Genomic DNA, 129,517 nt, shown 5'->3' with positions numbered 1-129,517 from the left:
ATGATACCACACACCTTTCTTGCAGTCAGGAAATAGATGAGCAAAGGATTTGTGCCAATTCACAAGTCTGGTAGTAACAGCCTTATCTCCTGGGGTCCAATCTTGTCTCACAGTATTTTCCTGCCCTGCATGTTACGGGAGGGGACTTGATTTTCGGCTTTCTACCTTGCATATGCGTAGTACTACCTGGAGAGGAAACGCCCCTGCTGAGTTCTCACCAGTGGAATGTTTCAGGAGGCTGGACTGATAGACATCTATTTTACTGAGTGACAGTTTTCATTTTAGAAGCCCAGCTTTAGCAGAAGAATATCCTCTTTCACCACCAATACAAATAGTGATACATACCTCGTGTATGTATATAAGACACAAATGATTCCTTTATTTTCCTACAAAATGCTTCATAAACCCTGTATGTATTACAACACCATTAAAATGAAGCCACCCCTAGGGTCGAGGGCAAGAGGCAGATAATAACCACCAAATATAACAGGGAGGAGAAGGCTTAGCCAGCTCACTGGAAAGCTCCTCTACTCTTTTATGAAAAGCATGTTGGGATCTTTAATCTCGCCTAGAAAGCGAATAGGACCTCCTGGTTTACATAAAAGAATAAATGGACACAAATCAGACGTCAAGAATTATAACATTAAAAAACCAGTTGGAGAACACTTCAATCTCTTTGGTCACTCGATTACAGACTTTAAAAGTTGCAATTCTTCAACAACAAAAACTTCAAAAACAGACTCCAACGAGAGACTGCTGAATTGGAATTAATTTGCAAACTGGATACAATTAACTTAGGCTTGAATAGAGACTGGGAATGGATGGGTCATTACACAAAGTAAAACTATTTCCCCATGTTTATTCCCCCCCTCCACCCCCCACTGTTCCTCAGACATTCTTGTCAACTGCTGGAAATGGCCCATCTTGATTATCCCTGCAAAAGGTTCCCCTCTCTCCTGCTGGTAATATCTCACCTTAAGTGATCACTCTCTTGTTACAGTGTGTATGGTAACACCCATTGTTTCATGTTCTCTATGTATATAAATCTCCCCACTGTGTTTTCCACTGAATGCATCCGGTGAAGTGAGCTGTAGCTCATGAAAGCTTATGCTCAAATAAATTTGTTAGTCTCTAAGGTGCCACAAGTCCTCCTTTTCTTTTTCCAAATACAGACTAACATGGCTGCTACTCTGAAATCTGGTTTAAGATTTCACACACAAGGTCCTTTCTCAGTATCCTGTATTATGTACCTTTGACGTACTTCAGAGTGATTAATGGCTGAGTTGACCTTCCCAGGATGCACACCTGTAGTTTCAGGGATTCTAGGGACAACACATCTTAAGTTTAACGCACTAAAATATCCCATTCTGGCTGCCTATGCTACACATAAATTATGGAGATAGCCACATGGTCCATTGTGAAATGCTATATCCTATGGCTGTGGTTCTCAGCCAGGGGTCTGGGGCCCCCATGAGGGCTGTGAGCAGGTTTCAGGGGGTCCGCCAAACAGGGCTGGCATTAGACTTGCTGGGGTCCAGGGCAGAAACCTGAAGCCCCACCTTATGGGGCTGAAGCCTGGGGCCCCAAGCCTTGCCACCCCGGGGCTGAAGCTGAAGCCTGAGCAACTTAGCTTCATGGGGCCACCTGTGGCATGGGGCTCCAGGCAGATGTCCCACTTGCTACCCCCTAACACTGGGCCTGGCTTTTATATGAAGAAAAACAGCTGCTGTGGCACAAGTGGGTCGTGGAGTTTTTATAGCATGTTGGGGGGACCTCAGAAAAAGTTTGGGAACCCCTGTCCTATGGGAAAAGGTACACGGCTTTAGGCTATCAGTATAGACTCTTGAGAGTGCTACTGCACTAAGTAATGAGTGGTTAGCCTCAAGGAAAAGGAAAGGGATAGAAAACTGGAAGGGCAGGGAGTGACTTAGAGGATTAGGAAGTAGTCTAAGGGCCTGATCTAACCTCAGTTGAAGTCAGTGGGAATCTTTCCACAATTTCAGTGGGCTTTGGATCTAATGCCAGAGCTGGAAATAGTCAGCACGCTGTGTATCAGCAAAGTCAAGACTGTGGCCGCTTTGACTGCCCACTCAATGGTATAAACCAGAAAATGATCACTAAGCATGGAGGAGAGTTTGGGGCTGGAGGGGTAGGCAGTTCACGCCTGCATGAAATGAAATGAGCTCCTGTTAAGCATGAAGGGGGAAGAGGGTAATGTGAACCCGTATCAGATAATTGTATAGAAAAGGTAGAGAGGGCGAATTGCAGTGGGGACAATTATTACAAGGGGACATTCAATTAAACGAAAGGCACCAAATTTAAACTGAATAAAAGAGAGGCTTTTCCATACAATCAACAGTTAACTTGTGGAACTGACTGCCACAAACCATTGAGGCCAAGTTCTTGGTGAGACTCAAAAAGGGATTAAAGACTTATAGGGCTAACCAGAACATCCAGAGTTAGAATAGTAAATATTTAAAAAACAAACAAGAGTTTGGGCAGGGATAGAAATTCTCCTGCTTTATGGCAGAAGCCATCCTTGAACTATTAGAGCTTAGGAGGGAACAGTCCCACTTGGGGCAGGTTATCCCATAACTTCTGAGTGCAGGGTTTCCTGCACCTTCCTCTGAAGTAACTGGTGCTGTCTACTGTCAAAGCATGTCTGCACTGGAAAGTAAAGGTGTGTTTGTAGTGTAGGTAGGCCTACCCATGCTGGCTTTAATCTAGCGAGCTTGGCTACTTGATGGCAGCATGGGTTTTAGCATAGGCTAGCAACCAGGCCCTGGCAGGCTTCTTAGGTTGCTAGCCCATGCTGTAGCCCGAGCTGCTGCATTTTCGCTACTATTGTTACCCCTGCTAGCTAGTTTAACAGGGTTTTGGACTAGATTGGCCCTGGTCTGATCTGATATGGCAATTCCTATGTTCCTACAAATAAAGTTTACTAAATTCCCACAGGCAGATTAAACACACACACACATTCTCCCTAAACACAAATCTTGCTTTGTTGTGGATAAAGCAGCTGATGAGTTCTTGAGGAATGCGGAGCTTTGTTTGTATTTCAGTTTTCAGTTTTGTTATTGCTTGCAAATGAAGGCAGCCCATGAAACAATAAGGCCCGAAATATCTCTCCAAAATATCTCTCAGTGCTAAACCCCTGGAGGCTAACTTGCTTCTAGGTATTGGTTGTTTCATGCTGGCAGCAAACACCCCAAGATGGCTCGACAACAAAGGCCTTTTCCCTGCAGCATAAACAACACCCAACACTCGATCTAAGCGTTTTAAAATACGCGTTCCTCTTCCTTTTTAGAGGCAGTTTTCACCACACTTGCTCAGCCTGTTTCAGAAGGGCTGGCCCTTATAATTATACACGCCAGCAGGCTTGTACATTTGCAAATATTATCAGTGGCTTGATTATGCCATGCCCAGGCTCCAAAGAGTGAGGCCAGATCTCAAAGGGTGTTACTGCTTAGAAAGATGTTCTGAGGTGAGGGGCCTGATCCTCAATAGTCATTTAGATGAATGCAAAGAGGGTATAAAATGCCAGCATGTCAGAATGTTAGCATTTTACACCCAGTTTGCATTGGTGTAAATGAGACAGCGCAAGGGCAGTGGAGAATCAAGGCCTAGGAGTATGTAGGAAGGCATAGACTACAGTGGCCTACACTGTAGGATACAGTCTTCTTCCTTAAGCTGATTTCCTTGATGAGGCGGAATCATGGCATGAGACAGGCTGCCTGAATCAGGAAAGGAGTTTAACTACCACTGTGGACTGCTTTGTTGCAAAATAGCAAAGTAACTGGGAACGTCCTGACTCTTCAAGGGCTAAACAGAAGCAGAGCCATATCTATGAGTGCTACAGTGACACAGCTGCGGTGCTGTAGTCATGCCACTGTAGCTCCCGTAATGTAGACGCTTCCTATGCTGAAAGATGGTGGTTCTCCATCACTGTAGGACAGTAATCTACCTCCCTGAATGGCTGTAATTAGGTTGGCAGATGAATTCTCCCTTTGACCTACCCACATCTACACAGGGGGTTAGCTTGGCTTAGCTACAGCACTCAGGGATTTTTCACACCCAAGAACTATAGCTGTGTCGACCTAACTTTTAAATGTAGACCAGTCCTGTTACTGGGTTTTCTGCAACCAAAGTAAAGGTATAAAGCAAAGCTCATGAGCCCAGTCTAGAGAAGAGATCTAAAGTATAGCTCCCTGCAGCCAGGGGCCAGAGAATCAGAGACACCCATCTGCGTTCTCCTGGTTCTCCACTCATCTCTAGCCTTCTCTTTAGAGTTCATTCCTCCCTAATTCTCAGTCAGACTCTGGTCTCAACTCCTTACAGCATGTCCGCCATGTATTGTGCTAGAGGGGGTGTGATCCAAGGACTCATTGCCATCTGGCAGAGGGCACAGGAATACAAAGGGGCACAGGGATCCCATGGGTTCATCAAAAGGGGCCATGTAAGGTCTCTACTGAAAGCTTGTGTTACACCAGTCATCATAATCATTGCACAGAAAATATGTGAGGAGCTAAATGGGTATATACAAAAATTAAGTTCTCTAGGTCTGTAGTTAAAAGCAGGTTACTCAAATGTAGATTGTCTTGAGACAAACTTCTCTCAGCAGGGCATGGGAGACACTTATCTCCATGATGGACCACTGTGAATTGTATATCATACAGTAGGAGTCTATTAGCATACTAAAAATGCTAATGAAGAGCTGGTGGAGACTTCAGAAGGAAATTAAACAGGAAGAGGTAAACGGCAGGTGAAAAGACCCTAGTTTAAGGTGAACATCAAAGGTCTGTTCTGGTATATTTGGCAGTGCAGAGAGACACCCTGGCATCCTTCAGCTAGGAAGTAACCTGACAGTGGGTTTGCTTTATGAAAAAGAGATCTCAGCTAGGCTTGGCTGAAAACACTGGGAAGAAGTTTGGGAGAAGGAATCTGCTTCAGACAGGTTAGCTTGGTTAGGTTTAGTCTCTAGAATGAGTGGTATGATTTTGTTTTATATGTAACCTTTTGTTCCCATCTCTCACTTCGTTTTTTATTTGAATCTCTATTCTTTCTTAAACAAACTTCCTTTTGTTTTATAATTGAACTTGAGTGCTGTGCATAGTGGTATAAGGTAAAGTGGTGAACTGTGGTATGCTGTTCCTTTGGGAACAGAGGATGTGGGATTTCTGAGGGTATACCATGATCAGGGGCTGGAGACCACACGGACACTTTGAAGGGACCTGGGGCTGAAGTGCATCTCTTGTCAACCTCCAAAGTGAAGACAGGGTTGTGTAGCCCAAGGGAGAGTGCCTGACTGGCTGACAGGCTGGTTGTGGAAGGGAGCTAACACCTATCTAGCACAGGTCAGACTCCATCATGCTGAAGGCAGGTGGTAACAAGGTGACTCTCAGCCCTGGGTATCCTGAGAAGCGCCACTGGGGGGTATAAAATGAATTCCCTCAGCTGGAGCAGCCCAGCTACCCTGTAAATCCCTGCACGCAGGGAAGGCAACTGTTCTTCCTCTAGGTGGAGAGGGCCAATCGCCTCCCTGCCAACATCTGAATGGGGTTTATATAACCTTTGGATCTTTTCCTCCTTTCCTTAACACTGCCCTTGGTCATTGCTGCATCCTCCTCCTTTCTGGCACTGAAACATCAGAGAGAAATCAGCTAACAGATGACCTCAAGAGACTAACAGCTCTGACTAATGCCAGGCACAGTGCAGGTACAGAGTAAGCTTTCCCACCCAGCTCTGCTCGTGCACCTACTATATAACCTACGCCAGTCAGTTCCTAGACTTCTCCTGAGCAGACAGTGCCAATTTTATGGTGATTTTGTGACATGAAGAGAGATCCACTAGGGATTAGGGGCCTGATCCAAAGCCCCTTGGTGCCAATGGGAAGACTCCCATTGACTTCTAGGGGGCTTTGGATTAGGTCCTATTTTGAAACCACCAGCCGCATTTGAAATATTGACCTAAACAAGAAGATGTGAACTTTGAACTCCAACACTGAACGCTAGTGAATTAAACCATTGTCTCCCCCAGTCCCTAAGATCAGTCCCTTTTAAAGGTGCCTTGCAAAGGGGAAAACAGTTGGGCTTGCACACTCCTTTCTACCAAATAGAAACCTTTTTTAAAAAACCCTTTCAGCTCCATAAAGAATATGAAAATAGCACAAGTGTCATTTCATCCTTTACAGGGCACCTTTAAATCAGCAGAAATAAAGTCAAATATAGGAACCCTGCCAGCCTTTTTCCTATATTTTTCTCCACTGACTCAGAGAAAGGACTTGCAGAGCCTGAGACCTTGTCTGTCAGTATTATTTTTAACTGCAAATAAGAGATATTAATCAAAACTTGGCTCCATCTAGTGAAAGACAGTATTGACTTGTCCACCACCGTTTCTGTTTAACAGGATATTCCTGTTTTGCTGTTGCTGGGATACTAGAGGAAATCCAAAATATTCTCTCACAATATAACTGTACTTCGTGCTGTACAGCAGGTACAATATATCAAATAAAGTTAACAAATTTCTGTCCCAAAGAGTTTAGTCTATGGCCCTGATCCTGAAAGAAGCTCCACACACAGGCAGTGATCTGCTTGGACAGAGCTCGTTGCAGGATTGAGTTTAACTATAGGAACGGGCAGAGTAGCAATGGCAAACAGAGAGATGAGTGTGAGCATTATGGCTTGCTGGCTTCATGGAACCCATGAATTTTCTGAAGTGTGAGAGGGAGAGTGCTTGGCACATGCTAACCAGGAGATTGTTCAAAGCATAGGGGTGGCATACAAGAGGGCATAAAAGCATAACTACTTAACATTCCATGGATGGTATAAATCCGCTAGTTCAGTGGTTCTCAAAGCCGGTCCGCCGCTTGTTCAGGGAAAGCCCCTGGCGGGCCGGACTGGTTTGTTTACCTGCAGTGTCCACAGGTTTGGCCGATCGCGGCTCCCACTGGCCGCGGTTCGCCACTCCAGGCCAATGGGGGCTGTGGGAAGGGCGGCCAGCATGTCCCTTGGCCTGCACCGCTTCCAGAAACCCTGGTAATTTCACGGTCCCCTGGTACCAAAACTTTGCCCTGCCCATATGCAATTGAGGAGAAGCCTGGCTCTCAGCACTCCAGCACTTCTGTTTAAACATGCTCAAGCAATAACACACAATTTATGGAGAGAATGTCCCCCCCCTTGCTCTAGGCATCCACGATTTTCTCATCCACAAATGAGTGAATGAGATCAGGTAAAAGATGAGCTGTGATGACTGCCTAATCACGAACATGGGCAGTGGATTGAGGCTGCACTAGCATGACAGCAGAAAAGAGGCTGTCGGACTTTTAACTCTGTGGTCACTAGCCTCCCACTTCTACAATCTCATTTCTTCTCTCTCCACCTACTGCCAATATAATCAGTAAGATCAGCCTCTGACCCAGAGAGTTGGGTGTGTCAAGCTAATATTATTAATAGAGCAGTAGGGCTCAGATTCTTCTCTGGAACATTAGACCCTGCTCTGATTATTTGATGCTGCTTGAGAGTTTAGGGCTTACCTACAAGGATAGTCACACTGGCTTAACTAACGGTGTGAATTTAAATCAGTTTAAACTCCCATGTAGTTACTTATTTTGATTTAAGAATGGCTTCAATTCGCCTTAAGTACATTAGGAACAAGTTGAAGCTAAGCCAAAAATATACCCACTCTAACCAAAATATGAGTATCGACAAGGGGATTGCTCCAGTTTAACTTCACCCTTGTGAGGGCAGGTCAACAAGGCCTTAGATGACTTCTTGGGTTATTAGTTTTCTTAAGTGTTACACTAGTTTCTTTCAGAGAGAATTTCAAAATGACTGACAGTCTGTACAGAGAATAATGCATACAGGTGACAATGTATCACAGAACATTGTGCTCCAGATGTAGACCCTATCTACATCTATGGTGAAAAAGGTTGCAAAGAGCATGGAACACCAGGAGACATTGGATGGGTACTTTATCTGCACCAGAGCGCACATGACTTCAGGCATTAATTGTGGGACTCAAGACAACACTTGGAAATAAGAGAAAAAGTGTATTTAAATTATTAATGAAGTTAGACATTTGTTACCTCTAGCTGGACTAGTCTAATGTGCTCTATTTACAGCTACCCTTTCAGATCACCAGCGCCATGTAAAAGAGGGACGCGAATATAGGAACTCAGAGTTAACTATAAGGTGTGCTATCCCTGTCTGCTCTAATATAGACAATCAAGTAACTGTGGTTTTGTTTACATCGTTTTTCCTTTGGATTCTGTTAAGGGCCCCTGCATTTCTACCTTTGACTGAGATGGGTATAACTAAATACCAGGATTTGAACTTTCATTTATTTGCACACATACAATAAATCAAGGTATAAATATGCATGGTATGCTTTCGTGATATGCTTTCATCATGCATAGGGTGAGTGAAGCAGTGTTATATGTTGTGAATTTTGCTTTATTAACAGAAAATGTATGTCAGGGCAGATTCCATTATGCCAGGCAAATTTAGAAGAACAAAAGGACTGCCATTTGACTTATGCAGATTAAGCATGAAAGCATTCAGTCACTCATTTTATCTGCTGCCTCTTAGGACGCACTTCCATAATTCTCGCATTGACTTTGGGGTGAAATTCTGACCCTACTGAAATCAATGGGAAATTTTGCCATTGGCTTTAACAGGGCCAGGATTTCATCCCCAGGAGATCTGCCTGCAGAAATGCCGATTTTGACGTTAGTTACACTGTAGGTATAATGTGGCTCTGAAGCAGATGTTAACTAGCTCATGGACAATTTCCCTAATTTAAGATTGATCCTTTGGTGGCACAGTGCTGCCACATGGGCTTTTACATCACTGCCCCCCTGCTGCCATCAGAGCAGGGAAAAGGGTGTGTGGCTGAGCCACTACCAGGCAACACCAGTCCCTGGCTGCATTTTCAGCCCCCTGAAGTCATTGCAGCCTGGTGTAAATTAAAGCAGACCTCAGGATAAACTGGCCTGCACACAGAAGCAGCAAAATCAAAGGAGTTCTTTCCACACACTCTGCCTAACCGCCCCAACTTGTGCTCTGTGCGCTTAGCCATACCCCAGAATCTGGTCCAAAATATTTTGCACTTGCAAACAGAATTAGGGTGTAATGAATTCTTTATTTTTTTTTAAAATGATACAAAAATAAAACATATGAATATGAAGACTATAATTATGTACAAAAAAACCCAATGATTACACTGTTACAAAAACCCATGGTCATCTGCAAATCTTAGCTTGCATTTAGTCAAACAGATTTTAAAATAGTGATTTAACAGAACAGGAAAGGAAAGTTATAAAAATAGGTATATCATGTAGAGACTATAAAAACCTTACACAACATTAAAGCTGATCTTTCAAAAGGAAAAATCAAGGCCTAATTCTTATTTATAAAAAGGCCATTCTACACTGCTCAGGTAGTACAAAGGGGATGTAACATTCATGCCCATTTTAAAGCCCCATCTTTTACATTGCAAAGCAGAGATGTGGCCTCAGTGGAAATGAGGAGTGGTCGGACCTGTAGTTCCCACAACAGCTATAACTCAGCTCCCTTTTGCATAGAGGAGACCTGATTCGGCTCTCTCACACACTGGTATCAACCAGAGTAACTCCACTGAAGTCAGTGGAGTTACGAAGGTGTAAAAGGCACAAGTGAGATCAGAATAAGGACAACAGGACAAAATTCTGCCCTCAAATACTACCCTGTTATCTTGGTAGTGCAGAACTGAGCCCACAGTATTTTCTTTTAATGTAGATAGGGTCTGGTTGACCTTTGCATTACTCCAGTTTTATGCCAGTGTGATTTCATTAAAATCAATGGTATTGTACCAACATACAACTAGAGTAACATCTTGGTTTATATTTGTTCTGATTTGGATACAAATATCTGATGCAGAATTTTGATTAAATACACATGTACCTCTTTAGGCACAGCAGGTCAGCACATGGACCTAATGCAGGAATACACTTGAATATGTGTGTAACTTTGAGCCCAGAAGCACTCCCATTGACTGTAGTGGAATTACTCAGACTTAAAGCGGCGCATGTACTTAAGTGTTTTCCTGAAGCAGGGACATTGCCACTAAATGAACTACTTAGTCAAACTACTTATTGGAACAGAACTACTGTACAGGATATTCTACCTGGTTATTCATGGGGGTCTGTGCCGGAATAGGGCTATATTAAACCTTGTAATATAAGGATGAGGTTCCCCTCAGTATTTTACACTGGAGAAAGTGAAACCAAATACCTTTACTGTTTAAAGATGCATGTTGTCCCTTTACTGAAGAAATGTTGGAAGCAGATGTACCTTACAACTTTGAGCAGCAGAGATTTAGCTGACAAATGCAGCAATGGCTATGATCTGTAGTAGTCCCTCAAGCCCGTATGTAAAAAGAAGAATAGCATTAATAATGACATCTGCTTTCAGCACGTAAGTCTCCCACAGCAGGAAGTAGACAGACAACATTATGCTGCCAACAGTAATCATTAGACTGATGCCTAGTGGAATCTCTTCTTCTGTCAGGTTACCCTTTGTACCTTGAGGAAACAAAAGGGTTACATGAATCTTTGACTGTTTAAAGGGACAATGTCTTGGGCCCCAACTCAGGAGAGCAGCCCTGATCAGTAAGGGCACTTAAACACATGCTTAACTGTAAGTACATGCTTAAGACTCTTTGAAGTCTATAGGACTTAGGTACATGCTTAAAGTCAAGCACATGCTTAAGTGCTTTCCTGAATCAAGGCCCCTGTCTGTAAGTTTAAGAACAAATCCCAAGACAGATAAGCACAGTCATTTCAACACTGACCAGGATGGTAGTTTGGATAAAAGACAATCTACTGGTACTCTAAGACTTGGTCTACACTATAGACTTCTATCAGTATAACTACATTGCTGAGGGGTGTGGAAAATCCATGCAGCACATGTGCACAAGCCCTAAGCACAACTCCTACATTATTTTCCCCAGATTAATAGATTTTAAAGTTAGATGTGATCATTACGATCATCTAGTCTGGCTTGTTGCTTGAAAGGCCATCAAATTTCACATAATTCCTGCACTGAGCCTGACAACTTGTTGACTAGAACAGAGGTTCTCAAACTGTGGTCCGCAGCCACGAGCTCCTTTCAGGTGGTCCGCGGATAGTTCCCTCTAAGATGCGTGTTTGGGCGGCTGCACATGAGAGAATGAAGGGCCACCCACTGTGTGGCTCCACTAATTAGGTGCCTGGACCCTGGAGAAGACGCACGTGTAAGGTGAGGTGGAGGCCTTGGGGTGAATAGAGAGTAGGTGGGAGAGGGCAGTGGGGTGAGAAGAGGGGGTGGGGGGAATTTGGGACGTGCAGGACTGCGGTGGCCAGAGAAAGAGGCAACTTTCCCCAGCTCCAAGGCTGCGGCTGCTGGGGAGTGATGGCCCTCCTTCCCAGCCTCAGCCATGTGGCTGCTATGGTGGAGGAGAGACACCCCCCCTTCCGAGCCCCAGCTTGGGAGCTGCTGCGGCAGGGGAGAGAGGGCCCATCCATCGCATTAGAAAGGTAAGACTACTGATATTAAAATATGAGTTGTGTGCTTTTATTTGTAGAACAAAAAAGTGTATTATTATTAAGTTTTTTTTATAGAGAGAGCTTTTATGCAAAGCGCTTTACAATAGTTAGCTAACGGTACAAACAACACTTGGAAAGATCATTAAGTGGTCCGTCAAGACCCTCAGCAATTTTCAAGTGGTCCGCGAAAAAAAAAGTTTGAGAACCACTGGACTAGATTATATCTTTTATAAAGAGATCCAAATATAATTTTAATATTTCAAGTAATGGAAAATCTACCACATCTCTTGTCATCTGTTCTAATTGTTAAGTGTCTTCGTTAAAATTTTGTACCTTATGTCCAAGCCAGTTTTAGGGTCAATAGTTTTGTGATTCATTTTTTAATTGCCTCAGACTTGGAACTTATTTTTCAATTTATAAAATGTTTTCATCAAACAGGCTCTGAGCACATATGCAGAGAATTTACTTTTAGACACATTTTAACTATAAACTGAAGACAATAGGCTAAATTCATCCCTGATGTAACCTAGCTGAATTCAGCAGAAGCCCATGGTGTATGCTGGTATAAATGTCTCAAGAACGCCTGGCATATAAAAAAATTAATCCCTACCCCCAACAAACAAACAAACCCCTTCTGACTGACTCAGTAATGCCTATGGTGGGAGTTGGAACCGAGGCTTATATGGCCCGTTATGCCACTCTAGCCCTTTAACTCAATGCAAAGGGGCCAGAGTCAAAGTGAGCATCCCTCCTGCCCCATACCCTGCCCTCCAAGTGTAGTGCTGGAAGAAATGAGGGCTGCAAGAAGGAGGGGTGTGGAACAATTGTGGCAGCTCAGATTGCTCAAGGAAGTCTTCTGTACTGGGTAATCCCCGGGGGCTATTTCCAGCCACTTGACCACTTTTATGCTGCTGGAGCAGTGTAAATGAGCCCTTCAGCAGAATCAGGGCCTCTGTGTTTTGAGCTTTATTCTCTCCCACAACATACATACTTATAAATAGCACAGCAATACTCCAGTGTTACATTTCCAGCAGTTCTTGTTATCTGTGAATCTGTCCCTTTTTAGTGGTACTTAAAAATTATATTTAACCAATATATAACTACAATCATTTGCCCTTCTGGCAATACAGATCAATCAATCAATTAATGTTCAACAACATACATGTTTAACAGTCTGTAAAATAATTAGTTACGCTGCTAAATCAGCAAGTTTTGACATCCACATTCATAACATGATTAATGTGTAAAGACTATGAGGCAAACATTCCATCTTAAAGTGCACAATGATATTTAAGATCAACATACCCAAGTATAATCGGATTGCTTCTAGAGTGGCCATAATGAACAGCAGTGCAAGATCAAGACCCAAGTAATTATCTGGATAACTGAAAACTTGACCTGTTGAATAACAAAGCGTAAACAAACCAAAACCATTAAGTACATCAAGTCATCACAATATAACACGCACACATCTGAGTTTTGTGTTTAGAATATGTATAAAGTAACTGACTTTTATAAATAATCATTAGAAGAGTTGCCAAGAAATAAAAGATGTAATAAAATCCATTTAAATAGAACAGTATCTGTAAAGGAACAGATGACAGCTGACAAATGTTATTAAGGATCTGTAACAGTAATGCAGTCAAGATCTATTTTATAAATGATCAGTTACAGCATATTAACCTCAAAATGTTAGTATCCCTTATTTTCCATAGCAATCTATGCATGTACAGGTTTATATTGGCACTTAAGATACCAAGGTGATTGATATCTTGGAAATACCTAAAATCAAATTTTAAGATTCCAAATACTATGAATGTAGGACAATAGCTTTTTGGTTTCTTGTCAGTTTTAATACTTAGTTGTTAACAGGGCCCTCATTAGCATAGTATCTGAGCACCTTACAATCTTTACGGTATTATCCTCACAACACTCCGGCGAACCCTATTATTCCTAATTTTACAGCTGAGGAACTGATGCACTAGGCAAATAGTGAGTTGCACAAGGTTGCGCAGGAAGTCTGTGGTAGAGCAGGATCTTGAATCCAGGTCTCTTAAGTCCTTGGCTAATGCCCTAACTTCTGGATCAGCCTTTCTCACCAAATTTCCAGTTAGATCAATATTATAAGAGTGTGTATGTTGGGGAAAGAGTCTTCTAGCCAGCAGCCATTTATTTAATTTGTATTTCCTTGGTAGTCTGTTTCATTTGTTTATTATGCATTGTTTAAAGGGGGGGAACCACAGGAGCCAACGTGATATACATTTCAAATGCTGACAGCGCCTTCAGTAAAATATAGGAGCCAAAATCATGGAGCTGCACCCATTTCAACCAAGAGAGAATTTGGCATGGATTTCTAGTGGCCATTTCGTTCTACTGTCCCCCAGGTTTAAGATGATATTAAGTTTACATACGGAATAGTTTAGTGCCCACCCAGTTTGGATGAGAATACCTGCAAGTCATGGGACTAGTCCAGTTCCCAAGCATGTTAATTTTAATAAGGCAGAACTTGGTTTTCCTGTTTCTCTGGTTGAAGGAAGGTGGAGCAAAAATGCTGGAGAAATTCCAGTAGCAGAAGTCTTTGAAGAATAAGGTGTCTGTCTCTTTTCTTAGGAGGTTATCACTGGGGGCGGGGAGAGGAGGAAGGGAGGGCGGAGCACCAGGAAAGAGAGACAAAGAGTGTGCTACAATGCTCTTTTAGCACCCCTTGTCAGCTATGGAATGTCAAGTCTCAGGGGTGTGTGCTGCATGGATTTCATGTGGCTCAGTCTACAATTTTTTAGATTGTTAGTACAGACCAACCAGTCACTCCTTCCTTCTCCTCTAATCTCCCTCATATACCTCGAAAGACCATGGATCTATGGTGACTGTTTTTTGTTTCAATTCTCTTTCAATTACTCATCTACACATCACTGACTTAGGATATGTCTTCATTCAGGTGAACAGCCCCTAGCTTAACCTACCCAGGATGTGGGCAGCCACATTGCAAAACCATACCTGAGTTACAGGGTCCACGCTGATTCATGTTTTGCTAGGACTTCTAGGGGCATATCCCATGGTTCTTAGCATTGCTGTAAGCTGACCCACTCTATGATTCTTTCCCAGTGAACTGTAGCAGAATGTGTCTGTGCTTTTCAACACATGGGGGAGAAGGAATTTTGGGAAAGCATCGAAGGAGTCGGACTATTGGCATTTGACTGGTTTAGCCTGCGCTCTGATTGCAAAGTGGGTGGGTTACCAGTACGAGTGAAAGCAGAACTTGACTGTCAACCTATAGCACCAGACCAGCCAGCTAGCCCAGGCTGAAAGCATAAGTATTTTCATGTAAGAGGGCTTCATGTGTGTATGGGTGCTGGGATAGCAGCAATACCCAAGTAGGAGCCTGGGATAACTCTGCTGTGAAGACATACCTTTAGAAGCTATCACCTACCAATAGTAGCTCAAACGGATGGTGTTGATGGTTGATGCCACACAAAAAAGGATACCAGTGAAAACTATGCTAATATAAACATTGTGCAAACTTATTAGACACTGATCTTGCAGGTCATCCCGAAGTGCAAGGGATGGGATGTCCAAAAGGATACAACTGATGAAGTTCTTCCTGCCATCGGAGGGAAAAATAAGGAATAATTAGGAGAAAATCAGCCTACATTTTCGTTACCAACAATGTTGCAAAATGCACATATGACTGAAATTTTTCCACATCAGCTACTTCAAATTTAGAAAATAACTTGTTTTAGGATCCATTAACCCTAAAGTCATTCTGTGAAAACTTCATGGAGAGAACACACCTTCTCTGGTGTGTACATCTCTTTGAAAACTCTTTGAAGCACTATATAGATACTAAATATTATTGTGTATCCGTACCTTCAGAGCACTCATTATGAATCACCTGATGACATTTCCCTGTTTCTGAACTGTACAAGAACCAGAGAAGCATACAGGGGAATCAGAATATGTCATTTGTTGTTAAATTACAACCAAAGGTTGATTAAGTCAAAACCATGGCCCCAGCCACCACAATGTTGCCCCTTTCCCCATCTCAAATGATACTTCCTTCTAACCACGCTCCCCTTACAACCAATCATTGAAAGTCCAGATAAATCCTTAACACACTGCAATTAAAAAAAAAGAAATGTATGAGCCAAGCAATAATTTTTCTGGAAGTGTCTAATCTAACTTCCCTGTAAAACACAAATTTAAGTTTTCTTGAAGTGTGGCAGTATTGACCTAATGAAAGCTCACCTGGCCATTGTTATCCCTTTTAGCACTCCATAGGTACATACAGAATTGAGAATTTCTTGTATTAGTCCTATTTTTCAGAAGGCAAAACTAAGGCACTTTGTGATTAAGGCACTCATCCTGCAAAGATTTACGCCTCTGCTGCTTAATTTTACACATTGACTACTTACAACATGTAAAGTTAAGCTGATGTGGAAGTCTTTGCAGGATTGGGGCCTAAGGACTGGGCTACATGCAAATTTTGTATTGATATAACTATGTCAGTTAAGGGTGTGATTTCTTACCAAAATAGTTATACCAGAATAACCTCTAGTGTGGATAGCTTACTCCCCTTCCCAACAGGAAAAAGGGCTTGTCTACACTTGAAACTTGTTTCATTTTAAGGTAGAGTGTTAATTTTAAGTGCAATAACTCCATGTGTGGATACCCTTATTCTGGAATAGCGATAGCTCTTATTCTGGAATTCCATCTGAAAACAAGCCTAAGATACACCATATGACGCATGATCAGAAAGGGTTAAGCAGCTTGCAGGATAATTGACCCACATTCAACCTTAGGGACATATTGGTAGATAATGTTTGTGTTTTTGTGTGTTTACATATATATTGTTAGAGGTTAACAATGTAATCGAGCAGTCCCTGTCTATGCTGTATTCTGTTAATTCTTTAATTCAGATATCAAAAGGAAATATCATTTAAATGAACTGTAAATATAGTGATATCACTGTATTATTATTCATCTCTCTTTGAAATGTACAGCAAATTACCTGTGAATGGTGGAAAACAGGCAATTGTCTTATGTTAATCCATGTAGCTAATTACCAGTGATGCTTAGGAAACAGGTCTACTTCAAAGTCTCCATGATTACCTATTGTTCCCCTAAGGACTCCGAGCAGTCAAAAGAAGGCCCGGTACTATATAAAAATGTCTTGGTTCCTGATCCTTTTTATCTCAGATCTGCTTGATGCTTCATGCAGGAAAAGCTTAAGTCCTAAGACTGAGATCTCCAGAGTCCCATCTGAATCACCCTGAATGTGGACATAGAACTATAGCCTTGGACTAATTCTGAAAAATTACAACTACAAAAGCTCACCATCTCTACTAGGAATCTGATCTCAGAATTGTACTCATGTCTGTATGTATATTGATCTTTTAACCAATAGTCTCTGTCTTTTCTTTTTTAATACATTTTAGTTTAGTTAATACAAATTGGCTGTAAGCATGTATTTGGGTAAGATATGAAATATTCATTAACCTGGGAGATAATGTGTCTGATCCTTTGGGATTGGTAGAACTTTTTTATATGATGAATAAACTTTTCAGTAATCCTCATCATATTTGACTTGGGTGTCTGGGTGGAGGCCTAAGGCTGGGTTACTTTAAGGAAACTGTGTTGTTGGCTTCTGAGTAACCAGTAAAGTATTATAGAAGCGGTTTTGTGCTGGCTTGGTAAATCTAAGTATTGGAATACTCAGTAGCTTTGGGGATTGTTTGCCCCATTTTTTGCAGTTCACCCCAATTGAGTAACCTCAGTGTGGCTCCCCTGGGACTCTGGTCACACATCTGTATAACTGACTCCATGTTACAGGGGTTGTACCACTTTAATTATACTGGGCTAGATAAAGCAGTACAATTTTTGTGTATAGACAAGCCTTTAGGGAATTGCCCAAAGATCACAGTGAGTCAGTGAAAGAGCTGGATTTAGAACCCAGAGCCCTGATTCTCAGTTCCCTGCTCTAACCACAAAACCGTATGCCATTGTCATTAGCCCACAAGTAGGCATTAACCATATTCCTACATTTGTACCAAGGACAAATTATATAATATCTAATAACCCTACTTAGCATCTATAGAATCTAAGTACATTTCACCAACATTAATTGCTTATGCCTCACAACACACATTTGTGAGATAGGTATTGTAATTATATAGTAATTAGTAATCTAGTAATAACATATCCACTCAATTATGAGAGTTGAAATCTAATTTTCAATTATTCTAAATTAGTTTAGACTGCCAAGTGCAAGATCACTTTGCTTTCAACGGCCTATAACGATGCTTGAATATGGGCCAACTCTATCTTTGGTGTAACTCCAGTGAAGACAATGGGTTTATATCAGGGATGAATCTGGTGCACTAATTCCAATTTTCAAGAAAGGATACAAACATGGTGCAAATCTTACATTCATATATGGGAGTGGGCTCTTAGGAGCATGGTTATCTATCTGCCATATTGTCCTGAGGGCCTTTTTGCACGTACATATGCTTGAACTGCATGTGCGTCTTAAGAAAACAGTTTTGAAATTTGTGCTTTTAGTGCTGGATCGTGCAGATACTCCATGAGCAGAATCCCACTGACTTTACTGGGAGTTTGATACACTGAACAAATGCAGAACCAGGTCCATAAAGTCTGTTCCAAACAAGTGAGTTTTTTAAATGTAGCCCCTGCCAAATTTTCTTAAAGAACACTGTGCGTGTGCATATTTGAAGGCAGAATTTGGTCCGTTTTCTATAAATCTGTTTCAGGATTCAGCATTTCTGATGCCAAAAATGTGTTACAGATGGTGCAGGTAGCAATCCCTATAACTAGGTTTGCCCAATGCTTCCCATTATAAGATCCTGTTTTCACTTACTTATATCTTTGCCCAACTTAAACCATTCAGGTTGAAATTTTCCATGCCAGGCATCTACCTCAAACTGATTTTTTTTTTTTTGAAACTTTCAGCTAAAATGGTTCAGTCATTTTGGAGAATGAGAGCATGGAAAATTTCATGTTGCCCATGTTAATGAACGAGTTGTAAGATTATTATCATATTTTAAGAAGCTTTCACACCTCCTTGCTTTGGATTGGAACTGGACATTTGACCGGGGGTCACCTGCTGTCTGGAATGTGCCTTTTGTTGTTGCTGTGAAAAACACCCAAGTAGGACCAAGTTATGAGTCACTGAAAAATCTCAGTTCACACATAGTCAGCTGACGTTGGCTACTAAATTATCCACAGATTTTGTTTGTATTGCACATGCTCCAGCCCATGGCAGCTCCTATGTATGATTGGACTGCACGTGCGCCATCCCCACAGAATGACTGAGCACACTCTGGGAAGCTGTGCCACTACCATAAGAAAAAATAGTATGTGATCATGTAATTAAATACTGTATCATAATGCATATGCACAAGGGAGCTGAATTAAGGTTGCACGACCATCCTTAAATCTGGCATTTCCCAACTTCTGAGTGCTTGACTTTGCAATCTTATTAAAAGAACATTGTTAGGCTTTTTTAATGAAGTATTTATAACAGTGAGAGAATAGCCGGATCTTAGCACACAATGGTAAAAATGCCTGAGCCCTTTCTACTAGCAGCTTAGCACTCATCCAGCTGCACCGTTGTTAGCAGCTGCTAAAATACAGATCCTACTTTGCTAGTATAGAAGTACACCATGAGAAGAGGAGCCAGGAGTCCTGGGTTCTATTTCTAGCTAACTTATCAACTTGTTATGTGACTTTGGACAAGCCACTTACTGTCTCTGGGTCAAATTCTGCTCTCAGTTACATCAGTCTAAATCGAGGGAAACTCTACTTATTTCATAAGAGTCCTTCTGGATTTAAACTGATACACAGCAATATCTGGTCCTTTGTACTTGTTTCCACATTTACCTATGTCACAAAGGTATTTAGAGGTTTCATTCATTAGTGTTTGTCAAGTGCTTTGAAATACTCAGCAGGAAGGTGCTAAAATAAGTATAAAATATTGTTATTAATAATAAAATGAAGGTTGCCCCACTCAGCAAAGGTCAGTTGGGAGGCTGGGTGTTACTGTTTACATTTCTTTTATTCATATTAAATTAAAATAATGAAAAACAACATAATACTGATTAACTCACTCTAAAAGTAGCCAGGAATGCTGTAATAAGTCAAGGAGAGTTTTGCCAAATACAAAATGTATGGCAGGGGACAAAATTTTACTGACCAATAGTTAATAATGCATTCATCACAGCTAGTTCACTGGTGCAGCATTTCTCTCCCTTGCTTTACCTCAATTTATAAGAGTATCCCACATGGAGAACAAATTAAACAGAATATCCATGCTGTGTTATGCATGTTGCCAGAAGAACTCATACAAAGAAAACATGACAAGTTAGTCAGGATACGAACAATTCAGTTATGCTTAGTGGGGCAGATTCCTCACTAGAGCAGCAGCTGAGCCTCCCAAGCACATCCCCAGGCTGAATTCAGCGATACCGTTAGTAAAGCTGATTGGGAATTTTTCAACTAAATTTTTTACTGGAAAATGCTGATTACTAAAAACAGAAACTGTCTGTGGGAAAATGGTTGGGTTTGATTAACTTCTTGACTCCAAAAAATGTTGAAAAAAATCCAAATTGCCTAAACAAATCATTTTTGAAACAAAAAATCCTGTTTTCTGGTTCTAAATGACTTTTTAAGTAAGAAAAGCAAAAAAGTAAAAATGGTCAAAATCAAAATGTTTTGATTGACCTGAACTGAAATGGGGGGAGGGGAATAGTATGGTTCATGACAATTTTCAAGATGTTGGTCCAATTTTGGGTGAGAACATTTTTCAGTGTCTCAAAAAATTTCCTGGTACAAGAAAACTATTTCCTGCCCAGCTGTGGTTGTTAGCAAGAGGCAAGGCCCTCTGTGTGCAAGTGGTGAAGGGATGTAGCTTGCACAGATTTGAACAGGTCAGAGGGGGGAACACCAGGCAGTCCCTACCCTGAGGTGGGAGGCTGCACACAGCTGAAAGGCAGACATTGGAAGCACTCGTGCCCTCCAGTCGCTCTACACATGTAGCTCTAGGGAGCAGCATGAGTCGGGGGAGGCAAAGCCAACCTATCCCCCTTCGCTGAGGATTGGGATGCAGCAGTGCAGAGCATGGAGCCTCTGGCTCCAGTCTAGCTGAGTTCAGCAAGTAAAAGTTGGAAGCAGGCAGGCAAGGGGCACAACAAAAGTTCCCTGGCTTGGGGAAGGGAGTCCACACCACTCCAGGTCTCTCCTGGAGAAAGGGAAAGAGGTCCTGGTTTCTCAGGCGGGGGGGAAAGAGGTCAGGGCAATGTGAAGGAGGGGAACCCCATAGACACATGAGCCCCTCCTGGGCCCCCCTCAAGAAAATTCTGGTTGTACCCTTGCAGCCATCTGGTGCTTGCTCACAACAGGGGTGTGCACTGGGGACAGGTGAGAATGAACCAGGGTAACCCCTGTCCCTCCATCTCTTCCAGACACCAGCTAACCCCTGCCTCTTCCAGATACTCACCACCCACTGTCTGTCCCCTTAGACACACACCACCTCTCTCCATAGGTGGCAAGTTACATGGGCCCGTGGTGCCCATGCTCCACCAATATGTAGGAACGTGGGCCCGGCTCCACCAATGTTTGGGCTTACAACGCTTTGGGGGGGCCCATGCTTCAGGGGCATGTGGGGTCCAGGGTGGGCTACGGGGTTCGTGGGGGGGCCTGGTGCTGGCAGCAGTGAGTGACCTGGCCCCAGCCTGCCCCCACTCCACCCCTTCCCCCAAACCCCATCTCTTTCCGGCTTCCGCCCTCTCCCCCAAGCGATGGCAGGAGCTGGTGGAGCAGAGCTGGGGCTGGGTTGTTTGCTGCTGCCTTTACCAGGCCCCCCACTAACACCCCAGGCCGCCCTGGACCCCACGTCCCCCTGAAGTGTGGGGCCCCCCAAAGCACAGGGCCTGGGGCGGCTGCCCCAGTCCATCCTACAGATGGGACAGCTCTTCCTGGACCCCATATCCCACCAAACCAGGGGGCCCCCCAAAGTGCAGGGCCCAGGGCGGTTGCCACAGTCTGTCCTATGGACGGGATGGCTCTGCTTGGACCCGTTCTGGGCAGCACCAAAACTTATACAAACCTGCCGTCCCTGCCTCTCTCCTTAGTCCCCTGAGCTCCCTAGAAACCCACCTCCCCCTAGACATACAACAGCCCTCTCCTTCCTGCCCGGCATCCTTCGCCCAGACACCCAGCTCCCTGAACCCCCTAGACACTGATCCCGCAGACACCCTTCTCCTCGGAGTCCCCTCGCCCAGCGCCCATCGGCTCCCCTCAGGCACTGATCGCCCCGGAGCCGCCCCCTTTCCCGATGGCGGGCCGTAGGCAAGGCTTGCTCCGAGGCGAAGCGCAGAAGAGAGCGAGAGGCGGCCCTGGCGCCGGCGAGGCTGTTCCGTGAGCGTGGGAGCGAGCTGGGCGAGGGGGGGGGGCAGGCCTCCCTCAGGCTGTCCCGCCCCAAAGGGAGGTCGCAGTGCCCTGCATCGCGCCCGCCCGCCCAGCTCGACCCCGGGGCTAACTCCGGAATCGCTTCACATTCCCTTCGCGTCTGAACGCTCGCCGCGGCACTAACGCCGGGTTTCTCCCGGCGACTTAACCAGGGCCGTGCAGTAACCATGGCAACGCGGCAACAGAGAGACTGGGCCCATCATCCCGGCAGGGGCAACCCCCCGCACCCCGTCTGGCTGGGAACCGTCACCCGGCCCCGCTCTGAGCCCACCCCCTGCCCCATCGGCCGCGGAGCTCGCGGTAACGATGGCAACGCGTCCGCTCACCTCTCCTAACAGCAGCCATGTCCGCCTCCCCCTTCGCCACCCCTCAGTCCTCCAGCATCCCGTCACCCCGTGCGCCGCTCAGGCTTCGGGCGCCTTCGGCCATCGCCGCTTATTCCGGCGTGCGGTGAGGGCGGAGAGGAGCCCGCCCCTTCCCCTTCAGCCCCGCCGCCTTCGGGCCGCCTCGGAGCCCTTCGGCGCGCTCGGCCGGGTTCGTTCTGCTTCGGGCTGACTCGGGCGCCGGCCGTTCGGCTCCCCGGCCCGCCCGGCCGTTCGGGTGAGATCGGAGGGGGCTGGGCTGGGCTCGGCTCCTCGCTGCCATGGGGACGAGCTGGGAGGACTCGGGCGGGCTCGACTCTCATCGGCCCTAGTCCCCGATCGCCTCGGGCAGGTTCGGGTCCCTCCCCCCCGCCCGCCTGGGCTGGCTCTTCGGGCGACGTTCCGGGGAGCCTGGCGAGGACTCGGAGGGGTTCGGCTCCCCGGATCGGTCCGCATTCGGGTCACGCGGGAGGGGCAAGGGGATTCAGTCGAGCTCGGATCCTCGACTAATTCGCCTGGAGCGGCACTCGGGCGAGCTCGGAGGGACTCGGGGCTATTCGGGCAGGCTCGGAGCCGACTCGGGACAGTTCGGCGACTCGCTTTCGGCAGCGCTCGGCTACTTTCGGAGGGACTCGGGATCGCTCGGGGAAACTCGGAGCATTCTAGGGTAGCGCCGCGCCCCGCCCGGGGAATCGGGCTCGTGTGAGATCGGAGAGGGCTCGGGCCGCGCTCGGCTCCTCTCGGCCCCCGGCTACCGCCGCCTCGGGCGGGCTCGGATGGAGGACTCGGACTCGGCGGCGAAGCAGCTAGGCTTGGCCGAGGCGGCGGCGGTGGCTGCGGCGGCGGTGGCCGCAGCAGTGGCCGCGGAAGGATCCGAGCACCAGCGGGCGGAGGCGGCGGGCTTGGAGGCGGAGCCCGAGGAGGAGGAGGAGGCAGCCGCGCAGGTGACGGCGGTGACCGTGATGGCGGCGGATGCCGAACACATCGCGATGGGAGCCGAGTCCCTGCCGAGCGCGGACGATGCCGCCGCCGCCGCCTTCGCAGGTCAGAGCGCGGCGCATGCGCGCAGCGCGCGTGCCGCCCGGCCACGCGCTGCCGCCGGTACCGCCCCGCGCGCGCCGGGCCGGCCTTTCTAACGGGCGAATGCGCGCGGGAGAGCCGAGCCCCGGGGTCCGCGTTGGGCCCCCGGCGAGAGCGCTCAGCGAGAGCCGAGCGGAGATGGGGCGCTGCTCGAGGTCGGCAGCCCTGCACCCGCGTCCCCGGGCCAGCTCCCGGCAGGAACCCAGCGCTGGGTTCCTCCGCAGAGAGCGAGCTCGGGGCGAACACGGCTCCGCCCGAGGGAAGGGGCCGCCTCGGTTCAGCTGCGCTGCTGGGTTTGGCTTGCTGCTGTCCGCCGCTCTCTCCCGTCCCGCGTGTCCCAGGGTGCGCGGTGCCCGTGCGGTCAGCCCCCCCCCCCCGCCGTGCCTCTCGTCAGTGCCGCAAGTCCTGGGCTCGCCGCCCCCAGCTGAGATACACGGTTATCTTGGTGTTACAGCTGGGGAGGCAGAGCGGCGAAGTCACTTATCCCAGGCCACACAGCCAAGACCTAGTAAATTCAGAACTAGAAGTAAATAGTGTCTGACTCTTCCGCCCTTTTGCTAAGGTTGCCAGGTTTGGTTGGATTAATACTTGGGAGGTTTCATCACATGACACAGACTCCAGGGTAATCCTGGAGAATTGGCAACCGTACGTTTTGCCCACACTGCCTGTCTTCACAAAACACTGAGGAGTCTAGTGGCACCTTAAAAACTAACGGATTTATTTGGGCATAAGCTTTTGTGGGTAAAAAACCACTATTTCAGATGCGACGGCAACGTACTGCCTTCACAAGTATACCGTACGCTGTTTTCCCCCTTGAGCAAGAGGCTTCTTTCTGCACATCAGATCTTGACTTTGACCTTTTGCTCACGGTGTGTGCAGAGATCTCTCATGGGGAGTTTTGTCTCCCCCCAGATAAATGCAGAATATTGGAGACAAGATCTGTCATGCAGCCAGGAGCAGAGACTTCAGCCCATAATCAAAATTGAATTCTGTCAAGCCTAATTTTCTTTAATAATTTCAATGGTTAATATCAATGTTTTATTTTTTATTTTTATCTATTCAAATTTTCATAGTTGTGGGAAATTAAGGGAGGGATCAGACAGTAACTGTTTAATGACAATAGACATTGAGATTCAAAAAGTAAAGCTTTACAACTATTAACACAAAAATTGTGAACATCACATGTCAAACTGTACAAAGTAAATATAATTAAACTGTAATAAGTTGTCAAACAGCATATTTCTTACTTTGCCTATTTGTAAATTACAGTTGTTAGAATGAAAATATTTTTATCAGTTTGTGTGTGAAAAATAAAATCTGTGTTTACCGATAAAAATCGAATACATCCAAGGTTACCCATAACTAGCTGTCCATCTTGTTGCACGTCTGTCTAGGTGGGTTTTTTTCATGCCTTTCCATTCCCAGAACACAGAAATCCTTTTTTTTGTGTGTATACCATAAAATATGGCAGCAGGATTCAACCTAAGTATTCTGTATGTGCTCTGAACAGCTGTTACTTTACAAATTTTGTATGTAGTATAGTTGTAGCAATGTTGGTCCCAGGATATTAGAGAGACAGGACCTGAAGAAGAGCTCTGTGTGGCTTGAAAGCTTGTCTTTCTCACCGACAGAAGTTGGTCCAATAAAAGACATTACCTCACCCACCTTATGTCTCTACTTTACAAGTGTGTCAGACTCAGAGAACTTGTAGGATCTTAATTTGTGAAGCCCCACGTATTTGGCATACAACACCCATCTTGGATTCCCTTAGTTACAGGAGGGAACCCTTATGCCTACTCAAGAAGCTGAGTTTCATATACCTTGTAATTTATGCATAAACAGAAGTTGATATAAACCATGAGCGTCTATTGGCTTATACCAAATTTTCTTTAAAAGCAAATTTTTATAGATAGCAGCAGGAGAGAGACAATCTGGCAAACTTTCCATAACTAAATATGCTGTCAAACTTTATGCAAAATATAATTTTAAAAATTGGATACATTATAGCTGGTGTGCTAGCTGGCTCTGTCATGATATTATTGAAGTGGTAACAATTAATATATAGACAGAGGCAGGCAGCAATTCTGAGGTTTTCTCTTCCTTTTATCTTTAGGATTGTAAGTCAATCCCCTTTTACAGTTCTCATGCACACTGAAGCAGCTTCATTTTTCCTCCTAGTTAATCATATGCTGTTAAATACTGTCTCAGCCTCAAGAGCATTCAAATGATTAAGCCCAAGCCAGTTTTGACGATAGATAGCAATAATCAGAATGACATTTATTTCTAGTATAGATTCTTTGAAAAGATTTCCAGAGGTAACACCAGAAGTGAAGTTGGGAACGTCCTCTGTGGATGATCTTATTCTCAAGGGGGTGGGAGGACCTGGAAAAAAAAATTGGAAATAATATAGGGAAAAAAGGAATACAGTTGTATTTTTCCCCCCTTTTAGCTTTAATGAGGTTCTGTGGATACAGCAGTATATTAAGTTCACTTCTGTTTTATGTTGTAGAAGTGACAACAGTAACAGTAGCCAATGTGGGTGCCTCTGCAGACAATGTCTTTACCACATCTGTGGCAAATGCTGCATCTATATCTGGACATGTGCTGGTAAGTTAAGGGTTTTTTTATTTTATTTTTTTTCCTTTAGAATGTTGTGGGCCCTATGTTGATAATCTCAGGATATGTAATATCTGCGGATGCGTACAACTCTGATGTTTAGTCTGTGTTAAGATCAAAGGAGGATTCTTCATTTCAACATGCAGGAATTTAGCAACATAACCAGCAATAAAGTTAAGAGTTACACAGCTAGCTCACTCTGAATATGTCCCCCCATGTAGCGCTGGTGACCTGAAGCACGTGGCCTTTGATTCACTGTTCTGAGGCCAGAATTTGGTTGACTTGAAAGCACGCACACACATCTAGCTACTCCCATACAGTTTAGAGTTGTAGGGGGTCCAGAGATAAGAATCTGAGAGGCATAAAAATAACCAAGGTTTTAATTATATTAATTAAAACTCTTTATTTCTTTTGTAGTCTGGCAGAACAGCCCTTCAAATTGGGGACAGCTTGAATACAGAAAAAGCCACTCTGATAGTGGTTCACACAGATGGCAGCATTGTAGAAACCACAGGGCTAAAGGGGCCCTCTGCACCTCTCACACCAGGTATAACACAATCCTGCTCTGTTTTCTAAACGTCACTCAGCTGGGCTAGCCCTATATCTCCTATTCCTATATTTGGAACTAGAAACTGTCATGTGTAATTCTTTGAAATCATGTTATAAGCATTGACTGTCACCTCTTGAAATTCTGTTGGTAGATCCAAGAGCAAAGTATTTCTTGGGAGTAGAGGAAGACTATTTTCTCCCCATTTTTTCTATAAGAAATCTATTTCTTTCGCGCAATCCTTGAGTTTGCTTTCACAAGCACACTCAGGAAAATCTTGCCTTTTTTCTTTATTATTCTCATGTTCACTTGTCTCTGCATTCCACCCAGGAAGATGAATTTTTATTGTAACTATTGATATTGGAAAAGGATGGCAACATTGATAAGTTCCGTCTCCTAGTTCTGGACTCATTTATATTTTAAACTTTGCAAATGGTCATGATTCTACCAAGACCTTTTGTTGACATTTGAATGTCAAGATAACACCGTTTCTTTGTTTCTAAAGATTATTTCTTAATTCAGGTGTGTGCACTGGCAGCTGCATTGCAGTCTCCTTTCTGTGCACAAGGTGGCGCAAAAGCTCTTTAACATTGAAAGTCACATTTGCTAGAAACAAGATATGGAAAATACCTAATACATCCATCCTCCCATAGCCATTGCAGTTTTAAATGACTCAAATAAGAACAGTCATACTGGATCAGACCAATGGTCCATCTAGCCCATTATCCTGTCTTCCAACAGTGGCCAATGCCAGGTGTTTCAGAGGGAATGGAACAGAACAGGTAATCATCAAGTGATCCATCCGCTGTTGCCCATTCCCAGCTTCTGGCAAACAGAGGCTAGGGACTCCATCCCTGCCCATCCTGGCTAATAGCCGTTGATGGACCTATTCTCCATGAACTTATCTAGTTCTTCTTTGAACCCTGTTAGTGTCTTGGCCTTCACAACATCCTCTGGAAAGGAGTTCCTCAGGTTGACTGTGTGTTGTATGAAGTAATGGGAGTTTCATCATTTTCCCAGGAGACTATTTCACTGTCCATTTGAACTCACGATTAAGATACATTTCCTAATGCACACATACAAAATGGGAAATGATTGCCTAGGGAATAGTACTGGTGAAAGGGATCTGGGGGTCACAGTGGATCACAAGCTAAATATGAGTCAACAGTATAACGCTGTTCAAAAACAGCAAACGTCATTCTAGGATGTATCAGCAGGAGTGTCGTAAGCAAGACACATGAAGAAATTCTTCCACTCTACTCTGTGCTGATTAGGCCTCAGCTGGAGTATTGTGTCCAGTTCTGGGTGCCACATTTCAGAAAGGAACAAACTGGAGAAAGTCCAGAGGAGAGCAACAAAATAATTAAAGGTCTAGAAAACATGAGGGAAGATTGAAAACTGTTATGTCCCTCATTGGTCTTCTTTTCCAGATTAAACAAACCCAATTTTTTCAAACACATAAAAGGTTGTTACAAGGAGGAGGGAGAAAAATTGTTCTCCTTAACCTCTGAAGAAGAAGAACAAGAAGCAATGGGCTTAAATTGCAGCAAGGGAAGTTTAAGTTGGACATTAGGAAAAACTTTCTAGCTGTCAGGGTACTTAAGCACTGGAACAAATTGCCTAGGGAGGTTGTGGAATCTCCGGCATAGAAGGTTTTTAAAGAACAGATTAGACAAACACCTGCCAGGAATGGTTTAGTTATTAAGTAGTCCTGTCTTGAGTGCAGGAGACTGGACTAGATAACCTGGTGAGGGTCCTTCCAGTGCTACACTTCTGTGATTCTACGATTTTGTCTCCTTTATTTTCTTTGATAACATTATACCTAACCAGGGCTCCTAGAAGCACTCTAAATAATCTCATTGGTCTGAAAGATGCTGTTAACAGACTCTAAATTAAATTATATGTCATTTAGTATGTTTCTCTGCTCATTATGGACCGTCAGAGCTGTCTGAGTTAATTGCATTACAGTCTGGATATGACAGATATTAAAAATCCAAAGCTATGTTTGTGGGCATTTAGTATGTTTCGTCTTTCTTTTCTTAATCCAAAGGTTCTCAGTCTCCTCCCACTCCTTTAACACCTGGTCAAGAAAAAAATGGCACGAAGTATAACTGGGACCCATCAGTGTATGACAGCGAACTCCCTGTGCGATGCCGGAATATCAGCGGAATCCTGTATAAAAACAGGCTTGGTTCAGGTAAAAAGGCCCTTCCTGCCTTCCACAAGAGAGGGATGGTGACTCATGTATCTTTGTTCTGTGCTTGTTTTAATTGTGCTGCTCTTAAAAACCGGTTATGAAGGGAAGGGAGAATTTCCAAGCCAGTCTTCTCCTTTTGGATATTGCTCTCCTTGAGAGCTTTGGCCTCTTGCTACCCCACTCTGTTCCTTTGAAGAGTAGGAAGCCTGACTCCCACCCGGATTCTTTGGTTGTGTCAGAAGCTCTCCTATTCTTTGTTGCGTCTGCTGAATCTTGCCACAGCCACAAGCAGCACAGAGGCACTGGAGCTATCTGCCTGCAGATTCAGGCATCCATGATTGCCCTTTTGTTCACATATGGAAGCTTTTCTTCACAACCATAAAGGCTAGAAACTTAAAAATAAAAGTAAAGGAGAGCATTACTTCTGGAGAAGTCGATGCCATTTGCCTGGGAAAGCTTTGTACGTACTGCAGACATATAATTTAATTTAGATTCCTCCAGCACAGATCTAGGTGCTAATGAGACTAGGATGTGGAGCAGTCTAAGCCAGGAGTCTCAAACACACGGCCTGTGGGGTTATTTTCTGTGGCCTTCCAGCTCCCCACGGCACCCCCGGCCCCCAGCATTTACCTAGAGCGGCTCTGGCCCGGCACGCACCAGGGGCAGGGCAGGCTCCCTGCCTGCCCACCCTGCCGCCACGCCGCTCCAGGAAGCGGCCGGGACCTGGGGGAGGTGGGGCACAGGAGTCTGTGTGTTGCCCTGGCTGCGCCTCCACGTACCTCCCCCAAAGCTCCCATTGACTGCGGTTCCCTGTTCCTGGCCAATGGGAGCTTCGGGGGAGGTACCTGGAGGAGCGGCCAGGGCAACACACAGACCCCTGTGCCCCCACCTCCCACAGGTTCCGGCCGCTTCCCGGAGCGGCATGGGGGCAGGGCGGGCAGGCAGGGAGCCTGCCCTGCCCCCGGTGCGTGTCGGGCCAGACCCGCCCCCCTGAACGCCTCTTGCAGCCGAACCCCCTGCCCTGAGGCCCCTCCTGCACCCCACACCCCTCCTGCAACCCCTGGGGGCAGGGAGGGGGCGGAGTTGGAGTGGGGATTTCAGGGAAGGGGTTGGAATGGGGGCAGGGAAGCGTGGGGAGGAGGGGCAGTGGTGCGGCCCTCGGGCCAATGTACTCGTACTCATGTGGCCCTCGTAGTCATTTGAGTTTGAGACCCCTGGTCTAAGTATACACAAATGAACAGGAGGTGGTAAGCACTGGTTAATACAGCCAAGGTCTTAAATGAGTACAATTATTCTAATAGGGTGGGAATTACTAGACTAGTGTGCCAGATATTTGCATGCTATGGATTAATTGCTTCATCACCTGATGGTTTCAGTGCTTACATCTTCAGAAAAGTGAAAAAGTTATTCTTAGCCACTAGATGCCTTCTCTTGCCTTGTTTTAGGAGGCCGGGGCCGATGTATTAAGCAAGGGGAGAACTGGTACAGCCCCACTGAATTTGAAGCCATGGCAGGAAGAGCCAGTAGCAAAGATTGGAAAAGAAGCATCCGCTATGCTGGGAGGCCACTGCAGTGCCTTATTCATGTAAGATCAAGCGTGTGCTTATCTCTGCTCCGGGGGAAGGGAGGGCAGTGTCTGACTCTCCAACGTCCTGGCCAAATGCTTGTGTTCTGTCAGAGGGATGAGGGGGAGAGAGAACACACTGACCTAGTCACAGGAGTATTAAAGAGAAATCATTGTTACAACAGGGCACTTCATTAACAGTGATTTGGTTTTGCTGAGAACCAAGGGGTAGAACCTTGGCCAGGTTCCCAAGTTAAGTCAGTCCAAATGTTTGTTAAGCGCAAAAAGGGTTATAGCTTTATTCCAGTTAGAAGCTAACATGGGATAAGTTCCAGCACTGAACTCCATGTGGCAGAAATGGGGAACTGATAGCCTTAAAGGCTCCCCACCTGCATTACATACTTCTAATTCTATAATCGAACCTCTTTTACTGTTGTTTGGCTGGGAACAAGTGGTTCCCTTGCTCCTTATTAGGTTACTCCAGATATTTTACATCCCATAGTGTTAGAAGGGAGGCCCATTCTTTATGGGGCATTACTATTAAACAGACAATTGGGCAGAGATCCTTTATACTATTCTACTCACATTCACCTGCCCTTTGTCTTTGCTTTTGGAGTTCTTCCCTTGGTATATTCCCCACCATTCCCTTTGTTTCTGAAGAGTTGTCCTTTTTACTGCTACCCAGGGTCTTCAGGGAGTGGACAGATTCTCAGGAGAGGCCTGAATCATTTGCTAGAGTATGTTCATGCTTTGGGTGGTTTGTGACTCTTTTAATGCTGTCCTGGTAACTTCCCAATTTCAGGATGGGATTTTAAATCCTCATGCTGCCTCATGCACTTGTGCTGCCTGCTGTGATGACATGACCTTGGTGAGTTGCAAGTTTACAGCCACTAATTTGAAAACTTTCAGTGTTGGCTTTATGGTCTAATGATAATCAGTTAGGCTGTCACATGGCCATCAGAGTTTGTCATGAGCAACCTGAGACAGGAAGGGGTTGGGAGTGTTGTGGATGCAGTGTGCTTTGTTCATGACTAGAGTAAGGAAAGGGGTAATGAACTCCCTCTGTTTGATGTTCAGAGCTGCTCCTTAGATAATGATGGTAAGATGCCAAGTCTGGTCCCTTTTAGCTGGAGCAGACGTTTTGTGTGAGTGAGTAACATAATGGGGGTAGGAAGGTAGAGATTTTGTTGGTTTGGGGATATGCTCTTTGCTGAGACTGGTGATACCTTAGCCTTCAATTTTGACCGTCTTTAGTGCTGACCATGGAGTGACACCACCAGCTGTACTGAAAGGGTTGAGATCAGTAATACCTTAAATATTGTGCATCTTAACTGTTCTCTTTGGCCTGGAGAGAAGAAGCAAATATCTCTGCTGTAGTCTTAATTGGCATTTTGACAAAATGCAGCAGCAGGAGAACCCAATGGTTTGTTCGCTCTGTCTTCCTCAGGAAGAGCTGCTACATATAAAAGAGTATGCTCCCAGCTGTGTCTGAAGAATTAGAGCAAACATGATCAAGCTGAAAAAGGACAAAAAGTCTTAATAAGAAAGCTCATAATAATTGCTCATTTCTCTTTCTCTCAGAGTGGCCCAGTACGATTGTTTGTCCCTTATAAAAGGCGAAAAAAAGAAAACGAATTGCCTACAACGCCAGTGAAAAAGGATTCTCCCAAAAACATCACCCTGCTTCCTGCTACAGCTGCTACCACTTGTAAGTTCCCTTCTGGAATAAACCTGCCGGCTCTTTATTAGAGGAGCATTGTCATGATAGATCATATTTTGTCTTTTTTGCTTGATTTCCATATTAATTACATCCTAGAGAATCCAAACGGAAAGGCTTTAATAAATTTGATTGTTAGTTTAGCTTTGGTATGTCCTTTTGATTAAACAGTGAAACTAGACGGGTCTGACTAGTCCGTTTCGTTTGTTAGTTCTCGTGCATGAGCACAGTGTTGCAATAGTTGAGTTGTAAACTCAGTAGAAAAATGTTCAGCTCTGTTTCTAGGAAAATATTTTTTTAAGAATCTTGAAAACCTTTTGTTTGCTAAAACGTGGGTTGTATTTTTTTTCTTGCTGCTCAGGAAACCTAGATTTCCATCCCCATCCCTTGTCTTTTGGTCCAGTGGGCCATCAAAAGCTTTGGAGCCCTGGCCTTGTTCCGTAGAGGTTTAGAGGTAGATTTTTCCAGAACTAGGTGCCTAACACCTGTTGGTTTGACTTTCACTTTCTGAGAGCAGGCAGGTTCTGTATATTCAGCCTCACGCTGTTTCTTGAGACATACTAAAAGAATCTAAGCTGCTGGAATGGTCTCTGATTTGGAAGTTTTTAGTGAGAGCTGCTGTATGGGCTATCTTCACCTTCAAACAGGTTTCTCAGAATATATTAAGCTTAACTCCTATCTAGATACCATGTAATATTTCTGTATTTTGTTTCTCACTGTTTTTGATTACCAAGATACTTGTGTGAAAACAAAGGTTCACTTTTATAAACAGTCTGCTTCCATTTCCTGTTACCTTCAATGATGTCATAGTTCAGTGTATGCGACTTTCCAGTCTCTTCCTGGTAGTGAAGTCTCAGGATTTGGATTGCAACTATACTGAATGAATTGGGCAGGAAGGGAAATACCTGTATTGCCTGAAGGAAAATTTTTGTTAGCCAAGAAAAATATTTAACTGTCAACAATACTGAGAAAGAAAATGTAGAAAATAGAAGTATATGGCAATTAAGTCAAAGTTTGTTTGAATTGTAAAGTAGTTCGATTTTAAGGGAAGAGGTCCAGAATTTGGGTCGACTCGGTCTCTTGCAGAATCCTGCAGACTTCAGTCTCATGATCAAAGCCTTGTGCTCAGGGGGTTCCAAAATTGGTTTTTGTTGATCAGTTTTGTTTTAAAAACACAACTGAACACAGGTTCTCTGGCTCTCTAACATGCTCAAATCAGCTTCTGAAATAAAGATGAACCTATTTGACTGTTGCTAGGAGCAGCCACCATCTTGTAACAGGTCCTTGCAAGAATGAGTATCTGCAGCCATTTCTCAAGCTTGGTATTTGTGTTTTTTGTGAAAAGATCTATCTGAACATATAATAGGCGCAGGAGTGAGCCCAAGATGGCAGGTGTGATTCCTTTCCTTGGGCTTGATTAGGGGAGTTAAAAAATATAGGGTTGTTTTAAGATCTTTCTAAATACCCTAGTCCACTGTCTTTAGAATTTTGGTATGGAAGGATTTTGTGGCTTTAGCGTTGCACATTATTCATTGTCTCAGAGTGGTGTGGGTCACCTTTTAAGGGAAATAAGGTGGTAATAGTCCAAAGAACCAAACCATAGTGGAAGTATATTGAGGTGACTCTAGTTTCTCAGACCAGTAATAGCTGCTCTCACTAAAGTTTCCATGAATTAGAAATCTGCCTTGTTGGATTTCCTAGCCCTGTTGCTTTATTTTCCGTTGGCTCCTGTGTTGTGGCATCACTTGTGTAGTGATTTGAAATTGTTGTAATGCAATAGGAATAAAACTGTGCAGGACTGATCTGGGTCCCACGCTTCAGAGACTAAAATGAGCCATAACTCTGGGAAGCTGATGTGTGCACAATGAATTCAGAAGCCAAAATGAGATTTTTGTTTCCATTTACCATTCTGTGCGATGGAGGTGTTATCCAAATATTGATAACACAGGTCAATTACTGATCTGTGAATTCTGTGACTTAGGATGATTCAGAACAGGGAGATCAACAGCTAAACAACCAAGGCTTCAGAGTTGAGCACTAATTATGAAAGTGCTTCTGCTATTTCCAGTCACCGTGACTCCGTCAGGACAGATCACTACTTCTGGTGCTCTGACCTTCGACCGTGCATCAACCGTGGAGGCCACAGCTATCATCTCAGAAAGTCCATCCCAGGGTGATGTATTCACTGGAGCCACTGGTAAGTCCTCAAAACACACATGCAGTTTGCAGTGGTGACGTGTGTGGGGTTCTGAACTCCCATTGCCATTGAAAGCAGCTGTGAGACTTTTCTTCAAGGGTTTAACCAAAGGGTGTAGATTATTTATTCTCTTTTCCTCAAAATGACACCATCACTTTGAAATCTTGTCAATTTCATAAAATGAGTTAAAAATACTTTGTTACTGCACCTGCCACTGCGTCCTCCTTGGTAATTTTTGTGTTTTTTTACAAACCCATCTTCCACTTTTGTTTTCCTCTTCCCCTTTTACTCTGAAAAAACAACCCCCCAAAAGGGAAAACTGTCTGTGCAATGAAACTGACTGGATGAAAAATGCTGTCAAATCTCCAAAGTAAACTGAAAAAATAGAAATATTTTCCTTCTACTCTTTCAATAATAATTTAAGTATTACTTCCGCACAGTGGAAGGCAAAACAGTGTAATGAATTAATAGCTCGTCTGGCAATTCAAATAGTTCTGACAGAAGGAACAAATACCAATGTCAAAAACATACCCAACAATAGCATAGTGTCTCTTGCTTTAGAGTTTGGATTAAATAAAGTCCAAGTTATGTGAATCCTGTAATTTTTTTTAAAGTCTTCTTTCTATGTGTTTTTTTGTAAAACCTAAGGGGTTTTTCACCTTCTTCTGCAGCATGGGGTATGGGTCACTTGCAGTATTATCTGGGTATATCTCACTTAATCCTTTCCCTGCAGTTGTACCAGTGCCCAAGGCCCCTGCAACTTGATCCCTCCTATACTCTGCCTGTGTCACATAATAGTCTAGTATCCTGTAATAGTTTTAATCTCATTTCAGTTGTTGGATTTAGTATGCGGGTGCTGCACGGTGTAGGTGGCCAGTGATATACTTGTCAGGCTAGATGATTTGGTGGTCCATTCTGGTTTTACACTCTGTGCCTCTAACCCAGTGGCTCTCAACCTTTCCAAATTACTGTACCCGTCAGGAGTCTGATTTGTCTTGCATACCCTCAAGTTTCACCTCACTTTAAAACTTCTTGCTTACAAAATCAGAGAAAAATACAAGTGTGTCAGCACACTATTACTGAAAAACTGCTGACTCTCTCATTTTACCATAGAATTCTAAAATAAATCAATTGGAATATAAATATTGTACTTACATTTCAGTGTATAGCATGTAGAGTCATTGTATGAAATTTTAGTTTGTACTGACTTCGCTAGTGCTTTTTCTGTAGCCTGTTGTAAAACTAGGCAAATATCTAGATGAGTTGTTGCACCCCCTGGAAGACCTCTGTGTACTTCAAGAGGTACATGTACCGCTGGTTGAGAACCACTTCTCTAATCTATGCGCACTACCAGCCTGCATATTACATACAAAAGGAATACAGTCTGAAGGCAAGTTCTGTGGAACTAAAGTTTTATTTTTATTAACCTTGCAATGTGCAGAATAGTTGCACTGAAATGTAGTTACCATACTATGGGCAAAACTTCTGAAGGGGCCTCAACCCGCACTCTAAATATCTCCTGAAGTCTTGTGGTCCACTTTTTGTGCAGACATTTTTGCATGGCCGTGTTTTGGTGGGTGCAAAACTGGTATGGGACGTTTTCTTTAAGATATAGTGGTATGGTGATAGAACATAGTGTGATAATGTTTGAGGGGCAGTGTGGTATGGTGGAGAGGGCACTGGAATGGGACGCACAAGACCTGTGTCTCTCCTGCTGGCCTGCTGTGTGACCTTGGGCAAGTCATTTCACCGCCCTGTGCCTCAGTTTCCCCATCTGTAAAATGGGGATATTGATATTAACCACCTTATGTAGAGTGCTGTATGCTCTAATGATGACAAAAGTGCTATATGAGAGCCTGTAAGTGTATTATTTAAAGCATATTGAAAATGAAAAATGTGGCTGCAGTATGAGTTATTTATTCATAAGTGATTATTAGGTACTAGACTTGAGTTATGTACAGTGCAGTTTACAACAGTTCTTTTCATATAACAGCCTTCATATGAAGCCTCACCAAATATTTTTTCCAGGGAGAGGTAGGCTAATGAACTGTAATGCAGTGCAGTGGCTTTCAGATAGTTGGAGAGGAAACACTGTGCACAGAGGGAGGAGAACATAAGATAATGCAATCTGCGAGGTGGGATGTGAGTTTTGGGCTTTATTAACTTTCTCTCCTATAGTTTAATACAGGCTTTTGCCTTCTATGCAACATTGAGGTGCACAACAGGGAAAGAGAAGGGAACGAGGAGAATAGGGTATTCCGAATCACTCTAGTACAGTGGTTCTCAGCCCACGGGCCACTTGCGGCCCAGTCAGCACACAGCTGCGGCCCATGTGACATCCTCACGGTCATATGGGTAGTATATATTTTGTTTGGATGCGGTCCACATATGCAGCTCTCTCGGTCTTATGCGTCCCACAGTGGTAAATAGGTTGAGAACCACTGCTCTAGTATAATGCAGACCAATTTAAGGTGTGGTGTGAGAGATTTCAGAACATTGCCGTTCAGCTCCATGCTCGCTTACCAGTAGTTATTTAAGGTATAGTGTCTCGAACACAGAACGGGCAGCCAGGAGACCTGGGTTCTAGTGTCAGCCCTGCTTTAGAATTACTGTGTGACCTTGGACAACTGTGCCATCTTTGAGAATCATAAAACCTTTGTCAAGCATTTTGGAATCTTTGGATGATCTTGACAATATAGAAGTAAGTTTGGAGGGGAGGGGTGATAGTCTTTGTAGAAACCTTAAAAAGTGAAAGAGGAGACTCACATGGAGTAACAGTGGATGGACTGCCTGTCTGGCAGCAGTGTCAAATCACCGTAGGCAGCGAGTTATATGGGCCCGTGGTGCCCGTGCTCCACCAATATTCAGGAACGGCGGCACAATGAATTCAGAATGTTTGGGTTTAAACTTTCAGAGCCACCCTGTCCATAGGACAGACTGGGGCAACTGCCCTGGGCCCCATGCTTCAGGGGGACACGGGGTCCAGGGTGGCCTGGGGAACTTGCAGGGGGCCTAGCACTGGCAGCATCAAGCGACCTAGCCGCCCTGCTCCGCTCCACCTTGCCTCTTCCCACTCTTGCTCTGCCCTGCCCCGCCCAGCCCCCATTCCACCCCTTCCCCCAAGTCCCCGTCCTGCCCCCACTCCACCCCTGCTCCACCCTGCCTCTTCCCGCACCTGCTCTGCCCCCTCCCTGCCCCCATTCCACCCTTTTCCCCAAACCTTCACCCAGTCTCTTTCTGGCTTCCGCCCTCTCCCCTAAGCGATGCTGGGAACTGGCGGGGCGGGATGCTCACTGCTGCCGGTGCCAGGCCCCCTGCTAACCCCCCAGGCTGCCCTGGACGCCGCGTCCCCCCAAAGCGCGGGGCCTCACAAAGCGCAGGGCTCAGGGTGGTTGCCCTGGTCTGTCCTATGGACAGGATGGCTCTGCTTGGACCCGTTCTGGGCACCACCAAAAATTATACAAACCTGGCACCCATGCAAATCACACCACTGTTTCCAGAAGCATTCATAATGCTTATAGTTACCACAGATTTTGGAAACTCATGTCAATCTGAATACAAAAAATGTCAAAGCAATGTATAACAAGTGCTTTATGGGCTTATAATACTGTTCCTTCTTCCAATAGTACAAGATACTACTGTCCAGCAACCTTGCCGTGTCAGTCATCCAGAACCTCACTATCCAAGTTATCAGGACAATTGTCAGATTTCACCTTTTCCAGAAGCTGCACTGCCAACTTCCCATCCCAAAATAGGTAAGTTTTGTCTCTCTAAAATAATGGTTCCCAAACTGGGGTTTGTGAAATGTTACAGGGGGTTCTTGGGGGAAAAAAATCCCTAATGGAGGACAGTGCTGTCCCTAGGGACCCCGGGCAGCACGGGGCCAGCGGCATGGAGCTACTGGATTTCCAAGAGTTAAGCAGATCAAAGCAAGCATATCTATCACAGTGAGGAGATTTAAACTTCAAAACTCCTTATAAGAAATGGAAAGGGAGGTGGATATTTTTTGCTCTTTTTAAAATTAAATAGGTAGCTAGTATTGTTTTTCAAATTATTATGAAGAACTTGTTATAACGTGGGTTGTTTGCCTAGACTGCTCAAGACCTGAATGCTTGTCTAGGAGGAGCTCTTTGAGTTGGCTTCTTAAATACCTTCATGCTGTTTCACATCTGATATTCCTTGATGAAACATAGGAGCCTTGTCTTATAACAGGCTTATTCAAAGTGATACAAGCTACAAAAGTGAGAACTTGGAAGAGTGTTGCTGTTTTCATAATGTAATAAAAATATTGTAATGATAAATAATAATGAATAGTGTGTAATAAGCCTTCCATAAAAACAAATTTTATATTTCCAAGATCACTGCATTTATAATTTATACTCAGGTAAAGGAGAAAATCCCTGGAAATATTCATTTTTAGGAGGGGGTTTGTGAGACTTGACACTTCAGTGAAAGGGGTTCACAGGTTGTTAAAGTATGGGAACCACTGCTCTAAAATAAACCACAGTTTGCAGTACCTGGGTTTACCCCATAACCTCAACTTCTTCCTTAGCTAATGATTGTACAAAGAAGTAAATTTACTCCTGTGTTCCTTAGCTGGACTGATGTTAAGAATGGGAGAGGGCAGAAATCTGTTCTTTGTAGAGGGTTTTCCACTTCTGTCTTGAAACCTTAAGAACCTTTTTTTTTTTTTTTTTTTTTTTTTGGTTTGTATCACACAGGGTTACATTAAAATCCCACTTCCTAAATCTGATAGAGGTTTCCTTTAGCAGCTTTTCACAGAACTGTGTTTCAGTGTTGTCAGCCAGGAGCTTTGGCTGATTTTGACTAATAAAGTCCTGTATTTGAGGTACCCTTTCCCCCTCTCCAAATACAAGTTCACATGCAGCTGACTCTAAAATTCCCATTCCTTTCTGTGGATCAGCAGGTTTTCGGTCACCTTCCCGGGAGGCTTTTCTTTTTTCCCCCAGGTATAATCTTATGATTCCATGACTCCAAAATCAGTTCTCCATCTCTTGAGACTATGAGATGTATCATCCCAGAATGATATTTGTGGTTTAGCAAGTTTCACAGCAGATCAGGGATCTGTTCAGCTGAGGACAAAGCTGCAGAAGGCAAATCATGTTACATTGAGAAGATGAGAATAAAGGTGCTAGATGAAAATCAGGCATTTAGTGACTTAAAGTTCAGGATAAAGTGGTTTGCTTTTGTGTTGTCTATTTTGCTGTATATATTTTTTTTTTCTGTAGGATTAATACAGTCATCTCAGAAAGTTTACACATCTCCAGAAATCTTTCTGATAACTGCATTAGTCTGGCCAAAGTTGTGTGTACATACATGGTTTGGAAAGGGATGTAGCCTTTGTTGGTATCTTACTGTGTATTGTGGGAGTTTTGGAGAGAACTAGTGGAGTTCTGCAGCAAATGCTACAAAGCTCCTTCCACATGACAACTGCGTTGTGTTATATTGTCTCCACGAGCAGAGTTCAAAAATAGTTTTGTAAAAGCTTATTGTGCAGCTCTCTTTTAAACTGTGCTAGTTTCCTTAACTGGTCTTGAAAGTTGTTGTGTGGACAGAATGTTAGAATTAAACTTTAAAAAGAGAGCACAGTAGATTTTTCCCTCAAAAAAAGCACACACCTAAACTTGAGTGTTGCAGGCAAAACAGGTGCATGCCCCTGCTCTGCTTCTTCTGAAAATCTAACCTTTAATGTAAGAAACAGACAACATGGGGGAGGTAATATCTTTTATTGGACCAACTTCTATTGGTGAGAGAGAGAAGCTTTCGAGCTTACGTAGATACTAAAGAAAAGCTCTGTGTAAACTCTAAAACTTGTACCACACTCACCTTGTCTCTCTAATATCCTGGTACTGACAGGGCTATAACAATATTGTGCACTTTAATGTCCTCTTTCTTGAAAGAGGCACCCCAAAAAATTCTACATAACTGATAAATAGGTGTTTTTAGAAGTGATCGATTGGGACACTGCTTTCAATTCCATTGACGTTCACTGGACTGGGATTGCTTTCCACTGGGAGAAAGGAAAATAACAGTATTATTGCTTAAGAATAGGCCTTGTCCCTCCTAAATGTAGAGTAGTTCATGCTTATTGCTCAGTGAAACTGTGGTGTGCCTTATGACTTCTAAGAAGAAAAACACTGGCCCAGATCATTCCCTCTGCATTGAGTATGACCCCTTTTAGGATCCCCTCCCAGCTCCCTGTAATTGTGGGAGTCATGCTGCTAGGGTTTCCTTTAGCTGCAGTGGTCACACCGAAAAGTTCATATAGACTTGGGGATGTATTATTTTCACTTGATCTCTCCAAGTCTGGATAGTGGACAAAGTACATCTGCTGTCCCCTCCCATTCCTCAGGTCAGCTTGTCTCCGTCCCCTTTCCCAGTATCAATCACAGAATGCACAGTGAGGCCTTTGCAGGCCTTTGGAGAGGTAGCAGGCCTTTGGAAGGAGAGTGGTGCTTGTCTGAAGGATTCCTTTTAAAAGAATGGGGAATTTCTCCTTGTTTGCCTCACAAGCTATCTTCTACACCAAAACAACAGTTGTAAAACAGGGATTTGATTCAGTAAAACTTGACACATAGTCAACCTGTCAAGAAAACCTCAACCTGTCAACAGCAAACTGGGAGTTACACAGGTTGATAACTGAGATGCACTTAGTGCCTTTTAACCAGTCCCTCAGGAATGGCAACTGACAGGTTTTGTGATATATCTGAAAACTGGGGAAGGTGTTTACCGGATTTGAAAAGGGGACAAGCTATTTCCAAAACATTGCCACTATGCAGATTGGGAGCTGCATGCGTTTTCTAGGCATAAAGTCTAAATACTTGGCTGATAACCTTTTATTTTCCCAAAATGTGTGTTCTCTAGTGCACTCAGTGCAATATAATGCATAGGTGCTAGAGTCCTTCCATACAGCACTAATGACCTGATGCCAGCATAGCAATGATTTTTTTAGTGGATGTAGGATAAGATCTGAATATGACTGACTTGTGCCCTTTATATATTTGTCTTCTGAAGTCAATGTGATAATAGTATTCTGAACAGAGAAAAGATTTACTTTCTACTAATTAGTTCCAAAAATTAGCACAAATCTTATGAACTGCAATGTTTTGTCTTACCAGTTCCAATAATCAGTACAGAAGAGTTCTGGTAAAGTAGATAACCAAAGTATGGATTCTTGTGCTATCTATCAAGAAACATGACAAGTTTTTGTTCAAACAGAATTATACTGTATAAGCAAAATAACTTTCCATCCGTACTGTTTAAAAGTATCAGTCTGAAAGAATGGGAAAAAATTTTGTGATCTAAACATATCCCTCCTTCACAATGTTTGTCTCTTGAATTCCTGTTCTTGTTGCCGGGGCAGATCTTGGTTTGAAAATAATTGAATATGTAGATCCTGATTGTATTGACAAGTAAGGTGGCATCTTACAGATGCTGTGTCCTACACATCAGTGGAAGATTTTCTTAATATATTAATTTTGGGTGGCTTATCATTGGTAGGTTGTTTTTTTTTTTGTTTTTTTTTTTTTTGAAAAGCTGTGTACATGGTGCGATTTCAAGAAAGAGCTTAGTCACTAAATGTTGGCAAAATGCTTTATGTTCATAGAGCTTGCCCCATTGAAATTAAGGGGAGATGTGCTGCTGTTATTTATATGTATTGCAGTAGCACCTAGAGGCCCCAGCTGACACCAGGCTTCAATGGGAGCGGGAGCAGGCCCATAGGGTTCCATAGAGCTATTCTGCATAAGAATTGGTAAGGAGTACAGTGATCACTGGAATGCAAATTTCCTTTGGCATAAGTGGTTCATATCTTTCACTATTTCAGCCCAAAGGTGAATTTAAATTTATTGTTTAAAAGTCTGACCTGTCTCGAACTTCAGCCATTTTTCCTGTGACTGGGAAACCTGTAATAGCACTTTGCACTTTTCTGTTGTGCCTTTCCTCTGATTATCTTAAAGCATTTTACAAATAAATAACCCTTACAATACCTATGTGCTGAGAAAGTGTTATCATTCTGTAGATGTGGAAAACTGGTTAAATGACTTGTCCAGTCACATGACAAATTAGTGGCAGAACCCAGAATGCCTGACTCCCACAACTATGCCCATCCTCCTCCTCCTAACTAGTCTATAGCCTATGGTAGGCTTGGGAGGGTGCAATTTAAAACCAAAGTTAATAAGCAATTGAAAAATCACATCCAAGCATGCTCAGTGGGGTCTGAACACTTTTTATATAATTATTTGATGCAAACTTAATGTTGTATTAATGTAACTTTTACATTCAGCTATAGAGTGGTCTCTAACACTGATCTCTTCCACTTAATCTTTCATGTCACTTGTAACAATTACTAGGGAATAGACATTCCAGACAGAAGTGTTGGGTTGTTCTAAGTTCATGGTGTCCCTTTAAAACAGTGGTCCTCAAATTGTGGGATGTGCCCCCCCTCGGGGCCATGGAGAAACATTCGGGGGGCACAGCGGGGCCTGGGCCAGCCCCCACGGGGGACAGGGAGGGAGTGCCACCAACCCTACTCTGCCCCTGGCCTTGGCTGCAGCTCTGGCCTCCACCACAGCCTGACCGCAGCTTTGACCCCAGCCTCGGCCCCTGTCCAAGTCTCTGTTCCTGGCCCCAGCTCTGGCCCCCTTACCCACGTCAGTGACCAGTCCTCACCACCCCCCTGGCAGTCGTGGAGTGCAGACAGGAGTAAGGGGGAGCATTACCCTGAAAAGTTCGGGGGCCACTGCTTTTAAAATGAAGCTGGACAGCAAGCATACAGTAGGCAAGTACTCTGCTCGGGCTGGTTGTTGGTTTAGATGACCTAATGGGCCTTTCGCTTCTCTAATTTCTGATTCTATGAAGCCATTCAGGATGGAGCCAAATGGATGTTTATTCATGTGGCAGCTAATGAAATGCGGAGGTTATTAACACTCGGGAGCTGAAGGTGAACAGTTTTTAAGCCCTTTTATTAATTCTCTTATGTTCCAAGAAATGGATATGTAAATACAGAAATGAGCCGGGCAGCTTGTAAACCAGAAGGAAAAATTAATTTCCTCTTCCCTTTTTAACCCTCATCAGGCCTTTCTATTTTTTAGTGCTTTTATCAGATAAACTGAAGTCCACATTACAAAGCAAAGATTTGATAACATAATTACCAGGCCACTCATATTCTTCAGTATTTGCTTTCTGTTTTGACAGAGTTGGGTTTTGGCACAGTGTGGTGGCACAGATATTTCAGGACAGGAAGCACATCTGCAAAGCCTGTATTCACTTGTTTTGGAGTTGTGGCCTGTAATACAAGATGTTACAATAACAATATTTTTAAAGCGAAGCTAGGCCTCTGCTGATCAGTTTGTAGGCATGTGAGAATTTTTGTGAACTGCGAAATTATTCAGTTAGTTGGCTACCTTGTGTGCTTTGGGATAACTTTTAAATATATCTTTCCAGACAGATTTTGATTCTCTTTAATCCCGAAGTAGCATATGACATTTTATAGCTACACTTCGCACTACTGGGTAGAGCAATGCGATAAATTTCTGCTCGGTCAAAAATAAATTTAAATCTTTGCTTCTCTTTCAGGGCGTGAGTCTATTGCTTAAATATTGGTCTTTTCATAAAGGAAGTGAATGAAGTTTGGTAAATGCCAGTCAATGTTTACGAGTCGTATGCTAACACTGAGAGAGCACAAATATTTCCTATTAGATAGTGTTATCAAATGTCAAACTGTAGTCCTTATTGTGTAGAAAATCCAACATTGGAAGAAGTTGTTGGCAAACAATCTCTTATGAAAGAGGGCAGGTCTCCTTAATGTCTCTAAATACAAGTGGTACTGTGATTATAGTGTGCAAACATCTGTTTTAATTTAGTGTCTTAATAAGGGTTTTCAGGGAAAAATGTCAGTCATCTGCTTCATGTTCCTGCACTTGCAGTGCTACCTGTCAGTAAAGGTCACCTGTCCAACCTACCGTATCATACAGTTGGCTACTTCTGGTTTTCAGGAAGTACTAACCTCATCTAAATTCATGACAAGATTTGTCTTTCTCTTATCGTTGGTATATCGAGTGATAAATTATGACCTGAAAATTGCTAACATGTTATTACACTTATTTCAGTCCCTGACTTACTGAATATTCAATATTTGATGCAGTGAAATCACTTTTCTTGACAAGAACTTCACTAAGCTGAGGTTCACTACAATCAAAACTGCATTGCATACATTGCTGCAGTGTATTGAAGCAATTGAGGACTTTCAGTTTACTTCAGTACAGCCCCAGTTCAGGAAAGCACATAAACCCATCCCTATTCAGGACAGCACTTAAGCTTGTGCTTACTTTGAAGTATGTACTTAGGCATAAGCCTGTGCGTAAAATGAACAGGAATGATTTCCTGAATTGGGACCTATAAATGGTGTTTCATTGTATTTGAGTTTTTGATAGCTAGAGTTCCACTGTGCTAAGTTCTGTTTCCCCAGTCTGAAGCAAAAGAGGACAAAGATGGTTTTCTCTGGCTTTGCTTTCACCACTGCTGAGGAGATCACAGCCTCCTTTGGGAAATTAGTCTGACAACCTGAAGAGGGCTGTTAGTATCTAATGGCAATATCCATATGATTCCAGATACCTACGCTGAGTTTTTCAAAGTCCGGTTCCCATTAAAGTTATAGGATAGATCCTTTAGATGCTTTGAAGATTTCAGTCCTGGTGTGTTGCTTTATTTTCAAGAACCTCCCCTGTAGTAAACTTCCTATCATAACTCTAGAGCCGGTAGCTGCCATTTTAGTGAAAACAATATTTTGTACCCTGCAGCAGCATTTACTCTGTCAAACACCTTCTTCAGAGCTGAGCTATCATTCACAGTGCTGCTGCACTAGATGAAGACTTAGCCTGAAGTTGTTACTGAAAGCACTGTTACATTCAGGTGTATTCATCATGCAGGAGACAGAGGAGGATCTGCCTATGCCAAATAGAGAGACAAACTTGGTAGGAAGAGAAATTTTATTCTGACCCTTCTCAAAGGCTATCATCAGGCAGTGGTGAGAATTGAAAACTTCATTATTATATCCTTAACACCATTATTTCCAGCTGTGTTGGACATTGCTCTGCGACCAATGGTATTTGTAGATATGCTTCTGTCACTAGTGTATAAATGTGCCATTGTGTGTTTTTTAACAATGATAGTATTTATCAGGACTGTCAAGCGATTACAAAAAATAATCGTGATTAATCACACTGTTAAACAATAGAATACCAATTGAAATTCATTAAATATTTGTGGATGTTTTCTACCTTGTCAAATATATTGATTTCAATTACGACACAGAATACAAAGTGTACAGTGCTCACTTTATATTTATTTTTTATTACAAATATTTGCACTGTAATAAAATAAAAGAAATAGTATTTTTCACCTAATACAAATACTGTAGTGCAATCTCTTTATCATGAAAGTTGAACTTACAAATGTAGAATTATATAAAAAAAAAAAGGCATTCAAAAATAAAACAATGTAAAATTTTAGAGCCTGCAAGTCCACTCAGTCCTACTTCAGCCAATCGCTCAGACAAACAAGATTGGTTACAATTTGCAGGAGATAATGCTGCCCGCTTCTTGTTCACAACGTCACCAGACTCTGAGAACAGGTGTTCACATGGCACTGTTGTAGCCAGTGCCGCAAGATATTTACGTGCCAGATGTCCCTTTATGCTTCAGTCACCATTCCAGAGGACATGCGTCCATGCTGATGACGGGTTCTGCTCGATAAGGGTCCAAAGCATAGTGGACTGAAGCATGTTCATTTTCATCATCTGAGTCAGATGCCACCAGCAGAAGGTTGATTTTCTTTTTTGGTGGTTCGGGTTCTGTAGTTTCCGTATCTGAGTGTTGCTCTTTTAAATCTTCTGAAAGCATGCGCCACACCTCGTCCCTCTCAGATTTTGAAAGGCACAATCTTAAATCTTGGATTGAGTGCTGTAGCTATTTTTAGAAATCTCACATTGGTACCTTCTGTGCATTTTTATCAAATATGCTGTGAAAGTGTTCTTAAAACGAACATGTGCTGAGTCATCATCCAAGACTGCTATGACATGTAATATATGGCAGAATGCAGGTAAAACAAAACAGGAGACATACAATTCTTCCCAAGGAGTTCAGTCACAAATGTAATTAACACTTTTTTTTTTTAATAATGTGTGTCGTTGGGGGGAGGGATAGCTCAGTGGTTTGAGCATTGGCCTGCTAAACCCAGGGTTGTGAGTTCAGTCCTTGAGGGGGCCATTTAGGGATCTGGGGCAAAAATTGGGGATTGGTCCTGCTTTAAACAGGAGGTTGGACTAGATTGACCTCCTGAGGTCCCTTCCAACCCTGCTATTCTACAATCAGCATGGAAGCATGTCCTCTGGACTCGTGGCCGAAGCATAAAGGTGCATACGAATGTTTGGCATCTCTGGCACATCAATACCTTGCAACGCCAGTTACAAAAGTGCCCTGCAATGCCTGTTTTCACTTTCAGGTGACACTGTAAACAAGAAGTGGGCAGCATTATCTCCTGCAAATTATAACCAAACTTGTTTGTCTGAGCAATTGGCTGAAGTAGGATTGAGTGGACTTTGTTTTATTTTTGAATGCAGTTATTTTTTTGTACATAATTCTACATTTGTAAGTTCAACTTTCATGATAAAGAGATTGCACTACAGTACTTGTATTAGGTTAATTGAAAAATACTATTTTTTGTTTTTTACAGTGCAAATATTTGTAATAAAAATAAATATAAAGTGAGCACTGTACACTTTGTATTCTGTGTTGTAATTGAAATCAATATAATTGAAAATGTAGAAAACATCCAAAAATATTTAATAAATTTCAATTGGTATTCTATTATTTAACAGTGCGATTAATCACAATTAATTTTTTGAGTTAATCACATGAGTTAACTGCAATTAATTGACAGCCCTAGTATTAACATTTGCTTTTTGTGCCTAGTATACTCATAGGTGTCTGCTTTGGCAATGGCAAGCTATGCTGGGGATTACTAGCCTGCTAAAGCTGAAGGCTCTGCTTGTTTGTTTTTGTTCTGTGAATCCTTTCACCATGGGTTGTTTCATCTTAATAGCCAAACATAACAGCAAGAGACTTGGTGAATATATTGACAGGGAAAAATTATTGAAATAAAGTACCAGATTGTGTTGCCACGCTTTCATAGCTAACAGATCTGATTGAGGAAGGCCATTTTTTGGTGGATTTTTAGATACTCATTCTAAAATGATTACAAGGAGGGTTCCTCAAATTGAGTAAGATTTCACTGGGAGCTGAATGTGTTGAAGAACACAATTTGTGAAACTGTGCAATATAACAAAGGGGGCACTTAATCGATCCCTTCTAGGCCAGTTAGCGGCTCCAGCAAGGTTCCCCGGTGAAAGTAACTTCACCAGCACAGTGCATTCAGGGGTGTATCCAGTTGAAGAGGAAGCCAGAAATCTGTGACAGTGCTGAAAGATACTGGATCTAAAGAGATGCGAATGAGAGGTTCCTGAGTGCAGTCAGCCACAGATGCTGTGGATTGCAAGGTATCTTATGTCATTGAATGGTTCATTCCAAGCTAACTTCAGTGAACCAGTGGAATAATGTTTTTTTTAACATTTAATGTAAACTTATTTCAATACTGGATGCCCCCCCTCCACAGCCTGGTTAATAGCAGGAGTGACTGTTTTCCTTGTAAATCCGGGATTAATTCAGTTTTCATTTTATCACTGCAGTTCATTTGGCCATTTTTAACACTCCAAGATACTCTTCCTGTGACTAACACAATAGAAATACATATATGGATAGCTAATATATTTTGAAAGTTGGTGGGATTTTGTTAAATTCCTTCGTACACCTTTTTAGCAATATGGTAAATATGAAAAATTCATGGCTGGGAGCAAAGAGAAGTGATATTTTGTTCTTTCTAATGCACCGTTGCTGTAGCAAGTGTGTCTGACTTAGCCATAATTAGACTCCCAGAGAGATTTAGAATATAAATTTTGGGACGGTGCAGTTATAGTCTGTTAAATGTTCATCGTTCTGTATTAATCTCATATTTTGCTAAACATTCCATGCTACAGTGAATGCTAGTGCAGCCAGCCTCCCACATGTTACATGAGTCAGTTTGACATCGTGAACGCTTGCAAAAACAAAGTGTAAGAATTTGTGGTCCCTGCTTTGCTTTGTGTTAGTTCAGATGACAGTGAGTGAAGAAGGAACATGTAGCAGTGGGGAATTGCCTGACTACCTGAACTTAGTTTCCAGATGTTCTTACATTTAGGGCTATTTTTAAAAGGTGTAGAAGTGGGGGGGGTGTGTGTGTAAATGTTTTTAATGGGAGAAGGGATTTGCTGCACTCCTCTGCAACACAGTCAGCCTTAACTGTCTCCTAACTAATTGCTTCATGTGAGAATATGGCAAATAAGGATAGTCCTGGCTGTTGCATTTGCTCCTGCTTATTCATGGCTCTGTGACCTGTGATTGTACTTCTCAGGTCACAGCCCCATCTGCTTATAACAAATAAAGCTATTACCTACAATTCGGGCCTGCCCGTCCTTCCAGTTATCCAGTGCTGATAAGAATATGAGGATAATAATTTATCTGTGTTCTCCGGAGCTAGAAGTGCTCTTGCTGTGGTCCTGTTCCTGCTACGCTGGCTCACCGGGCTGACTCCACCTGTGAATCTAAGAACAAGAGTGTATGCAATGTGAACAGATACACTTTATCCTACTCATTTTATGAAGGGTATAGTTACAGACTAGCATTCTCAATTCTCTGAAATTCGTCACCTACTTCCATTTTAGGCAATTAGGTAAGAGGCCTGATTTTCAGAGGCGCTGAATACTGCTCCTTAACTGAGCATCTCTGAAAATCAGACCTTCCTTAGGTACTTAAATATGGAAGTAGATTAACTTTTAGCATGCTCCAATTTCGAATATTTTGGCTACAGTACAAGCCTGCCCATCTCATTGCACCTTTATCCTCCTCCATAAGGTTTCTAGAAGAATTGCAACACTTTCCAAGAATGGGAATTTCATCCCTCAAAGAGCTTTTCAGTATATTCAGGGTCCTGTAGGATTTTGTGGCCTGGGATTTTTCTCAGAATTATGCTGCAGAGTTATATTCTGGAATTTAAGCTATCATTTAAAACAACAACAAAACCAAAAATGTATCTAGCCCTCATGGTTGTGAAGCAATCCTCTTAAACGTGAATCAGGTGTAAATGAATGCAGTTTGTTGTCTTGAGTTTGCAGACAGCCTGAAACAATAGCTCTGAGCGTGAACTGCCTCCACCACACACCTTCATCTTAATATGTAGCTAGCTGTGAAACTCAAAGTTGACAAATGTCCACCTTAACTATTTTGTTGCTGATCATTGTAGCAGAAACAGCCAATTACTGTGCTGCTCCTAGGGCCCCAATCTTTTTTCCATGCCTACCTAGGTTCCAAAAAGCTCAGCTGTCAAGTTGACTGCGTTAGGTTTCACTAGAGTTGCACTGTAGCTAATTCCCTCCCTAATAAGTCATAGGTTTTACAGACCCCTCTGTCACCGTGAGTTAAGTTTTTCAAGGGCATATGTTCCTCAGTCCTCAAGTTTGAAAGTTCCACACGGGATCACTCCACACACCTCTGTCACTAATCTGTTGAGTGGCTTGATCATATTTGTTTAACTGGGTTTTGGTTAGATTGAACTTCTAGCTGAGATATGAAAAGAAGCATCTTGTGGAGTTGAATCACTTCAATCCTGTGTGCTTTGTTTTGTTTTCTTAATATTCAGTGTTGACGTCTCTTCCTGCCCTGGCTGTGCCACCCACTACCCCCACCAAAGCCATATCCCCCTCAGTGGTGAATGGACTAGAGATGACAGAGCAACGGAGCTGGCTGTACTTGGAGGAGATGGTCAACTCCTTACTGAACACAGCCCAGCAACTGAAGACCCTGATTGAACAGGCTAAACAGGCCAGCTCCTCCTTCCGGGAGGCTGCTGTTACTCAAGCAAAAATCCAAGCCGACGTGGAGAGGAAAGAGGTAACAATGCTGGAAGAGATGACATTGCTCGAGTCTGTATTATCTTTGTTTCCGACTACTAAGTGAGCAAAGTGCTACCTTACTCGGCTTCCCCTGTGGTTGGAATGAAAGATTGACTAATGAGGATAGTCTCAGAAACCTCGAGTCCTATTCATCACCCCTGCAGGATCCTCATAACTTCTGTTGAAGTCACTCAGTTACTCATGTCTTGTGTTGGGGGAAGAGGGCACTCTGGGATTCTAAGAAGCTGAGGGTGCTACGGAAATAGATTAAATTCTTGCTTCAGTGGTCACAAATTCTGAGCCCTGGCATCGAGGATCAGTTGGTGTCTGGGAAGGGGATGCTGATTTCATGCAAGACCTATATACCACACAACTAAGAAATGGCAAAAGCTCCAACTGCTTAACTAGACAGTTACTCTGCTTTCTTTATGGCAAACTAGCAAACATTTAAAAGATGTTACTCAAGCTGCTGACTTCCTGCTAGAGGAGCAAGGGATGGGGCAGTGGCATGTTACTGAGCAAAGTGTGTTTTGTTTTTGTTTTTTGGGGGAGGAGGGGAGTTTACATTGGGCAAAATGTTTATTCAGCAAATTGTTGTCTTATTTACTGCTGAATAACAAAGTGTAGCTAGCATCTATTGCCATGGATACGAACTTCTGATACTGTCAGAGCCATTGCTGACTCCAGCTCTGTGGGTCTCCTAGATAAGGGTATAGAGAGAATCCATGAAAGACTGTATCTGGCAGGACTTGGATGCTAGAGCTGAGAGCTAGCAGGACAGTCTGAGCAGGATTTTAGTTACTTTAACAAAACTGACTTTTGTTTGTACTGAGAAACAGATTCTTTCTTGATTAACACACACACGGAGGGAGAGGGGGTTAAGTCTCCATTGCATTCCAACTGGTGTAGTCTTTTACACCTGTTCACAGTGGGTGCAAATGCTATTTTCTGATTTAGCACCCAAGTTATATAGGTGTAAGGACTACACAGGATATGAGGCATTGGAGAATCCGACCCACAGGTCTTTGAGGAGATATTTGCAGGCACAGATGTTTTTATTGTTTTATAATTTGTTGTCTGTTTGTTTGTTTTTCCCCCTCTCCAGTTTATGCCCTGTCTTTCCTCAGGGCTCCCAGATGAAGAAGGCTGGTTGGGGCTCTCATTAGAAGGCCATTGATGCTACGCACACTTTATATGAAGGCATCTATGATGGCAATACAGACTGCTACCCTCCCACCAGGGCTGCGTTTACTCACTTCACTATGCTGCTCCTATTCTCTGCTGGCACAGGAAGTGAGGGATCAAATCCAGCTGTTGCACAGCAGTTCAGAGCGCTAATTTACAAGGGCAACTGCTGTGAGCCTGTGAGAGAGAGTGACTTTTTGTCAGTAACATACACCCCCAGCTGTACCATCTCTGCCTCTTACATTCTTATTTTGTAATATGTTGTTGATACTCGTGCTGCTGAGTGGCACTGTATTCTTTTGAGAAATTGTGTAGGTGATGTGGTCATTTATAATGACCCTTAATAACAATTGTAAAACTCTTACTTTTGTGGCTGCACAGATCCCTTTACCCAACCAGAAAAAATACTAATTTTCTTTTGGTTCTGCAAAACTTATCCAACCAATAATAATTGGAATCGGTGCTTCCAGGTTTGTCTAAATTAACTTTTTCAGCAAATGCCTTCTGGAAAAAATCAGAGACAAGCTGAGGGAGGTAGTATCTTTTACTGGATCAACTTCTGTTAGTGAAATAGACAAGCTTTTGAGCTTACACAGAGCTCTTCTTCAGGTCTTTGGAAGGCACTCAGAGTGTCGTGGCTAAGTACAATGTGGAACGGATTGTTAAGTATAAGGAGTTAATGCATGTTGCAAGAAATCATTCAAGGTGAAGTGTGCGGTTAAAACCTCTGCAGTCATAGGAGAAAGGAGGGTTACTGGGTTCTGGATTGTTGTAATGAACCATAAATCCAGTATCTTTATTGAGTCCATGATTTTTAGTGTCTAATGGAACCAACTGCAATAATACCTGGAAAAAATGAAAACCCTGCTAAAAAGTATAATAAAAGTATGTGGTGTTATTGGTAAATATATTTAAGCAAAACAAATCTGGATTATTTTTCATGTAGCTATTTCTTGATTTATATTTACTCTAGGGAATTTCACTGTAGGGAAGAGCTCAGGGTGCATGGGCAGGGATCATAACATTGGCATTTATTTTAATTCTCAAACAGTTGGCTTTCCACTTTTAATTATGTTGGTCAAACACTGTCTGGATCTGACAATGTTGAAAGCCAGTTGTCTTAGTCTGTAACACAAGAACCTTTTGTAGCTGAAGTAAACTTTCTGATACTTAAGATGAGCATGGGGTGGGGATCTTGCTGAGACTGCTCCATCACAAGTAACTGCTACTCTAATTGAGTTTTCAAATCTCCACAGTTCAGTGTTGGACAGGAACCTTGTTTTGTAAATATCTACTTTACTTTTTGCATGAACCAGCTAAATGTAAAGAGAATCCATTCTGTAGCAGTACCTGGAATGAACAGAGCAAATGTGCATTTTCTATGTTCAGAGAATCCCCACTGGTTAATGTAGAGTTGTAGACAAATCAGGAGGGGCTTTCATCAGTTTTCATTAACAGAAATGCTGAATGTAGTAGCTATCTTACCTCTGTTCAGGATCACCACCAGTTTTGTGCAATCGCTTTGCAATGCTACGTTTTAAGTATTTTGAAATGAAAGATCTTTTCATTAGATAAGAAATGCAGAGCAAGCCCAAATAAGGGATTAAACCAGAACAGAGCTATGGAGTCAGATCTTCCTGGAATGTGAATTTAACACACATCAGGATTAAAGAAAAAAATCTGTTAGATTGGAAATCAGCCGGCTTCCACTAATGGGTTGTTCAGTAACAAGCTTTGTTGCTACAGCTGTTAATACAAGCTTCGCTCTTTGCACATCTGCAGAATTGTTGCTCAGTTCAGCGACATGACTCTTATCTTGGCATTTGACACCTTATATGTAATGCTTAGCTTAGTTGAAGTGTACATTCACTGGCAGGAGAAGGCGGCAAACTGGAAAGTTTGCCCATGTATTACCTTTGATTTAGTCTTTTTGGATAGTGAGAAATAATGAAGCTGTGTTGATATCACTATTAAAGACTGGCTAATCCTTAAATATTGCAAATGAACCATGCAATTTCCAAATGACAGCAATTTAATTGGTGTTGCTGAAGTGAATCAAGCTGTGCCATGTACAGTAAAGTGGTATTTGCTTTTCTTGTGTTGAGATCTGTAGAATTCATAACCATGTGAAAGACAGACTTCCACTTCCAGTTATTGTGGACTGAAAGAGAGATTTGTGCTGGGGCTAGGTCTTCATTTGTTACTTGACCATTGATTTGAAAAAACATTTGCAGTCAAATTATTGACATAGACCTTCCTTCTGATATTCTGTACTAATGTTACTGTCTGATGATGTTTCATTTGAGTCACTGGAATGTTTTTTTTTTTAAATCTTTTTTTAAGGGGTGGAGGTTGCAGAGAGAGAATTTTTGGGAAAGGGGACTTGCTAAATGTAGCAAATAAAAATATATTCAGCGTTGTGTCATATAAATTGATGAAAACCAGCAAAACAGGCTTTAGGCTGCGGTTCGTTCCTTAAAGTCATCTGTTGTGTCTGAGTTGGGCAGGAGTGTTAGATCACTGGGTATACTTAGGAACCTGTGGCAATCGCTAGACACTAGATAGTTCAAGTGAGTGTGTGGGTTTAAGGCTGGACTGTTTAAGGCTGGCTTCTTTCTTTTAGAAAGAAAATTCATCCAGATACAGTAACGGAATATATATGAAGACAACAAATGTTCACATTTTTAAAAGGAATATTCGAAAATCCATTCCTCTATCACGTATCTCCCAAATCCTGTGTTCAGATGTTTATTTGCCTCTGACCAATGATAGCATCACAGATCTCATGCTCATAGCCGGAAAATGCTCCAGTTTAGATGTTTGTGAAGCCCTCAGCTGTTACAATGGAAATGTATCAGAGTAGCAGCTGTGTTAGTCTGTATTCGCAAAAAGAAAAGGAGTACTTGTGGCACCTTAGAGACTAACAAATTTATTAGTGCCACAAGTACTCCTTTTCTTAATGGAAATGTAGGATCACAAACTCCAAACTTGTAAGTTGAACATCTCAAATATTTTCTTTCAAGATATAATTGTAATTTTTAAGTCTACGTATATATTCAGGGACTAATTTTGACTGTCCTTTTTTTTTTTAGTTGATAGAAATTGGCTTAAGGAGCATGGTTTGGTGGGTAAAGTACAGGACTGGGAGTCTATTCCAGGTTCTATTTCCGCTCTGCCACAAATTTCTTATGTGACCTTGGGTAAGTCACTTAATGGCTCTGTGCCTCAGTTTCCTCATCAATAAAATAACAATAGTATTTACCTCACAGAGGCTTGGTGAAGTCTTAACAAGTGTTAGAAAAGTTTTGAGAGAGCCCTGGATGGAAGGCATTATTGAGGTACAAAGTATTAATCCAGGCCATTCCCAGTCATTTTGAATCACACCCCACCTTAGCACTTCTTTTTTTCTTTTTTTAACTTGAAGCATCCACCCTTTACAATAGCAAGAAGAATACTGCCACCTCCTGTTGCTAATGTGTTTGTTCTGAGCATACTGGTCAGATTACTGCTTCATCAAAATGCATGTCAAATGGTACTATAAAAACACCCCTTACCATTTAAAATGGAGTGATGCTGCAACTCCGTACACCAGATCATAACTCCACTCACTCAGATTTGGCTCAGCCGTTCCTCCGTCATGCCAGCAAGAAAAGCTCTCTGCCATCCCATGCCTCCTAGCTCTGGGTGGGGTGTCCTGGACTCCCCCTAGTTGCATCCCTGCTGAGTTCAGGTTCTCAAAAGTGGGGGGGTAATGGCTGTTTAGCCCCTTTATTTCTGGCACCCATGTCTGTGCCCCCTAGAAAGTCTGACACCACCCTCCCCCGGTTGAGAATCTATGTATTAATCAGACACGTTTTTTAAATTATCCTCATAGCAGTTTTTTAAAGCTGAAAAATAAGATTCCACCATTTACTGTAGCAACCCCCTTGGCGCAGTTACTGTTACAGTAGAACTGTCTCAGTTTGCACACCAGAGTGTCTCATGCAGGTAGTACTGCCTCAGTGCTACAAATGGTTAGGATGCGTTGTCAGTCCATTAGAACCATTACAAATTCGCTGTAATTTGGTGTTACTGGTCCAGAGCATTGATACACATATGCAGTGTTGATCATGTCTGAGTTTCAAAGTTTAAATAACTCCAGCATTTTAAAACTATAATGAAATCAGTGTTAAAAGCTACTTTTTATTATGCATCACCCCAAAGGTTTTCTGAACTGAGACCACTTCTACTATCTCTCTGCAATCAGAGACTTCCTAGAACTAGTCCCAGATATGAGACACTGACATCTGTTGAAATACTTTGGACCTCAGTGCCCATAAGACACACCCAGTATATGTGAACATTTGGTGTGCATGCAGCTGATACTTTAGTTCTGTGTATGGCTATATGTTTTCACATGGAAACGCCAGACATCATTTGCATACGGTCAGCTTATTGTGAGTGACAGACAGACATCTGTGTTTTGGCTAAAAGTGATCTCACACATTAAAGAAAATCCTTTTTATCACACGTTAAAGAAAATCCTTTTTTTATCAACTATTGGTATTTCATGTGTTTGTATAAAAATGAAGGTCTCAGTATTTGTGTGTTAAACAATAAAATATTTATTGGTGTCCAGGAAGTATGATTTGATATTTCATATTTTGATATTCCTGTTTTCTAATCAAGTAAAATTCTCAGCCACCCTTATTGAAAGACCCTTAAAAGACTACATTTGATTGGTCACTGAATTCTGGTTTCACCGTGTCTTTTTGTTTAAAAAGAGTGGGATGATGGTGGGGGATACTCTGCATTTAAAGGTTGAGGATGCTCAGCATTTCATAGGAGGTGCTTAGAATGTTTCAGGATAAGCCCAAAAGGAATGGATGAAAGGCACAACTTTACATAAAGCCCGAAATGCCTGCAAAATCTAACATTTTTAGTGTTTGTTAAGCTGCCATTTAGTTCGAGCAGGTTTTAGAGAAAATGTAAACCCACCAAAAATCCGTTCCCATATTCTGTGCAAAATGAATACTGTTTAAGCCATTAAAAAAGCCCAAGACCCTAAGCCAAAGATATGAATATAAAATATCATTCCTCTGTGAATTAATGTAGAAAAACAATAGAAAAAGTCCCATCCCTTCAATGTAACACTGCTAGAGGGGATGCTACTTTTAAGGACCAGGCTAAAGATTAGATCATTTAACAGCTGGATTGTCTGAATTCTTTTCCCAGAAAGATTGAAACAGATCAGGGCAGGAGGCATGAAATTAAATGAAAAAGAGTCCGGCATTTAAGGAATCTAGGTGTACACAAAAAGTAGTTAGTATATGGATTATGCTACATAGGACAGCAATAGGCACAGTTCAGATCAGTGGTTCTCCAAATTTTTCTGGAGACCATATTATAAGAGAGAGATTCTCTTGATTCAGTTCCACACTCAGTTTCCCTCTGCTTGGGTCTCAAGTGACTCAGTTTCTGCAGACTGCTGATGGTCTGTGGCCCGTAATTGGAGGACTCCTGGGTCAAATAAATTAAGTGGAGGTGAAAATATCTTCATCTGCGTATTCCAGGAAGGAGTGGGGCCTAGAATGGGTACCTGATAGCTGTGCTTCCTGGTGGCTATCCTATATCTCTTCACTGAAAATTAGGTAGGGGAAAAGTCCTCCGCTATGGAGCTCACAGCCTGTGGCAGCCCCCTAGAGCTAGAATTCATTGGCTATCAGCATGGTGCATCTGTTTGTGTGACTGTGTAGACCACTGCTGAGGGGTTTGTTGTGGCTGGTTTGGACTGCGCTCGTGTGTGCATGTGTTGGAGGGGAATATTTAACATGCTGCACTTAATCTAAAAAAAAATATGCTGGAATTGTAAAAGGTTCAGAAAAGGGAAACAAAATGATTAGGATTATGGAACGGATGCCATATGAAGAGAGATGAATAAGACTTGGACTTTTCAGCTTGGAAAAGAGATGACTGAAGGGTAATATGATAGAGGTCTATAAAATCATGACTGGTGTGGAGAAAGTAAATAAGGAAGTGTAGTGTTATTTATTCCTTCTCATAACACAAGAACAAGGGGTCACCAAATGAAATTAATAGGCAGCAGGTTCAGAACAAACGAAAGGAAGTATTTCTTCACACAACACACAGTCAACCTGTGGAACTGCTTGCCAGAGGATGTTGTGAAGGCCAAGGCTATAACAAGGTTCAAAAAGGAACTTGATACGTTCATGGAGGGTAGTCCATCAATGGCTATTGGCCAGGATGGGCAGGGATGGTGTCCCTAGTCTCTGTTTGCCAGAAGCTGGGAATGAGTGACAGGGGATGGATCACTTGATGATTACCTACTCTGTTCATTCCCTGTGAAAACACTGGCCACTGTCGGAAGACAGGATACTGGGCTAGATGGACCTTTGATCTGACCCAGTATGGCCACTCTTATGTTCTTAATTGCTGTCATACAGACCAGAGCATTGAGTGCAAAAAAAAAAAAATTATAGAAGCAGTGTGGCATTTTCCCACACTTCACGTTAGCTAATTGGTATTATAGGTAGTTTGCCTTCCACTTGATACTACAAGGCCTGTTTTCACCTTCCTGGAAGAACATGCATTTTCTTTCCAGCATGACTCTTTGCCTCTCTTGCGCAAATAAATATCTGGCAAGGTGGCAAAAGAGCAAACACTAGCTAGAATGTGGAGGTCAGACCCAGATTCTCAGCTGGTGTAAATTGTCAGTTCCAGTCTGTCTCAAGACTTGAGGTCACCTTTGCCCAGGAAACGTCATTCTGATTAAAACTGACTCCAAAGTAGAAACACAATCTCTAAGTAGTGATTATTGTTGCTGTTCCACTGAGGTTGCCTTTAGCTTGGACAGAATTTTGGCATCAAATTCTAGGCAGAAAATTGTACTTACTAAATTCTGCTGCAAGTATGACTCTGTTCACTTGTGTCTAAGCAGGACTAGAAGTATTAAAGATTCTGTGCATGGTACTTTGCATGCTACATAGATTGAGTCTCTTCATTTAATAAAACCAGAGCTAAACCAAGCCTCTTGCTATAAGGGGTGAGATATTTCCGTCTATTATTCTCCAACTCCCAAGAGTTTCTTAATTTGATCCCATGTCATGGTAACTTAAGGATTTCTAAGGTTGTGGTTTCACAGGAACGTAAATGCCTTGATGCCAGGTCATAAAGATGATCTGAAATTAAGCCCTTAATCTGTTTCAGTGTTGGGGACCTATTCTCAGGTAAACCTACTTTTCTTTATGGTGGTATATCAGGGTTTTTTTTTTTTAAACTTCCCCTGAGGTTTAACTCTGGGTCAGCACTGAATCTAATCTGGTTTCACTCCTTCCTTATGTGGGCCCACAGGGGGTTGTGGGGAGAAGAGAACATCTGTTGTACTCAGAAACTGACTGGGGGGGAAAAAAACTGAAAGTCCTCTGAGACACACCCAATGCGAACTGCTTTGGGACCGGTTACTTATGCCAGCAAATACGAGACAGCAGAGCAGATGGCTGTACCGCTGCATCTCAGAGAAACCAAGTTACAAACCTGGTCTGATATTTAAAAAAAAATCCAGCTTTGCCAGTCTGTCCTTGCCAAATGTGTCTACTCGGTTAGTGTGAAGATTATAGTAAATCCATAGGGTTTTGCATGCATGTTCTTTGACTTGACTAGATTGGCATTTAGTTCTACTAGGGTAGCTGGACTGCAGTGGAGCCTTTACCTCCACTTTTGTTTTTGTATTTTGGGGGACAGGATTGCACAGCCCAGTGTCGTTTCTAAAAGGTTTGAGACATTTATTTTGTCTGGTTTTTTTCCCCCTGTTCTCGTTTATGGGCTATTCCATTCCTCCAGAGTCTATCTGGTCTCCCTGGGTACGTCTACACTGCGATAAAAATCCTGTGACACAGCCTCAGCTGGCCCGGGTCTGTTGACTCAGGTTTGTGGGGCTCAGCTGTGGGCTAAAAATTGCAGTGTATACATTCAGGCTGGAGCCCAGTCTCTGAGACCCTCCCCCTGCATGGGGTCAGAGCCCAGGCTCCCGCACGAGGCCAAATCTGTACACTGCAGCCCCAGCTCTGAGACTCAGTGCTGCAGTTTTCTGTTGTAGTGTAGATGTGGATTTTTAGTGGTCTGAGGCAAATTTACTCAAGCGAAATTTGACTCAAGCTAGTGATCATGAAATGCCTTTAGCCGTATACCATTGTTACCTGCACTGCTTCTTCTGGTAAGTGTCATCTCATGCAAGACTCAGCCCTGGTCTACACTTACAATTTAGATTGATCTAGCTACATGTGTATAGGAGTGTTCACACCCCTGAGTGCTGTAGTTAAGCCAACCTAACCTTCAGTGTAGACATGGCTAGGTTGACAGAAGAAATCTTTCATCAACCTAGCTACCGCCGCTCGGGGAGGTCAGGTTTCAGAGTGGTAGCCGTGTTAGTCTGTATCAGCAAAAAGAACGAGGAGTACTTGTGGCACCTTAGTTAGTCTCTAAGGTGCCACAAGTACTGCTCATTTTTTTTCTGGGGAGGTCAGTTATCTAAATCAATGGAAAAACCCCTTCCATCAGTGTGGGAAGCATCTACACGATGTTGTGCACCCCTAGTGTAGACATGCCCTCAGACAGCCAGTTTAACGGATGAGCTCCTGTTTGGGTGGAGTGGAGAAGTGGGATTGCTTTAACACTGTGGTTACATGACAGTTACGTGAGCAATTAACCGGGATGTCTGATCAAAGCAAAACGTCTTCATGCAGGCTCTTTTGCTTACCTCGAGTGGACCCCACAGTGTCACTTTCTTTTAAGGAATGGTAATGGCTCATTCAGATGCCCCCAATCCAGTAGTGCAAAAGAATGAGCTCAAGTAATGGTATCTTTATTATTTATATTACCACCACGCCGAGGCACACTAATCATTTGATATAAACAGCTCCCTGTGCTGCCACACCTTACAATCATGATACATTTACCAAGTAATGGTTCCAATGTCTCTTTCATTGCAGCAATATCAAAACCAGTTATTTCAACAAACTGAAGATGTCGATGGTAAAACAGAAATTATCATCAAGGTAAGAACAAGACTGCTGTTGCAGCCTTTAAATCCCAGCTGTAAATGTCACATGCTTTAAGAGTGTTCTTTAGCAAAGACTGACTTTGCTGAGGATCAGTGGGGATGAGTTCACATGAGGTGTGGGAGCTTTAACTCTCTCCCTGGCTTTTATGCATTTATGTCTGAACGTTAGCACTATCTGAATATAGTTTTATTGAACTGGCTTTATTTCTAGGTATGCAGATAAGATGCAAACAGACAGTGTGAATGAGCTGAGTGTTAATAGGGGTCTGGATGTTAAATCAGTTGTGCCTGAAAGAGAGAAGCAGCAGCTAAACTAAATATGGCTTGTGTTAATGTTGCCGCAGTGTGACAATATATTCACAGCCAAGAACTACTTCCTGTGATGGCATTACACCATTTCTCCGACTTGCTAATGACACATCAGTAATTTGATGAGTTGGAAACTGAATGAGCTGTAAAAAAAATGTACCCTGACTGCCCGGGTTAAGTGATCCTCCCACTTAAATATACAGCTCTTTTCATTTTTAATTGAAGTTTTATTGAGATAGGGATAAAGCAATGGACATCAAAATATTTATGAAGCTAGGTGTTGCAGTTACAGAATCCATTCATCCTTTCTGTATGAAGAGAGATGGTGCAGTTACCCCCAGGTTCTGGGTCTGTGCTTCTAAAATAGCCTTTTTTCCTTCTGTCTCTCTTCCCTGTTAGGAAATTGCTGTTTCGATCATATTAGCAATCATGTTCTTTTCAATTAGTAAAGCCAGGAAAGCAGAAATTCAGTCCTCATTTTGTCTTCATGTGCCTAGATGTTGCTTCACATAATGTTCCATGTATGTAGGATCCCCCCCCCCCTTGTGAAAATCAGAGAAAATTCAATGTGGTGTGTGAGCCAGCTATTTGAACTTCCATGCACACCTTTCTATCACAGTCAGGGCCAGTAATAAACTGGTGTAAAGGAGCTAAGCACACTGGTAAAATAAAAGTTTTTGTTATGTATCTGTAATGAAAATTGGGGAGCCCAGCTGGGGGTTAGAGTATATCTGTCTGTGACGGTTCCACTAGAGCGATGCATACTTAACACTTACCTGCAGCTAATTTTAGATGAAGTTCCCTTTTCCAAGCCTGTTTGAGTACCTGGTCCATTCTTGTTAAACCCTGAGTTTATCTGAAGGAGGCTGAAGGGTTAAACTTCTGCCTGGAGAGATATGTAAAGAGCTTGTTGGTGGATTCTGAAAGGAATCCTCTGTAATGAAGAGTTGTATATACCTCCATTGGCTGACAGCGTGTTCAGATACATCAGGTCAGCTTAAGTAAAACACTGTGGGAGGAGCCTCTGTGTGATATATTGCAAGGTTTCCCCAATGTCCCAGGGTCTGATTCATAGCTTTGGGTCGCTGTTTGCTCTTCAGAGAGGCAGACGGATGGAGTACTGGGAAATCGCTATGCTGGTTCAAAATTGTTTTGCTTTCTGAAGGGACTTAAGCTAAGATGGAAGGGAGAGTGGATTTCCAAAACTGTTCCCTGAGCCATTATGCTGCTTTTTCCTTTGCACTGCTATGAGCTTCAGCCTTCAAACTACTGTTTGAGTTGAAAGCATCTAGCTTTTTGTCATCCCTGACCCGGCCACTTTGTCCTTTTTTTGCAGCAGTCCTGTGTAAACTGTGGTCGGGAGGCAATGAACGAGTGCACCGGATGCCATAAAGTCAATTACTGCTCAACTTTCTGCCAGCGGAAGGTAATGGATTCTTTATAAGTCACAGATACCACTGTCTAAAGGCAATCAGCATAGCTGGCGAAACAGGTTCAAGCATGTACTGAATACCCCCAAATAAGCAGGGTAAAGAGGACTGGCCAGCATATTAGTATATGTGAGCTTATCTTCTAATGCGAGTCTACAGGTTGCAGACCTGACAGATCATGGCTGCTGTTCACACTGTAATCTCAGCAGGCACTCAGCATTACACCCATGACTGAGAACATACAGGCTGCCTGTAAGAGCATGGTCATTCTTGTTCTTGGGGAGTTTTTCCCGCATTTTTTAGGTTATTCGTGTTTTTTCTGTTTACCATCCCCAGGGTCTGTCACATCTTGTAAGTTTGTCAATCATATTTTTTTAAAAGGCAAATATACAACTGGGACGTATGTGTCCCTATAGCCAGCCTGCCTGCATGTTCCAGTGCTGAGCTGTGGTGGTTGTGACGTCACCAGCAGAGAGCATGCTGGGGCAGTATACCAAACAGACCCTGCCAATCAGAGAGAAGCCACAGTAGAGGTGAGGAAAATGAGACCATTTTCAGTGAAGTTCTTCTGTTTATGTGCATCATTTATCTGTATCGCAGAAACTAAAACTTCCTTTAAAAAGAGATTAAGGGTAGTTAAGTGTGACATCTCTCATCATGCAATCCCTAAAAAAACAAGGAAATAAGTTAACTGTCCCCTAATGCTCACACGACACATTTCCACTGACTCTGACAGACTCTGCATTGTCATTAGGAGTCTCCTTCAAGTGCCAACTGATAAAGGAAACACACCCACACAACACGTTAATCTCCCTCATGGTGTAACACACAACCTTCATTGTAACCTCATGCATGCCCCATGTATACACTGCACACTTAACCTGTGCCTGCGTGTCAATTACATGTTCATTGATGTTGCTACCACCCCTCTGTTTGTAATATTTGGAGAGGGTTTTCTAAGATTGGCAACTCAGCTGTTCAAGGTGAACTCCCAAGGTAAAATAAAAATCCAGGTCAGGCCTGAAACAGGTTCTGACCCCCTCACCAAGTGAATTGTCAGGCACATGAGGCTGTGACGGCTTGCATTTTTCTAATTAAATAAACCTTTTGTTTATTTTTATCCCAAACAGGTCTCTGTTGTGCAAACTGTGGGGAGTGTGTCCCACAATGACCTGCTAAAGGGGTCAGGTTTCACTCCGCCAGGGGTGATGAACCGAAGGGGAGAAGTCTGAGTGTCTGGGAGTTAACAACATAGGGTAGATGGATTTGGGGAGATTCTGGATCAGAAGGGCTGCAAGGCATAGCTAGGCTGGGGGAAGCCAGGATCAGACCTGTATGCTTATAGGCTGGCTGCTGGTGTCAGGGCTCTGACTCATAACAGCATCACACTGAGGCACTCAGGGTGACAGGGCAGGTGGTGATAGAACCCCTCACTGGCCTGAGTGATCCCCAAAATGTCACAGAGGCACAGAAATAAGATTTAATGTGTACCCTGCCCTGGCTCTTCCTGCTTTAACAACTTGCCAGAATACATTGGTCTGTGGTGTTACTGATACCATAGGTAGCATGAGATCTCTGCCATTGGTGATAATACAAATTAATGGATTGTGGCATGGTTTAAGCAAACCAAGAAATAACTCAGGGTTTCCCAGGAGGGAAAAACAAATATGGAAAGGTGTGGTGGTATTGTATGACTTTTAAACCAACCTGGGATAATTTAAGCACTATACCCAGGTGTACAGACACTCTTTTCTTAACCTGTGTATTATACAATTTTAACATTAGCTTTAATAACATTTTTAAATCTTCTGTGCTGTGTGTTCCTCACATCTTGTTTACTGGCACATTTTGGACCTGTTCTTGCCAGAACTTAAAGGTGAACCAAAAATTTAGTTTAGCCAGTTATGTTCTTGGAGCATGTCCTAATTCAGTCCGGTTGGTTGAAGCCAAATGCAGTGAGAACAAACAATTTTTTAAATACTAAACAAATTAATGCTCTTCTTGTATCCTGTTTGCCTGGTTTTGACTTGAATAGTAATTACTGCTGTATTTCCCACTTAGAATGCAATTGTCAAAATAGTCAAAAAATGAATGAATGTTTGCTGCAATATCCTCCTAAAACCTACAAGTCATTTTCTTGAGAGTCTCAGGGCAGCAGTCCCATCAGATTACCTCAATGTAACATACACAACATAACGCAAGCTGTTCACTGTAAAATACTGAACAGTCACGATTTCACTTTCTTACTAGACAATGCAGGTGCCTTCTCCAAACGAACAAAACACCTCGCCCGCTGCTGATGCTGAAAAAATACAGTACAGTAGTTTAATCCAGCTATTTGTAGCTGCAACCCCAAACTCTGTCTTCTCTTGCTGGTATATATTAGACAAGTTCATTTATGATCTGCCTCCTTCCCTTCCTGGTCTGTGATCCCATCACATCTCATGAGCTAAGCAGGGTTGGATTTGATTAATATTTGAATAGGAAACCAGCAGATAAGAGAGGATATTACCAGAGAGGGATATTGGTCAAGGCCAACTGTCCCCTGTTCATAGTGAAACAGTGCCCCAGCACAATGAGAGAAGTGTGCTGTGTTGTTTTTCAGATGAGGGTTACAACCAAGGTCCTCCTCATTTTGTGATAATTAAAACTCCTGCTGTGTTTTTCACAATGGTGGGGTAGCTGACTTGTGTCCTGACTAAATTCCAATTGGGAGAATTGACCTTCTGCCTATTTAAATTCCCTTTGTGATTTCAGTAGGATATTTTATTCCTTATGTCCTCTCCTAAATTGGTATTGTTTTCTGTGCACTGTTAAGCAGTGGCTGAATTTCAGCCCAGTGTCAGGGGAAGCAGTTCCTTAATACGGTTTATAAAGCCTGATAAATATTTACAGATTCTTTGAGGAAACAGACATTCTATAAAAATAAGTTCTCAAGTCCATATCTGGTGCTACTGCTGTTCGCTTTCACGAGATCATACAGGGTACATCTACATAGCAGAAAAGACCAGCAGTGGGGAATCTCGGAGCCCACGTCAGCTGACTTACGCTTGCGTAGCAGAGCTAAACAGAGTAATGTAGAGGCTCTGGCTGGAGCTCAGGCTCTGGCTGGAGCCCAGGCTCTGAAGCCCAAGTTAGTTGATCTGGGCTCTGAGAGTAACTGCCACAGGTTTGATTTTTTTTTTTTTTGCTCTTTAGATATACCTACAGTCTCCTGCCGCTGTCTCTTTTCACATTCTCTCTGCGTGCTCCTTTGCAGGATTGGAAGGATCACCAGCACATGTGCGGTCAGTCAGCCACAGTCACAGTGCAAGCGGATGAGGTGCACGTCACAGACAGTGTCATGGAGAAAGTCTCTGTCTGAAAAATCTACTTCTGAGGTCCCAGAAAAGAACAAGGGAAGGTGCTTGGCTGGATCAGCAAGCTGGATGGGAGCTCGTATTGCTGGATGTCTGGAAACTGAACTCTTCTCTTCAGGGAGCTCGTCTTATGAAGATGCTTGAGCACTGTGACATCATTTGCATTTTGGAGGTCTACACAGAATCTTAGCAAAGGAGACACTAAAGATATGTGATCTGGGAAAAATAACTAGACTTGCTGATCAGGAGGCCACCCTCACTTGAAGGAATTTTGGACTGTGAAGTTAAGCTTGCAAGACTTTGAAACCCCTCCGTTGCAGATTACAATGTTAGAGCCATCTCTCTTGAGGGCCATCTACAGTGGTTGGAGCGAAAGTTAAGATGTGCCAGTGTTCCATTCCACCCCATGCTACCCTACCTCTCATTTGAAAAAACAAATCTTCCTTCATTTGTTTAATTTAATTGTCTTTAAAAACGTACATCATAAACTATATTCTGTCACTAGAAGTCCTTTTTCTGATTCATTTTTTCTTCCAGGGCAAAGTTTTACATATTGGAAATTCTGCATGTGTATATAAACAGAAGATGTCATGTTGTTAAACAAAATACAGTGAAATCATGAAAGCACATATCTGTAACATTCCTTTTACACCAAGTGTGTTTGCCAGAGCACTGTTAAACAGACAGCGTGGACATATTTTGCTCAGCACAGTAAGGTGAAGTTTCATGACGCTGGTGTTTCTCAGCTGCCTTTTTGTGGCAGCCGTCTTGCCAAAATTGGATCTACCTGAGCCAAAGTAAGAGTATAAAATGGTTTCTTTCCTGGCATTAGTGTACTGACATCGGGACTTCACTGCAGCGATTAAAACAAAATGCTGAACCATTAAGTAAGTCTCTACAAAAATGGCTAATTCAATTAAATCCCTTTTAGTGACTTAGACTAGCCAGGCTAAGTGTCCCAGACTCCTGTGTAAGAGTACAGTAACTCCTCACTTAACGTCATCCCGGTTAACGTTTTTCGTTGTTATGTTGTTGATCAGTTAGGAAACATGCTCATTTAAAGTTGCGCAATGCTCCCTTATAACATTGTTTGGCAGCCACCTGCTTTGTCCACTGCTGGCAGGCAGAGCAGCCCGTTGCAGCTAGTGGTGGGGACTTGGAACCAGGGTGGGCCGGCAGCCCCCCTATCAGCTCCCCGCTCCCGTAAGTTCCCTGTGCGGCAGCCACCCAGCAGGCCATCAATTGCCTGCAGTTCAGCTGTCCCTCCCCGCACTGCCATGTGCTGCTCCTGCCTTCTGCCTTGGAGCTGCTTGCTGGGGGGGGGGGGAGAAGAAGGGGGCTAATGTCAGGGTGTCCCCCTCCCCCCTGCTCCTACCCCTGCTTACCCCATCACCATAGAGCGGGGGGGACATGACAGGGCTCAGGACGGAGGGAGCTTGCTGGCAGCAGCTGCTGTCTCAACATGCTGATCTACTTAAAAAGGCAATGTACTTAGAGTGGAGCAGCTTACTTAAAGGGGCAATGCACATCTCTCTCTCTCTCTCTCTCTCTCTCTCTGTCAGCCATGCTGTCTCCCCTCCCTCCATGTGGGCTGCCTTGTAGAGTGTGGGGCTACATTTACAACAATGTTTTAATCCTTGAGGGCTCAGGGGAGTGCTAGATCATCATCTAGCAGTAAGATATTCCCTGGGAAATACCCTCTTCCACCCTCTGACTCCACCACCTCAACCAAGCTTCACAATCATCATTGCTGTATACAGTATTAAATTGTTTGTTTAAAACTTATACTGTGTGTGTATATATATATTTGTCTTTTGTCTGGTGAAAAAAGTTTCCCTAGAACCTAACCACCTCTATTTACATTAATTCTTATGGGGAAATTGGATTCGCTTAATATCGTTTCGCGTAAAGTTGCATTTTTCAGGAGCATAACTACAATGTTAAGCGAGGAGTTACTGTAATACACTGACCTGAGGCTTGCCATCAACCTGTGAAAAATTCTTCCTCAGTGCTTTTTTTGATACAGGCCTGGAACCTTCTACTGATGTGCCTTAGCCATTGTTTCTGTTCATTGAACATGAACTAGTGTCACTCATCATAGAGCTGATGTCCTGGCTTAAAATTTAAGCACAGTCCCAGTCAGTAGACTGATACATGGGCAGAAGTGAGGGGACTGATGCAAGAACTGTTTGGTGAAACTCCATGACCTGTTATGTAGGAGGTCAGATGAGATGATCATAATGGTCCTTTCTGGCTTTATAATCTAGGGACCCTAAAGTTATTGTAATAGTAAACCAGTATTTATTTTAACAAGGTGGAAACTGGTTTGTAATCTCTCATGTTGGGCTCCTGTACTGCTGGTATCACATATGGTCTCTCTTGAGTAAGATTGCTTCTACCAATAACAGTCTCTTGTCTGGAGCTCCAGCTGCTACCAAGAAGAACTGGATGGTTTGGAAGATAGTTGTGATGGAACATGAAGCCCTTTTCCATAGGAGGATGATTGAAATCCAACACAGGTTGGTGGTAATGATTATCAGTCGCTATCTGATGGCTGTCTGGCAGTCTGTGTGAAGAGTTATTGATCTCAATCCAGACCATATTGGGGAAAAGGAAATATTCTGTGACTTCTCATAGGTAATTGGAGCATATTCAGGGTGGCTTGGCTTGTTCCTTTTCATGACCTAAACTATGCTTGGTTCCCATTCTTGGGTTGGTCCCCCATCTGCTTAATAAATGCTAGAAAGCAAAACTTTCTTGAGATACTTCTGAGTTCATCAGAAGCAAAGTTGTGGCTTCAAGTTAGTGTAAAGCTCTTGACAAAGACATTATCTTATTTTGGCAGAATAAACAAAGTGCAACTGTGCCTTGCCACAGCATCTCACACCAGAACACAGAAGAGAGGCCTTAGGTAACAGGAAGATTAGTTTGAAAATAGCACCTTTGAGTGTTAATATTGCAGACTTTACAGGCTCTTCACTTTTAGACTTGAAATAACTATTTTCATGGCTTTTTTTTTTCTCCCCCCGGCCAACCCCCCCTTCCCCTCGTTTTTACCCCTGTCAGGTTCATTATATTGTAAGGGACTTTATGCGCCACCAGAGAGAGAGAGAGAGAGAGAGAAATAGTTTCATACTGCTACTGTTGGAGGGCGAACCATTTCCCACAGCAAGCCTCTGAGTACGACCCCGCTAATAAATTAAAAACACTTTAATCTATTTATAAATGCTGGAGGCAAGCAGGGGTTGGGGTGGAGGTTGACAGCTCATGACCCCCCCCCTCCATGTAATAACCTTGTGACCTCCTGAGGGGGGGGGAAACCGAGGCACAGAATGAGAGACTTGCCCAAGCTAACGTGTATTAGTGGTGAAGCCATAAATAGAATCCAGTGGTGAAATGGAGGCCCTGCTGCAGTCAATGACAAAACTCCCATTGACTTCAATGGGGCCAGGATTTCACCCTTGCTGTTTTCACTCACCCCCATTCCCCTGCTCTAACCTCTTGACTCCACTGTCTCCGCTCTCTTTTTATTATTAAAATATTTTCATATCTCCTGATTCCGACCCCAGTTTCCTGTTTTCCCCTGCCAGACTTCCCACAGCCCTGAGTTTCTTATTTGCAAAATCATTTGAATCAAAAGGCCGGAAACCCCAGTCAAACATCTCCTCTAAACTCAGTGGGAAATAACGCACGGGAGCTGCGAAGCATTTTCTGGAACACTTGTGTCACGGCATGAAGTCTCTCCTGCTGGGATGTTGTGGGGCTGCACACGGATTATGTCAACTGCTGGAATTAGCTGTATATAAAGGCACCTGCCATGTTGGGGGAAACTGACAGGCCCACAATTGTATCGCTCAAATTGCAGAAGGAAAATCTTACTGCCCGGCTTCAGGAGGCGAGGGAATTAATTCTGAGGCCAGTATCGGTGTGCCGGTGCACGGCAAAGTGGGCCCAACTCACCCCTGGGAGAAGTTAATAGAGTCAGAGAATAGCAGGGTTGGAAGGGACCTCAGGAGGTCATCTCCTCCAACCTCCTGCTCAAAGCAGGACCAATCCCCAATTTTTGCCCCAGATCCCTAAAGGATTGAATTCACAACCCTGGGTTTAGCAGGCCAGTGCTCAAACCACTGAGCTATCCCTCCCCCCCAGGGATGGATTTGGCCCACTGTGGCTCAGGAAGCAAGTGTTCTTGTGGTACAGTGAAAGTCTGCAGCCAAAGAGCTGACATGGCCCTTCAGGCCACAGTCAAAGGACTTTGGGGCCCTGCCTGGGGAGCCCTGTGTTGGGAATGTGGATCCATCTTCCTGTTCCCAGCACGAGGGCTAAGACGGGGAGCAGGGGGGAAGAATGTCCTGGGATTCTGTCAGCAGTGATGGGCTTGGGGGACAAGGGAGGGAGTCTGGACAGACTCTGGGACACAGTGGGGAAGGTAGCAGAAAAACATGTCACAGCCCACTCAGAATGCTAGAGCTGGCTCTGCTCAGTGAAGCATTCAGCTCTCCCAGTGCTGCTACAAAGGCCTCCAGCTGCTCAATGTGCATTCGGGGGTGCACCATGCTCTCCCCCTCTGTTGGCCATGCTGGCTGCTTCAGCTGTGTGACAGGAGAAGGAGAAATGAGGCCAAGCTGGTACAGGGAGAGGGCCTGGAGCTCTCTTCCCCCCCACCCAACGGCCAAAGGAGAGCTGCTTCCCTCTCCCAAGAGCTAGGTGAGAGCACCTCCGTTCCTTGTTCACTTTCCAGATCTGCCCCACAGGGGACCCACTCACAGGACAACCACCTGCCAGTGCTATGGTGAGGAAGAGGAGCTGTCTCAGGGAGGGACAGGGACAGGGGAAGCACTGTTGTCAAGGGAGGGGATGGAAGAGTTGCTGGGTATGGGGAGGGAGGGAGGATTTGATGGATAGGGATGGATTTTTGGGGTGGAGCAGATCTTACCCAGGGAAGATCATGTGTATCCCTGGCTGAGGGGGCAAATTGTTAGTGTCTAGCCATAACCTCACTATGATGGCGGTAGTATCTTCAAACCCAGCAAAGACAAAATCCCCATTCCCAGAGCTATTTTTCCATTAGCACCAGCCAGGGAAGCACAGGCCATGGGAGGGACAGGAAGGAGCTGATTTCCAGCTCTCTCTTTACATTGCAAATTTGATGTTTTTCAGTCTGCCTCTCTGGATTGTTCACAGCTTGCGTCATTTTTAAGCACTGTTCTGCTCACTTTTAAAAGTGAGTTGCAAAAATAAGTAAACGGGGCCTTGTGCCCCTTTCCTGTGTGCTGCTTTTGGAGGGCTAAGCAAGCCTGAAAGAGTTCAATGAGGAAAAAGAAAAGTGCTTGCTTTGCACAGTCGAAAACGATTCCCCCATGGCCGAGGGGACGTCTCCAACTTTCCCACTAATGGGAATTTCATGCTACCGCTGCATCAGCTGAACCAGTGCTAGCATTGGTGAAAGTGCGAGACCAGACAAGGCTTTCTGCCTAGTGAATTGCACTTGGGGCGCTCATGAATTCATAGCAGCTTGACGGGGTAGCCTTTGAAAGGGGCTGCTGCTTTTAGTGAGACTTCAAACTTTAATGTCCATTTAACTCCAATGCCTAATTAACACTAGTCTGCATTAAGTGTTCAGTGCTCCTAGCCCCTTCCCTTAGGGTGTGAATGTTCCCAAAGACACTCCAGCAAAGGCAGAGGATACCAGATGTGACAGTCCTGATATGTATATGGCGTAAAAACAAACTTTCCAGGGACTGACCATGTTGGGAGTAAGCCTAGGGTAATCTGTTATAAAAATGAGAGCATTGGTTTATTGCTGAGCCTGGCTCTCCTTGCAAAGCTGCCAGCTAATTAGAAAGGAGCTTCAGCTAGCCTGCAAATTGGCTTTCTTCCACTACTTACCACCCCTATGTGTTTGTCAGGAAGCAGCAGGGTCCCTCTCATCAGAGTTTGCTTAGTATTTCAGGAGATCATTAGAAAGAATGGAACAGTTGAAACTCCAGCTGTGAGAGTTCAGGGGGAAATGAACATCTGGATTCTAATGAAAGTCAAAGCATTTAACAGCTTCATATGCAACAGTCTGATGGCTGTGGTACTGTCGGAATGAAATCCTCTCTCTGTGGCAGGGCAATTCCCCTGTCTCACAGAAGCAGAGCACAAACCTGGATTTGTGCTGGAAATGGCCCACCTGATGATCACTTTAGATAAGCTATTACCAGCAGGACAGTGGGGTGGGAGGAGGTATTGTTTCATATTCTCTGTGTATATATAAAGTCTGCTGCAGTTTCCACGATATGCATCTGAGGAAGTGAGCTGTAGCTCACGAAAGCTTATGCTCAAATAAATTGGTTAGTCTCTAAGGTGCCACAAGTACTCCTTTCCACTTGTATTTTGTTTGTTTGCCCTTTTATGTCATTTTCAGTGCCCAGATCCTAACACTCAGCATTTATAATCTTCACACACACACACTCTCTCCTCTCCCCCCGCCTCCAGTGAGGTAATAAGGATTCTCCCCCTTTCACAGCTAGGGAAGTCAAGGTATAGAGAGGTATCTGTGGTCCAATTTTCAGTGGTGTTGAACACCTGAAGCTCCCATCGAGTTCAAAGGAGAACTTGGGCTGCTTGACACCTCTGACAAATCAGACCACCATAAGGGGTGTGTCAGTGTAAATCAGTGACAGAGCTGGGATGAGAATTGACCTGTTCCTGGCTCCTAACCTTGAGCTCTGTTCGCTAGGTCACAGCTCCCTGCACTAAGTGGGCTGTGTTGAATCTGACCTTGCTCTTTTTCATATGTTTTAAATACATCCTTATCTCCTGTCAGAAACCTTGAGTGATGCTGGAAGACCAGGTGCCAGCTTTTGCCCAGGCTTTAGGCCTCAGCTGAGCATTGATGAATGCATTGCTGGAAACTTGTCTGTTTCACCTCTGTGTTGTATGGTTAAGATGGGGTTTGGATTTGTGACAGTGGGTTTAGACTTTGATATTCTTGTAAATTGCTGCATACATTAATCTCACTCTTTATCACATGCTATAACGTAATATTTAAGTTTTTGCTTTGTAACCATGAACCCAGTCAGGCACAATCGTCTCCTGCCCATCAAAACTAAATGGGCCATTTTGGGACATCACACTCATGAAGAGCGAGGTGCAAAAGGGCTCATCCCATCAGCTTGAATTCTGGAAGAAGGCAATACAAATAACTGACCAGAAAAATGTTCCTCTTTTTTTTTGCTGTTTGGACCCTCACAGAGCTGGAGCTACAAAAGAGAAGCAGGTTTCAGAGCAGCAGCCGTGTTAGTCTGTATTCGCAAAAAGAAAAGGAGGACTTGTGGCACCTTAGAGACTAGAGATCCCCACAGTCAACCTGGGTTAGCCCTAAAAGACATGCAAGGCTGACAGATTACTACAACTCTGTCACCTTTTGGAACCATAGACTAACTCATTTGTGTATATATTAGGGTTGTCGATTAATCACAGTTTTAATTGCACTGTTAAACAATAGAATACCAATTGAAATTTATTAAATATCTTATGTATTTCTACATTTTCAAATATTGATTTCAATTACAGCACAATACAAAGTGTACAGTGCTCACTTAATATAATTTTTATTACAAATATTTGAACTGTAAAAAATAACAAAAGAAATAGTATTTTTCAATTCACTTCATACAAGTACTGTAGTGAAATCTCTTTATCATGAAAGTGCAACTTACAAATGTAGATTTTGTTGTTGTTGTTACGTAAGTGCATTCAAAAATAAAATATAAAACTTTAGAGCCTACAAATCCACTCAGTCCTTTTCAGACAATCGATAAGAGAAACAAGTTTGTTTACATTTACAGGAGATAACGCTGCCCGCATCTTATTTACAATGTCACCTGAAAGTGAGAACAGGCATTCGCATGGCACTTTTGTAGCCGGCTTTACAAGGAAGGTATTTATGTGCCAGATACGCTAAACATTCATATGCCCCTTCATGCTTCGGCCACCATTCCAGAGGACATATCCATGCTGATGATGCTTGTTAAAAAAAAAATGCATTCATTAATTTTGTGACTGAACTCCTTGGAGGAGAATTGTATGTCTCTTGCTCCATGGTTTTACCCGCTTTCTACCATATATTTTGTGTTACGGAAGTCTCGGATGATCATCCAATATATGTTGTTTAAAAACACTTCCACTACAGATTTGACAACACAAAGATGGTTCCGGTAGCAGATTGCTAAAAATAGCTACAGCACTCTACCCAAGGTTTAAAAATCTGAAGGGGACAAGGTGTGGAGCATGCTTTCAAAGAGCAACACTCTGATGCAGAAATTACAGAACCTGAACCACCAAAAATAAAAAAAATCAACCTTCTGTTGGTGGCATCTGACTCAAATATTGAAAATGAACATGCATCGGTCCACACTGCTTTGGATCGTTATGGAGCAGAATCCGTCATCAGTATAGACACATGTCCGCTAGACTGGTGGTTGAAGCGACATATGAATCTTTAGCGCATCTGGCACATAAATAGCTTGCGATGCCGGCTACAACAGTGCCATGCAAATGCTTGTTCTCACTTTCAGGTGACATTGTAAACAAGAAGCAGGCAGTATTACCTCCAGCAAATGTAAAAATAACTTGTTTGGGCAATTGGCTGAATAAGAGGTAGGACTGAGTGGACTTGTAGGCAGTAAAGTTTTACACTGTTTTATTTTTGAATGCAGTTATTTTTTGTACATAATTCTACATTTGTAAGTTCAACTTTCATGATAAAGAAATTGCACTACTGTACTTGTATGAGGTGAATTGAAAAATACTATTGCTTTTGTTTTTTACAGTGCAAATATTTGTAATCAAAAATAAATGTGAGCACTGTACACTTGTATGTGTTGTAATTGAAATCAAAATACTTGAAAATGTATAAAACATCCAAAAATAGTTAAATAAATGGTCTATTATTTAATCATGATTAATTTTTGTAATTGCTTGACAGCCCTAGTATACATGTTTGCCTGCTTTAACCTTGTAATAACTATTATTTATTTTGTTTACAGGACTGGCTATAGGCATTGTCTTGGGTTGGAGTACAATTGAGCTGGGGTTCAGTGATTGGGACTGGGAGTAACCTGACTATTTTGGGGTCTAGCAACCATCTATTACTAAGGCCAGCTCGCCTGGGTAGCAAAATAGACTGGAAAGCACAAGGGGACTGTCTGTGATGCCATAGTAGGACTGCTAAAGTGCTTTAGGAGTTCACACTTGTATCAGGGTTGGTGAAATGTAATTCTAGAACATACAACTAGTTTGGGGTCTTTGCCCTGCTTCTTGGCAGTCTGCCCTGAAATAGGCATGAGACTCTGTGACTGCATGGATAGATGCTGGCTGCAACAAAGCAGATAATGTGGCTAAGAATCTGCCTTGGAGGCCTGTCACAGTGGGGCTGGAGGGCCCCACTGTAGCAGCGAGCCAGAGGGGCCAGGATTTCTCCAGTGGAGCAGTAACTCCCTCTTGAGGGGGGGGTAGCATGTGCCCTGCTCTGCACTTGGCCATCTTCATGCCTGGCACAGCAGGGGCAATAACTACACTCCCCAGGGAAAGCCTCGACTAGCCCAGGCCAGGGGAGCAAGGACTGCTCAGCCAGAATGGGTCCATCATCAGGGTTTAAAATATTTTCTCCTGTGTTCTTCACTTAACACATGAACCTGCGCTTTCAAATATTCTCCACTATTTCCCTGATCAGTACATATTAATCCCCACTGAGTCACACTGCAGCAGTGCCAATAGGGGGGCACCTAGCTGTTAGTAGTTAAACTCACACCTCCTTCCCTGTACAGTAGGTCACCTGGTCAGTTTACAGTGAGCGCCATGGGACCAGTGCCCTTTAACATCTATCCAACAGGATGCTGGGGTAGCCCTCAAAGTAAAGGGGGAGTAAGACTAAATTAGACTCCTCTCAATTGTCTTTCCACAAGGGTATGGAGAGGCACCATGTGACAGTCTCACACCTTCCTCTGAAGTATCGGGCATTGGCTAATGGAAGAACCAGAACAACAGACCATAGGTCACTTTGGCTGTTACAGTCTCTCTCTTTTGGCACCTTCCAGATCTTAACACTGCAAACTGATCAGAGGTCCAATTTTTATTCCTGCATATTAAGAAGTGCATCAGGCCATGGGTACTATACTCCATGGACAATTCCTCCCAGGATTGGGGCAGGCTGTTGTGCTTTCAACATGAGAACCTTTCCCCATGCATGGAAAAAGTGTAAAACACAGGAATGTAGCAAGAAATCAAACTTTAATGAGCTATACAAAAAAACAAACAAACAAAAAAACCTAACACAGTGTCATCTTTACTGCTTGCTGTGCCTTGTGCTTTAGTTCCTCCCTGACTCCAGCAGGCACCAACCTTAGCAGAAGACATGCAAAGCTTTGCGGAAGAATTTCCTGAACTCTGTGTTGAAGATGGTGTAGATGATGGGGTTAAGGGCACTGTTGATGTAGCCCAGCCACGTGACAATGCTAATGACCTGACTGGGGATCGTGCAGGATTTGCACAGGGCTCTTGTTATGTGTACTACAAAGAAGGGTGTCCAGCAGAAGAGGAAAGCGCCTGTGAAAGAGAACAGACAGCAAAGTCAAACACTGCACACGAGTACCATGGGGGGGGAGGGGGGAAGAGGAGAAATGCTACAGGTAGATTGTGGGTTGACAGGTGAGGCTGTGTAACCCAGTGGGGCAAGTCACTTCCTTTCTCTGTGAAATACCCTCCTGCTATTTGTGTCTTGAGAGGAACTGTCTTTTACAACATGTCTGTACAATGTGGTCTAGGCATTACTGTCCAATACATATTACAGACTGTGCCCTCTAGGCTAGGTATAGTATCAATACAGACAACACAGCAGGTGAGCCAACAGCCAAAGAGCCTGAGACTGTATTGTGATATCAGAGAATTGCCATGCAACTGTCTGGCTTAGTGGGCTAAAGAAGGGGTTACAGCGATGGACAGAGATATATACACAGAGACACAAATGGAGGAAGTGGGAACCAGGACAGGCATTAAGCAACCTCTCTAGCCGTCTCTTCCTGCATCATTACAGACACAGATCAAGTGTGGTGCCAGCATCAAACTGCACATCAAGAGGAGGGGATACCAATCAATCACCTAGAACAGGGGCTCTCAATCTTTTCCATTGCAGGATTGTCAAGACCCACTGACCTTTTCATGACCCCAAATTGAGAACCCATAGCCTAGAGAAAAACAAGTATCAGGATATTAGGTTAAACCTTGTTGATACAGGGTGGGTATAACTGTTGCCTTTCATTCAGGATGTACGTGATTGAAATACTCTCCAACCCCAAACCACAGGCAGATGCACCAGAGCAGAAGCCCCTTCTCCAGACACACACACCCTGCTTGTCCCATCTGTTCTCAGTCACTCTAGGCTCTCTGTGCTACCATCCATTGGAGGTAGGGTAGTTTAAATTCATAACCGTGTGGCAGATGCTCAGATCCTACAGAGGCCACAAAAGCACTTAGGTCGGTTTCCCCTAGCAAAGGTCACGTGAAGTGCCAGCTTCCAAGTTTCCTACACTAAAAATCCTCATCTGACCTGCTGACCCACTGGCTTGGTTTGGATTGCAGCCATCCATGCTCTACCCTTTCCTCAAGTTGTAGATTCAGACCCATTAGCCCATCCAGCTGGCCCTCCTTCAGCTCAGGTTTTGCATAGTTGAGAAACAAAAAACTACCCTGAGTCATGCTTTGCTAATCAAAGAGCCTGTAATGTCAGGTTTGTTACAGTTAACTGGAGTCTTAAGCTGGTTTCCTTATCACTGTAAAACATTTCAGGATCCGAGACACACAATCTGGCTCGGCTTGGGGCTCTGGCAGTTCTCAGGGGCCTGGCTTTGCTGCTTGGAAGGCCTAAAAAGTCAACATTCTCTCCTAGTGCTCTTGAATCAGTGAGAGATTAACAACAGTGACTTCCTGAGCATGCAGAACAGAAGGGGGGTGGGGGAACCCCACGGCCTTTGCGGCCCTTTGACACACCCATAATGAGGGTCTCAGTGCTGTTGTACATGGATCAATTATAAGAACAGCTGGCCTTCCTGGAAAACCACTTCAAGAACAAACTGACCCCCCACCCTCTAGACCAGGGGTGAGCAAACTGTGGGCCACATCCGGCCCATCAGCCCATTTAATCTGGCCCTCAGGTCCAGCCGGGGAGCAGGGTCAGAAGCTTGTCCCACTTTGTGCAGGTCCCAGGAAGCAGCCAGCATGACCCCCGTAGTACGTGGAGGTGTGGCCAGGTGGCTCTGTGCGCTGTCCCATCCACAGGCACCGCCCCCGCAGCTCCCTTTGGCCATGGTTCCTGGCCAATGGCAGCTGCAGAGGTGGAACCTGCAGACGGGGCAGTGCGCAGAGCCGCCTGGCCTCGCCTTGGAGCTGGACGGGGGACATCCTTCCAGGAGCTGCTTGCGGTAAGCGCCGCCCGAAGCCTGCACCCTGAGCCCCACCCCTTGCACTCCAATCCCCTGCCACAGCCCTGATCCTCCCTCCGGCCCTCCAAACCCCTTGATCCCAGCCCAGAGTCCCCTCTTGTACCCCAAGCCCCTCATCCCCAGCCCCCCCAAAAAAACGCACCCCCAGCCAGAGCCCTCATCCCTCAGAGCCCCAGCAACCTGCCCCATCCCTGATCTCCCTCCCACCCTCTGAACCCACTGGTCCCAGCCTGGAGCCCCCTCATCCCCAGCCCCACCCCACATTCCTGCAGCGGATTTCACAACTATGGAGGTCAATCAGAGCGCAGTAATGGATGGACTGAACAGAGACACTGATTTATGGCTTATTACAACAATCTGTAACCCATTAACCCCCTCTTTTTGTCCTCTGACTGCAAAGGTGTTAATGGGCCACTCTACCCTGAATGGGCCCTTACAATATGTGCCAACTACTTATGCTAAACAATTTGTCCCACTTGTGTTTTGCTGTGATGCTGGGAATTCCCCTTTCTCAGACCTGAAGAAGAGCTCTGGGTAAGCTCAAAAACTTGTCTTTCTCACCAACAGAAGCTGGTCCAATAAAATATAGTGTTTCTCTATGCCTTCAGCTATCAGATTAAAGAGCTGTAAAGGTTTTAGGATAAGCATTATCATTAGCCATAAGAGAGGACAGCATGGATTGCCATATGGGAGTATGAGTATTTTCAGACAGGGGAGATGAGATAAGATTACCCCTGGTCAGAGCAGCTTTGCTTCCCTCACTTAGTGCATTGCAGGTCACAGCAGATGAGCCAGGATGGCCAGAGAATCATTTCTAGTTCTAGGTGCTCAATTAGTCATGATGATCCATCAAACCTGTGAAACTGCAGGGCTAAATCATAGCTCTTCCCTGCATCCCACACAGGGGGCAGCACAAGAAGCTGACTTGGCCTCTTTCACCCTCACTTTGGTGGGGGTGGGGGGAGGAGGAGTGCCCTGCACCTGGCAAAGCATACCTTCCCCTGGCATGTGCATGGGGGCAGGAGGGTGGTAATGGAGCCCTTGGCTCCACCTATTCCTCACCCAGCCCTGCCCACTCCCCCCACCCCCACCTGCCCAGGAGAGGATGTAGCAGCTCCATAGAGACTACCTCTGTCCTGCAGTGCAAGTAGCTGCGGTGGGAAAGCATGGGGTCACCTTACATCCCTGGACCATCTGCCCACGCCACGCTAGGACCTGGTCCTCAGTTGCACTTCGAAGTGCAGCTACTTAGCAAAACTAAATTATCCAAACCTCTAGGCCTTTTCCTGAGGCTTTCAGTACTGCTCACTTCCAGACAGGCTAGAAATACCTCACAGACAGTCCATCCTACCAAGGCCAACGAGTCATCATGCATTAGAGACTAAACCTCACCAGTTGCTTCTGCCCATTGAAGCCTGCGTGCTTATTTAAATGCAAGCTCACTTTCTGGAGCACAGTGCTGCAGCCAGGCTTGGGAATCGCAGGGACCCTGTCCTATCTGTAGCCAGCTGCCTGGGATGGACAATCACCTACCATGTGCTGATGATCATGGGATCCTTGCATTAAACAAAAGGATTCAAATACTCCCATCTTTGCTGCTTAGGGAAGCATTTCTGTCCATCACCCGTGAGCAAACAGATCTCACCCTAGCCCTTTGGGCATGAGATCAGAGAACTGGTGACATGTTTCTTCCTCCCAGTACAGCATCCAGTATTCTCACCATGCTGGGAGTGCTGCACTAAGGGTATATGGGGACCATTCTTCCTTGCCAGTCTTGCACCCAAGGAGAACACTGCAGAGCTGGAAGGGAAGAGTCTGGAGGCATCCCCACTGGTATGAATCACGCTGAAGTATTAAGCATGACGGCAAGACTGAAACACCAGGCAAGATCTTAGTCCAGGGGTTCCTGAGACAGTCAAATGCTAATCCTGGCTAGGGGGTGGGTGGGAAGAAGGCTAGCGGTGCCCTGTTATAATAGAAGAGCCCACCTGGGGCCAGATTTTCGACTGCACTCAGGACCAGATTTACAGGGGCTTAAAAAAGCCCACAACGGGAGGCAGATTTTCAAGACAGCACCTGAATTAGAGGCCAATTTTTAAACACAGACAGTTCCCAATGGACCAAGCCTTTCCGAAAATCCCAGCCCCAGTGTCACCCCCCCTCCCCCCTGCACTCCACTGCTCTAGCATCCACGTAATGAGGACCATCCACTCACCGACCACAACCGGCAGCACCTTCATAGCCTTCCTCTCCCGGCCATTGATCTTGGCCTGTTTGTGTCCCGGGTGGGAGTACTTGAGGTGAGGGTAGGAGACAGTCTGGATGCCACTGTTCATCATGTACCCCCTGGGGAAAGAGCACTCAGAGCGGTCACACAGACTGCGCTCCTGCAGCTTGATCTCAGCCTGCTTCCTCTCCATGACGGGAGGTGGGCAGCACAGCTTCCTGCCGCCCACATACATGCTGCTCTTCAGCTTGGCCTTCCTGGCCTCCTCCCAGCGCTTGAGTCCCTGGAACATGGCACAGTAGAGGACCAGCATGACCGGACAGGGGATGAAGAAGGAGCAGATGGAGGAGTAGACAATGTAGTTGTTGTCCTCCAGCTGACACAAGGTGGGGTCCCTGTCTGGGACGTCGTTGAGGCCGAAGATGACCGGGGATGCCACGGCGAAAGCAAAGATCCAAGTGGTGGAGATGAGGATCAGCTGCCGCAGGTCGATCTGCTGCCGGCTGTAGTTCAGCGGGATGGAAACGGCGATGAACCTGTGACACAGAGAAAACAGGGTCAAGGCTGGTAGCATGGAGCTGCCCTGATCTGGGAGCGTGGTGCCAGCAGAGTGTGTCCTCTTCTCTCACAGATCACTGGGTGAGTTACCTGGGCAATGACTCTGACAGTAAATGGAGCCGTCAGTGCTCTCTCACACCTAACCCTGGATCAGGCTGAGATCCTGCTGCTGGCTGGGACCCTTTCTTCCCCTGCAGAGCGCCATCGGACCATTAGGCCACATCTGCCATAAGGCCATTCCCAGCAGTATCGCTACATTGATGTACCCAAATCCTCACCACCCACACGGCACCGGCACAAAGTGGAACAGCAGCTCAGAGCCAGCTGCACCAGCGTTAGCCCCCCATGGCACCTGTGTTGTGTGGCACAATAGGGGTTTGTGCCGCTGTCTCTACATCCATGGTGTAACACTGGTGTGAATTCCCTTAACATAAGCAGAACTTTAGCTTCTCTTCAGGACAGGACAAATCTCATCTCATCCCTGGGTGAGATTCTATGACTTGTGCCATGCAGGAGCTCAGGCTGATTGGTCACCCAATGGTCCCTTCTGGCCTTAACATCTATTACTCCTGCCATGTTTGGGGGCCATGTTTGGTGGCCAAAGGATGGGAGGGAGGGCGAAGTCCAGCCATTTGTTTGCGTGACATTCACTGCTTTGTTCTAGGGAAGCTGCTCCCTTGGTTCTTCTCTGACCCCGCTTCGACACCCGTCTCCTTCACCACCCCCATTCTCCATCTAGGGATGCTCAGTTCCTTCCCAGGCTGTCGCTCCCTCTAGCAGACTGGCCGCTGAAGCCCTGTGTGGTGGCATGGCCTCTCCCCTCATCATTCCCAAGAATATGGTGCATCATACCCACAAGTGCCACTCAGTGCATGAGCTCCTGATCTCACTGCCACCTCCCAACCCCCACCTGGTATTTATTTGCCACCCAGCATGGCAGAAGGAAGAGAACAGCACGGTTCCCTGACAACAGGAAAGAGGCACTTTCTCAGCTGCCTTCCCCTCACCCTAATCATTACTAACAGTTCCCACACATTGCCGCTTACTCCCCTAGAGAGAGGGTGGCCATATCATTCCCAGGTTGGGTCTCCAGTGTAATACACGCCCACCCACACCATCGGCTTTCTACAGAACGTCTTGCCTGTGTGCCCCACCACCACCTGGGATTTTGGCATTCACCTCACCAAGACTCACCTCCCTCAATATAAAGCCTCTGCAGCAGGGAGGGGATAGTGCATTTTACCGTAGGTCACCGAGCATGTGCCAGATGGCAGCGGCCGGGTTATTAATGTGGATCAGTCAGTTCTGAGCTAGCAAAGCTTCTCCTTTCCTCACCTCGGGTTCCAGACAGCTGCTGTCACTTGATTTCAGGAGGCAGATGATGTATGTGCAATAACCCATGGTGTTTAAGACACTGACCATGGATTAATAGTCACAGCTTGCAATGGTGATGTAGCGAATGTACCCTCTGACAGAGTTATTAATCCTCCGTTAATAGGTTCTCAACTCTTATTTTGCTGACATGCCATAGCCGGCCTATTGAAATGTAAATGAAATGAGCGCCTGGGGCTGTAATTAAATCTTTTAGGGAGCTATTCTTGTTACAGGCGCACTCCCAGGAGGAGGTCAGGCTGGTGTTTGGCGCACTGGGACCACAGAGAAAAGAGGGAGCTGAGCTCTGCAAAGGGCGCCCTATGACTAAGTGATCACTTCCCAGCTGTTTCTTACTCATCCCTTCACTGGCCCAGCTAACGTATTTCTGTTCAGGAATCCACCACCACCTCCGAATCCCCGGGAAGAAGAGCCTCCCTGAACAATAAACAGCCTTTTGTGATGCCGCTGCCACCCAAATCATCCCGACCTGCTATGCTGGGTTCTGCTCTGCTTATTTCAAAGTGATAGGAAGACCACCACCACGGAGGCTTGCCACCAAGGAACAGGTGACCTCTGCACGTGGTGTGGGGCATAGCAGCTCTCCCAGCCTCAGAAACAAAGAAGGCATTCAACAGCTGTGTGAAGCGTGTTTGGTCTGAATCCAGCCTCTGATTGGACTGGGGTCTACACCACACCCACTGGCCATCCAAGCAGAGAGGCCAGGACTGAATGGGCCCTGAGACTTAACGCTCCGCTTGCCTCAGCTTGGTCCTCTGTGCTGGGAATTAGGGCAGAACTCTGGAATCCAAGGGGCCGAAGGCTTATTCTAGACATAATTCACTCTCTCAAGTCAAACCCAACAAGGGACAGCTCTCAGCAGCCCAGTTTCTGCCTTTGGCATCACTATTAACTGCTCCCAGGCTGCTTGGAAAGATGAGGGAGCAAATCTCCACCAAAACTGGGGCTGGAGATGGAGGAAATCGATTCAGTCCAAGAGGGATTTCCCTAGGGGGAACAGGGCTAGGGATTCCCTGCATGGGAATGAGGAAAGCCCCAGCCCATCTGACCTCAGCACCGCTTCAATGCAGAAGGCAGGTGGGGAAACATCCCTTCAATGATTTCCCAGGGGAAGGGCTGTAAAGCCCAGACAACAGACAAGCTCGGATGGGCTAAGTAGCCGAGGGGGGGTGCTTACCGATCCACGCTGATAGCACAGAGGTTGAAGATAGAGGCGGTGCACAGCATCACATCCATGGTCATCAGTGCATCACACAGACCTGTGCTCAAGGCCCACACTCCTCCCTGGAACTGAAGGCAAAGAGAGAGGGGGAGTCAGTGCATGTCAGACCCTGACGCTGCACAGGGCTTTGCAGGTCATTACGGGTACACAGACTTGCACTCCTCACTAAAAACAGCTGTGCAGATATTGCAACGCGGGCAGCAGCATGAGCTGGCCACCCCAGCTCAGATTCAGGGGGCCGGATTGGCTCAGGCTTATGTGATTAGTAGGGAATCTGTGCACCCTGGAACTGTAAGGATCACTTCAACGTGTTTTAATAGGGGATCCTAGACACATTCACAAGGTCTGGCATTGTCCTAGGGGGAAAGAAAACAAAAAAGGCTTAAAATCAGGTAATCCCTGCTCCGGCCTAGCTATAATCCCCCACTGAGATGAAGTCCATGCAGGTGTCTTATTCACACGTTGTCGATCACAGCTTTGTTATCCCTTAATTTTTAGCCTGGCTGGAGGTTCAGGCTCGGGTAAGGTTAATCATAGAATCATAGAATATCTGGGTTGGAAGGGACCTCAGGAGGTCATCTAGTCCAACCCCCTGCTCAAAGCAGGACCAATCCCCAACTAAATCATCCCAGCCAGGGCTTTGTCAAGCCTGACCTTAAAAACTTCTCAGGAAGAAGATTCTACCACCTCCCTAGGTAACGCATTCCAGTGTTTCACCACCCTCCTAGTGAAGAAGTTTTTCCTAATATCCAACCTAAACCTCCCCCACTGCAACTTGAGACCATTACTCCTTGTCCTGTCCTCTTCTACCACTGAGAATAGTCTAGAACCATCCTCTCTGGAACCACCTCTCAGGTAGTTGAAAGCAGCTATCAAATCCCCCCTCATTCTTCTCTTCTGCAGACTAAACAATCCCAGTTCCCTCAGCCTCTCCTCATAAGTCATGTGTTCCAGACCCCTAATCATTTTTGTTGCTCTTCGCTGGACTCTCTCCAATTTATCCACATCCTTCTTGTAGTGTGGGGCCCAAAACTGGACACAGTACTCCAGATGAGGCCTCACCAATGTCGAATAGAGGGGAACGATCACATCCCTCGATCTGCTCGCTATGCCCCTACTTATACATCCCAAAATGCCATTGGCCTTCTTGGCAACAAGGGCACACTGCTGACTCATATCCAGCTTCTCGTCCACTGTCACCCCTAGGTCCTTTTCCGCAGAACTGCTTCCTAGCCATTCGGTCCCTAGTCTGTAGCGGTGCATTGGGTTCTTCCATCCTAAGTGCAGGACCCTGCACTTATCCTTATTGAACCTCATCAGATTTCTTTTGGCCCAATTCTCCAATTTGTCTAGGTCCCTCTGTATCCTATCCCTGCCCTCCAGCGTATCAACCACTCCTCCCAGTTTAGTATCATCTGCAAATTTGCTGAGAGTGCAATCCACACCATCCTCCAGATCATTTATGAAGATATTGAACAAAACCGGCCCCAGGACCGACCCCTGGGGCACTCCACTTGACACCGGCTGCCAACTAGACATGGAGCCATTGATCACTACCCGTTGAGCCCGACAACCTAGCAAACTTTCTACCCACCTTATAGTGCATTCATCCAGCCCGTACTTCTTTAACTTGCTGCCAAGAATACTGTGGGAGACTGTGTCAAAAGCTTTGCTAAAGTCAAGAAACGATACATCCACTGCTTTCCCTTCATCCACAGAACCAGTAATCTCATAGAAAGTGATTAGATTAGTCAGGCATGACCTTCCCTTGGTGAATCCATGCTGACTGTTCCTGATCACTTTCCTCTCAAGTAAGTGCTTCAGGATTGATTCCTTTAGGACCTGCTCCATGATTTTTCCGGGGACTGAGGTGAGGCTGACTGGCCTGTAGTTCCCAGGATCCTCCTCGTTCCCTTTTTTAAAGATTGGCACTACATTAGCCTTTTTCCAGTCATCATAGAATATCAGAGTTGGAAGGGACCTCAGGAGATCATCTAGTCCAACCCCCTGCTCAAAGCAGGCACAATCAACATTTTTTTTTGTTCCAGATCCCTAAATGGCCCCCTCAAGGATTGAACTCACAACCCTGGGTTTAGCAGGCCAATGCTTAAACCACTGAGCTATCCCCAGTCATCTGGGACTTCCCCCGTTCGCCATGAGTTTTCAAAGATAATGGCCAATGGCTCTGCAATCACAGCCGCCAATTCCTTTAGCACTCTCGGATGCAACTCGTCCGGCCCCATAGATTTGTGCACGTCCAGCTTTTCTAAATAGTCCCTAACCACCTCTTTCTCCACAGAGGGCTGGCCATCTACTCCCCATGTTGTGATGTTGTAATGTTTCCACCCAAAGCACCACCCAGCAGAACTGGGATACAATAGAACCACTGCTGACTGGAGTGGGGGGAAACCCACCCGAAAGTCATTTTTCCATCAGGGTCCATAACCACCACCCCTGAGCCCTCGGAACAAACAGGTAACTGATTAATCCGAGATGGGTTCCCTAGTTAATTCACAGATCCTGAACCCCCAAAAGTGATTCCTCTTTCACTTGGTCTAAGTATGAATGCCCCATTTGCAAATAATTATGCAGATAATTTACTACTCGTTACTACACAATTATTTTACCCTGCCACACTAGGTAACAAGCAAACCCTCTGGGAGTATGCTAAAACGGCTCCAGTTTTACAGGATATCTCTTGGTGTGATCACAGCCACCAGGCCTAGAGCAGGGCAGGGGAAAAGTGCCAGCAGCAATTTTCGTTCCAGAACTTCACCACATTTGTTTATCACAGATTGCTGGAGTATAAACTTTGCAGACTATATACCCCACAATGGACCTTCCCCAGTGGTTGAATTGATCAGGTTGTGGAAAGCATTTATGGAAAATGAGTCCATTCTGAACCCTGCAGAAAGGGGAAAAAAACATTTTGAATTTCTTTATGAAATAATTTTCCTGGTTTTCAACCAGCTTTAAGGAGCCAGCTGACAATCAGCTACATGGATGGGTGGGCTTGATAGAAAGGAGACATTCAAGGAACTTCGGCCCAGCCTTGAGCTAATAAAAATGCTTGCATGGACATGAGCAGTGCAGAAGGGACTTGGCTCTGTAATGGACTGATGAAGGTGGAGTTTCAGGGTTACAATGGATAACACATTACTAGGAATAATACCCTTCCTTTGCAATGCAAATTCTCTAGTCTCAGAGTTGGTTTACGCTAGCAACTTACAAGGGTATAACTATTTCATATCCATAACTATGTTATACCAACCTAACTCCCCACGTAGACAGCGCTGTGGCAATGGGAGGGCTTCTCCCATAACATAGCTACCGCCTCTCGGGAGGTGGAGTACCTGCACGGATGGGAGCCCCACCGGTGTAGGCAGCATCTTCACTGAAGTGCTGCGCAGCTGTTTTAAGTGTAGACAAGCCCTCAGCTTTTGGTAAAGTTAACAGTCAGCTAACAGAAGCAATGTCCCATCACATACAAAATACTAAGAAGGTTAGCAAACAACATTTGTGATGTCAAATAGTATGGATCATAATATGGTTTTAAATTGAGAGGTTCTGTCATTTATGAGGCTCTTTTGACCTTTCTGCAATAAAAGTATTGGGTGAGTTCTCTTTCTGTTTAAACAATAGCTTTAAATCTAATCTCAGCATCAGGGTCACTTGGCAATTCAGTCTTGTATTTCTTATCTTATCACAGGCTGTATGTTTTGCGGGGGGGGGGGGGGGGGGGAGTGGTTAAATCTTCTGAAGCCATATAAAACAGATGGCATTTTGGATGGATTTGGAAACCCCCCACCCCACAAAGGTGACATGGCATGCTAGCATCGCGCCCTAGAATAAACCAGATGTTTGAGGCATACACACATCTTCACATTGCATCTGCTCCTCTCTCTCAGGGGGCCAGGTTATTTTGACCAGTGATCCCTCACTTAGTTTTGCCTGGAGATATGGGGCCTGATTCTGATCTCACTGACCAGTATAAGGGTCTGATCCAATGCCACTGAAATATATCGAAAAGACTCCCATTGTTTTCAAGAGGTTTTGGATGAAGCCCTAAATCAGGAGTAACTCCACTAAGGTTGACAGCATTACACCCATCTGAGACCAGAATCAGGACTGCAATCTCCAGAAGTTTCCTGCTCTCCATGATTGTTATTTGCTTCCAGTAGTGCACCCATGTGTGCTAGGTGCTGTACAAACCTAAAGCAAAGCACAGTCCCTGCTCAATTTTCATCCTCACCTGGGGACATTTATGCTTTCAGATGCAGTCAAAAATCTGCAAGCTAGTCCCCACAGGCCCTGAGCCTGAGTGCCGACTGAAGTCTGGAAGTCCATATTGACTGCATGGCTAACATCAGTACAGAGGCTGAATATTTGGTCCCCAATTATCTCCCCATACAACACCTAATTACCCACTCAGTAACCTTTGAGTGTCCTAGTTGCACTTCCCATTGCAGGTGAGCCAATAGCATTCTGAGCCCCAAGTGCAGCTGAAGAAGTGGAGGATGTGAGCTGAAAACAGCACAGAGCTACACAGATCTCACAGAGCGCTGTTAATTATGACATTTGCTAGGGCACTATTGCTCGTCCGCTTATTGTACTGCGGAAACATCCCATCGCCGAGCTGAAGAGTCACAGTCACTCTCTTACACAGCCCTGGTGCAGTGGCTGCCCGAATATCTCATTCAGTTACTGCATTAGCAGGAAGATATTGATGGAACTAGAGGGAGTTGAGAAAATAGCAACAAAAATGATCGTGGGCGCTGAAGAGATAGAGATAGTGATAGTGTCTGGGGGAAGATAAAGACAGCTAAATATTTTTAAGGAAAGAGCTAAACATTTAGAGTCTGGCTAAGAGGCAACACCGTTGAGACATGCTAAGAATCTGTATGTGCCTGAGAGATGAAGAGGAGTTCTTTAGCAGGATACACGAGGGTAGAACTAGGGGCAATGGAATGATGCTCAGAAAGGAAGTAATTTAAACTGAATATCAGGAACAGCTTCTGGGCACCGAGATATTTTAGCCTGCGGAACGGTTTCCCAAGGCAAGTGGCAGAGACTCCATTGCTTGGGATAGGTGAACAAAGTATGCAGCATCGGGAACTAGGGCATAGCACCATCCTGGGGACAGTGCAGGTATCTCAAGGGAGGGAGGCTAGAGAGTGACTTGCATCAGGTTAGGCCGGGGTGGGCAAAGTACGGCCCATGGGCCGGATCTGGCCCATCGGGCCTTTGGATCTGGCCTGCGGAATTGCCACTCCCGCACTGCTCCAGGCCCTGTGCCGCTCCCAGAAGTGGCCAGCACCACATCCCTGTGGCCCCTGGGGGAGGGGGAGCAGAGGGCCCCGCACGCTGCCCTTGCCTGCAGGCACTGCCCCCCACAGCTCCCATTGGCCGGGAACGGCGAACTGCGGCCAATGGGAGCTTCGGGGGAGGTATCCACAGGCCGCAGGGATGTGGTGCTGGCCGCTTCCGGGAGCAGCGTAGGGTCAGGGCAGGCAGGGAGCCTGCCTGAGGTCCACTGCACACTGCTGCCACCCTGGAGCCGCTCCAGCTAAGCAGCGCCAGGCCGGAGCCCGCACCCCAAACCCCTCCTGCATCCCAACCCCCTGCTCTGAGCCCCCTGCTGCACCTCTCACCTCTCCTGCACCCCAACCCCCTGCCGCACCCCTCCTGCACCCCAACCCCCTTCCCTGAGCCCCCTCCCACACTCCTCCCTGCACCCCTGCCCTGAGCCCGCTCCTGCACTCCATACCCCCTCTTGCACCCCAACCCCGTTCCCTGAGCCCCCTCGTATACCTCGCACCGCTCCTCTGCCCCAACCCCTTGCCCTGAGCCCCTTCCTGCACACCATACCCCCTCCCATGCCCCAGCCCTACATGCAATTTCTCCATCCAGATGTGGCCCTCAGGCCAAAAAGTTTGCCCACCCCTGGGTTAGATGCTCTCTCAGTAAGACCAGGCCTCATCCCTTATGTCGTTGGCGGGGTTGTTAAAGAAAACCATTTCACTGAAACCTGAGGCTCCCAGGTTCCTCGGGAATATCACAGGAACAATCTGGCAGAGAGACAGGCTGGGTGAGCCAATAGGCCTCTTTCAGCTCTAGCTTCAATTATTGTGACTGAGCCCTGCACAGCTGTGCAAGGAAGTAAGGGGGCATAAGGTTCCTCCTGCTGTGTGATTGTGCAGGGCTTCCCCAGATCAGGGGCCCTGGGGCAGGCAGGCAGAGCAGCTGCTTCATGTCCGACACACCTTTCAGGTGAGGATGTGGGGAGCGCTGAAGGTGGAGAAGACTGGATACAAAGTGGCAAGCAGGCTGCGGCTGGGTTGGGCCAATGCACAAGCTGGAAGGTCAAAGGGAACTGAGCCTTGGAATCGCTTTGGCTTTCTGGGGTGGCAGAACTTCATGCCTTCCCTTGCTCAGGGCTGAAAGTACACTCTGAGGGTATGTCTACACAACCCACCAGATCAGTGGCCAGCAAACGATCCAGCAAGGATCGATTTATCGTATCTAGTCTAGACATGATAAATGGACCCCCGAGCGCTCTCCTGTCGACTCCTATACTCCACCGGGGCGAGGGGCGCAGGCGGAGTCGATGGGGGAGCGGCAGCCGTCGACTCACCACAGTGAAGACACCATGGTAAGTTGATCTAAGTATGTCGACTTCAGCTACGTTATTCACGTAGTTGAAGTTGCATAACTTAGATCGATCCACCCCCCACCATCCCCGTGTAGACCAGGGCTCAGTCTTGCCCGTTGTTTGCTATAGAGGGGGACTTTCGCACCAGGGAATCCTTCCCAGCACAGTAATAGGGGGCTGTCTTGGAGCCAGACTGACACATATGCCAACTGCTGTACATACTCTGTATATCTGAACAACACTCTGCTCCTTCCCAACCCCTCTTCCCCTCTCTGTGTCCATCCTTCAGTGAAATCTCAAGGTTGATTCTGCAACATTTCAGGTCATTTACAAGATGTGTGTCCCAGACCATGGACAGGGGCTAGAAGGAGATGTTTTTTTGGTAAAGCACAAACATCTTCAGTCATAGAGGGGGCAGGCAAAGGGCCATCCAAGTAAATACTTTTTGTAAAAATGTCCTTTAAAAATATATATATATATAAAATATAAATATAGATAAAATACATACACTAGTCTCTAATGAACCAATGCACATTGCACACTGGCCCTCCACTGCACAGGACAGAAGCTTGAGGGGAATTACAATTATATAATGAAAATCCTGCTCCAGAGTGAGCATCTCCCCCCTCCCCCCGCGAGTCAGATTTTGCCACTTTTACTGATGCTTAGAAGTCCCTGTCTCTGGGCTCGAAGTGTGGTTTAACCACAAGTCCTTTATAACTGGCAGCACAACCAGGAGCAAACCAGAAACCAAATTATGATTTGAGACAGTAATGCTCTGGTTCCCCCATTCTCCAGACAGATGCCCCTGATCTTGGTGAGGGCTTCAGTGCCATTATAAATACACACAACAATGGGAACTAAACTTTGAATCCCTTCATCTCTGAGTGAGTAGGGCTTTGATATGTGAAAGTCTAAACCCTATGCTCATGCACCATCCTTTTCAACAGAAGCAACGACATTAATACCATATCCCTTTGAGTCCCCAGAATAGGAAGGGATGAAGTTTAAAAGAGAGGCAGGGAAATCCCCAGTTGGAAGCTGCTCGCTGTCATTGGACAAGTCTCATTCAGGCAACCCAGTAAGTCTCAGACCAATTAAATACAATATTGTCATTTCTCAGGTCTTCCTGCAAAGTTAAAGAGATGCTGATGCCCCATGCCCCATCAACAAAGACCTGCTGTAGAATTTCCATTTTATTAACTCAGTTTAAGGAATTGTTTAATCCAAAATGCCTCCATCCCAAGTTCTGACAACTTTCCTTCCCTTGCTCCAGTTAGAAGGATGGTCTATGAAGTTAGGTCTAAGATTTTGCACACGTAAGAACTCTGCTCTCTTTAGAAGTGATAGGTTTCAAAATCTAGTTCCCATCAGAGCTTTGATTTTATTAACATTGTAGGTGTCCACTGAGTTCTTTGCGAACTCAAGATTCTACTGTATTCAGAATCCTTCCCAAACACATACTTTACAAGGGAAGGGAGCTGCATGAGGATTAATAGCACCCAGTTGTGATGTCAGAACAGGGTTGTGATTTCTCCTGAGGAGTAGGACCAGATGGACTCCAGGGTAATGGTTATTTTTGGGCAAACACCCTGACCAGAACCTTGGAGCCAGATCGAGGTTCAGATCAGATTTAACGTTCTGAACCTCTCTCTAGAATTGGCCAAATACAAACACCTTGAGCTTTGGGAAGGCGTTTTGATTAAGTTCTCAACATCAAACCCTCAAGTCTTGCCACATTCAGATCCTGGGGGTGGGTCCGACTATTAGAAAGATAGTAAGTTTGGATCTGAGGGCCAAAATTTTCAAAAGTCCCTGTGAGTTTTGGGCACCACATTTTTGGGATGCCCAGCTTTAAAGGGACCTGATTCTCAAAAGGCAGGTGCTCAGCACTTTCTGAAAATCAGGCCCCTTTAAAGTGTCTCAAGTTGGGGACCCAAAATCGATAGTCACTTCTGAAACGTCTCAGCCTGGGGTTTTAGTTCCTCTCTAGTCTCCAACAGAGAAGGAGAGAGAAAATATAAAGGAGAATCACTTCTAAATAGAAAAAGTCTGTTTTCCATGTGGTATTAGCAGCATTTAACAATGACTTTTTGCCATGCAGCATGACCCTCTGGCTGCATTAGCTAAGGCACCTAACTCTCTTTGATACTTGACTGACTTGGAATTAATAGAGACAGAACTGGCTTCACTAGGTCATGTAATGAATTGCTACCTAATTACAGTAGGTTGCAGGAGATTAGCCTGTCAAGGTACACAGTGTGAAGCTTTAAAGATTTTATATGGCTTAGGCTTCCTTAAATAGTGCTCAAAGGCAACTTAGTTTCCACCCACTTGTATTTTCTGCTTTTTAGGGGGGAAAAGTGCTCTGTTTTTTCCCATGGGAAAGAAACATCGGCAGCATTTCTGCCAAATGTATCTGTCTAGTGAACATTCTCTTCACACAGAGCAGATAACGGAACTCAATGTAGAAGTGGGTTCCCCCAGCTGCCACCCCTCCCACCCCCCAAAAAAATCCCATATACTAGGTCTTACAAAATTCTCTAGGTGTGGTTTGAACAGCTCTTGCAAGAGTTGCATCAATAACCAGCCTGCTGAAGGCTCATGCGAGGCCAGGCTAATTAACTAGTCTATTAAACTAGTCCCTATTCAAAGAGCTTTAGTTGTCTTAACATCACTTCTTAGAAGATGGACAGCCATAGGTCTGTGTTTGGCAGAGGTGACGCACACTGCCTTTAGCAGGATTCACTTTGACAGACAGTCTGATGTACTGGAAGGCACACAAAGCTAGATGCTTCAGGGCATAAGTCAATCTCTAGTTGACTTGGGTTAGGAAGAAGCTTTCTTTATGGGCAGGGTCTTCCATAATTATCCAGTATGGGGTTTCTTGCCCCTTTTTTTCAGAGTGGTTTTGAGGCCTGTGCTATAAAGGAGATCAGACTAGATGACCACAGTGGTCCCTTCTGGCCTTAGCTCATGGGGAGGGTTCATGGCTGTGAATCCAACGTGGAGGGATATGATCCCCTTCAGCCTGGACTTAGGCACCTAACTCCCTTGGCGAGGAGGGGCATAGGCCACACGCCTCTCCATGGCATTTCCTCCTAGCTAGCTTTGGTGGCTCCCCGCTCAGTATGTGAGTTTTTGTGACTCCCATTCTTAGGCGCGTAACACGTAGGCAGCCTGGGTGCTTAGTTCAGGGCTATGGATTTGCCATGTGGCAGGGCACCGAAATGTCAGGCATAGCAATGCTGAGTCTAAGTCCCCTTCGTGGAGCTAACCCAAGATGTCCTGCACCACGTAAGAATGGCCCCTCTGGAGGAATAAGGAGCCGCACTGATGGATTCTGAAAGGAGCTGCCTCTAGTCCTCTTTGACTAGCACTATGGTGACTTCAGGAAGTGGTGCTGAGAGAGAGAGAGAGAGACTGACATTCTCACAGACTAAAGGACCATTGCTAAAGTTACACCAGTAAAACGATTTTTACACGATCCTGGTGAAGGTGTAATTTACAGGATCTGAGATTCTAAGAATTTCCGGTTTACATGCCAGATGCACTAGGAGCAGCCACTGCTGGAGGTCTCTCGTTGACTAACCCAAACAAACTGTTCACTCTAGTAGACAGATATTTTGCACTGCACATCAGAAAACATCCTCTTTTCTCAGGAGAGTGTCAACCAGAACCAGCCTCTTACAGAACTGAAGGAAGAGCAAATTGGCTGGAAGAAACAAGGACCACCAGCAATTTGCCCAAGGTCCTTTCTCATGTCTAATCTTTGCAGCCAAGGTTTTTTTTGTGGGTTTTTTTTTTTAAGTGACTAGTAATTTTTGGCTGTCCAGCTTGAGACACCTTGAAGGGGTTTGACTTTCAGAAGGTCAGTGCTCAGCACTTTCTGAATAATCAGGCCCCTTTAAGTTGTCTCAGGTTAGGGACTCAAACTGAGGCACCCAAATATAGTCACTTTTCAAAATCTAGGCTTTGGACTGTAATCACAAGTCTTCACCACCACCTCAAAACCATTCTGGCACCAGATTATAAATATCCTTATAATTCTAGGGATGAATGAATTTGTGTGCCCTATTAAGACTGCATTATTCCAATAGAATCTTTAAGTGTTATCAGTGAAAGAATACAGGTCTCCAAAAAGCCATGGGAAATACTGGAGGGAAGTGTTCTCATTCTTCATCTAGGACTTCAGTAGAAAAGTTCTCTAAATAGGTGAACAAACTCACATGACACACATACCAAGCAAGATGCTCTTTTATACTATACAGAAACCCAGAGTATCTAACCCCAGTCTAAAGGAATAGGTAATAAATGGTTGAGAAGTACTTTGTCCCAAGTATCTGTTTGGGGCAAATAACCAGCCCAGAGACCCAGAAATGCCTTGGCTCCAACACTGATGACCTGTAATCGGAGCATGTTAAGTTTAGCAGATGCACTGAAAATCTTCTCCTTTCCTCCTTAATCAATTATAAAGAGCTAAGAGACAAAGTAGTTTACGTAACCAAGCCACACAAATCTGCTTGCCGGTAGAACTTCCTGGTTCAGTTCTGTCTCAAAGTGTGATCGCTCAGCGTGGATTAAGAAAAACGCTCACAGAGTGCACGATACTTTACACAGGTACAGCATGCATCCAGTCCTGCTCCTGCCCTAGGCGCTGGGTAAAACTCCCATTCCTTTCAGCTGAAGCATGGGCCCGAGATGTCGCATCCCCCTTTCCCTCAGAGGAAATGCAGAAGCTCCTCCACTTGCACTTTGGGGAGTCAGGTTTTTAAGAGCTCAAAGCTGGGCCGGGTGCAGATGGAGCAGGGAAACAAGAGATTCTTTGCGGCCTCAACCAGACTTTATTGGGTAAGGCACTCTGAGCCTAACAATAGTATGGGGAGCACCTCATCCTTCCCCCAAAGCTTTGCAGGTCTGGGCTCTTAACTGCTACTCTGCCTCCAGAGGAAAAGTGTCCCACACTGACTGAGGTGCACTGACACCTATGCCTTGCCCCCACCACCATCACCGATGGGCAGCGTGGCTCCATCTGAAGTATCTTTGGGATCCCTGGGGACACTCCACACTCTCCCCATGGCCTTCCTTCCAGTCAGCTGCTTGGAGGTTGTCACACCAGCAAGACAAGGACACTGTGTGGTTCCTTCCCCAGGATCTCACCCCCCAGCCTTTACTGAGGTGCAGCTCCTGGTGAAGCCATGGGAAATGGATCTGGGTGGGGACGGCAGGTTTTGGGCCCTAGGCACACTTGCAAGGAAAGTCATTTGAAAGGCAAAGCAACCACTTCCATGTATAAAACGGTCCCTCATAGGTTGACCATGACCGGCTAACTTGCTTTTAAATATCTCTTCCTTTGCTTACACCAGGAGCTAAGTGGGGTTTAAAAATGTGTTCACTGAAGCGTGTTCAAGACCATATTTTGCCACAAACCCCCCAGAGCAGGTAAGTCCCGGGGGTGTGTACACATGTGCAAGATGTATGCATGTACAGTACACATGTGTAACATACAGTTTCCATGTATTAGATAGTGATATACATATGATCAACTACATTTGTCCTGCACACCTCTGACAGTTCTCCAGCACTCTGCCCGCTAATCCACCTCTGCCTGACAGAATTAACCTGACATAGAAATGAGCCCCTTCCACCCCTAAGTTTACTGGTCTGAGGTGTCAGACGGACAGGCAATAATCTAAGATCTGCTATCTCATGAGCCACTATGGTGAGAAATGGATGCTTTGTCCCACTGGGGAGCTGGCATTTCCCGCTCCTGTCCATCAAGATAAGGCTTCTAGCCCTGGTCAGTTGCAGGATATCAAACCTTATGTCACAACATTAGGATTTATAGAAAACTTACTCTAGAAGCTTCTCCACTCAGTTAGTTACAGAGTGTTGTTCTCTCTTGTAAAGCTCTCAAGAGTTGACTCATACTGCAAAGGCAGGTAAATCCAACAAGAAAAGTAGAGTATGTGGGGTGGGGATTGAAATAGCTTAAAAACAACCCCCCTCTCCCCCTCTCCAATGTTTAAACTAATTCTTTTCTGAAACAACGTGAGACAGATACAAGTGGTGCAATGACGGTTTTATTGGCAGAGCTTTACAACAACCTGCAGAACTCTTACAAGGAGGACGATGGTTGTGTGGTTAAGGGACTGGACTGAGCCTATGGGATCTGGGTCCAATTGGCCCCTCTGCCAATGGGAGCTGCGGGGGCCAGTGCCTGCAGGCAAAGGCAGTGCGCGGAGACCTTCCCCTCCCAGGAGCCACTGCTGGACATGCCAGCCACTTCCGGGAGTGGCGCAGGGCCAGGGCTTGCCTTAGTCCTGATGCATCACTGGACTGTTAGTGGCCGATCTCCCAGTTTGGCTGCAGGAGGGTTGGCAACCCTATGATCGACTGGTCGATGGTGGAGCCTCTGACAGTGGATCTTAGTCTCAGTGATCTACCGGTTGGTGACCACTGCCTTACATGCTATGCTACTGTGGCTCACAGCCCTGACACCAACAGCCAGCTTTACAAGCATGCAGGTCACACCCTGGCTTCCACTGCCCAGTTACTTTTTACAGGGTGACCCCAATACCCTCCCAGTTCTCAGCCTCCCTCAAATCATCTGCCTTCTAGTGTGCAGCCCTCTCCTGGAACACTCACAGAAAGAACCTTCTTCATTGCTCCTTTAAAGAGACAATCCACTGCAGCTCATTACTTTAACTGGAGTTGGACCAAACACAACACTATATTGTTTTATAATAGAAGGAAAATAAGTTTATTAAACAAAAAGCCATAGGCTTAAGTGATACCAAGTATAAGACAGAACTACTCAAGATAGTTAAGTCCAAAGCAGACTGCAAAGAGCTACAAAGGGATCTCACAAAACTGGCTGCCTGGGCAACAAAATGGCAGATGAAATTCAATGTTGATAAATGCAAAGTAATGCACATTGGAAAACATAATCCCAACTACACATATAAAATGATGGGGTCTAAATTAGCTGTTATCACTCAAGAAAGAGATCTTGGAGTCATTGTGGATAGTTCTCTGAAAACATCCCCTTAATGTGCAGCGGCAGTCAAAAAAGCTAACAGAATGTTGGGAACCATTAAGAAAGGGATAGATAATAAGACAGAAAAAATCATATTGCCTCTATATAAATCCATGGTATGCCCGCATCTTGAATACTGCACATTTGGTTGCCCCATCTCAAAAAAGATGTATTGGAAAAGATTCAGAAAAGAACAACAAAAATGATTAGGGGTATGGAACAGCTTCCGTGGTGAGGAGAGATTAATAAGAATGGGACTTTTCAGCTTGGAAAAGAGATGACTAAGGGGGGAATAGGACAGCAGTCTAAAAAATCATGACTGGTGTGGAGAAAGTAAATAAGGAAGTGTTATTACTCCCTTTCATAACACAAGAACTAGGGGGTCACACCAAATGAAATTAATAGGCAGAACGTTTAAAAACAAACTAAAGGAAGTATTTCTTCACACAACACACAGTCAACCTGTGGAACTCCTTGCCAGAGGATGTTGAGAAGGCCAAGTCTATAATACAGTTCAAAAAAGAACTAGATAAATTTGTGGAGGATAGGTCCATCAATGGCTATTAGCCAGGATGGGCAGGGATGGTGTCCCTAGCCTCTCTTTGCCAGAAGCTGGGAATGGGCTACAGGGAATGGATCACTTGATGATTACCTGTTCTGTTCGTTACCTCTGGGGCACCTGGCATTGGCCACTGTTGGAAGACAGGATACTGGGCTAGATGGACCTTTGGTCTGACCCAGTATGGCTGTTCTTATGTTCTTAAGGAATAAAGATAGAAAGGGTTACAAGAAAACAAAAGTAAAAATATACTTCTAAGACTAAAACTTAATTTCAGCAAGTTAAAATCTTTGCCTAAGCTGGTTTCTCACCTAAACTCAGTTCTTAGAGACATCAACCTCCTTGGCTGAAGGACACAACATTCTGTGATTTCAAGAGCTCTGGCCACTTGAGTCCCCCAAGTGATGGACAGCTATGGAGTTCTCATCCCTACCCCTTTTTTTAATAGTTCGGTAAATCTTTGAAATCATGTATCTTTTGTCTGGAGAAACCTATTTATCAACTCCCCCTGATGTGCACGGTTTTAAAGTCATGTATTTCCAGCATATATCTATAAAGTCCTTTATGGGTTTCCCATACATACATCATGCAAGAATATTAATAATCAGTGAGTTTGTAGTTTTCCAACGATATATTACATGCCACTTTTTGGGTAAATATCATGACAACAGTGTGTTAGGTGTAGTGAGTATGTCAGGCCTCACAAGAGTTACTGACACAGAATAGTGAACCACCAATGGGCCTCTGTGTCACATGGCCTCTCAGCATTACTCAAAAAACAACACATTTCGCCAACCATGAATAATACAGTCATCCCAAACTCCTGGCCATAAAACCTTTACAGCTCACCACCATTACATCAATCTTTTCTTTTCTTAGTTATTATAAACAGCACAGGTATGAAAGCTAGACACTCTTAACATTATAAGACCCCATTTTTCAGTGTTTCTAACTCTGCTAGACAAAACTATTTGAGCTGATTTTATATTATATATATATTATAGTTTCTGTTAAAATGGTTAAGCTATTTCTCAGAACAAGGTTATTTTCCCTAAACTTGTTCTGAGAAACAGCTTAACTGTAACTGTAGACCTAGGTATTGTTAATTTTTTTTTTTAAATTCAGCCTAACGCAGAAGGCTGCACACTTCATTGCTTCTGTAGGCTGAGCTCTATGGGTTAGCCAACTTTAGGTGCAAATGGCTTTTCAGGTTTTCTGAAAAACAAAAACAGTCTATGCATAGAATCTATGTATAACCTCTAGCAATTTTAAAGAATGCTCAACTAAACCTCAATTTGATTGTGAAGTTGTCTAAGATAATCCTTTATTTTATTTTAGCATGATGCTTTTGGTCACCTCGCAGACTCCGAGTTCCAATATCGTGTAGTTTCCATAGCATGGGCAATTGCACGGCACTCATTGGTAGCTCACTAAGGAGGAGTTTCACATCAATGGCATTTGGATTGTCACTTAGTCTTAAAAGATATCAATTTTGTTTGTGGTATGATATAGATAGCAAAGTGTAAAATTCAAGTAATGATGAAATACACCTATGAAGGGACTTACTTTAAACTCACAATTTAAAAGTAGTATTTTCCATTCTTTTTACACACACACACACACACACACACATCCACCCACCCACCCACCCCGGGGTCATGGATCAGCATTCCCATCAGTACTCCGCCTGTGCCAAGGAAGCTAATGATCCAATCAGCAGATCAAACACAGTGATGAACCCTGGTCACATGCCACCTGAGGCACGTTGCGCATACGCTAAGTAGTATACACACCCTGCCTTATGTCAGGGGCTCCATATGTCATCCCCCCCATTTTCTGCTCCCCCCTACTAGGGTTCCCCATTCAACACCTACCCCATGCCAGATATGTCTCTCTCCTTTTTCTCCCCCTTCCAAAGTAGCTTTCTACCCACCCCCAGATTAAAAGGGAAGGACGGACAGCTGGTGCCCTCTCTCTTCCTGAGTTCGCTCAGTCACATAGCTGCAACTGGCCCAGCCACTCCCACAATCCCCTGGGCAGGCTCTTACCCATGGAATGGTCTCCCCAAGCTGCACACACTGACGCTGCTCCCTCTGGAGCAGCTGGGTCTCAACAAATCCAAAAGCCAGCTGCATCCTCCACCTCACCAAGCCAACAGGCTAAGACTTGGGGATGCCCTGCCTTGTTTCTCCTGGGACTCTGCCCAAGGCCACACCCACATGACCTCATCCCTGTGATTTCTACTAGAAATGCTTCATGATATGGTTCCCATGGCAATGGCCGGTGGGGTCTGTGACGCAGTATGGAGAGGGGCGAATTGTCCGGGGAATGTCGTCTAGTTTTACTGGGACTGTCTGCATTGGGGATGGGATAGTAGGGGATGAGCCTGTAACCTGAGCCAGGAAAGGGGTGGGGCCAGGTGACACCTTTGCCCGGGAAACTGGACAAAGGCTGGAGGAGAGAGCCTGCTGGACGGGCTTTTGGTTTCAGTTTTGTGCTGGGTGGTGGAATGTAGGGAACCCCAAGGCTGGGGTCTAAGATCCCTGCCCCCCAGAAGGACTTGACTGAGGGGTCCTGGTTGTACCTACAAGCTTTCTGTTTTAGACTGTGTTCCTATTGTCCAATAAACCTTCCATTTTACTGCCTGGCTGAGAGTCACGGTGAATCCCAGGAAGAGGGGTGCAGGGCACTGACTCCCACACACTCCGTGACAGGGTCATCAAAACAACTGGTGCAATTATGCTGCCAAGCCTGGCCATACCCCAGTGCAGTCCTGCTAAAAAATAAGTGAAAATGGCTTTTCCAGTTCTCATCAAAATCAACAGGATTCTGCGCAGGAATGCCTAGAGCATTCCCTGAAATTTTGGAATTGATCAGGTGTGGTTTTCCAAAGTTATTGTGTTAAAGACAAACAGAGAAAGGCCATCATGTTGAGTATAGGGCCTAACTTTGCTCAGTCAAAAAAGTGCAACATCCTTAATCCTCTCTTGAGGACTAGAGTTTTAGCAGTAATAAAGAAAGTTGTGTTTGAGATACAGAAACACAGCCCACGTCAACAACCTCAACTAGCTCTTTTGATTTATTATTATTGTTGTTGTTGTTGTTGTTGTTGTAGTAACAGCCAGACGCCTCAGCTGAGTTCAGGGCTTCATTGTGCTAGGCACTAAACAGGCACATCGCATGACAACTCCTGCTTTGAATATATCACTGACAAAAAGGTGGGAGAAAGCAAGCATTACAGGAGTCACAGGTGAAACCCACTGAAGACAATGGCAAAACTCCCATTGACTTAGTGGAACCATGATTTCACCCCCAATTGTGTCTAAATCTTTTAGTCAGCTCTGTAAACCTCAATCACATTATCCATAGAACCACTAATGCCTCTAAAAATCTGTAATAAGAGATTCCTGCATTTCAACAAGAAATCGCAAGCTGCTCAGGCCTGTCCTGTTGAGGGGGGAATCCGCACTCACCTCTCTGACCTGCAGCAGTGTCTGCTCACCTTTCCTTCCCTAAGTGACATGTGAGACAAAGAAAGACCATGAGGGAATTAGTTTCTATGGCAAGTGATGTATCTGAGCTGAAAGATTCAGATCCAATTTTTGATCTCCACTCCAAAGTTTGGGATTCTTAGATCCAATGTTCTCCTCACTACACAAAACCTACTCAGCCCAAACTTGAACTGTTACACTGGTGTAAATCCAGGAGTAACACCATTGATTTCAATGGGTTACTGCCATGATTTACTCCAGCATATAACTAAGCATAACTTGGCCCACTTTAGTGGGGCAGTTTGAATTGACCTGGACTGAAACAGAGAAAAAAAAAAAAAATCAAGCACTGAAAATGAAGCACCCCATATTCATTCTCACACTCTCCCCCATGTAGACTGTATCCCAGCAAGATATAATCAGAAACAAACCTCTAGATGCACTGATGTCTGGCTGTGATAATATAATATAGACTAGCCCTATTAAATTGACCCAGCTTAATGAAAGTTGTCTTTTTAAACTGGTGCAAACTTGCATGTAGACAAGGTCATATTCTGAATGAGAGACAGCATGATCACTAATTTAGAGCAGGGGACTGGGAGGCAGAAGACTTGGGGTCAACTCTTGAACAAGTAGTAGTGGGGACTTTTCAAAAGCCCCTTTTGAGCACTCAGACAACAAATGGGTTTCAGAGTAACAGCCGTGTTAGTCTGTATTCGCAAAAAGAAAAGGAGTACTTGTGGCACCTTAGAGACTAACCAATTTATTTGAGCATGAGCTTTCGTGAGCTACAGCTCACTTCATCGGATGCATACCGTGGAAACTGCAGCAGACATTATATACACACAGAGATCATGAAACAATACCTCCTCCCACCCCACTGTCCTGCTGGTAATAGCTTATCTAAAGTGTGGTTTTTGGAGGGGGGTGAGAGAACCTGGATTTGTGCAGGAAATGGCCCACCTTGATTATCATGCACATTGTGAAGAGAGTTGTCACTTTGGATGGGCTATTACCAGCAGGAGAGTGAGTTTGTGTGTGGGGGGGTGGAGGGTGAGAAAACCTGGATTTGTGCTGGAAATGGCCCAACTTGATGATCACTTTAGATAAGCTATTACCAGCAGGACAGTGGGGTGGGAGGAGGTATTGTTTCATGATCTCTGTGTGTATATAATGTCTGCCGCAGTTTCCATGGTATGCATCCAATGAAGTGAGCTGTAGCTCACGAAAGCTCATGCTCAAATAAATTGGTTAGTCTCTAAGGTGCCACAAGTACTCCTTTTCTTTTTTCAGACAACAAAGTAAACTTTCAAAACAGAATGTGGGTGAAGTTTTTCTTGGAAAACCTGCTCCCACTACTGTGTGCCCCAGCTGTCCAAGTACTTCCATCCCAGCCAAAGGGATTTTAAAAGCCTTGCTGTTCTACGATGCTATGCTCTTTCAGTATTGCTGCTGTTCTCCCTATATCTAGATGTTAAGTGACTTTTTGGGATGAGTGTGTAACATACTTCAGCAATGAGACACCTGTAGCAGGCTGGAACAGTCTGGTGTTTGCCCCAGCACCTGAATTGCTAGAAAAGCCTCTGAAATTAGACTGGATGTGTGGGATAGGAAAAGGGTGGTTACTGATTTTTAAAAGTAATATGAAAACGAACAGTTTTCCCATGCTGCTTTCAAATGCTGTAGGAATGCAGCACGAGGCATTAAGGGACACTTCTGACAAACTCCAGCCTGATTTTCAATGGTGATACTGATTTGTGGATTTCAGCACCTCTGAAGCATCAACGTTTTCAAAAGCTTATGGAAACAGAAATAGTTACTGGGATCCCCATCAAGGGGCTAACATGGGAGTTGGGCAGCTTGGGGATTTTCAAAACTGGTATTTGGCTGCACCCAGGTTGTCTGAGTATCCAGCACTTATGGGATTTTCAAGTGCATCCAACTCAAGGAAATTCCCCAGGTACTCAGGACTGAATGGAAATGCCTTCTAGATTCACAGACATATGTACACTAGCACATTGTACATGCTAATGAGGCCTAGATCTACAGTGTAAGAGCCAAGCTATTTTCAGACAACATTGGTGGGGGCTCAGTGCACAGCATTTGGAGCTGGCCAGGTGATCGGGAAGATGGCAGGGAGGATGAGGGAACAAGAGAAATCCCAGCTTCAGAAATTGAGACCATGATTACAGAAGTGACACGCATGCCCCCTGAAAATGAACTGGTAGGTGCTCACAGACCCTCTTCACCAACATGAAGCTCGGGGTTCAGGCTGTAAATCGAGTGAACAGAGGAGGCAATGGCAGAACATACAAGTAAAGGCATGATCCTGGGTATTCAACCATCCAAGCTGTCAACACCTGGTTGGCATCACATACAGCCATGCTATTCAAGGAATAGGTGTATTTCCCAGAGGCTGCATTGTGTCAGTTGTCCTTCTGCGCCCACCCTCCCACCCCAAACGCACATATTGCACTTCATTGTGCCATCTACAATGCCCAGTACAGAGGGGAAGCTCTCTACGGCATACAATTCTTGCTGTATTTGGTGCTGGGCACTGCCAGTCCACAGAGGAACTTGTGCTCATGCAACCCTGTGGGTTATAGTCATTAGGAAGTCATCTATGCACTTGCACACATGTAAGCAGAGTCAGGATGGGCTCCACCCTGACATCTGGTGGTGAGGTGTGGCAAGTTGTGGAAAAGAACTTCAGGGGCTGATCTCATTTGCATAGGCACACCCACCCCGCCTAGAATGAGGCCATAACTGCCCAAATGGTCACTTTGGCTGTTGTGGGATCCCCAGTGTCTCTGTTATTGGGGCGGGAAGAATAAATTGTTATTACCCTGATTATGGGAACTGTGCTTGGAACTGTACTTGGCCTTTTGTTATGATGGAGGGACTCACCATCAACTGAGTAGCACTCGCTAGGCAAAGGACATGGGTTCCAAAACTCTGTGAATTGAGAGAGACTTGAGACAGGTATTGGTGGTGTGGGCCCCTTTGTGAGGGCCTGAAGCACCAATTGCACCTCTGTCTCTCTCCACCGTGGAATGTCAGAGCTAATTTTGGGTCTATTAAGAGTCTTGCTACAGGTACTGTGCTGCATTCACTTTGGCCTTATAGTGCACCAGCACTAAGGCTCCCACTACTATAAGCTGAAATCACTGAGCACTGTGTCAAGTAGTGGGGTGCCGGAAGATCTAGAGTGCAGCGGTGCTGTTTGTGGATAGGCTGGCGGAGTGTTCGTGAGACAGCGAGGTGAGCTGTGCAGAGCGGAGCCGTTCGTGAGACGGTGAGCTGTGCAGAGCAGAGCCGGTCATGGTAGAGTGGAGCCGTTCGTGAGACAGCGGTGTGTTCATGAGACGGCGAGCTGTGCAGAGCGGAGCCGGTCGTGGTGGAGCAGAGCCGTTCGTGAAACAGCGTAGCAGAGCAGAGCCCTGTGGGGCAGTCAGCTTCAGGACACGTAAGGTGCCCCTTACCTCTTTCTCCCACACACAGGCACATTTTAGCCAGACTGGGGAGTAACACTATGCAGATGAACTTTTGAACTCTGGGGCTGGACTTTTTGGACTTTAGGTGATTTGTGGATTGCTGGACTCAAGAGACGTTTGGGTTCTGGGACTCTGGGGTGGGTCTTTGCTCATGGTTTGGTTAATGAACGCTAGTTGTGGTGTTTCCCCAATTTAATGCTGATGTCGTTTACCTCATGTTACTAAAGATTCTCTACTACACCGAGACTCTGTGCTTGCGAGAGGGGAAGTATTGCCTCTTTGAGGCGCCTAGGGGGTGTGTAAGATTTTCCCAGGTCACTGGGTGGGGGCTCAAGCCACTTTTGCATTTGCTTTGATGAGAGGGAACCCCTGTGTACTGAACCCGACCCTTGCTGCTATCAACTTGGCCTGGCAGAAGGGTTACACACACAAGTGACAAACGTAGGTGCAAGCAGTATCTCTAATGGTCCTTTGCAAAGACCCTGAGACGAGATGGTGGAGTGCTACACGCCCAAATTTTCAGATGTATTTAGGAGTTGGTCCAATCAGCATTGCAAGATCTAACCTAGACAACAAAGTCCCATTTTCAAAAGTGATTTAAGCACTTAGGAACCTAAATCTCATTGAAAGTCAATGGAACTTAAGCACCTAAATCAGTTTTGAAATGGTACTTAAAAGGCTAAGTCACTTAGACACAGATTTTTAAAGGTATTTAGTCATTGCTGTACTCAGCATTACAACACATAGGATTTAGACTCCTAAATCAGTTATCAGCTGTCATCAGAATTTAGGCTCCTAAGTGCCTAAATTCCTTTTGAAGATTAGATGTAGGCTCCTAAATCAGTTAGGCATTGCAACAATGAGTGCAGCAATGCCTAGATACCTAGATAACAATCTGGCCTGTAGTGAGACTGACTGGGAAGCAGAGCATGGGGCTCTTCTAGGCGAGTGTCACGAGGGCTCACAGGTGCTGGATGGCTTTACAGCTGAGCTTACGCTTCTGTACGACCCTTGCCTCAGGAAGATCACGGAAAGTGCTCAGCAGTCCATGGACGCTGCAAGGAAGGTAAGGGCACCCCAAACCTTGCCCTCCCTAGCCTGCTGCCTCCTTTCCCTGATTTTCCTGATGATATACAACAGACCCAATATGGTCAGGTGCTGGATGGCAGTCTCTCCTCAGAGCTGATCTCCTTGCCTACAACCTCCAGTTTCCCCAACACCCTCAATGTCTGCCCCAACCCTGTCCAGCTCTCTTAACCTGCACTTTAACCCTTCTCCTCCAGCCCCATGCTAATCCTATAATCCCTCAGTAAAGCCTCTGTGTCTCTCACTCATGTCTGTGTGTGCATGCGTGAGCACAAAAGTGTTCTCACTCCGTGTGCTGTGTCCTCAGGGATTTCAGACAATTAGGGGGAGGACACTGCTGCTTGATCACTTTAACCTGGCCTTCCTGGCTTTACTAATGTCTCCAAGCCCTGCTGGGCCTTACAATCATAGAATATCAGGATTGGAAGGGACCTCAGGAGGTCATCTAGTCCAACCCCCTGCTCAGGACCAATCCCCAACTAAATTCCAGGAATTCTCTCTGGTCTGCCCCCCCCCCCCCCAACGTGCACCTTTGGAGTAAAAAACTGCTGCCTCTCAAACGATTTGGGCACATCCAAACACTAGCTTGAGTGCCCAAGCATTGTCTTTTATGGGCCGTGGGAGTCTTTCCATTGACTTTGATGAGCTTTACTGCAGGATAACTATTTCTATTCACACCTGCAAGGCAAAAGCATCCCAGCTCTATAGCTTCTCCCTCTTGCATACGCTACAACTAAGCTTTGGAAAATAAGTGCTCTTTTTGATCATAACAGTTCTGCTGAGATAACGTAATAGGATCAGGCATATGCTGTATCAGAGTTTCTAATTAACACAGGCCTGACATTCAATCTGTTCCACATTTGCTACCTCTCGCTCCCCAGCCCCACGCAGAGCAGAAAAGTTACTCTCACAAAGTATTTTTGGCTGGGTTACCACTAGAAGATTTCTCCTACAGACCCGGATGGCAGATGTTCCACAAAACTGGCCACCACTCGTGCCACCAGCATAATAACCGTCCATCCAAATATCTAGAGCCGGATCCTCACTCCAATTGCTGAGATGTTTCGCATCCATGGGCCTGACCTTGCATTTCAGCTGGGCAGAGTGGACATATCTTGAAAGAAGCTTAGGAAACTGCCTTTTACTTTTGATTTGGAACCCGTTTGACAGGCCCCTAAAGAAACAAACACAACCCTAGGGGTAAAACAATCCCTCGCCCCAGCCTGGGGGAACTAGCCCCAGAGGCTACGTCTACACTGCACACCAGGCCTGGGTTCGGACTCAGGTTTGAGACCAAACCCCTCCGTCCGTCCCCCCCCACAAATCAATCTGACAGGGGGCAGCAAGCACTCAGGCCCTAGCTTCTGGGGGGCTCAGAGCCGCATTCCCACCGTGACTGGGGTCCAAGCCCTGTCCTTTGGCCGTGTGGCTGCGGCTCAAGCCGCAGAGCTGAGTCAGAAGAGCTGCCAGGCGCCGTCTGGCAGAGGGGGACGCAGCAGTGACAACCCCAGGTACCCAGCGGGGCTCAAGGCGGCTGGGAAGCACCCAGGGGGCACCCGCCGGGGTGCCCGGGGCTCCGGGCCGCCTGCTGGAGGAGGCAGGGTCCGACTCACCTCGGAGTAGACGTAGAGGGGCAGGACGAGCAGGGCCAGCAGCAGGTCGGCCACGGCCAGGCTGACGATGAAGTAGTTGGTGGCGGTCTGGAGGGCGCGCTCGGAGCAGACGCTCAGGCAGACCAGCAGGTTCCCGCCCACGACGCAGACGATGAGCGAGACGCCGAAGACCAAGGCGGCGAAGTTGTAGCCGGGCGCCGCTCCCCGGGGCGCGGTGGCGTTGCCCAGCTCCCCGCTGCCCGGCATGACGGCCCGCCCGTCCCGGGGCACCCCGCCGGGGCCGAGGGGCAGCTCCGGCCGGGGGCGGCTCATGGGCTTCCCCCCCCAACCCTGCGGTGCTGCGTGCGGGGCTCACGGCGCCCGGCTGCTGGCTGGGCGGGGCTCCGCGCCGGGGCTGCCCCCCCGGCCCATCCCGCTGGCGGTGGGAGCGAGCCGGCAAATGAGCCCGGCTCCTTCCGCCGACCCTCGGGCTAAGGAGGCAGCGGCAGCCCGGCCCAGCTTCCCCGCGCCCGGAGAAGTCCCTGCCCCGCGGACGCAACTTTTCCCGCCTGCTCGCTCGCTCGCTGGCTGCAGGCAGCGGCCCCGGCTGCACCGGAGTGAGCCGCGAAGGCGGGTCCCGCCCCGGCCGCTGATCCCGGGGGTGGGGCGCGGCCGCCGGCTCCCAGCCGGGCAGGGCTGGGCCCGCCCCTGGCGCCCGTCCTCGCTTGGGCGCGGCACCCCGCGACCCCAGCCAGCGCCCCCCGGGAGCCGCGGAGGGACCCGCTCCGGGAGCCGCGGAGCGCTGCTGGCTTATGGAAAGGGCTGGGGCGGCAGCTCCGGCGGGAGCAGCGGGGGGTGGCCCCCAGCCACGTGGGCGGATGGGCGGACGAGCCCTCGGGAGGAGAGGGGGCGTTGTACAGCCTCATCCCACAGTACATCCCGCTTCTCCTGCAGCCAACTCGCGGCGACCTCCCCGGTGTCAGTGCCAGGAGCCTCCCCCCCCCCCCCCGCCCTGTGCCACGACCCGGGACTCGTCCCTTTCCCCATGGGGGAGCCAGAGGTGCCTCGGGGGGCAGCAGCTCCGCGGCGAGGGAGTCTCCCCCTCCCGACAAGTGTCCCCAACGGTGCCTGTAACAAAGCTCCGGCTCTTTCCGAGATCATAATCCCTGCTCTACGGCATGCTATCCCGACATCTCCTTAGGCAGTAACGGGGTTAGTGCGAGGAGACTTGGGGCCGGGGTTACCCACCACATTCACACACACAACGAAACGCTGGTCACTCATTCGATTTAGTGAAAATCCATTTATATTGTCTCAATCCTACTCCGGGGCAACGCTCCTCCTGCAGCCAAAGGGAGCTGTATGTAGAAAAGTGGCCTGAGAATTAACCTACTGCTAATTTCTACCTAAATTGCCTTTTTTCCTAGCCTTCCATCTGTCCTAAAAAAACAACAAGGAGTCCGGTGGCACCTTGAAGACTAACATTTATTTAGGCATAAGCTTTGGTGGGTAAAAAACTCCTTGTTGTTTTTGTGGATACAGACTAACATGCCCACCCCCTGATACTTGACATCTATCCTAAGGTATTTATATAGCTCCAGTTCCCATAAAATTAGGACTCATTACACTTTTTAACCACGCAGACAAAATATCATGCCAGCGTTTTACTTCGACACTGCTGTTATTTTTTATTGTTATTATGTTGTTACTTGGATTAGCTGTACTTTTCTGTGTATTGCTGGGGACTTGGGGTTTAGCGCCATTGAAATGAAGGGAGCTGAACCTATTTACATCAGCTGAGGATCAGGCCCTTTATAATCAGGGAATTCTCTACACTGTGGCGTGGTCTACAGGTTCTCTTGGCAGGAGTCTGAAAGAACCGCATTATGCAGGAGTGGCTAAACCTCAAGAGAAGCCACCCTGAACAAGACAACCTCAGCCTCCCACTGTGCCATCATGCGTATTGCATATGCAGGTGGCCCTAGATGCTCCATGACATGAGGAACCCCCTGGCTCCATCCCTGTGTGTGCCCCGGCCCTTTGCAGTGGTGGGAGGGGGCTCTCCCCTGCCAGAGAGGCAGGGGCAATGGAATGGGGCCTGGTTTCCCCTCAGCAGCAGTAGGGATCTCCTTTCTCTTAGAAAGTGGCACTGATGGTCAAAGAGGCTCTCCAGAACTCACCCCACCAGTTCTGCTTTAGTGAGTGGGCTAGGCCTGCTGCTCTCTCCTCCAGCATCCTCCTCTGTGAGAATGGTGTTTGCTAGGGCCCCAGATGCGCCACTGAGATGCATGGGACAGTTTGCGCTTTTCAGAGCTATTGGTTTGGGCTGTCAGCAGACTCAGGCAGATGTCACTGCACCAGTTACACGTGAATCACTTTTCAAGCTTTTCTTCACAGTCATGTCATAAATATAAAGGGAAGGGTAACCACCTTTCTGTATACAGTGCTATAAAATCCCTCCTGGTCAGAGGCAAAACCCTTTCACCTGTAAAGGGTTAAGAAGCTAAGGTATCCTCACTGGTACCTGACCCAAAATGACCAATGAGGGGACAAGATACTTTCAAATCTGGAGGGGAGGGGGGACAAATGGTTCTGTCTGTCTGTGTGATACTTTTGCCGGGAACAGATCAGAAATGCAAGCCTTCCAACTCCTCTTAAGTTAGTAAGTAATCTAGCTAGAAAATGCATTAGATTTTCTTTTGTTTAATGGCTGGTAAAATAAGCTGTGCTGGAGGGAGGGAATGTATATTCCTGTTTTTGTGTCTTTTTGTAACTTAAGGTTTTGCCTAGAGGGACAATCTGATTACCCTGTAAGGTATTGACTATCCTGATTTTACAGAGGTGATTCTTTTACCTTTTTTTTAATTAAAATTCTTCTTTTAAGAACCTGATTGATTTTTCATTGTTCTTAAGATCCAAGGGTTTGGGTCTGTGTTCACCTCTACCAATTGGTGAGGATTATTATCAAGCCTTCCCCAGGAAAGGGGGTGTAAGGGCTTGGGGGGATATTTTGGGGGAAGACATCTCCAAGTGGTCTCTTTCCCTGTTCTTTGTTTAAAATGCTTGGTGGTGGCAGCATACTATTCAAGGACAAGGCAAAGTTTGTACCTTGGGGAAGTTTTTCACCTAAGCTGGTAAGAATAAGCTTAGGGGGTCTTTCAGGCAGGTCCCCACATCTGTACCCTAGAGTTCAGAGTGGGGAAGGAACCTTGACAGTCATGTTTAAAAAAAAAAAAAAAAGCAAGCTGAGATTCTGACATAATCCCATGACTCTGGGAGCCTAGAGGGCCATAGTGCCTCTGGCTGGCTGGCTGGCTGTATGTCCCTCAGATTTTACCAAAAAAAATCTGACACCTCCTGTGGAATGCAGCATTTTCAACTGGTTCAAGTTTTTCATATTTTTCTGCTTCTGCAGCCAGGCAACATAGGACCATGAGGCCAACTAGGCAGGCGTTGGAGGGAGAGAGCAATGATCACCAAAAATATGGTTCGAGTTTGATAGAGATTCTCTGTAAATCCGGATTTTAAAGCCTGGTATCTCACAGCTGCTATTTCTAGCCATGATGGTTCAGGAGATATTGGACTTGAAGGGCTCAATCCACAGTCCTTTGAAATCAGTGGGAGCCTTTTCCATTGAGGTCCACTTCCATGGACCTTGGCTCAGAACCTGAATCTGTCACTGGTCCAGGTCTGAATGATGGCCATCCCATAGTTCAGACTAGTGACATCTAGGGGAATGATGGCATGTGAGAATTCTACATGAGAGGGAGAAGAAAAACACATTAGTGGCAGTTTTTTGAGGCAGCGGTGGGATGTATGTATGTTAAATAATGGCTGCTTAATGCTGCTCACAGATTCTGTATTAAATATTTATGTTGCTGGATGTGAGACTGGTGGAACAGAAATTCTTGTTAAAAGAAACACTGCAAAGTGCGTAGCATGAAAAAGCGAAATTATGCAGTTATCCTCCACATTAAATCCATCAACAGTCAGTGTTTTAAGGTGAGAGATTCTGAAATTCTCTTTCATCAAGTTGTCCAGGCCTTGACACTTTCTGATCACGGGGGGTTTCAAAGATGGGGTTATTTCTGTTGAATGCTGGGCTACTGGCTGCTCAGATGTTCCAGTAATGAAACTTGACTTGTTTCGTAACCTTTCCGGCCAGAAGGGACTGTTAGATCTACTCTGACCTCTGGTCTGCCGTAAGCTATTACTGTACCTTTAACCCACTACCCCTATTGTGAGCCCAATGACTTTAGTTAGATTAAAGCATTTCAATCCTGAGGAGACTAAATGTATCATTTTTAAATCTTGTCTGAAGGTATCTTTGATGATGATGATGATGATGATTGTTACTGTGTATTTAGGAGCTGCTGAATGAAAATCCACACCAAAGTTCTGTCATAATCTTGGTTGGTATTTACTCTTTTTGAGTATAGGATGGATGGGGAAGCTATGTGAGTGTTCTTCATCCACCCATCCATCCTATTCTTTACCTACCCTTAGAAAGTGCTTCAATCTCCGTGGATGAAAGACATTGTGTAAATGCAAAGTAATTACCCTACTGCACTGGGTACACACTTCTTCCATCAACTGACTTTGAATAAGAACAGTCCTGTCTTCCCTAACGTTTGAGCTGCACATGGCTAATGTAAGCCTTAAAATTTACCTCTTTTGTGATGTCTACAAAGCCATTTACAATGAATAGGTAGCTGATGTGCTCTGACCAGTTTATTACATTGATCAGTCAACACCTTGTTAATGTGTCCTTCCCCTTCCCTCCTGTCTGTTTGTTTTATGCACCTGTTGTCTCTTGACAAACACTTAGGGCTTGCTTGTGCTTCCCATTGGCCAGACGTTACATAAGTAGTTCCATTGACTTTAATGGGACTGTTGTGTGAGTGACTGCTCACCAAGATGACTAATGGGTTCATAAGCTGGCCCTTCAACTGTAGGTACTGTGGGGCAGGAACCAGCTGTTCATTCTGTGTGCATACAGCACCTAGCCCCATGGGGCCTCTAGGCACTTCTACAATACAAGGACATAATAGCAACAACAGTGAAATGCATAACCTTGTCATGCTTCTGTGAGTTATATATAAAAAGATGACAACCATCTGACCCTCTTCAATATCTGGTGCTCAACATGCGTTAAGAGGCTCTCCAGAGGAAGAAGCATTTGTCTTCTTGTCTTAAAATATGAAAGAACTTTCTTCCGCTCAGTAACAGGCTGAATTCCTTTGACATTTACAGTGGCTGCCCTAAAATAATGACAAGCTATTAGTATTCCAATGTCCAAACTACTAGATGCTGACCTTTGTCCTAAGGACTGTCCCCCACAGGGACTCAGAATGGTCCCTATTTGAATGATGGAATCTGGGGCCCTGTCATCTGTTGTGTTTTTTTCTTCAAGGAAGCCGAGGAATGTTCTGTACTGGGACAGTTTGAGGGGATCAGGAAGTTTAAGTGATGATATTGCATGTTTACAAGCTCACAGGGGAAGTGTCCTGAAGCGGGCAGAGGTTTTGAACACACCTTTCTGCTTTGATACACCTCTTGCAAAAGGATTTAAGTTTCCATTAGGCTGTGACCTGGCAGGATGGCTCAGGGCTGGTGAGGGCACATGTCGCTGTTTCTCTTAACAGGAGCAATGTTCATACCTGATCTGCTACTGTTGATGGCGACATGTACTGTACAGCAGAGTCTCCCCAAGCCTGGAATCAGACCGTACCGCTACCTCAGTTTCCCCATTCTTGTGTGAGGCAGCAGGCCAACTCCCCAGCCAGCTGTATCAATGAAGCTTCCACCAGTAACAATATTTCCTCCCCATTTACCAGGGATATGTGTGTGGTTCAAAAAACAGACACATCATTATCAGCCAAAACAGGGAAACCAGGCCTGGTCTCTCCTAAGGTCTCTGGCGCTCCCTACACAGCAGATATCCTGAGCCAGGCCTTTCCTTTAACACGCATGGCAAGGCCCTTTCCCCAATCCAGGGTCTCCTGCAGGCTATTCCCTGCAACTCTCCTTTCACCTGAGCTGCTGCTTGGCCATTTTTCTCACCCACAGGAGGCTGGCTAGTCAAGGCCATGCCCTACTATCTTAAAGGGATTACCCCCCTTCCCCCCCAATGATAGGCTTGTTCGGGGCCTATCTATACTCCCCTTTTCTCCATTATCACATTTCAGGAGGTCAGAGTGTGTCCTAGGGACACAGAGGCCAGGATGTCTGTGTGTGTGCCAGGGCAGGTCTCCCCTCGTTGAAACCATCCATTTTTCTTCCTTGTTCACGTGGCTGAGGTTAGAACTTCAAGCCAGTGGAAATCAGCACAGTTCTACTGAACGCAATAGAACTTTATTGAGTTCCACCAGCTGAGGATTTGACCCCAAGCCCATACAGACAGACACAAACCCACCCAGAAAATCAATTTACCACGTAATGAAACCCTGAAGGCCCAAAAGACACAGGCGTCTTCCTGAGTAAGGAGAAGACTAGTTTAGGTTCAAGTGGGGAAGGAGACTAAAGATCCACAATGTATATGATTGTGATTAGTGTGATGTGGATGTCTGTCCACAAGAGCAGGATTGAAATTATCACAATTCATTCCCCTTAGGCCACCAAACAGCCAACAGATAACTTTCAGTCTCTTCCCACCTGTGCTCAATTCGAATCAGTAACCTCATTGTGAGAAGGCTCTATACGCCCATCAATATCACGTCCTATCTTTGACATCATTAATGATTAGAGCAGGAGCACAGAGACCTTACCTGGTAGATTCATCATTACAGACTCCTAAGGGCTAGGGTAGTCAATAGGCAGACTGTGGGCCAAATCCAGACAAACAGACACTTTTGAACAGCCCTTGAAATCTTTTTATTGAATTATTATTATTGTTATTTTATTTTTATTATTTTCTCTGGAGTCTGGATCTTGACTATATCTTGACCAAGAAATTTGGACCTTGACAAAAAGTAATTGACTACCCCTGCCTAAGGGAAACAGCTGGGAGTGCAAAAAGTGTAACAGACTCTTAAATGTCAACATTGTCAAATAGGATGAAATTTACTTCTGTGCACTGGGCCAGCACAAGACCTGTGCCTTCAACATAAATCTTAAGAAGGGCATAAGTGGTGCATATGTCTTCTGCTAGCCTCTGCACAGGGATGAATTTCAGCTAAGGCACTAGGGGACAAAAAATAAAGGGAGGTGGGTTCCAGGATGGATACATTTAAATCAAAGTGATTTAAATCACTGATTTTAATCAGCTTCAGTGTAGACACTACCTGCACCAATGAGAGAGGTTCTCTTGAGCTGTCAGTGCTGGGCGGGGGGAGGGTGTGTGCAGGCTGTGAGCCCCATGTGGGGCTGAGGCTGTCCGTGCTCCAAAATGCCCCGCTTCAGTCGGTGGAAGTGCTCCTGGTGAGGACATGCACTACTGACAGAAGGAGCAAGTGTAGACGTGAACCACCACTTTCGTTACTGCGGTGGCTATTCATTGACTTAAATTGACAACTTTTTAGTGTAGACAATCCCTCAGGTGCAAACCCTCACTTGGAGTTAGGGACCTACACTGTTTTAGCAGGAAGCTCAGGGTGGGGAAACCTCCGTCATAATGCCCAGTGGTTAGGGTACTCATCTGGGATGTGGGAGACTGCTGGTTCAAGACCCCGCTCCAGCTGAGGGGGAGGGAGGATTTGAACAGGGGATCTCTCCCAGCTCTCAGGTAAGTGCTTTAACCACTGGGCTCTTTGGGATATTCTGACATGGAGCACCCTCAGTCTCTCCTGTTGAAGCTGTTTCACTGTGAATAAATAATGAAAGAATCATTTGGGGGGGGAGGGGGAGCGAGAGAGGGAGAGAGAGAGCAATGCATGTATGAGAACAACTTTGTAGCCAGGTGGGTAGAGCACTTACTTTGGAGGTGGATGGAACCAGGATCCAGTCCCCCTGCTCCAATGACTTTAAAATTATTTGTCCACAAAAGTGGCAGTTAGGCCCCTAAATCCCTTTGTGACTCTATCCCATATGCTAGTTTTTAATCATAGACTGGAAGAGGAAAACATGTTTTCCTACTTTTTCAGCTCCCAATTGAGTTCTTACTTTGAGTGAATGAGTCATTGTACTGAACTGTCAAATAAACTGAAATGAAGAAAATATTCTCTCTGTACCTACAGAAGGGGTTCCTGCTGTCAAAAGCTGGTTTAGCACTTCAACAATCGCTGGCTCCAGGTGCTTAGCCAGTGACTTCCACCAGTTCAGTGGGGTGACTTTCTTTAAAACTTGGCAGCAAATATGTACTGCTTAATATTATTTTTTCTTTAAATGATTTTAATAGATTGTTATCAATGTAGGCCTTAACGTAGGTTGTCAATTTCAAATTTAATTTTAAATAGGGTTTTCTAAAAAATCAACCTGTATATAATTTAAATAAAAAATCAGCTTTTTTAAAAAAAAAAACAACACCAACTTTTATCCCCCCCCAATGGTTCCAGATTCTCTAATTTCAGATTCTCTAAATTAGACAATGTGGAAGTAGAGTATGTTGAGAGAGTGTAGATATATAGAGGTCTAGCCTGCTACGTTTATAACCAGCAATGCAGGGTTCCATGATGTTGTGGCATGATTATTAATTATTAATTATTATTATTAAATATTTGTATTGGATGAATGGATTCTCATGTTGCTTCGACAAATGAATGTTCAACTAGTATTGGCTTGAGTTTTGGGTTTATTTATTTTTATGGCTTCACACATGAGATACGAATCCAATCCTTGATTTGCAAGTGCGGTTGCATGTCTTGTAAGTGTAGTTGCTGTTGGCAGGAGGGTTTGAATTATTGACCTTACAATGTGCTCTATTCTCTTGCTGAGACCTCACATGCCACTCCTCGAAAGTGGACATGGCCTCATGGCACCGACCTCTCCATCTGAGTCTATGCAGTGCAACAAATTCCCTGGTTTTAATACCTATCTTGCATGCACTGAGGTTGGCCTTTAAGGTGTCTTTTTATATCTGAGGATGGGTCGACCCTTAGAGCGGGTTCCCATGCTCAGCTGGCTGCAGCGCAGTGCTTTCAGTATGCGGGACACCTCCATGTGGACCGCATGTCTCCCAGTAAAGTTGAGCCTGATGAGCATGCTCTCTATGCTAGGGATTTGGCACCTCTCCAGGACTTCAGTGTTGGGGATCCTGTCCTGCCACTTGATGTTGCAGATGGACCTTAGGCGGAGAAGGTGGAAGCTCTCCAGCTGTTTGATGTGGCATCGGTAGAGCGTCCATGTCCATGTAGAGGAGTGAGGTGAGCACAACAGGTAGATATGTATCTTGGTTCTGAGGCAGACTCCATGCTCCCTCCAGAGCTGCTGTGGGTGAGGATGGCCTTTGCCAGGCACTGAATGATCTCATCCTCCAACATGGCGGCGCTGGAAAGTAGGCTACGCAGGTAGCAGAATTTCCTGATGGTGTTGAGGGGTGTGTTGCCGGCTGTGATGATGGGATCATGGTGCTCATGATTCTGGTGGCTTGGTGTTGGCTGGTACACGACCTCTGTCTTTTTTAGGCTGATTGTGAAACCAAAGCATTTTGATCCCATAGGCAAAGCGGTCCAGGATAAGCCGAACTGTATGACAGTAACACATAAAGGCTTCAAGCGAGGATTGGGGCCCCCATTATGCTAGACACTGTATAAACACAGAAGAGAAGACTGGTCTTGCTCCAAAGAGTTTACAAGACAGAGAAATAACTATATACAATGAGCTATTGCTTTACTAGGCACATCCCATCATAAGGGGAGGACTGAGCTAACCCGCACTGCATTAGCACCTCACATCAGTGGATCTCAAAGCTGGTCAGTTACCAGTGTCTGTTCTGCTAAGCTTCACAACACTCCTGTGAGGGACAAATTATTTCCTCTGTTTTACAGATGGACACACTGAGGCACAATACAGTTAAAATGGATTGCTCAACCTCACACAGCAAGTCAGGACTGGATCCCACATCTCCTTACAGTAAGCATTGTGCTGTGACCACCATCTGATGCTTCCTCTCATGGACCCATGCGCTGGAGATTATGCAAACCCCTTCTCTCCCAGGGGGAGCATGTGCTTGGATGGATATGGCACTGCTCCCATTAGGGGCTCTCTCCATTTCTATGGTGAAGATAAATAGGAAAGAATTAGGGCTAAAGATTCACAAACCCACATGGGAGCACTGAACTGGGAAGGGGCATTGGCTAAATCAAGTCAGTGGAGGAGCCGGGACTCAGAGGCCCATCAAATGCATGGAGAAGCCATTGATAATGTGCTCTCCACTCCCCACTATAGAGAAGCATTATGCAGGTGGTCTGGGGTAGAGAAGGGGGCTGGTGCTTGCAGGGTGTGGATTCCCTGCCCGGCCCTCAGCTATCAGCATTGCAAATAGAGCTGGTCCAATTTTTTTCCCTCATTGAAATTTTCAATGAAAAAAAAAATTTTCATCAACATTCTCCCTGGGAAAATTTGAGTTTTCAGCAAAAACTCGAAACTAAAAGATTTTGGCAAAAAACAAAGTTTTCCATTGGAAATGGGAGTTATAGTTTGCTCCTTATGTCCCCATTCTCCTCTATGGGCTAGGGCCCCCAGCTAGACTATATCTCATATAATGCACTCCAGTCTCCCCTTTCAGTGAGGGAAGCTGCGAGTCATGGAATCCCTGGGCATGGCTCATAGCAGGAGACATAGCCCAGCTGTGGATCCCATCTATATAAGAGAATGGGTCGCGCAAACTACAACTCCAATGAGGCATTACAACTACCATTTTTGGCCAAAATGTTTCAGATTTTGGCCGAAAACCTTCAGGTTTTGGCAGAAAATTTTTTATGAGAAAAACAAAAAGTTTTTCATGGAAAGAGATACTTTATGAACAATTTCAGCTTATCATGAACCAAATATTTCCTTGATAAAGTTTTGATGGAAAATTTTCAACCAGCCCCAGTTGCATGGTTGCTTCTTCTGCCCTGGCAAGTCTAGGCAGAAGAACTGTTTTGTGATTGGGCAGGGCAACTTCAGCAGCAGAAGAGCCAGCTGATTCTTCTTCACCCACTAGGCTTCTGCTGGGTCCTAATGACAACCGGGCTTGGTAGTTCTCGACTGGTGGTGTGACATTGGTGGAGAAATGGTGCTGACATTTAACTTGACCACTGAAACAGATAGTCCTTTTCCAGTGTGGGTGGGTTGTTTTTTTAGCACCATTATGTCTTTGCATGCCTGAATGGTTTTCCTAACTAAAGGTTCAGTCGTGCTCATCAATATCATTCCCAGGCAAAACTCCAGGTTGCCTCGAGTACACTAGGAAAGGGGAAAGCCTAGTTTCTAGGAGAGATAGAAAGCAGAATCCTTACAATTAGCAATATGGGCATAAAACTCTTATGTGAGGCCAAAGGAGGTGTCAAGAACAGCAGGGCCAGTCAGCAAACATCCATCGCAAGCAGATGGCATCCCAGGGACGGGGATCACAATGGAGATTGATGTCCCTGTGCTACCACAATAACGTGGGGAAGCTGCTGGAGAACAGGCAGCATGGAGAAGATGCTCATAAATCATGGGCACCTGGAGGAGTACGTTTGACTGGTTGACTCTGCCCCAACAAAGCCGTGGGTCATGTACTTTCTGACAGAAGCAGCTCAGGATCAAAGCATGGGGTTGGGAAGGGAGGGGTGGTCTCAGGAACACAGCTTCTGCTGGCACCAAAGCTTTTCAAAGACAATGATGCCAACAGAGCAGCAGTGGCAGACAGCATATTGAAAAGCAGGCTCCCCGGGGCAGGAATGAAGGAGGAGGAAGTTAAACAGGGCTGTTGCCAGCCAAGTCCCCTCCTAATGGAAGAGTTCTCCTCGGAAAAGCTGCATTTTAAATGAACTCCCCATCTGTGGTGTGTTTTTAAATAGAACACGGCTGGGGGCCTCAGAGGCAGCCGCGGAGTGTGAAGCCAGCAATGCCGAAGGATGGGAGATGACTGATTGTGGGTTGAAAAATGAGCAGTGTGCATGGTTGTAATTTTCAGTAAATTGCAGGAATCAGACACCTGCTAAATGCTACACCCGCCCAGGTTATTTAACGATGGGGGCTTGTTTTACTCATTCCACATTCAGGCTGGCATCCTGGAAAAACTCCATTCACTTCCTTCCGTTTCTGTGTGTGTCCAAAATCTTTATTTTTTAAAATGGCTGGTGAAGGATGCCAGGCTATCTGACCTCAGCTGAAGATGTCAAGGCACTTGACAGAAATCCTCTCCCTCTATCCTCCCCCAAAAAGACACCAATTGCCTATTCGTCAGTCAGCTTGGAGAAGCCAAAAAAAGAAACCAAGGTTAACTGAGGGAGCATGCCCAGAGAAAATGGAACGGACAATGCAGGGTGTGAGGGGAACTGGCTTGACAGCCCTGAAGACTGAGTCTTCTACCACAACTCACTCCAGGTGTGTCCTGAGAACACAGATGTATATGCAGCTCTGCAGCTCCAACACACCCTGAGAGACCTCTCCTGTCCTGCCTGAGAAATTAGATCTGCTGTTGGCTGCTCAGAGGAAGTCTGGTGTCATGACACCAGAATGGCCAAGTCGCTGCCAAGAAGTTGGCATCTGACAACATGCCAAAGTGCTGAAAGAAGGCGTGTGCAGGGTAGTTGTAGCCCTGTCGTTCCCAGACCTGAAGAAGGGCTCTGTGTAAGCCTGACAGCTTGTCTCTTTCACCAACAGAAGTTGGTCCAATAAAAGAAAGTAGGCCTGGCAGGCTCACTTGAGACAAGTAATGGAGGATTTGATCACGAGCCAGTTTGAAGGAGCAGCAAGAATGCAAAGAGAGAGGTCTGTCAGAGTTTACAGGAAAACAGAGAACTCCTTATTTATCTCGTTATTTATTCATTGCATTTAAGGTATTGAATGTTGGGAGACAGCGAGAAGAAAGAAAAAAAGGGAGACCCTCCTTCCCCCTCCCAATTTTCAATAAAACTGTGCAGATGCCTTAAGTGGGATGGTGAATGGTATTCTTACATCTGGGCAAAAGGATTGTGTTAGCTTAATCATATAGAACAATGAAAAGAGGATGGAGCGCTCTTAAGGTCAAGCCTATGTCTTCTATCTGATACATTTAGCTAGAGAAATCCAACATCATCTCTTTGGGAAAATATCATCCGTAAAATTGCTCCCGTTTTGCAATCTGCCTACAGTTCCTTTCCATGCAAATCTACAATAAGCAGGACAGTGCATTTCAGGCTAGTCTTTGTTAGGGTTGCCAGCTCCTTGCTACCTCTTTGAAAATAAAATGCATGGACTCTTTGCTGTTTCAAGAACATCTGACTCATCCCGCAATGGAACTGCAGGGTTTTCAATGTACTCTGAACAGGTCTTTCAACTTTTACAACCCTGCTAAATCATGACAAATTTAAATTAGACAGAAGGCACAAAATTAACAGTGAGAGTGATTCACCACTGGAACAAACTACCCAAAGAAGTGGTGCATTCTCCATCTCTTGATTCCTTCAGACAAAGACCAGATGCCTTTCTGCAACATCTGCCTTAGTCAAACAGAAGTAACTTGGCTCTGAACAGGAGTAACTGCATGACATTCTATGGCATGTGCAATACAGGAGGTCAGACAAGATCTACTTGTTCCATCTGACATTAAATCTTCAAAAGCTATGACTGTCCTGGGTTCACCCACTTACAAAATCTCCTGTGGCGAGAAGGAGCCAATCAAAATTTGTCAAATTTCAGGGAACATTTTTGAACTTAGATTAAAAATAATGGGGAATGACTTTTGATGAAATGTTCATAATTCCCCCTCCCCTCCCCCCTTGTTTTGTTGACATCTGTTAAGCTTGTCAAAATTTTCTGAGTTTTGAAATTTAGGCAAAACTTTGAATTTGAACATAAAAATGGGACAAGATTTTTGAAAAAAATGTTGATGTTTCATTCCTTGTTTTTTGACCAGCCTTATGCACCAGAGATCCTAATGTCTTACCAACAGTCTTCAATCCAGTATGCAGGACCCACTGACTATATGCAATACACTGGCTTAGGAAGTGAGACTGTCTCCCTCTAGAGGCTGGTGTCAGTCACTACACAGTCTACTACTATCTCACAGCCAGAGGAGCTCTCCTTTAGCTGGTTTTTTTAATGCCAAACGCTTGCCCTCTGAAAATCAGGCCCCTTTATGGTGTCACAAGTTAGGAAGCCAAAATCACTAGTCACTTAGGTAAATCCTGGCTATCAGGGTTTGCATATTGATTATTAGAACAGTTGCTTAGACTTTAAGGCCTTTGGGGCAGGGACTGTCTTTTTGTCTTGTGTTGATACAGAGCCTAGCACAATGGGGTCCTGGTCAACGACTGGGTCTGGTAGGCACTGCCACAATACAAATCAACAACAACAATTAGGTGTGGTCACTAAGGTGACTTTAAACTGAAAATTGCAAGCTTAACCGTAGAGCCACAAGCAGACCTCAGCAACAATACAGACCTGTACCCAGTAAGCACATAAAGGGAAGCAGCTGGAGACTGGAAATGCAGCTGAATTTAAGGGGCTGCAGACTTTGCAAACACACAGATCGAGCATCTAACAATGCCTCTTTCTGCACGAAGCAATCATTTTTGCAAAGCCAATCCCTTCACTGCCAGATATTTATCTCTCTTGAGGTCACGAATGCACTTTAGACAGGGATGCAGTCATAATAAACCAATAGCAGATAGCAGCTATTTGTAGCCATTTTGGTTTTTGCTGGCGTGGCACACCTGGAACAGCTGGGGCAGGATTTCCCATCAGCCAGAAAGCAGAGCATATCCTGTTTATAATGAGAATTAAGTCTCCAAAGTGATTTCTCCTCTTCCCCATGCAGCAAACAGCTGGAGGATGATATTACAGATGCTTACACCCTCCTGCAGGGCTAGACCAGTGGGAAGCATTAATGCACAGCTCTGCCATGCAGAAACCAGAAGAGACATTACATATATGAGCTCCTATGTTATTTGTATCAGAGGGGTAGCCGTGTTAATCTGTAGCCACAAAAACAACGAGGAGTCTGGTGGCACCTTAAAGACTAACAGATTTATTTGGGCATTAGCTTTCATAAGTAAAAAACCCACTTCTTCAGATGCATGGAGACCTCATTGCTCATGCCATTCATCTGAAGTAGTGGGTTTTTCACCCACAAAGGCTTATGCCTGAATAAATGTTAGTCTTTAAGGTACCACCAGAGTCCTCATTGTTTTTATGTTATTTGTATTGCCCCAGCAAGGTACTAGGCACCGTACAGATGTGTAAAGAGAGACAGTCCCTGCTGTCAAGTTCTTACAGCCTAGGAGTACATCCAAATGCAAGGACAGGAAGCAGCAAATAGGACCAACAGTGACATATGTACCGATTCTGGTTAGTGCTAAGGTTTGTCCCCATGGGAGTGGAAGATATCCCCTCCCTCCCAGGCTCCTTATTCCAACCTCTACTGACTCTGCCCCAGGGCCTGACTATTGTCCCCACTGCATTTGACTCAGGCAGCTCTCTGCTCCACACTGCCTGGGTGTCAGCAAGAGGAGCACTTAGAGCACAGGTTAGATAGTCTCCCTCTCTCAATACCTGTGCCCCTGGTGGACAGGAGAAGCCATTTCAGGGAAAGACTTGCTCAGCCCTGGCAGCCCCAGGCTAGAACATCCTCAGTGCAGGCAGAATCTTCTGTACCTTTAGCAGCCAAACTCTAACAAGTAGCTACTGAGCATGTACAAACTGAAATTTTTATAGCTTGGCCATATTTGGGTAAATTTTCATGGGAACAGCAAAGGCATGACAGAAGGATAACCCCATTACCAAATTTCAAAGCATGGAGATGCTAGAGCTTCTTAGCAAAACAGCTGTATGAATTTTTTTGAACATGGGCAATGCATACTTTTCCCTAGCCCCATTTTTAAAAAAATGTCTGGGCCATTTTTGCTGAAACTGTCTCAAAATATTCAGCTTGAGGCAAACACCAGCATGGAAAACTTCAGCCTGAACAGTTAATGTTTGGGAAAGTTATGAGCAACTGAAAACAGGGTGTTAGACTGGGAAGTATCAGGACAACTTAACTCGAGGCAGCACAACCTGCCCCACCTATAATAAAAGCATTTCACCAAAAATCTAACACTCTGTTTCCTTGATACTACAGAGTGAATAGTTGTTCTTTCAAGAATCCAAACCTTTGCCCTTTCATTGCAGCAAAGAAGCATTTTTCCCTGTTATTCACCAGTTAACATTTTTTGTTGTTGATTTAAAAATAAATCAACCCGAATCCATGGACATAAAGAAGGCAAACTGTACTAGTGGAGAATCAGGATTGTGCTACATACATATCAAATATGAGCTTCCCTTTAATACTTCCCGTGTCTAAAGACCTTGACCAAAACCAAGGGGAAATACCACAGAGCTAAAGAGGCAGAAAAAGAAAGAGGAAGCTGAGCAAATCTAAGAACAGCTCAGAAGCCGAGCACAACCAAAAATCCCTAAACAAACCAGGAGTATAAAAGCCCACATTCAAACAGCCATGTTGCAACAAAGTATCACTTCCAAAAGGAAAAATAAAAGCATTATCCTGTTACAGCAACAGAAGTCAAAAGCACAACACTTCAATGGCAGAGGGAATCCAGCCTCATTGCTTCAAAATCAGGATCCATGGAGCTACCGAATCAATAATTCCCCTCTACATCTTCAGAAAAACACCCTTCTAATGTTCCCCACTTGGTGTCATCTTTTAAGTGGAAATAAGACCAAAGCTGGGTAAGCCCATTTTTAAACAATTCAGGTCACATCTGCAGTGAAAAGGGGCTGGACAGGACATCTGGGGGTTCCTCTCTTTGTGCCTCCCATATTCAGAACCCTGCTGGGGGGGTCTGCTCTCCCCCCACAACAACTTAATGCTGTCTCCATACTTGTAACTACCCCTTAGAAGCCGTTGCACCAGCTGGGATTAGCTGGTGTGCAGTGTGGTCTGGCCATGCCCAAACCTTTCTGTTCACTGGCACCCTGCCCTATACCGGGGGCTGCAAAAGGAGGTGGTATAAAGCAGACATAACAATTCCATGCCATCCCAGATGTGCTCCCCTGACCTTGCACTGGAGTAATCCTGGGGGGCAGGTTCCATTACCTTCACAGCCCCTCTAATGCCACGGGAGCAGCGCAAAGAGGCCGGAGCGGAACACACAATGGCCAGCAGGCAAAGACATGAAAGTGCTGACACCAACAGTAGCACTGATTTCATTAAAGAGGCGGTAAGAAAGGGATGAATTCTCCCCGCCTATGTGTTTCCTACGTGTCTGGTGAGACAGAGAGCCCATTCCTCCGGCTTTAATACACTCCATCCATGACGGTACAGACCAATTTGGGCAAAGCTGCCTTTTGCACAACGGTGCTTTTGACAGCAGCTTTGGAGCAGTCACCAGAGTTCCACTCACCTCCTCGGAGTCAAAACACCACCCTTCCCTCCAGCCCTACTTCCACATGGCTGTTATTCTTCACAACAAAGCCCTTCTAACTCTGCCTGCTGCCTGCACATCCTGATTGCTTTCACCATCTGTCTTTTTAAGTACATGTCACTGAGTTATACATGTGCCATCACACAGTTAGCTCCGTTTGTTACAGGAGATTGCATTCACATCCTTGCCTTTCCTGAGCCATTCAGAATTGCAATGGAAAACTAACACGGCACCATCCGTTGTAATTGCACTCTGGGCACCCAGATGGATTACCAAACCCCACTTAAGCAGTTTCAGCAGAGTAGCTCTCAGGTGATGACACTACCCCTAAATATCAAAGGCTAAATTCCCGAGCTGGTGCAAAGCAGCTTTTGTGTGAAGGACCCTGAAGCCTTCTGCAATTTGTGATCTAGGCCTGGTCTATGCTAGAAAATTAAGTTGGCTTAACTGTCGCTCAGGGGTGTGAAAAATCTGCACCACTGAGCAATGTAGTTAAGCCAACCTAACCTCCAGTGCTAGGCCAACAGAAGCTTTCTTCCATCGACTGCCTTTCCGGTGGAGTACCTATGCCAAAGGGAGAACTCTGAAGTGCTCCCGTTGTGCAGCTGTGCCACTGTAGCATTGGAAATGTACACAAGCCCATAGTTGTAGCACTGCGAGCTACCAAGGGGGTCCATGATCTGCGCGTAAACTTGGCCATTTTCTCATGGGCTGGCAGTGACCCTGCTGGTCATGCTGGGAACAGCATCCATCCTTCTTCAGCCAGAGGGAGGGTCACTGAACTAGGGGAGGGGCTTCCAAGGCTGAGGAGAAGAACAAGAGAAGATGAGAAGGTCTGAGAGGCACTGGGACAGTCATGTGGATGAAGTTCCTGTTGTGTGACTTGCAAGCGGGGGGTGCAACCCACCACACTTCTGCACTGAGAGCCCTGTCCTCCAGCAGGGGTTGGTTCACGTCACAGGCCCATACCCTGACAGGACTCAGGAGTGCAGCGACCGGGAAATTGCAGGCCTGGCAGGAATTGCATTCACAGAGCTGTGTAGGGGCCCAGGATGGGAGCAGTAGGCGGGTGCTGCCAAATAGTAATGGGGCACAATGGCAGAGCTGTGCGGGGGCCACAAAAGGAAGGGCAAGAGGGATTAAGACGAGGTGCATTGGCAGAGCTGTGTTAGGGCTCAGGACCGGGACTCAAGATTCAAGATCCAGAGTCAAGTGTGGGAACTTTGCATGGCTCCTACCCACAGCATGCGTGGCTCTAGCTAGCGGGATCAGGCTTCTCTGCACCAAAAGAAGCCCCAAAGGCTGCAAAAACATTACAGGGAGGAACTTGGTGCAAGAAACCAGGATTCAGTCTTCCTCCCCTCCTGACCCAGAGTGCTAAACAGACACATTAGGGAGGTACCAGCAGGAGGGCCTAGCCTCCAGCATGATGCCTGCAATTTTAAACCGCACAGGGTAGGAGGCAGTGCAGCCTCTTCAGCGCTAAGACAACCAAAAGACCCTAACGTGCATCTGATGCTACTGGTGATGGGGAGAAAGGGAGAGAAATGCCCCCTAACCTCTGGAATTCAAATCCTTTGGAGGAAGAAGTTTCCAGCAGAGCTCACAGCTGGGACATGGCACATTGCAATAATCCCCATGGAGACCCAGCAGCACAGAGGGAAGGAAGCCCTTCAAGACACTATTTCCCAGGGCATCCATCCCTAACTCAGTCCTTACGAACAGAAAAGCGGCCATACTGGCTCAGACCAGAGGTACATCTAGCCCAGCATCCTGTCTTCTGACAGTGGTCAGTGCCAGCTGCTTCAGAGGGAATGAACGGAACAGGGCAATTATCAAGTGATCCATCCCCTGTTGTCCAGTCCCAGCTTCTGGCAGTTACAGGTTTAGGGACACCCAGAGCACTGGGTTGCATCCTGGACCATCTTGGCTAGTAGCCATTAATGGACCTATCCTCCAGGAATTTATCTAGTTCTTTTTTGAACCCAGTTTTACTTTTAGCCTTCACAACATCCCCAGCAACGAGATCTACAGGTTGACTGTGCGTTGTGTGAAGAAATTCTTCCTTATGTTAGTTTTAAACCTGCTGCCTATTAATTTCATTGGGGGACCCTTGGTTCTTGTGTTATGTGAAGGGGAAAATAATACTTCCCTATTGGCTTTCTTCACACCATTCACAATTTTATAGACCTCTATCATATCCCCCCTTGGTCATCCCTTTCTTAAGCTAAACGGTTCCAGTCTTTTTAATCTCTTCTTGTTTAGAAGCTGTTCCATACCCGTAATCATTTTTATTGCCCTTCTCTTTTTCACATCTTCTTCAGATCTAATATATCTTGTCTGGAGATGGGGTGACCTGACCAGACCTGCACACAGTATTCAAGGTGTGGGCGTACCATGGATTTATATAGAGGCATTATGCTATTTTCTGTCGTTTTATCAATCCCTTTCCTAATGGTTCCTAACATTCTGTTCTCTTTTTTGACTGCCGCTGCACATTGAGCAGATGTTTTCAGAGAACTATCCATGGTGATTCCAAGATCTCTTTCTTGATTGGTAACAGCTAATTTAGACCCCATCATTTTATATGTATAGTTGGGATTGTTTTCCAATTAACATTATTTTGAACTTAAAATTGAATTTCAGCTGCCATGTTTTTGCTCAGGCACCCAGTTTAGTGAGATCCCTTCTCCCCTGGAGTCTGGTCTGCCCTGTATGTATCCTCCCTGCAGACCCTTGGTGTCACAAGAGGACAGACCAGTGGCAAGAGCTATTGGAAATTATCCTTCTACATCCCTGAAGTTTTCTCTATTCACTCTCCCATCCCTCTTCCCTCCCGCCCCCCCGCCCACTACTGCAGCTGAACCCAGAAATCAAGTGTTAAAGATTAATGCCACTCCTGAAACCATCCTGTGCAATACAGGCGCATTTGAAAAGCTAAATCCTCCAATCCCCTTATTCCAATTAGGGCCCTTTCTTATGAGGCTGCTGGAGCTTTTCTGAAAATGAGTGCAATCTGCTCCCGGACAAGAGCACAGTCACGGGCAGGTTCCTGCAGGGCTTTTTGTAAAATAAAGTTCTTCTCCTCTCCCCACTTCTCTTAAGCTGATTAAAGGGTATTTTATTTTTACATAGAAAGGATTTAGCCAGGCAGTCCCTAGTACCATCTGACCTCAATAGGCTGGCCTGGCATTTGGTGGGCACAATGCTAGGCTGGGGGTCATGACCTTGTTATGGAGTATTTGCATTGCGATAGTGCTGAGGTCCCAGTCAGGGATTGGGGCCCCATTGTGCTAGGAGATGTACACGCAGAGAATGAAAACAGAGTCCCTACCTCAAACAGCTGATCATCTAAGTAACAAGAGACACACCAGTTGGATTTGGCAAACAGATGGCAGGAGCACAAGGACAAGACCATATCTGTCTAGGATAAGGTACTTCTATGGCCCCCACGAGTGTCATATCAGAGCACCTCAGGCAGAGAAGAACTGTTCTTTCCATTGTACAGATGGGGAACTGAGGCACTCACAGGGAGACTAAGTGACTTGCCTGAGGTCACGCAAGAAGACTGGGGCAGAGCAAGGAACTGAAAGCAGCTCTCTCAAGTCCCAGACTAGCATGCGAACCACCAGACCATCCATCCTCCCTTTTGGTTTCTGTTGAAAGACCAGTGAAACTTTCCCTAGAAATCATGACAAAGTACAACCCGAATGCTCCGATTAGGCAGACGCACACCCCTCAAGCCAAGCAGAGTAGTGCAGGGTGATGCCAAATGCTGGGATAGACTCCACAGCAAAGTATTATTGTGGCTCCTGGTTAGCAAGACACTTCCCCACACAGCTGCGTTGCTACTCAAAGACCAGCATGATACCAATGGCCCCGACTTCCGCAGTAACATGACTGGAATGTGGAGGCTGTCGAATTGGTAGACATTTCATCAGAATACTGTATTATAAGGGAATGGAGGGAGAGCGTGAGGAACGATGATGGCTGGCAGTGACTGAGCACAAGTTAAAAGTCAGAGCGCTACATCCAGATCTCAGTTACAAAAGTGTAAAGCCAGAGTAATTTTACTCCAGTGGAGTTACCCCAGATTTACAATGGCCCAGTGCCTTGGGTGTTACCTCTCAACCTGCCAAAGTCCAAACACGGGGCGCAATGTGGAACAAAGACCCAAAAGAAGGAACACAAACGTCATCCAGGTAGGAAGCTTAAAATACTGTGGGGGATCCCTTCCTTTAGTGCAGATAGCTCTACCTACCCCTAGTTGTGTGATGATTTCTGCGGCAAATATTTGTTCAGCAATAAAAGTGAGGGTTGCATGAAATTTGCCTGGTAACTTCAGGACTAAAATGAGTGAGAGTCCTTGAAATAATGGATATTTGAGAGGCACAGTCTGGGGTCTGCAGTATTGCCAACCCCGAATGAGTCAGGCTCACCAAAAATCATGAGATTGGCATTAAAATCACGAGATTATGTAAAGACAACAGATGGGGCGATCCTTTTCTTTGCCTTTGGCTTGTTGA

The 129,517-nt window shown here is 45.1% G+C and overlaps 3 protein-coding genes across 5 annotated transcripts; 1 reads left to right on the top strand and 2 right to left on the bottom strand.

Annotated features, from left to right (window-relative positions):
• Positions 1-9,194: 9,194 nt before the first annotated feature.
• On the bottom strand, positions 9,195-22,490 carry TMEM80 (transmembrane protein 80). Its single transcript, XM_084630867.1, has 5 exons — positions 22,366-22,490; positions 15,142-15,158; positions 13,071-13,164; positions 12,866-12,958; positions 9,195-10,558 (listed from the first exon to the last, which is right to left on the bottom strand). The coding sequence occupies exons 1-5, from the start codon at positions 22,382-22,384 to the stop codon at positions 10,353-10,355; spliced, it is 429 nt and encodes a 142-aa protein (XP_084486993.1). The 5' UTR covers positions 22,385-22,490; the 3' UTR covers positions 9,195-10,352.
• Positions 22,491-22,759: 269 nt separating this feature from the next.
• DEAF1 (DEAF1 transcription factor) lies at positions 22,760-66,610 on the top strand. 3 transcript variants are annotated; one of them, XR_014712030.1, is made up of 13 exons: positions 22,760-23,445; positions 25,991-26,088; positions 26,515-26,644; positions 28,695-28,841; positions 30,287-30,426; positions 31,208-31,273; positions 31,987-32,113; positions 34,191-34,319; positions 37,946-38,074; positions 50,130-50,380; positions 54,660-54,767; positions 60,555-60,620; positions 62,271-62,289. XR_014712030.1 is itself a non-coding variant. In XM_084630865.1 (13 exons), exons 1-13 carry the CDS (start codon positions 23,178-23,180, stop codon positions 65,726-65,728), a joined length of 1,746 nt encoding a protein of 581 aa, XP_084486991.1. In that variant the 5' UTR covers positions 22,777-23,177; the 3' UTR covers positions 65,729-66,610. The 3 variants fall into 3 exon arrangements, 2 of the variants coding, with proteins under 2 accessions (XP_084486992.1, XP_084486991.1); XM_084630865.1 differs by lacking the exon at positions 54,660-54,767 and adding an exon at positions 65,624-66,610 and having other exon boundaries at positions 22,777-23,445; positions 62,271-62,360; XM_084630866.1 differs by lacking the exons at positions 54,660-54,767; positions 60,555-60,620; positions 62,271-62,289 and adding an exon at positions 51,488-54,492 and having other exon boundaries at positions 22,761-23,445.
• Positions 66,611-75,982: 9,372 nt separating this feature from the next.
• DRD4 (dopamine receptor D4) lies at positions 75,983-108,375 on the bottom strand. Its single transcript, XM_084630014.1, has 4 exons — positions 107,542-108,375; positions 83,563-83,675; positions 80,424-80,971; positions 75,983-76,316 (listed from the first exon to the last, which is right to left on the bottom strand). Exons 1-4 carry the CDS (start codon positions 107,851-107,853, stop codon positions 76,114-76,116), a joined length of 1,176 nt encoding a protein of 391 aa, XP_084486140.1. The 5' UTR covers positions 107,854-108,375; the 3' UTR covers positions 75,983-76,113.
• Between the last annotated feature and the right edge of the window lie 21,142 nt (positions 108,376-129,517).

The sequence above is a fragment of the Lepidochelys olivacea genome (assembly GCF_965140295.1).
Source record: "Lepidochelys olivacea isolate rLepOli2 genome assembly, chromosome: 6".
NCBI classification, from domain to species: domain Eukaryota; kingdom Metazoa; phylum Chordata; order Testudines; family Cheloniidae; genus Lepidochelys; species Lepidochelys olivacea.
This window is presented reverse-complemented; position numbering and strand designations above follow the sequence as displayed.

Coding starts and splice junctions, on each gene's coding strand:
- DRD4 (XM_084630014.1), bottom strand. CDS start 107,853: ATGAGCCGCCCCCGGCCGGAGCTGCCCCTCGGCCCCGGCGGGGTGCCC. Junction 83,676..107,541: donor CCCTCTACGTCTACTCCGAG/GTGAGTCGGACC, acceptor CTTTGCCTTCAG/TTCCAGGGAGGAGTGTGGGC. Junction 76,317..80,423: donor GGTGCTGCCGGTTGTGGTCG/GTGAGTGGATGG, acceptor TCTCTTTCACAG/GCGCTTTCCTCTTCTGCTGG.
- TMEM80 (XM_084630867.1), bottom strand. Junction 12,959..13,070: donor TCTAATGATTATTTATAAAA/GTCAGTTACTTT, acceptor GTTATTCAACAG/GTCAAGTTTTCAGTTATCCA. Junction 10,559..12,865: donor AGCAATCCGATTATACTTGG/GTATGTTGATCT, acceptor TGTTTCCTCAAG/GTACAAAGGGTAACCTGACA.
- DEAF1 (XM_084630865.1), top strand. CDS start 23,178: ATGGAGGACTCGGACTCGGCGGCGAAGCAGCTAGGCTTGGCCGAGGCG. Junction 60,621..62,270: donor AAACAGAAATTATCATCAAG/GTAAGAACAAGA, acceptor CTTTTTTTGCAG/CAGTCCTGTGTAAACTGTGG. Junction 62,361..65,623: donor CAACTTTCTGCCAGCGGAAG/GTAATGGATTCT, acceptor GCTCCTTTGCAG/GATTGGAAGGATCACCAGCA.